General features: G+C 34.2%; 9 protein-coding genes across 12 annotated transcripts; 6 read left to right on the top strand and 3 right to left on the bottom strand.

Moving 5' to 3' along the window:
* The first annotated feature begins 2,513 nt into the window (after nt 1–2,513).
* Nucleotides 2,514–8,321, top strand: LOC123701918 (piggyBac transposable element-derived protein 4-like). The gene is made up of 7 exons (XM_045649537.1): nt 2,514–2,623; nt 3,328–3,426; nt 3,522–3,629; nt 3,837–3,899; nt 3,989–4,042; nt 4,115–4,215; nt 4,568–8,321. Exons 1-7 carry the CDS (start codon nt 2,616–2,618, stop codon nt 6,418–6,420), a joined length of 2,286 nt encoding a protein of 761 aa, XP_045505493.1. The 5' UTR covers nt 2,514–2,615; the 3' UTR covers nt 6,421–8,321.
* A 5,191-nt stretch (nt 8,322–13,512) lies between these two features.
* Nucleotides 13,513–62,875, bottom strand: LOC123701931 (transmembrane protein 165). Of its 3 annotated transcripts, none has more exons than XM_045649560.1 (5): nt 62,691–62,875; nt 62,029–62,145; nt 17,542–17,895; nt 14,497–14,770; nt 13,513–13,722 (listed from the first exon to the last, which is right to left on the bottom strand). In XM_045649560.1, exons 2-5 carry the CDS (start codon nt 62,137–62,139, stop codon nt 13,652–13,654), a joined length of 810 nt encoding a protein of 269 aa, XP_045505516.1. In that variant the 5' UTR covers nt 62,140–62,145; nt 62,691–62,875; the 3' UTR covers nt 13,513–13,651. The 3 variants fall into 3 exon arrangements, with proteins under 3 accessions (XP_045505516.1, XP_045505517.1, XP_045505518.1); XM_045649561.1 differs by lacking the exon at nt 62,691–62,875 and adding an exon at nt 62,427–62,554; XM_045649562.1 differs by lacking the exons at nt 62,029–62,145; nt 62,691–62,875 and adding an exon at nt 39,315–39,660.
* On the top strand, nt 28,110–28,983 carry LOC123701932 (trypsin-like). Its single transcript, XM_045649564.1, has one exon. The coding sequence runs from the start codon at nt 28,166–28,168 to the stop codon at nt 28,964–28,966; it is 801 nt and encodes a 266-aa protein (XP_045505520.1). The 5' UTR covers nt 28,110–28,165; the 3' UTR covers nt 28,967–28,983.
* Nucleotides 62,876–63,272: 397 nt separating the features above from the next.
* Nucleotides 63,273–64,242, top strand: LOC123701933 (leucine-rich repeat and coiled-coil domain-containing protein 1-like). Its single transcript, XM_045649565.1, has 3 exons — nt 63,273–63,642; nt 63,734–63,934; nt 64,027–64,242. Exons 1-3 carry the CDS (start codon nt 63,374–63,376, stop codon nt 64,190–64,192), a joined length of 636 nt encoding a protein of 211 aa, XP_045505521.1. The 5' UTR covers nt 63,273–63,373; the 3' UTR covers nt 64,193–64,242.
* Nucleotides 64,243–65,469: 1,227 nt separating this feature from the next.
* Nucleotides 65,470–66,990, top strand: LOC123701929 (exosome complex component MTR3). Of its 2 annotated transcripts, none has more exons than XM_045649558.1 (4): nt 65,470–65,701; nt 65,785–65,902; nt 65,995–66,154; nt 66,500–66,990. In XM_045649558.1, the coding sequence occupies exons 1-4, from the start codon at nt 65,539–65,541 to the stop codon at nt 66,980–66,982; spliced, it is 924 nt and encodes a 307-aa protein (XP_045505514.1). In that variant the 5' UTR covers nt 65,470–65,538; the 3' UTR covers nt 66,983–66,990. The 2 variants fall into 2 exon arrangements, with proteins under 2 accessions (XP_045505514.1, XP_045505513.1); XM_045649557.1 differs by having other exon boundaries at nt 65,470–65,710.
* Nucleotides 66,991–68,122: 1,132 nt separating this feature from the next.
* Nucleotides 68,123–68,714, bottom strand: LOC123701936 (splicing factor 3B subunit 5). The gene has a single exon (XM_045649569.1). The coding sequence runs from the start codon at nt 68,442–68,444 to the stop codon at nt 68,187–68,189; it is 258 nt and encodes an 85-aa protein (XP_045505525.1). The 5' UTR covers nt 68,445–68,714; the 3' UTR covers nt 68,123–68,186.
* A 135-nt stretch (nt 68,715–68,849) lies between these two features.
* Nucleotides 68,850–74,921, top strand: LOC123701940. Its single transcript, XM_045649574.1, has 11 exons — nt 68,850–69,067; nt 69,144–69,443; nt 69,552–69,668; nt 70,086–70,203; nt 70,870–71,079; nt 71,552–71,631; nt 71,926–71,947; nt 73,101–73,242; nt 73,509–73,675; nt 74,007–74,204; nt 74,609–74,921. The coding sequence occupies exons 1-11, from the start codon at nt 68,924–68,926 to the stop codon at nt 74,836–74,838; spliced, it is 1,728 nt and encodes a 575-aa protein (XP_045505530.1). The 5' UTR covers nt 68,850–68,923; the 3' UTR covers nt 74,839–74,921.
* A 12-nt stretch (nt 74,922–74,933) lies between these two features.
* Nucleotides 74,934–89,903, bottom strand: LOC123701955 (disintegrin and metalloproteinase domain-containing protein 10-like). Its single transcript, XM_045649589.1, has 14 exons — nt 89,753–89,903; nt 89,116–89,307; nt 87,602–87,717; nt 87,097–87,225; nt 86,479–86,593; nt 85,017–85,212; nt 84,328–84,491; nt 83,839–84,036; nt 83,353–83,461; nt 82,927–83,038; nt 82,280–82,432; nt 81,888–82,041; nt 81,266–81,438; nt 74,934–75,023 (listed from the first exon to the last, which is right to left on the bottom strand). The coding sequence occupies exons 1-14, from the start codon at nt 89,901–89,903 to the stop codon at nt 74,934–74,936; spliced, it is 2,052 nt and encodes a 683-aa protein (XP_045505545.1).
* Nucleotides 89,904–92,303: 2,400 nt separating this feature from the next.
* Nucleotides 92,304–120,580, top strand: LOC123701925 (facilitated trehalose transporter Tret1-like). The gene is made up of 7 exons (XM_045649548.1): nt 92,304–92,466; nt 114,025–114,254; nt 114,603–114,926; nt 115,998–116,133; nt 118,287–118,510; nt 118,986–119,171; nt 119,534–120,580. The coding sequence occupies exons 1-7, from the start codon at nt 92,394–92,396 to the stop codon at nt 119,786–119,788; spliced, it is 1,428 nt and encodes a 475-aa protein (XP_045505504.1). The 5' UTR covers nt 92,304–92,393; the 3' UTR covers nt 119,789–120,580.
* Nucleotides 120,581–123,448: the final 2,868 nt, after the last annotated feature.

Raw genomic sequence — 123,448 nt, 5'->3', positions numbered from 1 at the left:
AAACTTACAGGAAAAATAAGTGCCATACTGTTACAAATCGTTTGACTTTCGCTATTTTCCGACGAGTTCGACTAACGCCCACGCGACTAAGCCGCCGGTACCAGCGTTCACACCATCGTTTTTCTTTTTGTCATTGCGTACTAAGACCCCTGTAGAACCGCCATCCTGTTACAAATGACTCGAAATTTTGTGTCAGTATCTCCCGGTCTATATCTTAATCTTAGAAAATGTCTAAAAGTTCCGTTAGTTGCAATATTTTTTCCAAAAACTGTTTTTAAATGTAAGTATGTAATTTTTGAGTTATTTTTGTTTAACTCCTACTCAAGATAATATATAATATAGTGCTGCGATACTTTTGTAATACATAGTTTATAAGCTTAAGTTTCTAACAAACAAAACATCTTTGTCTATATTGGCAAAAGTCAATTAAAATTAGGTTGAAATATTGTACCCACTTTTGAGGACTCATTAAGTGGCAGTTCTTCGTGACTATATTAAGATCACGTGTTGTGTAAAAAATATGTTTGGCGGCACTTGAATTTCGAGTTGTATTTTAAACCTAATGTGATAAGTTGTAAATAAAGTATTTTAATTACTTCCAAATGTTGTTGTAATTATAATTATAACCGTAACTTATCTAAATATCACAGTACCCTATGTTGAAAGTTCTATGTAAGCTATAATTGAGTATTTATATAGAAATGGTGGAAATTGAATAAAGATTATTCAATTTACAATGAGATTTATAACTTGAATTGACTTGATTCGTACTAGATACGGAGAAAATCCAGTTACCGGCTCCCGGTATAACAGGTAGTATAGTACAAAGTTGGCTAATGTCATTCAACACACGAAAGGCACTTTGCCGTGTTAGTGTTACTAGAATTATTAGTGCAATATCGCAACACACTCGAATATTTGATGAGTTTCTTGGTTTTTTGCTTTAAAACAAACAAGACATGAACGCGACCATAGCGCTAAAGCGACTGATGGCAGTTAGGCCGGAAGTGATGTAGGCGGTGTCGTCTCCATACGTAGTAACTAATAGTATCTCAATGTAAGAAATAGGTATTATTTGATCTTAATTTTGTTTTAGATAAGAGTTGTCAGCTTTAATTGTACCTATGTTAAGTTTTATTATTTATATTTCGACAGACTGGTGTTATCGTTTTAAATCAAAAGCTAGTTATCTAAGAATATTATTATGAATGTTGTAGTTTTTTTTAAATAAAACTATTTTTCGTCACGCTTTTTGTTTTTTTAACCTTACCTTTACCTATAATGGTGAAAAAGAAAATATTACCTAAGCAAATATAATAAATCTTACAAAGAGAATAACTCTATTATGGTTGGTAAGGTAGGTATCTAAGTAATCAAAATTACCCCCTAAAAGCAAAGCTGTATGTTTGTATGAAACACTGATCCGATCATGAAAATCTGTAATAGAAAGTTACACTTTCCAGGGGCAAGCAGATAATTTATAATTATTACAAAACATACTAGTTATTAGTTTAACTCCAATCATCATATAAAGCAGGCTACACTTTGAGACCTAAGTGTAGCCTGCTTCATATTATGATGATTGATGAAGGAATTGGAATATCTATACATGTAATAAATCTGTAGAAGGGTCAATTCTGTACATTGAAAATATTGAAAAAAATAAATAGCAGGGGGTGTTACTGGATCGATAACAAACCCAAATATGTGATTTAAAAATTTTTTGTCTGTCTGTCTGACTGTCTGTCTGTCTGTATGTGAAGACATCACGTGAAAACTAACGGTTCGATTTCGATGAAACTTGGTATAATTATTATACCCTTAGAATTATACCTTACTATCCTGGGCGTAAAGTAGGATACTTTTTATCCTGGAAAAATACGTAGAAAAAAAATTAATCTTAATTTTTCAGTTTATCCATAGACGTTGTTCTGTAGAACCGCGAACACACGTTGCGTATTATTATAGGCCTAGCCGTATTTGGGTCCAATAGATATATTTTATACGATGTCATTGTCAGAGTTACTCACAGGAGTTACTCAAAATGGAGAAATAAACCATTCACGCGAAGACCGACATCCGCGAGGAAATAAAACAAACAAAATAAAAATTACTTTTATAATGAATCGTTCTACATAAAAATAATACTTTTTACAATTCCCCGTTTAGCAAGCTTTGCGATTCACAATATCGGCCATTATTGTACTTACATATAAATTAAATACACAAAATACAGATAAAATATTTCAATTACATAACTTCAGATTGACACATATTATCACACAATAACAACCAATGTATGTTGAAACACCGGCTCCCGGTATAAACACATTTTCGCCGCAACTGTTGACGTACCGGGAGCCGGTATGGGTAAGTATGTTGTTATTCGCTCTAAAGAACGCCATTGTATATCACCCTTTCCTTTCTAACACGTTAGAAATGCAAAAAGAAGAAACAGGCCGACTAGTGACGCCAACACTCGCGCAGTTTTAGTGAAAAAATTTAAACATGAGTCATTCAAAACTCCGCCATCGCTTAAGTAATTCTACTTATTTGTTGTTTTAGTGAAAACTTGTTTTTATCTTAAAGTGATTCGCTGAATATTAAAAGAAACGATGGAAGGGTAAGTAATTATTGATTATACATATAAGCTAATTATATAGGTAATAGTTCTGTTGATTTTCACTAAAAATCGGTCTGTAACTATCAGCATGTTCAATGTCGAACGCGTGATGACGCTTTTCTTGTCGTCATTTTTCAGCCAGAAATGGATAAAAAGGCAAGTTGATGATGACCGTGAAACTAATAAGTTTTGATATATTTCATAGGTAGCATTATATTTCTTTCAAAAACATGAAAATATGTAGTGAAATAATTATATGTAACTAGCGGTCCGCCCCGGCTTCGCCCGTGGTACATATTAACGTTTTCTCTACATAAGAACCATCCTCGTACTTCAAGGAATATAATAAAAAAAGAATTATCGAAATCGGTTCAGCCGTTCTCGAGTTATGGAATTACAACGAAAAGTGGCATTGATTTTTATATATTAGAGAAGATGTACGTAGTATCATACCGGGAGCCGGTTTAAGTCAACAGCATACTGCATAGGTACGTGTATGATAGCCATGTTTTTGTGTTTCTGGGATGCTACCTAAGTATGGATATGCCTCAGGAATATTTTTGTATACATTAAAATTATAATTTATTTTTTATTTTCGCACTTTTTTCGTTATCGGTTTTTCTTTTGGTTTTTGTATTGAGCTATTTTTTTTAATTCAAAAGAATAACATGTTTGCACTTTTTTCTGTTTTTTTATATAAAAAGACAACGACGATCTCGGGGACGACGTGGAAGTGGAGCGACTACGCGCGGAGTTCGAGGTGGTGCCGGTCTTGGTGCTAATAGGCCTTCAGTTTCTGGCTCGTAATTGCGTCTTATTTTTATTAACACAAATTCTTATAAATATTATTATTATTAAAAATGAACAAAATATTTTAAACAATTAATTTATATTTTAGTGTAACTAGTGGAGCGTTGCAAAGCTTTGACGAGGTCCATGCTATAGAAAGGCCACTGCACGGAAAGAGGAGGAGGAAGATGCCGCCAGTGAGGACAGTACCTGAAGGGTAAATTAATGTTAAATTATAGTCCTTCCAATCCTTATGGTCGTCCTTTCAAGAAATGGACGCCTCCCCCTTCAAGAGTAAAGAGCCTCTGATGTGCTCGGCTCCACCATCTCCGGCTCTGTTATTATACTGTAATTTTTAAAATTTTCAAATGCAATTAGTTATTATCTGTAACAATTAACATCAAATACATACATATATTTGCAGGAATGTTAAATGTGGTGGGAGCGGGCAGTCAACTCTGCAAATTACCCCTGTAAAGAGACCCGCGTAAGTTTTCATTCATTTTATTTGTTACTAAAGTTTTATTTTATGGTAAAAAAATATTTACAATAACACTGCTCTTTTTGTTGTTACAGAAATAATGACTCTACTGGTAAGGGCGAGGAGGTTCCGGCTTCAAGGCGATGCTTGTAAGTTCAAAAATGAGCAAAATTATATTTTTAGTTATTGCGATACCGGTACTGATTTTCTTATTTTCTAAGGTTTCCACCAGCCAGGGCTTCATCTTCACCATCAGCCGTCAGGGCTTCATCTTCACCATCAGCCGTCAGGGCTCGTCCTTTAAGGGACCTGAATAATTATGGTAAGTAAATATTTAACAAGTGATAACTGCGTTAAAAACAACCGACTTCAAACTTGCACTTGCAACATTTACAAATACAGACAAAAATGCTCATAAAATAAAAACTACTGGGCCTATCCGAATGAAATTTTTATGGGACCAATTCGACACCATCCCGCGTCGAACAAAAAAAGAATCACGTAAATCGGTTCAGAAACCTCGGGAGTAATCGGTGTACATACATAAAAAAAACATACCGGCCGAATTGATAACCTCCTCCTTTTTTTTGAAGTCGGTTAAAAATTATGGGCGTCATCTGTTATCATGCGTCATAGGTAAAACAGACTACAGTATATTATTATTATTTACACAGGCAGTGAAGAGGATGCTGACAGCGATGATGAAGATGAAGATATAGTTCAGCCAGTACAGTTGCCTAGGAGGGCTGAAAGACTTTTTATGTCTGAGGAAAAGACTGAGGTGCCACCGATAAATGCAAACATAGACTTTGAGTGGCCACCTCAACTTTCCTCAGGCCTGCAGCCCAAGCCCGAACCCAACGCTGAGCCCGAACCCAGCGCCGAGCCAGAACCCAGCGCCGAGCCCGAACCCAGCGCTGAGCCCGAACCCAACGCCGAGCCCGAACCCAGCGCTGAGCCCGAACCCAGCGCTGAGCCCGAACCCAACGCCGAGCCCGAACCCAGCGCCGACCTCGAAACTATAGCCGAACCATTCAATAAATTTGATTTTAGGTGGAGAGGGTTTCCAGAATCTCAAATTCGTCCTGAATTGAGAAAGGAACCTTTCTCCGAGATTAATTGTGGTCCCACAGTTCCATTGACGAGCCCATATGAAGCATTTACTGCTATATGGGATCGCCAAATAATGGAGCACATTTCAGTGGAGACAAATAGATATGCTCAGCAAGAGGTAACGGCCAAGATTGATCAGGGCCTACTTTCGCCAAAAAGTCGTATCACGCGATGGCGGGATACGAATCCAGATGAGCTGTACGTGTATTTCGCAATAGTCCTAGCAACTGGGATTATTGTGAAATCACGTGTAACCTCATACTGGAATAAAGCCCAGGATTTACTATCTTCTCCTGGGTTTCCGGCAACGATGAGTTTTGACCGTTACTTCCTGCTTTCTAAATGTCTCCACTTCTGTAATAATGATGACTGCAAGCCAGACACAATGACGCGATCGGAGGCAAAGCTTTTTAAGGTGCGTCCTATTATAGACCATCTTAACAAGCGGTTCCAACAGTTATATATTTTATCACAAAATATTGCATTAGACGAAAGTTTGACACAGTGGAAGGGTTGGTTAGATATTAATCAATTCATCCGAAATAAAGCAGCCTCAGTCGGAATCAAAACCTACGAGGTTTGTGAGTCCCAGACTGGCTACTTGTGGCGGTTTGAAGTGCACGTAGGGCATGACGAATCTCCACGAGATGGTCCTTTGTCTGGGGAAGTGCCGGCACTTGTGCTTAAACTTCTCAATGGTCTTGAGCACAAGGGCCACACGATTTGGATGGATAACTTTTATAACTCTCCTGCGCTTGCGCGAGAGTTAAAGGTACGGGGGTTTGACTGTGCTGGTACTTTCCGCTTGAACCGTCAGTTTGTTCCCACTGAACTGGCTAATCTGAACAAGGAAGCTTTGGCTGTAGGTCAAGTTCGTGGCTGCACTTCAGGCGATGTGGATCTGGTGGTATGGCGAGATAAGAACCTCGTTTCTCTTATCTCGACGTACCATGGGTTAGCAACGGTAAAGTGTGGCGACGTACTAAAGCCTTCAATAGTACCCGATTACAATGTGTGCATGGGTGGTGTTGATCGCAAAGATCAAATGATTGCCATGTACCCACTAGAAAGGCGGCGTACTCGGGTGTGGTACAAAAAGTTTTTTAGACGACTGTTCAATGTTAGTGTCCTGAATGCGTTCATACTCCTCCGCACACAGCAACCTATTACCCACCGAAGTTTCCGTGAAACTTTGGTAAGGGAATTGGTCGCAAAACACAAGCCACCTTCACCCTCAGCAGTTACAGTTGCACTTGTGGGACACTTTCCGGCTCAGTATGACTTTCTGTCCGGAAAGCAACACGAACGCCTGCGCAGAATTTGCGTTGTATGTAAAAAACGTACAAATGCATATTGCAGACAGTGCAACGTTCCACTGTGCGTGTTCACCTGCTTTGAGCCACATCACTCTTAACAGTTACACATCACACAAACACGTCCTATACGCACAGCTACTCAGGACACACAGGACTCTGAAACGCTTTTTGTCGCCAGTTCAGTGGGAATAAAAGTATATTCGTCCAAATCGTGGAACAATAAGACAATTAAGGCTGTATATTTATTTATGTATTCGTAAGTAATATTTTTTTAAATTTACGTAGGTTTCATTTTTATTAAAAATATATATCTAAGTATCTATATTGGGGGGGGGGGGGGGGGGCTATATTTATTATTATTGGCAATATTTTGGGTAAAATATATAATTGTAGTTCCCACGGTTGCGTCATTCGTTCGGATTACAGTCATCATTATTTGAGAGTGCCGCTAACCCTTGTTTTCTCCAAGTAATATCCCACGAAATCAGGACTACATTTGATCTTATCATTAGCTGTGACTGCAATGTTCATTTATTGTATTAGCAAATATTTATGAAAGTACTGACACTAAATGTGTAAATATCAACTACTCAAATGCAGTGTAAATTTATCCAAAATACGTTAGATTTAGCATTGAAATCATTTTGTTGGCAGCTCTCTGGTTAGTATTTTGGTATATGGGGGTTTTAAAAAAAACTGACGGAATGTGACTAGAATATATATTTTTTTTTAAATATGCGTAAGTAAAAAAACAAACACTATACTCATAGAACCATACCTTGAAAATATTATGATTTACGAAAAGTCGTATCCATACTTTTATAGCCTCTCAGGTACCAAAATGAACCATTTTTTGCTACTTTTAACAACTTACATCTTGAAATATTTCTTAGAACTGTACTGTTCTGTTGATTTATTTTGATGCTTTAATCTATCTTAATCTTAGAAAATGTCTAAGTTCCGTTAGTTGCAATATTTTTTCCAAAAACTATGTTTTTTAAATGTATGTAATTTTTGACCCAAATTTTTGAGTTATTTTTGTTTAACTCCTACTCAAGATATATATAATATAGTGCTGCGATACTTTTGTAATACACAGTTTATAAGCTTAAGTTTCTAATAAACAAAACATCTTTGTCCATATTGGCATAAGTAAATTAAAATTAGGTTGAAATATTGTACCCACTTTTGTGTACGTTACCCACTTAATATAGTCACGAAGAAGTGGCAGTTCTTCGTGACTATATTAAGATCACGTGTTGTGTAAAAAATATGTTTGGCGGCACTTGAATTTCGAGTTGTATTTTAAACCTAATGTGATAAGTTGTAAATAAAATATTTTAATTACTTCCAAATGTTGTTGTAATTATAATTATAACCGTAACTTATCTAAATATCACAGTACCCTACGTTGAAAGTTCTATGTAAGCTATAATTGAGTATTTATATAGAAATGGTTGAAAGTGAATAAAGATTATTCAATTTACAATGAGATTTATAACTTGAATTGACTTGATTCGTACTAGATAAGGAGAACATCCAGTTACCGGCTCCCGGTATAACAGGTAGTATAGTACAAAGTTGGCTAATGTCATTCAACACACGAAAGGCACTTTGCCGTGTTAGTGTTACTTGAATTATTAGTGCAATATCGCAACACACTCGAATATTTGATGAGTTTCTTGGTTTTTTGTTTAAAACAAACAAGACATGAACGCGACCATCGCGCTTAAGCAACTGAGTGCAGTTAGGCCGGAAGTGAAGTAGGCGGTGTCGTCTCCATACGTAGTACATACCTATAGAATCTCAATGTAAGAAATAGGTATTATTTGATCTTAATTTTGTTTTAGATAAGAGTTGTGAGCTTTAATTATTGTATGTTAAGTTTTATTATTTAAATTTCGACATACTGGTGTTATCGTTTTAAATCAAAAGCTAGTTATCTAAGAATATTATTATGAATGTTGTAGTTTTTTTTAAATAAAACTATTTTTCATCACGCTTTTTGTTTTTTTTTTAACTTACCTATAATGCTGAAAAAGAAAACATTACCTAAGCAAATATAATAAATCTTACAAAGAGAATAACTCTATTATGGTTGGTAAGGTAAGGTAAGTAATCAAAATTACCCCCTAAAAGCAAAGCTGTATGTTTGTACGAAACACTGATCCGATCATGAAAATCTCTAATAGAGAGTTACACTTTCCAGGTGCAAGCAGATAATTATTTATAATTACAAAACATTCTATTAGTTTAACTCCAACATGATGGTCTCAAAGTGTAGCCTGCTTCATATGATGAAGGAATATTGTGAAATAAAACAAACAAAATAAAAATTACTTTTATAATAAATCGTTTTACATAAAAATAATACTTTTTACAATTCCCCGTTTAGCAGAAGCTTTGCGATTCACAATATCGGCCATTTGTACTTACACATAAATTAAATACACAAAATACAGATAAAATATTACAATCAACTTCAGATTGACAGATACATATTATCACACAATAATAACCAATGTTTCAGCACTGCCATTCATAAAATAAAATTGAAATTAACCAATGTACAGTGCCACAAACTTAACTGACCCGGTGGCAAAAACTGGAACTATGTGCCGCCATTTTGAAATGTCACATTTTCACAGACTTTTCATACGAAATATTTTGTATAAATAAAAAGAAATCGACATCAGTGACACCGTCACCGGGTCAGTTGAGTTTGTGGCACTTTATGTTGAAATGAAACACCGGCTCCCGCACAGAACAGTAAGAACAAAAATAGAGTTGCTATAATGTCATAATTAGTATGTAAACCACTGTCGCCAAACCCACACATTTAAACCGATAGTTAAACAGTACACTACAAGTAAACTATGCATATTGGACAGCTTAATTTGAGTAAAAACTAACATAGGAAATAAACCCAGCATTTGAATATGTACCCTAACGCACCATATTTCGGTTTATTTTACTATAACATCCCTAGGTATATGAGTTGTTTTGTTTCTCTTTGCTCAGAAATTCCAAATTCGAAAACATTCAGCTATTCAACAACAGAGGGCGTTAATTTTCGATAGATATAACTTTGAACCTCAACACATTGAGATAAGGTTGAAATTTGTGTCATTCTACATTAATGACGTTAACTTGATGCTATGCTTTAAGAGATGTCAGCCTTGTTATCGATAATTCACAAGTAGAAAATATGTAGTTGTTGAATTTAATACAGTGATAGGATCGACTCGGGCCCATGGAAGACCAAGGCCGTGGTCGTGTGCCGCGGTTTTATGCTGAGTGAGATCGCATTTTTTCCAAACACATTATTGAACGAAGAAACTTTTAAGAATACACTATTGTTGTGTATAGGTAATTGCTTTTAGTGAATTAGTATTTGTTGAATTTTTCTTTTCTTTCTATTATATGAGTATAATAGTGTGTCACATTTCGGAGTATGTTTATTACTACTAACCCTCTGTTGAAAGTTCTATGTAAGCTATAATTGAGTATTTATATAGAAATGGTTGAAATTGAATAAAGATTATTCAATTTACAATGAGATTTATAACTAGAATTGACTTGATTCGTACTAGATACGGAGAGAATCAAACAGTAAAAGTTTATCTCAAAAGTGGGCTGTCTGTTGACCATACCGGCTCCCGGTATAACAGGTAATAAGGTTACAATTACTGTCAAAATTTATATTAGTTACTTATATATTTTCTTTGAGATACAATAAAACAAAAATAATGTGTATTAAAATAGAGATAAACAACGACAACGACATATATGTGTGAGTTTAGAATATACATCATACATATTTGTCAATTTAATATTCGATTAAGGGCCGATTTTTCAATGCTTGGTTAAAACTTACCCGTCCAATAAAGTATTAATACACGATAATATTAAAATGTCACTTGAAACTGTCAAGTACGGGCAATCAGAATATATTTTTGTAAGGGCCGATTTTTCAATCCCGAGATAAAAGATCTAATAACTACTCATCGAATAGATTTATTCAATTGTTTATCGAACTCTTATCGGCTCGCCTATTTTTCAATTGTGATTTATTTGATGAATAACTATCTGACCAAATATTTCCATATTGGCAGCTCTGCTCTCGGAGTGGCGAAACAAACATATTAAATTAGTCAGGTTAGAGCGGGATAGAGTTAACTCTTGCAAGTTGTCAACAACCGTCATTATGACTCACGTCAGGAGTGCATTTTAAGTTTTTCTTGTGTTCTATGATTGTTGATTGTTGTTTTGATTCGAGTAAAGAGTTTTGATTAAATTTGTGTTTAAATTTATATATTTTAAGATGGAAACGACATAAAGGCAGCGTTCGGCAAATTTTCAATGGCATGGTCATCAATACTAGATACCAAAAACATCAATTTCAATATGATTTTAATTGATAATAATTATATTAAAAGAGGCTTAATTGTTAATAATTCTATGCTCTATTTTATTACATACGAAAATATCCCTGACGCGTCAGTTGTGAAATCAAACGCCTATTCGTCGAATAGCGCGCTATCTGGCCGTTGGAGCGGCAGATAGATTTATTCCTCAAACAATGTAGTTATTCGATAGATAAGTCCTATTCGTCTAAGCAAAAATTGAATATTTTGTTAACTGAAGAATAAAGTCTATCTAGCTGTTTATCTGGGCATTGAAAAATCGGCCCTAATGGTTGTTTAATACGTTATTCGACGAATAATATTTAACCAAGGATTGAAAAATCAACCCTAAAACATTTTTATGTCGTATCTATTACTTATTATATAATACAACTAAATAAAACCTATTGCAAATTCATTGTTTTTCTTCTAATAATGTAGGTAAGTAATTTTGCCCGTCGAAATATATACCACAGATAAGATAATAAAAAAGATGCTATACAATAATAATTATCAATGTGTCAGCCAACTTAAAATTTACTAAAATGCATTTCTCCATGTACCCTCATAATTATTCACAGACGATCACATATTAATAAATATTAATTATAATAATTCTAGTGGAAATAGAAGCGACAGCTTCTACTGTAATTTTGGAAGTGAAACTGCTTTGGCGCGTTGAGAGTAAAATTTCATGGAGTAATGCGACGATTTTGGTATCTTTGAATCTTGCCAAAGAAGTTTCACTTCTGACACGTGTGCTCGGCACACACGCTCTTTTTATATTTACAAATCTATCAACAATATTATATAGTCATATAAAACTACCCTCATTCTGGGTTAATCTTTTGAGGTAAAACCTATCTTACAGTTAGTCAAGCTACCTTCAAACCTTTAAATTTTAAAACATGGTAACTATTATTATTTTCAAAGATGTAATCATAAAAAATTGACATTTTTTCATTTCTCAGTGTATTTTCTGTTTGATATATGTACTGTAAAATAATCCAAAAAAATGTGAGAATACTTTTGAATGTAGCACCTTTATGAAAAATTTATTTCAATAAGGGCCGATTTTTCAATCCTTGGTTAAAATTTATCCGTCCACGAACATTTTAAAACGTCACCTGTAAACTGTCATATACGGACAATTAGAATACATTTTTGAAATGGTAGTTTAATAAGTTATTTGATGAATAGATAAGTTTTTACCAAGGATTGAAAAATCAGCCCTAAAGAAAAATATATCAACACTTTTGTATTAATATTATATTAACATATTGTAGTTATATTTATTAGCCTCCATATTAATCCAAATTTAAGAAACTTATTTCCTTCTGTCTCTATCTTGGGACTGATATATTTCAAGTAAAAGAGACGGAATAATCACTCAATTATTTAAATACATAATATTGTACAAAGGATTGATGCATTCGAAATGTGGTGCTGGAGGCGAATGCTGAGAATACCTTGGACTGCGAGACGCACTAATGCATCAATCCTGACCCAGCTCCACATAACAACCAGGTTATCCACCATATGCCAACAACGCATCTTGTCATACTTCGGCCACACGATACGCAGAGGCGATGAAAATCTGGAGAGACTGATAGTGGTTGGGAACACGGAGGGAAAAAGATCGCGTGGTCGTTCACCAACACGATGGACAGACCAAGTGAAAAACTCATCTGCCACTAATTTTTACACGGTCGTAAGAGACGCCATGGACAGAGACCGGTGGAGGCAAATCATCCGCTCCAGATGCAACCCTGATGCTGACCACGATCCTCAGACATGAGTGACCGACAAGAGAGAGAGAGAGAATATTGTGCGGTCTTAAAATAACCAAACTTTTTTATATGAATTGTTGTAAAATTATACCTACTTATTTTAATAAATCTTTCTAGCTAAAGAATTAATTTATCCACCATCTCCTTATTAACTTATGAAGTTATTCGTATAGGTTTGAAGGTGCTTTTTGGCACATTTATGCAAAAATATGACCGAACTAGCTTAAACCCGTGGATTTACTCCCGAGCTAGCCAGGTAAAAAGCCTATGTGCTAATCCAGAATATAATCGTTCTCTGCACAAAATTTCATACAGATCGGAGTAACTGTTTTTGCGTGATAGAGTAACAAACATACATACATACAAACTTTCGTATTTATTAGTAGGACTAATAGACCTATTAAAAGTACTTCGACTAAAATTCAAGGCAAGATTAATTTGTCAATATTAAAAAACAATAAAATATGTATTTTATTAAAAAAAAAAACTAACCATTCGATCCACTTCGTTTTTAAAATTTGAATAAAGACGATTTCATTAATTATATTTTATGTATTTGCATTTTTATGTACTTAAGTATTTTTTTTCATTCATTATATCCTGCCAAATCAAAACCTATTTACTATAATATTGCGTTTGTGCATAGCAATTGCGAAAGTTTTTCATTTCGTAGGTACAGTAAAACCTTACAATAAATCTTTATTAAAATCTTAACGAAACTAAAAAAAAAATATCCATCTCTTTCTCTGTTCGACCATATTTAAAACTTCTCTCTTTATTTTTACACTATATTCCTCGACATCACTAAAAAATTTTCATAAACTAATACTAATGAATAATTTAGGGCTGATTTTTCAATCGTTGGTTAAAACTTATTCATCGAATAACGTATTAAAAACTACCATTTCAAAAAATGTATTCTAATTGTCCGTATATGACAGTTTACAGGTGACATTTTAAAATGTTCGTGTAATCCTTTATTGGACGGATAAATTTTAACCAAGGATTGAAAAATCAGCCCTAATACTAATACATATTAAAATCGTCATATTCCTGCACAAACGTGCCAAACATAGTCTATACAATAATTATCTACATACGATATTGTCACTTATCACGAGCACATAGAGTCCCTATTCGCCGGGGCCCATTATTAGTGCGCTCACGGCGAAAAACAGGAACACTATACCGCCGATTATCGTTACTGAAAAAAGAAAAAAATAAATTAATACACTTTTAATTACCTTAAGAATTCAGGTAGGTGTATAGAGCCAGCTAATAACTTTATTAAAAACTAGCGGTCCGCCCCGGCTTCGCCCGTGGTACATATTTACGTTTTCTCAACATAAGTACCATCCTCGTACTTCAAGGAGTATAATAAAAAAAAAATTATCGAAATCAGTTCAGCCGTTCACACGTGATGCCGTGACAACGCGAAACGGGTTTCATTTTTATAAAAAACTAGCGGTCCGCCCCGGCGTCGCCCGTGGTACATTTTTACGTTTTCTCTAAAAAAAAGAATTAACGAAATCGGTTCAGTTGTTCTCGAGTTATGCGCTTACCAACACATTTTGCGATTCATTTTTATATTATAGAAGATAATTTAACATAGGTACTATGAATTTTGTGGTATTTCAATACTGCGAAAATAATAAAAACGAAATTGAGGTATTTTGGAGCATTCGTATTATGTATCTGAATTCAGTTTTAAATTATTATAAATGCAATAAAAGAAGAAAACTATATCTAGTGAAACTCATTTTGGTGGTTCTTAAATATCTCCTGATTGGGTAAAAAATCCATAAATTCCAATTTATTGCTACCATTCTTGCAATTCCTAATAGATTTTTCATTCATATAAAATTCAGTTGTTACAAATTTTAACCACAAATAAGTTTCTTACTTCCACCTTTTCTAAAATAACTTTTAAACCATGGGAAACAACTTGCAATAAATGAAATTGAGCTTAAAAACTTACCAGTCCGAACACTAATCTTCTGCGCGACCATCCTACCGCCAATCACGGCCAACCCCGTACACAGAGCATGGCCCAACGACCCTCCGACCACTACTCCAAACACATCTTCTCTTGTGGCCAACACCACTGTGGCCAATTGCGACCGATCGCCCCACTCCGCTAGAAACGTCAAAGACGCAGCTTGAAGCAAAACTTTCAGGACAGCATTACGCTTCCTTCTTCTGTTTTCCGCTTGACCCTGCTCTAGCATATCAACTGTTTCTTCTTTGTCCTCCTGGAATTAGGATTTTTTCTTAATATCTTTATTCGGAAACATTTTGATTTGGGATGAGTAAAGATAGAAGGTGGCAAGGGTAATGTTAGGTGCTTATTGAATTTCCATCTTGAAAGTGATTGTCAAGCCGTGTTATGTTGCTTATATGAAGTATATAAAAAGTGTATGCCCTATTCCATTAATTATTATACCAGGAAATTTATTGAGGAAAATTATCCTAAATTAAAGAACCAATGATATTCCAAGTCATTTCAAACTACGACATCCAGTACCTATAAAAAAATGCAAAGTATTTACAATCTTCTTTTTTTATATTCATCATTTAAACAACATAACAAGGCATCATTAAAGTGTCTCAACTATAAGTATAACACGCGTCAAGTTAAAAGAACGCTGACGGATGGCTGCGCATTGGCGATTTATCGATCTATTTGGTGTTATGAGGTGGTATAAGATTAACAAATAGGTAGTTGAGAAGCCACGATTCGCGAGCCTAGTTCAAAAATAAAATAATCGGCACATAGCTTTCGTGCAAAACTCGATCCATGTGCAAACACACCCCATCACTTTCATCCAGCGTTCTTTTAACGTGACGCGCACTGTATTTATTAAGATTTCCTCTATCAAAACGTACACATTATTAACATAAACTTTATAATATGCTGTAAAGCTAAGCACCATAATACAACAATATTACAATATACATTACACATATTGTGGAAAGAAATGGTTATAAAAAACTCAAAATATTAATGCTTGATACATTTTAACATCTACATTTAACAGTACATGCTAAGCATGACGGTGCTAGACTAAAAATAAAATAAATGATGCGAGTGATGAATGTTTGGACGAACCTTCTTTCGTAATAATGTATGTGATGCTAAAACAATTTAAAATGATGCATAAAACTAAAAATTTCTGGAATTGTAATCTGATCAAATTGCGTCTTCCTGTAGAGAAGTAACCATTTGTTATTATAAGAATAAAAGAGAAATAAAGTATTTTTACTTCCTAATAATTAAGTGTATCTCAAGGGTTATTTTAGACAATTTAAAGGAGTTGGCACATTTATCTGAAGTAATTTGAACACCAGGAAAAGTGAATTGTTAACAAATGTCAACGCAAATACATATTATAGAACCTCTACTGATCCTTTGAGACTTATACAATACACAGTTTAAACTTCATAAATCGGGGCCGCAAATATTAAACTTGATCAGATTACAAAACAATATCAAATGCTGAATTCCTTTAATCGACAATACACTAAGCTAATGACAGGATGTGATCTGTGCTAAACAAAACCTAGAAAAAAAGCTAAAAGAAAAAAAAAACTAATGTGTCATTCGTACTGCCAGGCATAATGACTTAGGATCACCCTCATCGCCTCGGGTCGTGTGGAGGGGCCAGCTTGCGGCTCCTCTGACAATGTGGGACTTCTTTCTACTTCTTCTCTTGGTGTTATCTGGCCTTCTTTAGCCAGAAATTTGTCTTCTTTACTTATAGGCGTTTGGCCTTCATGCGTCTCGCTTACTGGAGACCTTAGACCTTCTGGGGTAACACTGGCTATCGATTTGCTATCAGTCTTTTCGTTGGTTGGAGTTTTTTGTCCCTCTTTCGCACTCTGCGGGGACTCTGACCGTGTCGCTACACCGTCTTCAGGCGACTTCGAGCGAACACTCGCTTGTGAGCCCTATTCATTTGAAATCATTCTTGTACTCGTTTAGAACATAAAATATAGGTACAGAAAGGAATTCAACATTTGTAATGGTACCATTCGTTAAGCGTAAGACAGGATCGAACGGAATGCAATGACGAAGTAGAAGTAGTAAGAACACAGGGAAATAACAATTCGCTTATTTGCAAAAAGTAAAGTATATCACCAACTACCAAGGTCAATGTTTGATATTATAGCGATATTTAATTTATTTTATAAGCTGGAATTTATAACAGAAATTGAGTTTTATGAGGTTACTATAAATCATTTTTTCTAATACAGATTGGCAACATGAACTTTATCCTTGTTTCTGATAAAGATATCAAGATTTTAATGCAGATATTATGTATAAATTAACAGTCATATTTCATCACAAAGAAATATCTAGCCGAGCAGTCTATTATCTATATTGAAATTCATACTCATAAGATTATTAAATGAAAATGATATCTAAATTGTTCATCACGATAACTGTTTATCTCGAATACATACCAAACACAAGGCATAAGTACTCAAATAAATAAAAAAGTGCTATCATTTGCTACGACCGTGACGCACCGTCGCGATGCTAATTTATTTTTGCATTTATAATTAGCTGTATTTAGGTGAGAGATAATGAAAAGTTTCCTCGTTACCATCGTTTCTTATCAACCAAGGTTTTGCCTACATTGAAATTGCAAGGAATTAAACTAAATAATAGGTTGTATAAAGTTTTTAGCCAATTCTTCACGGTAAATAGGAAAAAACGACATTCCAAATCCGGTAGATTTTTAAAATTACTATTCCTCAATACCTAGGTACTAGGTACTAGGTACCTAACTCAGGCCCCGGAACCACAGACACAATAGAAAATCTATTGTGTCTGGGACCGATCGGGCCGCTCGGGGCTCAATGGGTTAAGTGAAATTCCGAATCGGTATTAGTTTAAAAAAATAATATTCATACCATACTTGTAAAGGATACACTCATAAAAAAGCTCAAAAAATATTTCCTACCACAATTCAATTGCCATTCCTCTTTCTAGCCGTTATATCTAACTAAATCAACCAACCTGATCCTCCCTCCTCTTCAGTTCGCTCTGCACCTCATCCAGTTCCTCCTGACCTTCATTGGGGTCCATCTTCCACCCATCCCTGAGCATTTTCAGACCAAATATCGCAAAAAGCGCCGCACTTATATAATGCGTGTACACTCTGGGTATCACAGTGGCCACCCAGCCAAAGGCAGCAGACAAAACCGTCATGAAAACTAGAGCTGATATGGCACCAGCGAATACTATCACTCGCGGGTGTTTCATGGCCATGATGGCGGCTATGAAGAAGGTCTTATCGCCGAGCTCAGAGACGATCACGACGGAGAGGGACGCGAGGAACCCCTGCCAGAAGCTGCCTTTGACGGCCGCATGCTGAAATGATAAAAGGCAAATTTTAGTTTAGAAATAAGTGCAACGATTGTAGGTGCTTGATAGAGTCCTGACTTTCATTGGATATATGGACTTAATAACAGTAATGAAAATTGGAGTATAATATTGGTTGCTCATTATTGACTAAGTATATGATATTTAGAATTATCATACGTTACTTATTTATTTTAAAGCAAGTTCCCTCAAATAAAATTTTCGAATAACATAATATACATTTAGAATAGAAAAATACCACTAGTAAATGAAACCTTTTCGCCCAAAAGGAAAACAGCTGTGAATAATGATATCACGTAAATATGTTAATGAAGACGAATAGGAATTGGAAAACGCTTCGATGTGATTTTTAACTAAGTAAAATAAGATTAAGTTATATATATTATTATCTTTTCGTCCGACTTGTCTAAAACCTAATAAATTAAATTTGATATTTTGTGTTTTATGGCATTCAAATAAATATAATTCTTTATAACCTAATAAATCACTTCTAAAACCTTCCTCTTGCAAGAATCATTCTATCTATTAAAAAAACCATCAAAATCCGTTGCGTAATTTTAAATATCTAAGCATACACATAGACGGCGGAATGCGACTTCGTTTTAAACTATGTAGTTATTATGATATGCTCTCAATGTATATTCTACACGAAAAAAATGTACGAAGGACGTTTTTAGGACAGTAACTAATTAATTTCCGAACTATCTGTATACATCAGGACGGTGACTAGCTGTTCTCACTAATTAATAGGAACGTATATACATTAATTGTTACGTGTTTACTTCTCGGAAAAACTAGTTAACTGAGTTGGCTGAAAATTCATAATTATCCAAATAGATAATAATATTCTGAAACAATATAAATTCGATTTTGTTAACCACACGAGTGAGTCATCAGAAAAAAGCTGTGTTCCTGAACCTTTGACACCAGTAGAAAATCTTAAGACTTCTACTGGTGTCACAGGTTCAGGACTTTCTACTACCTTTTCCTTAAAATGTAGGTAGTACAAAAGCTATCTAATTGTATTTACATCAGAGAAATAAGTATTTTATTATTGTCGCATTCCTATTTCCTAACTTAGTATAATCATTATTAACACGCTTTTATTAGCTTCACCTGTATGTTCGTATGCAAACGTCTACTTTAGAATTGATTTTGACCTACTTAAAACGTACAGATTAAATAAAATTCGGTGACAATAAAATAATTTCATGTTAATAAGTGTTTTTTTATATGAATTATTTATACTTACAAACATTATCATGGTGACTAATTTATGACACAAAAATACTTAAATATACACGTCTCGTTTCCAGTAAACTAATATCTTAACGATGTGTTTGAGTTTACATTTTTATTCTTATCATAGGTGGAGATTTGTATGAATGAGGTTAGTAATATTTATTTTTATTTAAAGTCTGCTTTGTTATATTGTTCATTTGTTTCCATTACAAATGATAAAGCGTAGATACATCAGTTTATAAAAAAATCTTACAAGAAATTGTGAACATTTTGATGACGATAATTTCAGGGTTTTAACTATTATTTTCCAAACCTGACAAAACTAAAATGTGTCTAAATATTCTGCATAGTCTAAGACCAAACTATATAATTTGTATAGGTACTTATCCTTACGAAAATTTTAATGTGAAAGTGTGTTATTTTAGCTTTTTATATTTCTTCTATTTTTCAGTAAGTATGATTTTTGTATATGGATATAGTATGAGGATAACGAGTGACATAGGCTACTTTTAACTACGGTAAATCATCTAATTCCCATAGGAATTTCCTTTACCACTTGGGAAAAGTGAAGTCCCATGTCCCTAATCGAATTTCTTGACAAATAGGTAGGTAGTAGCCTTCTGTGTCCTGCAAGACCGAGACATTTTTTCGTCTCCACCGGAAATCGAACCCAGAACCTTTCGATTCTACGCTCACGCGTCAACGCGGTCGGCGGTCAGTATAAAGTTCAAGGTTCGTGAAAAAGTGTGTAATTAAGAGAACAAAGCCCCACGAATCGCGTGCAATACCTACGCGATGGAAAAAGTTGCGTGAGCTGCTGAAAATAAAGAGTTATGGCTTAATTGCATTTTATATCGTACACGTAGTTGGTATTTAGATAGCGTTTATATACCTTTGATATCCATACTGGTTTTTCATATAAACTCAAAAGGAAAACCCGCTTTCTTACGTTATTTACTTTTCATTTTGGTTCGAAAATAAATAAATAAAACAGGGGAGTTAAAAAATACCAGGTGCTCTTCTCTCATAGTAGGTAAAGTAATTTTTTAATCGGTCGAATAGTACATAATGAAAGATGTACATCATCTGATACTGATATAAAATCATACCTATTCAATTAGGTATTCTTTACACGAAACGTGAAATTTTACAAAACGCCTAATAACATGTTTTTAATGTTTCCACTTTCCAGATTGTAACAAAGTAACCCATAGACAACAAGACACATACAATAGTTATTAACATTTTTTTGAAATCGATATCCTACTAATATTCTAAGCGCGAAAGTTTGTAAGAATGTATCGATATTGTATCCTACACTAAAAAAAACTGAGCGGATTTAGATGAATTTCTAAAGTAATGTACCTAGGTTCCTTATACAATAGAATAACGCATGAGCTTGATGTACATAGGTACATCTTTATAGAGAATTCTATAGAGAAATACTTGATTTTGCCCACGGGTGACACCGCGCGGTATAACTAGTAATCTATAACCAAACACCTATCATACCACCACTTCTCCATACCTTATACTATGAAACTAACGACGCTATGTATAAAAAAATTGCTTGTAAAAGAACCATTTACCAGTTTCATAAATCAAACTCAAACATTTATTTATCAGACTTCTTCTAGAAGCACTTTTGAATCGTCATAACATATTTTAACACTTACAACCGATTCGTAAAGCTATATCTATGAATAAGAACCGGCAAGTCATGTCAATATAACATTTTAATTTAACATAATATATTTAACTACATATCATAATAATTATGCCAAAGAACTGTCCTGTGGTTCTTAGGCGACAACTTTCCATGGATTTTCATCATGCAGGTAATAGGCACTCTGAACTAGTACATTTTTATATCGTTTCTATTACCCTATACAAACTGCCCTAATGGTATTATTTCACAAATTGCTTCATGTGCACAGGCGAGTGACGCAAATCCTTCACCTTGTGGTCCCGACCTTGGTGTTGCTAGCAGACTTCAACAGACGCTATTTTTACCGAAATAGTTTTAGTGTTTGCAAAGGAAGAGTCTTAAAAAGCTTGCTCTTTGTTGGAAATATTTTGATTTGGATAGAATTTTTGTTTAGTCCTGCATATCAATAGTAAACACACATTTCTATTATAAATTCATATGGTCACTTAGGCCAATAAATTTGAATTCAATTTGAATAGATCTAAGGGTAAGTAAGGAGGAATCCTTTTTTTCCTCTGTAGTAGGCTGTAGAGATGGTCTTGGTTTTAACCAACCAACCAAGCGGTTTACCGCAGTTGTGTTTTTTTTAAGCTATTGCATAGCTTCTATCGCGGGCCTTGAGCGCAGGGACCGAATCCAGAAATTGCGTAACAAAAAACCTCACGCTCCCCACTCCGACAGGCACGGAGGCTACCGTGGGAGTCCCCGAGTGCCACACGTCTTTTTTTCTTTTTAAACAATTAGCTTAACAATTATGAATAATAATGCTGCATTGAACTGCAGTTGGTTGTTAAGGTATATCGAATGACATTAAATTGGACTTGGACCTTATACAAAATGAAGGCACTAACACGGCAAATTGACGAACAAAAATTTCTTACCACCAAGTCAAAATGCAGAACATTATGTAGTATTTATTATTGATATTTTATGTCCCGACGATGATTATAGCATCTCGTTTATTATTAATTTCATTTAAAGTACATTCAAGAACATTACAAGATTTTATTATTTTCAATCAAAATAACCGCATTCGATCATCGAGATATATGTACTACGTACTAGAGAGGTTATTCCAAACAAAAACATTGCGCGCGGCCGATGTGGTGGGGTACGTGTGGAACGAGCGAGGCGTGGCTTCAAGTTCAAAGATTAAGCAATGCGTGCAGATGCGACACATTGTGCAATCTGTTTACTCGGTACTATCTGGTGGTACTGATACTAGGGAATTAATAAAAAGAGGATTTTATATTAAACTATGTATTTTAATTTCCTTTAAATAATATCAATTTAGTAAGCTTTTGTCGTTTTGTGTAGTAATCAATAGTTTTATCAGTTTTTGCTTCATGATGTAATCGAATTTTGGAGTATTGGTTTATAATAGCCCTAATTAAATGGATACGTTGATTCAATGTTGATGGCGTTTACGTATAAGAAACTCACATTTTGAAAAATCTCACGTGAGATTCGAGGATGGGGGAGGGGGTTGAATAAAATCTCACGACATCTCACCAGGGGGGGAGGGAGGGGCAGAAAATTAAAAAAAAACACCTCACGTAATTTATGGACGCCCCCTTACTTGATCACAATTTTTGTAACGAATGTGAAAGACGAAACAATAAATACGCAAAGCGGCTTTTACTATAAACGGAACTACATTTAAAAATATACCTACTTTATTTATTGAGTTATAAGGTTGCTTCCATTCTGTTTATTTATATTCTCAAAAACATCAATCGCCGCAGAGGCGGCTTGCGACAAAGGCGGCTTGTGTCAAAGGCCTCGGCGATATCATTTAAGAACATAATATTATGTACTTTAGGCAAACTTGTAATAAGATCTATTTTACTTTCTTATGCCCGGTTCCTATATTCAACGGATCGTCATAGTATCAAAGCTACTATCCGTTTTTCTAGAACTAACTACGAGTCGTTATTACCGTTCCACAATTTTATTTCTTGACGTGCTGTCGACGGACATCCGTTGGTCATAAAAATACCGAGCCCTCTTCACTCACAGATTTGCGTTTCGTTATAAGCCAAATTGAAATTAAAATTACACAAAATTCAGGACAAAATAAGTTAAATATACAGTCGAATTATAAACTTTAAGAATAAAGTTTCTTATTAATAAAGAACTAATACTAAAGAACTATATATTTGTACACATCTGCGTGATAATTTTCCTTCTAAACAACCTAATGCGTTACACAGAAAGCAAAAACGGAACGTTTTTCTCGCGCACGCGTGCATTGCTTGTCAGTTGTCAAATTATTGTCATTCATTGTTGATTCATTGTCAAGTTTTATAATTAAAGAATAAAAATACAACGACGACTGTTTATATATTTATTAAATATGGATATTACGCCGGTAAGTACGCCTTTATATTTCTTCTTTAAAATCGTCTGCCGCTTACTTTTTGCTTCGGACACTCTTAAGTTAAACATAGGTATTTCTGTTACAGAAATCGAAGAAGGATATGAGTAAAGACGAGGTTGCTCAATTATAACCAGTAAGGAGACTAATGCTTCTACGAATAAATTAAAGGATGAATGTTAGTCTTCGTTGACCAACACATTTAATGCAAAAAGTGGTCAAATACCAGGAAAACTTTTTATTTTCAGCCAAAAAATTCAAACATAATAAGGATGATGGACAAATATTATGAAGAAATAATTGAAATACTGAACACACAATAACTAATTAATTTTTGTATATTATTAAGCAATATAATATCTAGACACACGGTAGAAAAAGAATTTGTTAGTGCTAAATGTAAATCTTATGTAAAAAATGTATTTAGTTCAGAGAGCCTATTACAGCGTTAAGGAATATAATATGGAAGATGATAATCGATGGAGGGTTGTCGCGTAAGAATCACAGGACAGTTCTTTGGCATATATTATGTAGTTACATATTATTATTATGTAAAATTAAACTGTAATAAAGAAATAAAACTTTTATTCCATTTTATTATGTACTTTTATTTATTTTTTATTATTTACAATACAATGTTTAAAAAATTGATTTCTACATTGCAAACATAGACATATAATATCTATATATATACTAGTGGTCCGCCCCGGCTTCGTCCTTGGTACATGTTTATGTTTTCTTTCCATAATAACCATCCTCGTACTTCAAGGAATATTATAAAAAAATAATGATAGAAATCGGTCCACCCGTTCACGCGTGATGCCGTGGCCCGTGACCAAGGGAAATAGGTCTGCCACTGATATCGATATTGTGCCTAAAGCATAGAACCTCAGCGTCAACAGTAATTGATGTTATGGAGATACCCCATGATTCCTGAAATGACAACATAAATTAGGTATGTAATAAGGTTAGACGTGTTTGGTATAATATTAATGCCTCCGTTAAACTAACCTGGCTCCTTTTATTCGTACGTCTGGATAAATTTCAAGAAGTAATTGTTCTACAGATTCTTTATCAAGTCGAAATCTCAATTGAAATTCGTGAGAATCCAGGGTCGCAAAAAAATCCACTCCTTCTCTATAATATATATACTCTTTCACGCCCACTATCTTCTTCCGAAATTCGATATAATATTAAACACTTCTCTATCACTATCTGAACTCCACATTTCGATATTGAAGCGGAAACAATGAAATAGTAAGAATTTAACCGCCCGAAATCGACGGGTAAACAAAATGCTATACGAATAGTAACTTTGACAGCATAATGACGTTAAAAATATTTATAGGAACGCGATAAACTGTCTTCTCCATACAATATGCTTACCGTTCGTTAATAGTAACCCTCCCATCCGTCAGTAGGAAGCCGTCGGTAAGTTGCTTGACGAGACGTTTTTTATAGGAACGATTTTCGCTTACGCTTGGTTAATTATACTACTATTCGTAACTAAAACGGATCGTTTTTCAAATATAGGAACCGGGCATTATTAGTCCATTTGACAAGGATATTGGGTAAGATACCTATTGGAATAATTTTATTATTATGTATGTACTTATTAAATCCGCGAATAAAAAAAATTTTTACATGCGAATATAGAAATTGGGTCGCTTTTTTTTAATCCGCGAATAGTGAAAACGCGAATAAAGGAAGCGCAATTAAGGAACTTTTACTGTATTAGTTTCTGTGAATGTTGTGTTTATTTGTAATTGTTGTGCATAATAATTTATAAATCCTATTGGAACAACTGTTGATGAACCTTTTTTTAATAAATAAAAATAGGTAAATAAATAAATATTACTTAAAATAACCTACCTACCGTTTTACTTTGCGTAGTTGGGTAAAAGTATAAATATTTAGGTACTACACCACGGTAATCTTTCCTAGTATATATTGTATATTCATAGTTAAAAAATCCAGTTACATTTTTTTAACACTCATCGATAGTGTCACGTCTGTGCTGTTAGTCTATGAAAAATGGCGCGAAACGCAGAACGCGTGGTGATTTTTCGCAAAATGATAACTAGACATCGGATTATATGCACTAACAAAATGCCAAAATATGCATGCAAATATGCACTAAAAAAGGCCGAAATATGCACTAAAAACGACTGATATGCCTAAAATATGCACATAAAAATCAAAAAAACCTTTATTATTTTTATATATTTAAATCAAAGATTGTACAAAAACATTGAAATTTTCTTGAAATTGAGTATAGTTTTTGTGCCAATATACAATTAAGCATTTTTATCAAATTTTCGAGCGCAAATTTGTGACGTTTGTCACCCGCGAGCCCAGTGTTGCCACCTTAACCCTTTCCGGGCTAAATCTAGCCCTTTTTTGGAATTCAACCCGTGTTTTACGTTTTTAGCCCCAAAAGGGTAATCTAGCCCTATTTTGAATGGCTCAAAATTTACTTAAAATGGAGCCCATTTTGTAATTTTTTGCCATTTTACCATGCCAAAATAGGGTTTGTTTACTCGCTGAGCGTTCTGATTGGCTAATAAAGGTTAGTCGACCAATCAAAACTCCCGCTACTTAACGATTTATGCACGAAATATGCACGATTGGGGAAAAAGGCTAAAATATGCACTAACGCCGTAATTAGAGAGTTTTATGCATTTGCATATGCAAATATGCAAATGCATATAATCCGATGTCTAATGATAACAATATTAGTAAAATGCATGACTTACTCATAATAAGGAAACTTACTGGTGAAAAGTCACTCCTCGGGATTTGTTTGTATTATGGGAACTGTTAAAACAATTAAGAGCTGTTAAGAGCAATAACACGACGTGTTGACGCGGCAAGCGGGGGGCACAGTCCGGCACAGACTAAAGAGACTTGTGATTCTTGCCTCTAGCTCGTGTTAAAGAGAGTGTAGTAGCGATCGCCTCTCTAGTACGTAGTACATATATCTCGATGCATTCGATTTTATTACCATTACACTTTTGCAACCGAATATCGTCATGAACAAAATGATTTTGCTCTTTTTATTTATAACCGGCGGTGAAGCGGCAAGACGGATTGTGGCAAGCAGAGATGCATATTTAAACGAATTCCCTTTTGCAGCAAGTTGGGGCATCCTAAATAGAAAACTGAATAAATATAGACACATATGTACATGCTCTATTTTATCTCCCACGTGGACTTTATCTGCTGCACATTGTGCGTATGTATTGACGAATATTTCAACGGTAATAAGATACAGTTCACATTTACCAGCGGTATCAGGAATGTACAGCACTGTTCTTCAAATCATCACACATCCAAGATACCAAAGGGACACTTTGCCGTATGACATCTGTCTCTTGAAAACAGAACCAATAAATATAACACAATACGCGACGATAAGTGCAGTCGATCACACAACTTTGATAGGCCACGAGGCCCTCGCTTTAGGATATGGAATAACAAATGACTCAGCGACGTTACATGATACAATGACACTGAATAAACCGCTGCAAGTTATGAATGCCCTCCTGACTCGATGCTCAAGTTATGAAGAACAATTTTTTACATCTGTATGTCTTATGCCAAAATGTCACGAAATAGCTTCGCTGACACCAGGTGATTCTGGAGGGCCAGTTATTCATAAATCAGGGGTAGTGGGAGTGAATAAAGCGATTACTAGGATTGTGCACACTGCGAAGGCTTTCAAAAAGCATCACAAACATTATATGCCATTCTCTTCGTCAGGTATTATTACTGTTGTCAGTTCATTTATAGATTGGATTTCGAGTGTTACGTCAAATTAGTGAAAATTTTCTTTAGTAATGAGCACCTCGTTTTATTAGCACCATCATCGGCTTCATCCTAGAATTTATTCTTATGTTTCAGCTAAACTTATGTTAACTTTGTTGTATCATTTTCAATCGTTTTGTGTGTTGACAATATCATACATAACATTAACAATACTTATATGACTCGTAAATTTTGATGTTGTGAAAAACATGTTTCTATATGAACGAAATAAAATATATTCCGCCTGCAAAAACATGACAATGTGAAATAATGTTACTGTGATGCTTTTACTCCATATCACCTCCCCAAATGACATTATTTCCCAAATACATAGCTTCATGTGGACAGGCGAGTGACGCAAATCCTTCACCTTGTGGTCCCGACCTTGGTGTTGCTAGCAGACTTCAACGGACGCTATTTTTATCGAATTAGTTTTAGACTTTGCAAAGGAAGAGTCTTAAAAAGCTTGTAATTTAAATTTGCTCTCTATTGAAAACATTTTGGTTTGGGTAGAGTTTTGGTTTAGTTCTGCATTTCAAAAGCAAACACACGTATCTATTACAAATTCATATGGTCACTTAAAAGTATTTCTTGATATTTATAAATACATGGAACACGCGAATTTCTTCAAAAGTGGACACTAAACTTGAACTCAATTTGAACAGATCTAAGGGAAGGAGGATATTATAATTTATAATTAAGTCACAATGCAGAACATTACGTAGTACATAACATTTTATGTCTCGACGATGATTAAAGCATCTCGTTTAATATTAACTAGGTTTCCGCCCGCTGCTTCGCCCGCGCAGTCAAAGAAAAACCCGCATAGCTCCCATTCCCGTGGGATTTCCGGGATTGCGTCATTTTCCCAGGATAAAAAGTAGCCTATGTCCTTTCTCTGGTATCAAAATATCTCCATAACAAATTTCATGAAAATTGGTTCAGTAGTTTAGGCGTGATTGAGTAACAGACAGACAGACAGAGTTACTTTCACATTTATAATATTAATATAGTATGGATTTCATTTGAAGTACATTCAAGAACATTACAAGATTTTATTATTTTCAATCAAAATAACCGCATTCGATTTTATTACCATTACACTTTTGCAACCGAATATCGTCATGAACAAAATGATTTTGCTCTTATTATTTATAACCGTCGCGGACGTTGAAGCGGCAAGACGGATTGTGGCAAGCAGAGATGCATATTTAAACGAATTCCCTTTTGCAGCAAGTTGGGGCTTCCTAAATAGAAAACTGAATAAATATAGACACATGTGTACATGCTCTATTTTATCTCCCACGTGGACATTATCTGCTGGACATTGCGTGGATGGATTGCCAAATAATATTTCAACAGTAATAAGATACAGTTCACATTTACCATCGGTATCAGGAATGTACAGCGGTGTTCTTCAAATCATCACACATCCAAGATACCATACGGACACTTTGCAGTATGACATCTGCCTCTTTAAAACTGAACCAATCAATATAACACAATATGCGACGATAAGTGCAGTCGATCACACAACTTTGATAGGCCACGAGGCCGTCGCTTTAGGCTATGGAATAACAAATGACTCAGCGACGTTACATGATACAATGACACTGAATAAACCGCTGCAAGTTATGAATGCCCTCCTGATTCGATGCTCAGGTGATGAAACTATATTTCCATTAATTACAGTATGTGTTACGCCAAAATGTGACGAAATAGCTACGCTGACAAAAGGTGATTCTGGTGGGCCAATTATTCACAAATCAGGGATAGTGGGAGTGACATCATGGGGCATGAGGCAGGTGAATACTAAGAAGTCTTTTAAGAAGCATCACAAACATTACATGCCCTTCGCTTCGTCAGGTGTTATTACTGTTCTCAGTTCATCCATAGATTGGATTTCAAGTGTTACGTCAAATTAATGGAAATTTTCTTTTACAGGAAGTTCACTGTTTGGTGTTCTTATAGTGATATTTCTTTGTGTTAATTTATACATAATTGTATTATAATGACTTACATATTATTTGATTGATAGATTGTAAATAATTTTTATCAAATAGAAGATATTGTAGGTACTGAATCGTTACTAATCGGTGATAATAGATATTGATAAAAAATATCGCAACTAAACACAAGTAGTAGCAGTAGTAGATAATTTATAAATAAATAACTGCTAATTCGACTAATATATTTCAATCTTTAAATACACTCACTTTTTTAGTTTTATATATAAATGAAACGCAAATTCATCATCATTCGTTTGGTATAAGTGCTGATTTACACAGGGTCAGTAGACAAGTCAGTCGCGGCGCCGAATTTCGGCGCCGCGACTGACTTTAACTGTTTACATAGACTTCAAGCCTCTGTACTGACTTCAAATCTGTTTACACAGGGTTTTTTTTCGGGTCAGCACTGATTTGCCTCGAATTTGTAGTCAGTTTCTGACCCTGTGTAAATCAGCACTTAATATCAAGAGGTATACTAGCTTTCCGCCCGCGGCTACGCCCGCGTTTTCAAAGAAAAACTTGTTCCCGTAGGATTTCCGGGATAAAACCTATCCTACGTCCTTTCTCGGGTATCAAAACATCTCTATACCAAATTTCATGCAAATTGGTTCAGTAGTTAAAGCGTGATTGAGTAACAGACAGACAGACAGCGTTACTTTCGCATTTATAATATTATTTATATATATTAAGACTAGCGGTCCGCCCCGGCTTCGCCCGTGGTACATATTCACGTTTTCTCTACATAAGAACCATCCTCGTACTTCAAGGAATATAATAAAAAAAGAATTAAAGAAATCGGTTCAGCTGTTCTAAAGTTATGCGCTTACCAACACATTTTGGGATTCATTTTTATATTATAGACTAGTGGTTCGCCCCGGCTTCGCCCGTGGTACCTACATGTTTAAACTATCCTATCTCTCAAGTTGGATCGAACTGCACATGGTGTGCGAATTTTATTATAATCGGTTAAGTGGTTTAGGAGTCCATTGAGGACAAACATTGTGACACGAGACTAGCGGTCCGCCCCGGCTTCGCCCGTGGTACATATTCACGTTTTCTCTACATAAGAACCATCCTCGTACTTCAAGGAATATAATAAAAAAAGAATTAAAGAAATCGGTTCAGCTGTTCTAAAGTTATGCGCTTACCAACACATTTTGGGATTCATTTTTATATTATAGACTAGTGGTTCGCCCCGGCTTCGCCCGTGGTACCTACATGTTTAAACTATCCTATCTCTCAAGTTGGATCGAACTGCACATGGTGTGCGAATTTTATTATAATCGGTTAAGTGGTTTAGGAGTCCATTGAGGACAAACATTGTGACACGAGATTTATATATATAAAGATTATGGATATAACACTACATTATAAGGTAGGTATTTTAAAACAAAGTCGCTGTCGATGTCCGTTCTTTTGTATGCTGAAATCTTTGAAACTACGCAACGGATTTGGAAGTGGATTTTTAATAGATAAGAGTAATTATTCAAGTGGAACATTTAAGAATGCAATTTGTCAAATTTTAGACAAAGTGAGCGAAGAAGCGGGCGCAAGAGCACTGACATAGACCTAGGGACTACGATCGAAAGCTCTATATCTATCTCATCTATCAACCTCAAATTTTATTTCGATATACAAAGCGGCTAATATATGAACTATCATGAATGCAAAAAGGAATGACGTTTAAAAACAACATACACAGATGATGTAGTAGGGACTTTTTTGCAACAGACGTGTTTATATTTTTTGAGGATAACTATTTGCGTGAATCTTGAGAATGTTCCAAAGTTTTTTATGATTTCATTATTAGTTTTGGCCTTGGTTTGTGTTTCTGTTTATAACGATTTACTGCTACACTCAAAGATTTTAAATCGTGAAGATCTTTATTTTATTTATCTAGTAGCTGTACCAGGAAACATTGTTTTGTCTTACTCTTATCCCTTAGGGGTATGAAAAATAGATGTTGTCCGATTATCAGACCTACCTATGCACACCAAGTTTCATGAGAATCGGTCAAGCCGTTTCGGAGGAGTTTTACTTAAAATAACGTGACACGAGAATTTTTTATTTTTATTTACTACCACATTACACATAATCCAACGACAAGTGATTAAAGGGTTCTTTCCAGAACATCATTTAGTCGTTAAAAGGAATACAGTGTAAGTGCCTTAAATGTTCTATAATAATTAAGGATTATAATTTAGTTCGAAACGAGAGGTTCTTGAAGTGAAACTTCTTTAGGCGCGGTGAGAGTAAAATTTCAAGTTCGCATCATAGCACTACCTTCACGTCATGGAGTTAGGCGACGATTTTAGTATCTTTGAATCTTGCCAAAGAAGTTTCACTTCTGACACGTGTGCTCGGGCCACACGCTCCTTTTTGTAATCTTAATATATATAAATCTCGTGCCACAATGTTTGTCCTCAATGGACTCCTAAACCACTTAACCGATTAGAATAAAATTCGCACACCATGTGCAGTTTGATCCAACTTGAGAGATAGGATAGTTTAAATCTCAAATCGTTTTAGAGAAAGCGGGCGAAGCCGCGGGCGGTAAGCTAGTATTATTATGTAGATAAATACGTTCATAGATAATACGAATCTTCTACCTGCATCAGATTACGATACGAAAATAATCTTTAATCTTACTTTGAGCAAACGATACGATAAATGATTTATGCGACGAAGACGACAAAACAATTAGGTACTTGCAATATTCCCTTGCTTCATTTACATTATCGTGCAAATACCTTATCCCGTGTAAAGTTACATCAAAGTTTCAGAAAATTAAGGTAGATATTACAGTTTGTTTTGTTGTCACCGAGTGAAGTAAATAATACGCAAAAATTATGAAATTAACATTAAATTAATTTCACGCTCGTCTAGTCTTGAACCCATGACCTATAATAATTTATTAGAGACGGAGAATGGCTGAGCTTATTATATGATATTTGCGTAAATAGTTTTTCTGTCACCATAATATTTTTATCCAGGTGCTTTTTCTTCAAATTCAAATTAAATTTGTTAATTTAGAACATTAAAAATATACAATGCAAAAACTTTATCAACGATGGCACCCATAAAAGCTTAAATAAGCTGTGGCACAGGTGCCAAAACTAGGAATTTAGAATATCTATACATACTAATATTATAAAGAGAACGAATCTGCTCAAAAGTGCTGGACGGATTTGGATGAAACTTTACAGTACGGTACGTCATCAGAATAACACATGAGCTATAGAAATCTTTGAATTTGCCTTGCGGATTCGCTTGCGGGTGAAACTGCGAAGCACAGATAGTCTTCAATATACAGACAATTTGTTTAACAGTTTAAATAGCAATCTTAATATATATAAATCTCGTGTCACAATGTTTGTCCTCAATGGACTCCTAAACCACTTAACCGATTATAATAAAATTCGCACACCATGTGCAGTATGATCCAACTTGAGAGATAGGATAGGTTTTATCCCGGAAATCCCACGGGAAAGGGAACTATGCGGGGTTTTCTCTGAAAACGCGGGCGAAGCCGCGGGCGGAAAGCTAGTATATAGATAAAATATACATGTTGGTTGTCTCGTAGCGTTTATCATCAGATAGAAAGGCGAAATGTCGATTAGATGCTTGATAATATCCTGATATTAGGGCTTTGTGGGTTGTTGGTCCCGTGGCTTTGCAATCTATAGAAGTACTTGAGTCATATTTGTCTTAATTTTCTTTCATAAACGGTCTACTACTAAGATCATCATCTTTCTAGAAGTAAAAATGGTAATATGTAATGACGATTCAAATGTGCTTCTAGAAGTCTAATTGAATAAATAAATGTATGAATTTGAGTTTAAAAATGGAGGAAAAGCCTTCAACATCATTTGACCCAATCCTTGTAGGATTTTTCATACTCAAAAGTATCAACCATAATTGATTCATACTTTTCAAACTACCCTCCATTCAAACAAAGCTAAACAACAAAACTAACATTAAAGCCATTCAGAAATTTAAATCGCGATTTTCATTCACAATAAAAATAAAAACAAGATGACGTAAACAAAACATTGTTTCGAGTTCTCTCAATATGTTAATTTTCTACTATTAAAATGCTAAACACCAACCTAAGTCTAGTTTGAGCACGTTGCACCCGCGTCCTTGTTATCTAGGACCTAGGTGAATTCTGCACTAGCTGACCACACTGGTTCGCTTATGGAGTTGCACAAATCCTACTACGAATACTTTTTGAAATGCTACCTAGGTGGTTTAACACGTTTTACGACGAATCTATACTCATATTATAAAGCTGAAGAGTTTGTTTGTTTGCTTGTTTGAACGCGTTAATCTCAAGAACTACTGGTCCGATTTGAAAATTTTTTTCGGTGTTAGATAGCCCATTTATCGAGGAAGGCTATAGGCTATATATTATATCATTACACTAAGACTAACAAGAGCAACGCAGCTAGTAAGTTTTAACACAGTTTTAACCAGGAATTGAAAAATCAGCCCCAAATGATTGATTTCCTATTTGTCATGTATCTTCTTATAATAATTTCGTTTGACGATCAGAAAAGTGAAGTGAAGAAGATCTCTCATACAAAATATCTAGATAATAATCAATATTGAGACTAACCAAGAGCATGTGCGACTTCTAAGTATCCAAACCAATTCATTGAACTTTACACCTTCGAAACCTACCACCTACATGTATATTGAATACACTACAACAGCCCTTCCCAACCTTGTCCAAAGGCGGACCCCTAAAAAACTTATTCGCAGTACTCACATAGGTCAATCGATATTATTTTAAAAGTAAATTGAACTCCAATGCAGTATTTTTATGTGGAATAACTTAGCCATCCATCACTTGACAGATTATTCCATCTCAAATCTGAAATATACAAAGTCCGGCCGTCAGAATAGTCTGGTCACTAAATGCTTTCGTAATTTTCTAGATTTGTCTGCGGACCTCCTGGGATATATGCTCGCGGACCACAAGTTGGGAAAGGCTGACAATCTACAAACTAGTATGTATGTTATGAGGCATATGTAATTACTTATTGTTTTTTAACAACAATTGTTTTTTTTTAAGTTCAATGTTCCAATAGTGATGTAATATTTTCTTGTCGCTATAAGCGGTGGTAACAAAAAATTTGCAACACACAAGTGTTAAAACATATAACTGGTTTTTATTTGACTGTACATGATTGTATATAGCACTTAGGTACTTGTTATAGCGTTAATTATATATGTGTTTACAAAACCGTTTGAGATGTTTTCATATTTTCATTCCACTCAAACATTAAGACTAGGTACTTATATTTTTTTTTTCTATGAATATTGTAAAAAAATTATGAATGACTTGTATTTTTTTAATATAAATTTATGTTTGTGTATTTTTGTATTTTTTGTATACCCTATCTACGTAAAAATTAATTATAAAAGTTAAAACAAATTTATATAAATAAATGCTATTTTATTGTTATTTTCGTTTTCCATATTTTAAATATTCCACATAATGTTTTACTCATTTAACGATATTAATTGTATTAATCACTGAATTACAATTACAGTATCATCTATATGGGATCTATATCTATATGGGATCTATATCAATGGGACTTTTTATAATACAAAAAATATATTATAATAATATATTTATAGTACAATTATTATAGTACCATGCATTTTATAAGTCGAACTATTAGACGAGTTACCTAATGAAGAATGTTTATAATAATTACTAATTGCATCCACATTGTCTCTCAGTCAACATTTCAGATTTTAATGGCCAATATTTGTAACCTTGAGAATAGAGGCACTTTTGACTTTTAAGCAATATTAGAAAGCTGAAGAGTTTGTATGTTTGAACGTGCTAATCTCCGGAAATATTGGTCCTATTTGAAAAATTATTGCATACCAATTATGGCTATTATAAATAGATGTTCTTTATGCGGTCTTGGGTTTAATAACTTCAACAAATACAATAGGTAGATAATACCGGAAGGAAGTTAGCGCGGAAAGTTTTTTTTTTATTATTATTAATATCTCAAAAAATTGCTCCTTAAATGCTCCATCAGAATCTGTAATTGCTCCACTTCTATAATTATTAGTTTATTTATAATTAATTTAAAAAAAAATCCAAATACTGAAAACTTGATTTCCCTATAGAATGAAAAATATTCACTTTTCATAAAAAATTTTTTTCCAAAAAAATTGCTCCCGATTTGCTCTATCAATTACAAAAAAAATTATTTAATTTTGATAATTTTTACAATAATTAAACTGAAAAACTATGTTTGCGTAGTAAACTACTGCGCTGTGACGTCATCAATTATTGTCGTTGCGACGCATAAGGGCCATATTTACATGTATCAGCACTGCAGCGATATGTATAGACCTTAATGTTTATTTTTTCTTATTTATATTATTCACTAGATTTCCGCCCGCGGCTTCGCCCTCGTTTTCATAGGAAAACCCGCATAGTTCCCGTTCCCGTGGGATTACCGGGATAAAACCTATCCTATGTGTTAATCCAAGTTACGGTCTATATGTGTGCTAAATTTCATTGTAATCGGTTCAGTAGTATTTGCGTGAATGAGTAACAAACACACACACATCCTCACAAACTTTCGCATTTATTATATTACTAGCGGTCCGCCCCGGCTTCGCCCGTGGTACATATTTCGCAATAAAAGGTAGCCTATGTTCTTTCTCAGGGTCTAAAGATTGTCTGTGCCAAATTTCATCAAAATCGGTATAGTAGTTTATGCGTGAAAACCATACATACATACATACAAACCTTTCCTCTTTATAATATTAGTATAGAAGTATAGATTAGTAGGATGGTATTACTTAAAAGGTTATTAATTATTATCATGTAATTATTTGGTTCTGATCACAGATCACAGAAACTAAAGGGTTCTGATGATAAGAATAATAAGAAATAATTATAATTTTTGTTTTATTGAGTCTTCAAGTTAGGATTGCAGGTTCGAATGATAATAATTTTTGTATACCATCGTATATATTACATATAACATAATATGGAGACATTTCATCATGTCCACAACAATATCAAGGTTAGTAATCAATTATCATCAAAGTATTAAATCGGTAATAAGTAAGTATTTTTATAATTGAATTTGAATTTCTGTTTACTATAAGAAAAATTAATAGGCACTTTTTATTTTAGGGTGTGAAGGGATTCAGTCAAGGAGTTTTAAATTATTGAAGAGTGGTAATTATTTAGAAGTAGGGTTCGCGAAAAAATTGAGCCCTACTTTTATATAATCACCTGAAAATTTTTCACTAGAGTATAAATAATAAAATATGTGCTAATTATAAAGAATTTTATTTTTGACAAAAGGTTTTACATACAAGACATAACTGCGTTAAAAACAACCGACTTCAAATTTGCACTTGCAACATTTACAAATACAGACAAAAATGCTCATAAAATAAAATATTGGGCCTATCCTAATAAAATTTTTATGGGACCAATTCGACACCATCCCGCATCGAACAAAAAAAGAATCACGTAAATGATTTATTAAATAATTCACAAAACACGAAGATTGAATTTGATATTTTTGGCTTTATAAATATAAATTTATAAATATAAAGAATATAAACATTCGATCACGAAATTATGCGGGTTCGAGTCCCGCCTCGTGATCGAATTTTTTCTATTCTTTATAAATTTATAAAACACGAAGATTTTAAAAATGTAACCAATGAACACAATCAATATTAGATTAATTGTAATGGTGTATAAAAAGTATTATGTCCTATGGAATTCTACTATGGGGCAGGGCAGCAGATATAGAAACTATATTTATCTTACAGAAAAGAGCCATTCGCTCTATATATAATTTACGTGCTCGGGACTCGCTAAGAGATCTCTTTAAGAATACTGGTATCCTAGTACTGTACCATCACAGTATATATTTAATAATATTTTGCATGTGCACAAAAACGCCGACTTACACACAAGAGTAGGAGATAAACACTGTTATGGCACAAGGAACAGAAATAAAATTGAAATGCCATTTTACCGGTTAGCCAAAGTTAAAAATTCATTTATGGGTCTAGGTCCCTAAACTCGTACGTTTATTAGTATTATTAAAACTTCAAGTAATTATCAATTAATTTGTGTTCAAGTTGCTATCGTTTGCGTTAGCGGGAACTACCTATGCGGGTTTTCCTTTGAAAACGCGGGCGAAGCCGCGGGCGGAAATCTAGTGAATAATATAAATAAGAAAACATAAACATTAAGGTCTATACATATCGCTGCAGTGCTGATACATGTAAATATGGCCCTTATGCGTCGCAACGACAATAATTGATGACGTCACAGCGCAGTAGTTTACTATGCAAACATAGTTTTTCAGTAAATTATTGTAAAAATTATCAAAATTAAATAATTTTTTTGTAATTGATAGAGCAAATCGGGAGCAATTTTTTTGGAAAAATTTTTTTTATGAAAAGTGAATATTTTTCATTCTATAGGGAAATCAAGTTTTCAGTATTTGGATTTTTTTAAAAATTAATTATAAATAAACTAATAATTATAGAAGTGGAGCAATTACTGATTCTGATGGAGCATTTAAGGAGCAATTTTTTTGCAAAAAAATTTTTTATGAAAAGTGAATATTTTTCATTCTATAGTGAAATCAAGTTTTCAGTATTTGGATTTTTTTTTAATTTATTATAAATAAACTAATAATTATAGAAGTGGAGCAATTACTGATTCTGATGGAGCATTTAAGGAGCAATTTTTTTGCAAAAAAATTTTTTATGAAAAGTGAATATTTTTCATTCTATAGGGAAATCAAGTTTTCAGTATTTGGATTTTTTAAAAAATTAATTATAAATAAACTAATAATTATAGAAGTGGAGCAATTACTGATTCTGATGGAGCATTTAAGGAGCAATTTTTTTGCAAAAAAATTTTTTATGAAAAGTGAATATTTTTCATTCTATAGGGAAATCAAGTTTTCAGTATTTGGATTTTTTTTTTAATTTATTATAAATAAACTAATAATTATAGAAGTGGAGCAATTACTGATTCTGATGGAGCATTTAAGGAGCAATTTTTTTGCAAAAAAATTTTTTATGAAAAGTGAATATTTTTCATTCTATAGGGAAATCAAGTTTTCAGTATTTGGATTTTTTAAAAAATTAATTATAAATAAACTAATAATTATAGAAGTGGAGCAATTACTGATTCTGATGGAGCATTTAAGGAGCAATTTTTTTGCAAAAAAATTTTTTATGAAAAGTGAATATTTTTCATTCTATAGGGAAATCAAGTTTTCAGTATTTGGATTTTTTTAAAAATTAATTATAAATAAACTAATAATTATAGAAGTGGAGCAATTACTGATTCTGATGGAGCATTTAAGGAGCAATTTTTTGAGATATTAATAATTAAAAAAAAAAAACTTTCCGCGCTAACTTCCTTCCGGTGTAGATAATGTATATTTAAAGGCGTGTACACAATCATATAAAGCCGCTATTGTGTTTTATCAATGACGATATGCGACAGGTATACACATCAGTTCGTTAATAACTAGCTCAGACATGTGGCTTCGCTCGTGTCACATGAGTAGAAAAACGTCTACTCATGTGCTCGTGTTATCCAGAGAAAAATAAAATGAGTCTATCTCAAATTTCATCTAAAACTGTTTTAACGTGATCTACTAAGAAATATTTTTGATTGCAATTTTAGTAGGATTTACCTACTAACTTTCGATTTCTTAAATGAAATTTTAATTATTTTATGAGAAATATATCTCGATTTTTATCCACTGTGTATAAAACAAACCAGTTTAAAAAACTCTAGATCAAAAAGCATCAAAATAAATTAATTAATAATTACATATACATATTTAATTTTAGTTACAAGTAATGTGTACAAACATTATTTCATGTTTTATGATGTTTTTATTTAACTACTAAATTTTATTATTTTATTATCATTAGCATCAGGACCAAGGTGATATAATTGCATCTAAGAATCCACGACAAGGACAATTTTAACACAAATCACGGCAAATTTACTTAGCATTAAAGACTATGTGAAATTACTCCCAATCGTAAATATCTTATTTAATCTTCAATATGATACGCTAAGTGTTAACATTCGATAGAATAAACAAGGCGATCATGCAAAACGAATAATTGTTTCGCACATACAATGCCATTATTATAACCATACACGTACATTACAATAATTGCCGGCGTCACAACACATACAATTGTTTTATAAACAAACCTTCATAACGAGACCGACCAGCCAGGACCTCACTCCCGTCTCCTCCTCAACCATAGACACGGTTGTAGAGGGAAACTCCGTGGTCCAATCCGTGTAATTCATTTCCATGGCTTCGACTTTCGCAAATTAAAAAAAAAAAACTTTCGCGCCAAAATCACAAAGCACAGAACACGAATGAAAAATGGAACGCGGTCGCGTCTAAACCGGCACTGGCAACCGCAGGACGCCACATAGCTACGTTTGATAATTTATCTTTACCACCTGATAATTTATTATATAGTGGATATTATATTATCATTTTCGTGTCGATAGCACGCGACCAAACGCTTAACTGTACGCGGGCCGACTACTCGTTTAAAGGAAAACTGTGATGTTAACATTCAGTAAGTACACTTGCCCACTTGGGCACTTATTCCAACGTTAGAACTAGGTTGTTACAACATAGCTAACCTATGCGGGGAATATTAATTATTTATATAATCTGTCATCAATGTTTTTCGAAACAGGTTTGCAACTTTGCTGTTTTAAAAATAGTATATCGGGATTTATTTGCGAGCTGGACGCAGTGCACGCGTGTCGTGATGAATGAACTAAATATAGACAAAATTGAATATTTCTATCACCTATTTTTAAAACATTTTCTCCTTACGTACTAAACGTATAAATAGAAAAATATTAAAAAAATATACATAGTAGGTGGAAAATAAAAAAAAAAACAATAATAAACATAAGAAGTTGGAAAATAAGGAAAATTAACGGAGCTTTTGCGCGCGATTTTTTTAAAGCTACATTATTGAAAGGCTGAGGATGAATGAACGAAATTTAAAATACACATAGACGGTAAACACTTAGGGTAAACATATATTTATTCTTGTTTCTAAACAATTTTATCTATATTAGTCAAATAGCATCTCATTTACCTGACAACAAAGTTAAACATCACGATAACCATTAACTATTATAATATTTTTGTGACAATTTTTTTTCGCGAATAAAAGATAAGATATATTCACACTTGAAATAAAGTATTCAGCTGATAAGTGCATTTACATTCGTCAAGTTTATCAGTTATTTGCGACAGTCACACATTTTCATTGTGCATGCTTCGACGCTGCCGTGGTAGAGCCCTTTTTTTTTATAGTGAGGAAATCTTCCAAAGATACCCACGGCCCCCGGGGAAGGAGCCGTGGGTTATGTCGGATTCTTACCGACTAAAACCCCACTGTGTTCCGTCGAGCCGCTTTAATGATGGGGCCGCGGGTATTGATTAGAATTCTTCCGGGACTCCGTGGTAAAGCCCTAGCCGGTAGAGGTTATAAAGGCATACCTTTAATACTACAAATTACAAAATAAAGAAGCACATTTTTTTATATTTATAACCCTGACTAAACTCAAACTGAAACAATATTTATTAAGCTATTGCATACCTAGCTTCTATCGCGGGCTTTGAGCGCGGGGACCGAATCGAGAAATTCCGCAACGAAAAAACCTCACGCTCCCCACTCCGACGGGCGGAGGAGTAGCTTAAAGGCATAGCATGCAATAGCTTTACCGCGGCAGTCCCCGAGTGCCACACGTCGTTTTTTATTCAATTAGACTTCATCTAGAAAGTGAAACACTTTTGAATCGTCATAACAATTTTTTTACATTTACCACTAAGGAAGTGGTTTTTTACATTTACCACTAAGGTATAGTAGTTGTATGAAAGCAGCATCAATACATCCCGGGTTCAATGAACGGTAGAGATAAAAAAGAACGTATACAAAAGGTATTACATATGAATTGTATGTAAAGATTATTATCGGCCAGTTTAAATAGATAGGTAGGTATGTAATGCATTTTCATCTTACGGTCTTACCCCATATGAGAACAAGGGATTTCACTTTTACAACTTATCCGATATCAAATGATAAACGTTTACAAAATTTACTGAACTCTTTGATAAAGTTTAGTAAAAAAATATTTTTATCCAAATAACACGCAAGCGAAGCCACAGGCTTTATTGTATAGTTACCTACTAGAGTTGTGGACACAAGCTTTCCATGTGGGTCAAGGCTGTATCCAATTTATGAAATTATTATTTTATTACACGGAAGGATATTTGTCAAGAAAATTAGTATAATAATGGAATTAAAACAGAAATTTGGCCTTCTAAATGTATATCTTCACGAAATAATAACTAATACAGAAGAGGAAAATTTAATTTTCTGTTTGTTTGTTTTTTATGTTTTACCACAGATAATATTCTAACAAAACTGGTCCGATTATAAAAATATTTGTTGTGAAAGCTAAATGTTTATCGACTAACTTTGGCAATAGTATGTATTTTTTATTTATAAGATTCGGTCTACTGCTTGACTCGCTTGATTTCCAGACGAAAAGTAGCCTATACATGAATTCAATCTAAAACTTATCTCTTCACCAAATTTCATCAATAACCGATCAGTCATTGTGACGTATCAAATATCAAACTTTTGCTATTATAACAGTAATAGAACTTACTCATGAAACCAATTAAAACGTTAATACAAAAACTTTCCTACACGTAATACAGACATGCGTTAATAATAGAAATGTACTAAACCAAATAACGTCTGATCAATATTTGTTATTTATCATAAGCTACGTTTCATCATACGTCTACTGTGAGTTGTGACTGCCTAGTATATATTTTAATATGATACAGTAGCTATAATTTTAGTTATCATCTAATATTTTCAAGCTATTGCATAGCTTCTATCGCGGGCCTTGAGCGCGGGGACCGAATCGAGAAATTCCGTAACGAAAGAACCTCACGCTCCCCACTCCGACGGGCCGAGGTGTGGCTTGAAGGCATAACATAATTAGCATAGCATGCAATAGCTTTACCGCGGCAGTCCCCGTGTGCCACAAGTCGTTTTTTTTTATTTAAATTATAGCTCTATCTTCGAATATGGCGGCAAATTTTGTTTGGAACTAGCCAACTGCGTTAAATTTACGAATCTACTTACTTAATCTGTGGCTAAATATAGATTTAAAAACTAAAACTTACGACTTTATAAGACGAACTCATAAAATTATTGTTTTGTCACTGATCCATGATAATTGTACAAACTACAAAGTTATAATTAAATTTGTCCGTTTAAAAAAGGTTAAATATCGAGTCTATAGAAATCCGCTACAAACAAACATACAAGGATATGAATATAGGTGAAATACCTTTATTGATTATTCATATGCTTTGTCTGCCTTCAAAAGGAATTTTTACTTTTTTTTGGCTACTCGCTCCTAGTGGTCATATCATGTCATTATAATATTTAAGCCTTCCTCGACTATCCAACACAACAAGTGATAACTGCGTTAAAAACAACCGACTTCAAACTTGCACTTGCAACATTTACAAATACAAACAAAAATGTTCATAAAATAAAAACTGCTGGGCCTATCCGAATAAAATTTTTATGGGACCAATTCGACACTATCCCGCATCGAACAAAAAAGGAATCACGTAAATCGGTTCAGAAACCTCGGAGTAATCGGTGTACATACATAAAAAAAAGAAACATACCGGCCGAATTGATAACCTCCTCTTTTTTTGAAGTCGGTTAAAAATAATTTTTCAATTCGCACTAGTACCTAGTTCCTGAGATCAGTGCGTTCAACAACGCAAACATACAAACTCTTCAGCTTTAAAATATTGTGTACTAGTATACTGTAAAGATCTGTGACAAATATTATTAGTCATTTACATACGCTACTTTTTACCCAGGTACCATGCGAGTGAAGCCGCGGGCTCCGGCTAGTGTCTACATTTGTCAAAATCCGTGACGTCATAAAACGAAATTGTGAGTGTTTTTATAACATTGCTTTATTTTAATAATATAATCGAGATCATAATAACAGATAAAGAAATCATATCTGTTATGAATTGTGATAGACTGTAGACTACTGGAAGTGCCCTTGCTAATGATAAAACCGTTTTGAGAAATTATCAAATCTATATGTTCGTGATTTGTGAAGCAAAAACATTGTACCCTTTCTAAAAAAAATGTGGGGGGAGGAGTACCAAATTGACACATTTTCCTGTTTGTACAAATGCGGATGTGTGTTTGCTTGTGTCTTTCACGTCGCAACGGGGCGGTATTATATGATTTTAGACCATTGAGATAATATTAATATGGAGCAGACACCACGAACAAAATCTGTGCGCCAAGCGCGGCGGCGCGAGGCGCGCGAATGACGGCTAGACAGTCATAGATTATGCGATGTCACTGACTCACCGCTGTAGAGGCGACACTTTGTTTCATTCTGTCTATTTTATTGGGTGCCACTCCTTACATGCACGTTGACTTGAAATTTTCTTTGTACTTACTTAATATTTATTTTAGGTATAAACTGACTTTACTACGCGGGTTAACAATATCTGGCATATAATATAGGATGATGTAAATAGTGACGTCATATGGAATAATTTAATTTTTTTCGTGTTTTAGGTTCAGTCAGGGCTATGGGAAGTTTTATTCCTTACAAATTGAGCCTTTTTTAGAAAAAAAATAATTTTTCCCTTTCTTCACGGCCCAGACATGGAAACCTTGAATAAAATAGAAAAAATATTAATTACTTATCTCTGAACTAGCGGTCCGCCCCGGCTTCGCCCGTGGCACATATTTCGCAATAAAAAGTAGACTATGTTCTTTCTCAGGGTCTTAAGATTGTCTGTGCCAAAGGAGAATGCCCATGAAAGTATGGACCACAGTACAGTGTTGCGTCAATGTCAGAGTGGTTTTGGAGGGTTCTTCGATATTCAAAAGATTTTTACCAATTGATTTTTTTGTGATAAAAACAGGGGTTTTCAAGATATTGAGAAAAATGTGAAATAACCTCAAAACTTAAATAACCCCGATTTAGTTAGGTTTATGTGTGATTTAGGTAACATTTTATCGTCCAAAGGTTATTTTTCGATTAACATATTTAATCTATGCGTAGAGTTTATGCTTTCAGACAAAGTCTATCTGTTCATCGGCTAGTGTAGGTAGGCACCAGAAATCTTCCGGGACGGATTTCAAGAAAACCTAAATATATACTTAAAAAATGCCAATTGAGTTTTTATTCGGTTTACATGTTGTTGTTGTTTGAATCATTTTTTCACTACATATTCGAAGAAAGAAACAAATAATAAATAACTGGTTACCTACCAAGCTATGTCATAATAATATTTTTTTTATATATACATATTTATATTATTTTACTTCACCATCTTTGTTAAAACAACCTACAGTGTATAAACAATACCTTAAAGAGTGATTTTATGTTAATTGATTTTTTTTTTTGTAATTCAATGAAAACAATAATCGATATTAATACATTTAGCTATTTACCATAGTAAATGTAATAAGTTACCGCTTGGTTACCGTGGTAACCGGTAATGGACACTAAATCTATAATAACGGATCTAAACAATTACATGTCTTATTAGATTTTACAAAACATTCCCTGTTCAAAATATATTTTCCGATGGTAAGAAGGCCTCTAAATTGCCGAGATTTTTTTTAATAGTATTGTTGTCTTGATGCATGAGAAAAACCAGTACCAAAAATGGGCATTCTCCTTTCATCAAAATCGGTCCAGTAGTTTATGAGCCTATTAATTACAATCAAACAAACAAACAAAGTTTTCCTCTTTATAATATTAGTTCAGATAAATAAATAATAATTCAATTATACGTTCAAGTCAGTAGCTTATACAATATCAATTAAAAACTTGATTAAAATCAATTAACAAAAAAAAATTGGTGATTGAGTAATTGATTTTCATATTTCATGATTTCACCTTTTTTCAATTAACAACCAGTCTATGCTTTTCTAAATATGTAAAATTATTATTTTATACTATAAAAATATACGCCAGCAAATATTACTAACAACACTTATTTCATGCCCAATGTCATATCTTAAATTTTTAATCTATGACAAAATGTCGCCCGCCAAAAATTTTGCTCTAACTAAGTTTTAAAAATTATTATCTAGTTTCTTACTGATGAAAAGTTATTCCTTTGCACTTTTCCGTATTCTTTGTATTATTTGTGCAATATCGTAACACACACGTAGGCATATTTGATGCGTTTCACTTTAAAACAAATAAAAAATGAGCGTGACGTTCGCGCCAATGAGCGAGCAAGCGACTGAGTGCAGTTACGCCACATGACGTATGTTGAGTGGAACATAAGTGATGTAGGCGGTATCGTCTCCATATTAATATTATCTCAATGTTTTAGACTTATGTCTTAAAGATAGATAGGATATTAGACAGTGACGTAAGCTACTTTATACCGTGCTACAACATCTCATTCCCATGGGAATTTTTTTTGATTATGTACGCGGGCGAACTACAGACCGAGAATCTATATACTACAGAAATACTTCGCAAAAAAGATCATCCAATTTGCAATAACACCTAGCCCCGTAAAATGACCATTACCACGCCTTGAAGGCTATTTACTAACATGAGAGCATATTTTATTGTTCGGTTTTTCTTTTATTTCCTCGCTAACAATAAGATGCTGTCATCATTTGTGGCTGCGAAACTTATGGCCGCATTTATTAACACAAAATGAATCACACTTATATAAATAGTAGAACGAATTAAGGAGAAACCGGTAAAGAAAAATTATCATAAAATCGTAGCATAGTATATTGAGAACAAGTAAGTTATCTTCAAACAAAGGTACATCATCGTGCCGTTTCTATGTCCGCGGAGCGCTTGGCCACGCCCTCTGTTCATGTACGTACGCAAGTTTGACGCACGCACACAACGCCGCTCGGTTCTTTGATCCTTCTCATGGACCGTTCTCGCGAACTCTCTCTCGTTTGGTTTTTCTCTAGGTCGCTGTTTGTTATTTAAAATATCAACGTGACAAGTGACAACCGTGGTTTAGACTTTATAATAGGTACCGTTCGCGTGCGCTCCTAAACGCCGAGAGTTGGTTTACTTGTTCTCTTTATACTATGTTCGTAGCCTAGTTTTTATGCTTATTAAACGAATTAAAACAGAAAGTTTATATTTGATAGATGTTTATTGTTTATTGATTCCGTTGTTTATGTTAATTTTTATAACTGATTTGCAGGGATTTTAGATATGAGACTATTACAAATGGAAATAAAACTTCGATGTTAATCCATACTAATATTATAAATGCGAAAGTAACTCTGTCTGTCTGTCTGTTACTCAATCACGCCTAAACTACTGATCCAATTTTCATGAAATTTGGTATGGAGATATTTTGATACCCGAGAAAGGACATAGGCTACTTTTTATCCCGGGAAAATGACGCAATCCCGGAAATTCCACGGGAACGGGAACTATGCGGGTTTTTCTTTGACTGCGCGGGCGAAGCCGCCGGCCGAAACCTAGTAAATAATAAGTTTAAATAAAACCAGCTTGGTGTAGGTACACCGTGAAGCTGGTTAATTATTATTATTTATTAGGTACTCAATATTTGTACACAGTATTTTTTTTTTTTTCAATTTAGAACTTCTTACCATTTTTCTTAATAATTTCAACAATTTGGAAATATCCTATGTATTACATATGATGATAAGAAAAATTATAGTATTCAGGGGTTTTATAATTCAGTAACAAACAGACAAACCTTCACGTTTATAAAATAATAAATACAGTTGAATGTTTTGATATTATCTTCATATCTAGGTTAATGATAAGATGTATTCGCAATTAATATTTATGTAACCTAATTACATTCTATATATTATTTTTGAAGTGATACTTCTTTATCGGGGTTGGAAAAAAATTTAGTGTAACATTTTTTCGTTACGCGTGACATTTTTCCGTTACGCCGTAGGTACGCGCCATCCTTTTCTTATCCCTACCACGCGTGATTCGTCGTATTTCTGTAAAGTTGCATACATATGTATAGTAAATTATTTTTTGAAAAATAAGGACATAAAGAAGTTTCACTTCTTACGTGTGTACACTAGTACACGCACACAGTTTTTTTATATAAGCTTTGTCCCGCGGTTTTACCCGCATAGCTCCGTTCCTATTGCGATGATATAATATATTACAGCCTCAACCTCTATAAACAGTGAGATAATCTTTCAAATCAAACCCGTGGTTCCTGAGATTAGCGCATTCAAGCAAATTAAAAACTTTTCAGCTTTATAATATTAGTACAGATCATACATTACATACTAGCCTTTTACCTGAATTCGTCTTTAGCTTCAAAAATGACAGACTTTAATCCAACCTACCAACACATTATCTCTGAACTTCACTACAAATCAGCATGAGCCCAATTTCTCAAACTAAACAGTTTGGGGTTTTTAATTGATGTCAGTTATTATTATTAAAACTATATATAGATATTATACTAGCTGTTCGTCCTGGCTTCGAGGGTAGCCTTACAAATTCAAATTATATTTATTTGCAACAATGTAGTTAGTTTCTTCTTGTTGTAAGTTACCTATTATTTTTTTAATATTATCCAAAAGTAACAAAGGAAAATCATTAAAGATCATTCAGCAATTATAACAGAATATTTTCTTTTTATTTTTTTATTTTTATTTTTTTTTTATAAACAGGTACAGTTACAGATTGCAGAACAATACCTTATATCTAATTTATAATATAAAGATTTAAATTCATATACAGTTTGTATTTAATAACATGAACCGGTTTATTGAAAAGAGGCGATTTTATCGTATAATTTAAAACGCCTTCCTATAGCTACAAGCTATATAAATTTTCACGCGCCTGAAGAAATATTTTAGCAAGTCGTAAGAAACTAAAATATGTAAATTTTATCTATTAATATTGTATGATTTTTAATATGTTAATATTGTGTGTTTGGTTTTTATTAAACTAGTATTACCTATAAATCCGATAATGTGTATGAATGTGCGTGTGGTTTTACCGCCAACAATTTATTTCTAAATATCATTACAATACTATAGTCGAGAAAATACACACTGTACATAACTAACAAATCCATAAGAGGTAAGCTACTACAGCTAAAGAGTAAATGAACTAAAAAACACAGCAAAATCGTACCACAGAGATACATAAGACCTATATACAGTAGCACCTCGTTAAGTCGAACCTCGATAAGTCAAAAACCTCCAAATCTCAAAAAAATTTTTTGTTCCCTTCCCTTCAGACACCATAACCTCCATTACTTGAAATTTTGACCCTCTGTTAGTCGAAATAATCACCGAGTCCCTCCAAGCCATTTTGGTACATATTTTCACTCTATAACTCGAAAAATTAAATTTCACCTCTGTATCTCGAACATAGTAACGTTTTATTTTACAACATTTACAACTAAACATTTGGAATTTATTACCTCTATTGTTCGAACGAAAATAAGTTACCGACTTTAAGAACTTGCCGACAATGTAAGTACACTATTGTTTCTTAGAAAAAATTTTAGGAGTATACGATAATAAATTTATGACTCACGTAATCACGTGTTTGCATTATCTGATGACTAAATTATCGATTCAGTAGCTCAGAAAACCGAAGATGACATAGAAGACGTGCATACATGCGCTCCATGGGTTTCCATCAAAGAGGCGCAAACCGCATTGAATGTTTGATTTATAATAAATAAAAATATTATGTTTGTCACCTCTGCAAGTTGAATTTTAATTTATTTTACCTCTCTAACTCAAAATTTATAAGAATAAACCTCAAACTCTTTATGTCGAATCAAAATCCGCCTAAGTCGAAATCCTCCATAAGTTGAAAACTCTATTACTCGAATTTTTTGGCGTCTCCCTTGATATTCGACTTATAGAGGTTCTACTGTAATAATATAACACATCACAAACATTGCGCCAATCTTGAGGAGGTATTGCAAACAATACTTCACAGATAATAATTTATGAATAGAACAATAAAATTTTAACACAAAGAGAATATTACTCATTTTGCAATTTGCATTTATAATATTTAAAAAGAACCGCACGTCGGTTTTCCTGTAAGGGGAATCACCATTTATTTAGTGTGGACAGGGAATGTGTAATGTATGTAAAATAGTTTTTCACGGTCGAGTTAATAACTTAATAGCGATAAAAATAATACTTTAATAATTACTAGCTTACCGCCCGTGGCTTCGCCCGCTTTGTCTAAAACCTAATAAATTATATACTACGATTACGATTACGAGTACGGTTTTGGGGGGGGGGGGGGGGGGGGTCATGTCCCCCGTGACCACCCCCTTGGGACCGCGTAATCGCTGGTACACAGCGATTCAAATAAATACATTGTTGATAGGAAATCACGGTATTGCAATAAAATAGCACTAGATAACTAAATATTATTCCATAATACTAATGATAAAATAATTACTCCTACCTTGTTTAATTGAAATATATTTATTATTAACAGTATTTATCGCCTAGTTTCGATATTTTTTAATAAAATAAAAAACAAGGTTGCAATTGAAGCCAAGGTCTTTCTGACCGTCAAATTTCATCTAAACCTAATCAATGCGACGACCTTATTGGTTATAAAATATACGGTATAAAATTATATTTTTAAATTTTCATAATCATTATCTCGTTATAAAAATATCTCCAAATTGGTACCTGTATATGTCTGTAATCAGGAAACATTTTTAATTAGTATAGAAAAACATGTAAAATCGTAGTTATGATTTTTATAAAGAACATTATTTTAGTAGAATGTTTAAAATGATATCAAAATAATTTATAAAGAAAAACCAAGGTTTTTGAACCAATCCAAAAATACATGTTTGCACAATCCACAGGTGGCAAACCAAGAATATTATATTACAAATCTAATTTGTAACTCTTAATTATTAAATTAATAACAATTAATTAAGAAATATATATATATATCACTACATAGTATAAAACAAAGTCGCTTTCTCTGTCCCTATGTATGCTTAAATTTTTAAAACTACGCAACGGATTTTGATGCGGTTTTTTTTTAATAGATAGAGTGATTCAAGAAGAAGGTTTTAGTATATAATTTATTAGGTTTTAGAAAAAGCGGGCTAAGCCGCGGGCGGTAAGCTAGTAATACATACAAGCCAAATTGAGAACCTCCTCCTTTTTTTTAAGTCGGTTAATAATATAAATAAAATTACTAGCTGCTCTATAATATTACATGTATTATTTACATTAATTTAGCCATTCTTAAGTCATTTTAGGTTTACGTAATCCAATTTTCTTTTTAACTAAGATTAGTTTTCTTTATATAGGAATGTATGGAAGATGAAAATCCATGGAGGGTTTGTCGCGTAAAAACCACAGGACAGTTCTTTGGCATATTATGTAATTAGATAATTTACATATTATGTAAAATTGAATTGTAATATTGACATGATTTTAAAAGAGCAACTATGGACTATGGAGTTTCTTGCCGGTTCTTCTCCATAGATACTGCTTTCTGAATCGGTGGTAAATGTTAAAAATATGTAATGACGATTTGAAAGTGCTTCAAGAAGAAGTCTAATTGAATAAATGTTTGATTTTGAGTTTAACCCCTTGACCAACGAGCGGCCCAATGAGACTACGACACAATATAATTTCTATTGTGTCTGTGATTCCGGGGACTGAAGGATTAAAGTATAAAAATATAGACAATAGTTGTTGTTTGAAATTTAAGTTGAATAAATAATTATATTATAATGGTGTTTTGATAGCACTTCACTTATCAATAACTATATGCCTAGTAAATGTATCCAAACTATTTATAAAAGCAATTAAAACCATTCAAACTAGAAATTCCTGAATTCTTGAAGATAATATTCCAATATAGCTCTAATGTGTTTTTAATGATTCAATAAGTTTCTGTTGTACTAACTTATTTTTTTACTAAGCTATAAATGCACACTTACTTGATTCAATTTGACACAATATATATATATATATATAATACTAGCTGTGCCCCACGGTTTTACCCACATAGCTCCTCCTGTTGATTTAGCGTGATATAGCCTTCCTTGATAAATGGGCTATCTAACACCAAAAGAATTTTTCAAATCGGACCAGTAGTTCCTGAGATTAGTGCGTTCAAACAAATAAACACACAAACTCTTCAGCTTTATAATATTAGTATAGATTATAAATTTGATAGTAACTCTGTCTGTCTGTCTGTCTCTTTGAAGTAGTCAGATTAGGTAGTGATTGTTTGTTAGATAGATTCCCCCACTTGAAAAAAAAAGGCAGTGATTGTAAAAGGTCCTATGAAACGTCAGAAAGTTTGCAGGAAACAAATTGACAATTCGTCTTCGCACATTTGGTGGTTCACACAGCAATCCCGTATTTGCTTACTATTACACAAATTTTCTGGTACAAAAAGTACGGGTACGCGACCCCGGACACCCCGAGCCACTACTACTACTTCCCCCTTTTATCTGGTAATAGTAGTGTCCTATGCCCTTATTCCTTCACATCTTTTTCAATCCTTATCCGTCCTCAAATCCCTTCCTTTCTACATTCCCTCTTTCGGAGAGACGGACTCCGTTAGCATTGGTTTGCCTTTCGTATAGGAGAAGGAAAACTCCGAAATACAACCCGGAATTGGAGCCTCCGTAAGGCGGATGTTTGATCCAATCAAACGAACGGCAGACTCCTGCAGCTTAGCTGACTCCATACGTAATGTGTACTCATTCCTATGGATTTAGTCAGTGACGCCGAGAGGGTGGCGTGGGTCTTGGGAGGCCCCACGTTTCCTCAATTTATCCCTGGCAATGCAGTTACGTGGAGAGGACACTCCACTCATAACAGCTACATAGCTTTATGGACAAAAACACGGAGGATGGCAGTCTACCGGTTATAAGTTGGCGCACATGGGCGTAAGCGCGGACGCCAGGGGTCATCCTCGACAGTGGGAGGGTCCATCGTAGGCCCACTGATCAGTTACCGCCCGCTTTAAGCTGGGCAGCCCCCAGCCACCAAGGTACTGATCCGTCCCGGTATTGGTATGTTTCTTTAAGGTGTTGGGAGCAATTGTTTGCCAGTACCGTATATTTTTACACCTGCAATAATACAGAAGAAAATAAATACAAACCACCGTTATAACATGAGAATCGGCACTTGGAATGTGCGCACTATGACTACTGGCTTCCAGACCACTGCCGACAGATCGGATGATACTCAGATCTTACGAAAAACAGCTTTGATCGATAGAGAACTAACGAGACTTGGCATATCTATTTGCGCATTACAGGAGACCAGGTTACCCGACGGGGGCTCTCTGCCTGAACAAAATTACACGTTCTTTTGGAAGGGAAAAGACATAAGTGAGCCGCGATTGTATGGTGTTGGGTTCGCTGTTCGCAAATTCGACGACGCGGTTGGCGCAGTGGTAAAGTAACTGCCTACTGAGCCGACGGTCCCGGGTTCGATCCCCGGTCAGGGCAAATATTTGTGTGATGAACTCAATTATTTGTTCTTGGGTCTGGGTGTTATTATCTATATATTTATAATTATTATATTTATCGTCGCCTAGTACCCACAACACAAGCCTTAATTGAGCTTACTGTGGGACTAGGTCGATTTGTGTAATAATGTCCTATAATATTTATTTATTTATTTATTTATTTATTTAATGATCTCCTCGCATCATTAGAGTCCCCCAAAGGAGTCTCAGAACGTATAATGGTCCTGCGTATTAGGAGCGCCAGTGGTTATGTTACACTCATCTCAGCATATGCTCCAACCCTCAGCGCCACTGCAGAAACTAAAGACGCTTTTTACGAAGAACTTTCAACGACCATTCGCGCCACGCGTACAGGTGATCGTCTCTTTATCTTAGGCGACTTTAATGCTCGCGTCGGCGGCGATACAAATGCGTGGCCCCAGTGTTTGGGTGCTTACGGAATAGGGAATTGTAACGAGAATGGACAACGTGTATTGGAACTTTGCTCTAGGTTCAATTTGTGTGTGACGAATACCTATTTTCGGGGTAAATTCTGTCGTAAAGTATCCTGGAAACATCCTAGGTCTGGACATTGGCACCAAATTGATCTTATTCTAACCAAGAAGAAGAACCTGTCTGAAACACTGCATACCCGAGCCTATCATAGTGCTGATTGCGATACAGACCACTCTTTAATTGTGTCTCGGGTCGCAGTTATACAGAAAAAGATTCATTCTCGTAATACCTTGGGCAATCAAAGCATCGACTGTAGGAACATCCAAAATGACAATAAACTGGAGGAATATTCTCAATTGGTACAGGAAGCTAAAGGCGTTGTATTGGCTGCCTCTTTGAATGAAAAATGGTTAAGAGCGAAAGACTTGCTTACAAACAGTGCGGAAAAGGTGTTTGGACGTCGTAGAGGAAAGAGCCAGGACTGGTTTTCCGATTACGAAAAGGAGCTCAGGCCATTAGTGGAGGCAAAACGCGAAGCTTTTTTACGTCACCGAATGAATCCTTCTAGAACCACTCATGCGAAATTAAAAACAGCTCAAGCCAATTTGCAGCGTTCTTCTCGTTATTTTAGCAATAAGTACTGGTGTGAACTCTGTCAGAGCATCCAGCATTTTGCAGAGGCAGGCGATTTTCACGGAGTGTTCTCAGCAATAAAAAAGGCTCTCGGACCTTTACCGAAGAAGACCGGAATTCTAAAGGAAGTGGATGGGACTCTCATCACAAATGGTGACCGCCAATTATCAAGATGGGTTGAACATTATACAGCGCTATATTCGCAACCTGCTGACATAAATCAAGATGTCTTAAATCGAATTCCGAAGCTAGAGGTGTTCAATGCTTTAGACGATCCACCATCCACCAAAGACTTGGATATTGCTATTTCTCAACTTAAATGTAAGAAAAGACCGGGATGTGACGGAATCCTCCCCGAAATAGTAAAGTTAAAATGCTTATCGCCTGTTTTGCATAACCTACTTCTTGAGTGTTGGGATCGGGGTGAAGTGCCACAGGATATGCGCGACGCTAATATCATAACCCTTTACAAAGGAAAAGGCGACCGCGGTGACTGCAACTCTTACCGCGGTATTTCCCTCTTAAGCGTAGTTGGAAAACTATTCGGAAGAGTCATCGTTAACAGACTCCTGAAACTTGCAGATCGCGTCTATCCTGAAGCCCAATGCGGTTTTCGCTCTCAAAGATCAACAATCGACATGATATTTACCCTACGACAACTTCAGGAAAAGTGCAGAGAACAACAGACACCCCTGTTTATTGCCTTTGTAGACCTAAATAAGGCTTTCGACTCAGTTAGCAGGGATGGTCTGTATTCTGCCTTGGAACTTATCGGTTGTCCTCCCAAATTACTCTCAATGATAAAGTCATTTCACAAAGAGACGAGAGGAGTAATCGTGTATGATGGAAAAGCCTCGGAACCCTTCATAGCGCGTAGAGGTGTCCGTCAAGGCTGTGTTATGGCACCTACACTGTTCGGTATATTTTTTTCACTACTTCTGAACACTGCATTTAATAATGACCAGCAAGGTATACATCTGCACACCAGAGCCGATGGTAAACTATTTAACGCCTCTCTACTTAGATCTAAGCGACACCGCCTAGATCTCTTTGTGGACCAGCTTTTATTTGCAGATGACGCAGCTTTTGTTGCAAATTCCGTCGTGGAATTGCAAACAATTTTGGACAAATTTTCTCGCGCTTGCACTTTGTTTTCGATGTCCATCAACACTAAGAAAACTGTTGTTTTGGCTCAGGGATTTACTGATAGACCAACATTTCTTCTTGATGGAACTCCATTACAATTAGTCGATAAATTTCTTTACCTCGGATCAACTGTTACGAGCAATCTTTCCACGAATGCTGAGATTGACAGTCGCATCGGCAAAGCTGCAGCAACGTTTGGGATGCTCCGAGAAAGAGTGTGGGAGAATAAACATCTAAAAACCAAAACGAAGATGATTGTTTACCGATCTACTGTACTTAGTGTTCTCCTATACGGCGCTGAGACCTGGACTTCGTACGCCAAGCAGGAACATCGGCTGAATGCATTCAACATGCGCTGTCTGCGTAGTATTCTGCGTATAACATGGAAAGACCGAATTACGAATGAAAAAGTCCTAGAGATTGCACAGTTGCCCAGTCTTAGAGCCCTGCTTAAGCAGCGTCGGTTGCGTTGGCTAGGACATGTCCATCGCATGGACCCTTCCCGATTGCCGAGACAAGTTATGCTCGGTGCGGTTGCACACGCGAAGAGAGGCATCGGAAGACCCTTGCTACGTTTTAAAGACAGCGTGAAACGTGACATGTCCACGTTCAAGATCAACCCCCCGGACTGGGAAAAGCTCGCCCAAAACCGTACTTCTTGGCGTAGTCTTATTCATGAGGGTTGTAAGGCACATGATCGCAGTTGGTTCGATGCACTCCGTGATCGTCGGACTAGATTAAATAATTTATCACCTTCCACATCATCATCATATAAGTGTAAGACTTGTGGGCGTTATTGTCGTTCCAGAATCGGGCTCTTTAGCCACGAACGACGCTGCCCTAAGTCATGACTGATTAGGAAAATTGCAACACTTAAAATTTTTGAAATTTAAATGTAACTGCATATATGATCTACTACAGATCAAATAGGCCAACGACGACACAAATTTATATTAATATTAATTTACATCTATCTTAAGGTGGATGTTCCGACCGTCCCTCCATACATTTTTGATTACCTCTAAACACTTAACACAGACACTATTTCTTTAAAACTAATCATTTTATCACTTCTCTATAATGAAATGTGTGCGCGTTCGACCTTTTTAATCAATAATTTACAATATTTACTTAGAAAAACAACAGTAAAATACCGGAAAAATTTGACACTTCTACAGTAGTGTGCGTGACTTTTGCCAAGCGAAACACGACATAAAGCACGACATCTAGCGCATAGACTATATACTTATTACAGATCTAGCGCGTCAATGTCTAAACGAAAGGCGATGTTTAGACATAAGACGCGCTAGATGTCGTGCATTCGCGTTCGTTATCTTATACATAATGAGCATAATTCTAATAAATCAAAGTTCTATGTAAAAATTGAGTAATTTCATTTCCAATCGTTCAAAGAAAATAACAATAAAATAAAATAAAACTAATGACCTTAGAAACTATGGTTTTTTTTGTAAACAATTTATTACTCATTATTGTTCGTCCGTCGTAGGTCTGTAAACTGTATTGTACACTGAAGGTAAATAAATGGTACTGTAGGTACTTTAGTTCGGCGTCGTCGTCGGCTTGATATAAATTACATTCTTGATTTCATTGACACGCGCTATGATTTGCGCGCGGAATTTCTTGTGTTGTGAATTTATTTTTGTATGCTATGCATTTTAATTGATTCAAATTGCAATGTTTCTCTAGTATGCATTTGAGACTATATTGTAAATTGTAATAATTGATCGTGGGTATAGTAATTAATTATTCTAATAACGCAATTAGTAATATATGTATTTTCGGTGGGATTCAAAACAAAAAATTGGCCCGTGATTTTTATGAAATTTCACCACATTGCAAATCACATCAATCATAGTTCATACACATGTATGACGAAAGTGATTAGTATTGTGGCTAACATTGACTCATCAGTTCATCACTGAAACCAGTGATAAATCAGTACCTATATCATATTGTGTTTGAATATTTTAAAACAATGATATAAGTATACAATTATTATAAATCGGTAAACTATCAAAGTAATCACAAACTTGCAAACATTGGTAAAATGTCCAGTAGTTTATGAGCCAGTTAAATTCACTTTCCAGTGAATTAATAAAAAAAATCATATTTCTTAAATGATTTTAATTAAAAAGTAAAATTACATTATACGTGTTATTATGAGCACGATGCTTCACAATATGTTTTTATTCTAATATTATAATTTAAAGGAATAAAACGTTCTCACGAACGAAAGCACACCGTCAGCGCTTCACATTACATATAGCGTAGGGTTGTCACATAACTCCTCCCCCCGCAGATCCGCAACTATTTTAGGACATTGAGTGAAAATGTTGCGGCAGGATCAACTTCTGGGGCTGATGTTTTCTGTGTTTTCTGAATATTCATTTTCTTTGATTTGTAGCGACGATAGCACAGGAACATTGAAGTGGCCGCTGCGCTCAGTAGCTAAAGATGTAAATGGTATTGTCGTATGGTAGATGGAGTGCAGTCCCAAGGTTTTTTAGCGTTCTCGTCGGAATATTACTGATTGGTGCAATTAAAATTTTTGTAGGTGTATCTTTAATTTCATTATTAATATTTGTAATAGTGAGGTCGTCAGTACGTAGAGAGCAGTTTGTAGGTAACGTTGCTATGAAACTGCCTTGGAGATGAAGCTATTCCTTACGCTTGCAGGATAATTTAACCTTTGTGAGATGAGGAAAAATAATGATGTAGTGACTGTCGTCCAATTTCTCCATTGCTGACTTAGTTAATGTTAGGCAGGTGGATTCACAGTCGCTGGATATCTCTTGCGTGGTGATGAGTTTTGCAATACAGTCGGGTGAACTTCTTGTATGATGATTTAGGGTCGACTTCACATAGAAACCGATTGCTCTTCGATTGAACTTCGGGCATTCAGCCTCTATGTGCACATAAATATCTTTATTGGTTGCTATATAGGGATAGGGAGGTATGATGATATGATTTGTACGATTCAAGTGTGAGGAGTTATAATGGGGAATCTTAATATAATTACTATCCTATTTTTACTAAAGTATGATCCAGTGCGAATTATTCGCGGAGATCTACATTAATAATTTGTTCTGAATCGTAAAAGGAACGTAAAGTAACTAATATAATACTTAATATATCTATCCCTAACATAACATGGTGCGCTCGCGATGTACGCATAAAAGCTAAACTATCCTCTATATTTCTTATTACTAAAAGTAAATCATTAATATTATCGCCTAAGGAGTCTAGGAATTGCGCTAATTCTGTATAGAACCTAAACCATTTATCAATCTACGTTTTACACTGGTTTTAAAGCTTCTAACAAGGACGATGCCTTATCCAATTTTTCGTTTAAATGTTGAACCCTAATTTTATATAGTAATAATGTACGGTTATAATAACTTATTGGTCGCATATTTTAATGAATTTTGTTAATACATGGGGGTTACCATCAAAATCTGGGACCACCCTTAAGCATTTAAAAATTTCTTCCGTGTCAAACGACATATTAAAACTATCAATACTTCTAATACTATCAACTAAACTATTTCTCGAGGACTGTTGGGTATTAACAGCCTCGGTACCCCGGGATTTCCTAGGATGGAAAATCGTGAAGGTTTATTCTAAAATTAATATAGGAATATAATATAGGAAAGCAACACAATAAAATAATTCTGTGCAACTCACATTGACATGGTTTCTGTATCGATGGCTGGATACTGCTGATGTTCTGGATACTCGCTTGGGTTTTTAAAAAAAACCGGTCGGCCGCGCGGGGCCTCGGAACCGATATTCATTTCGGATATCTTCCCGCGGGCGACCCGAGTATCCTACCGACTGCGCCAGTTAAATTCACTTTCCAGTGAATTAATAAAAAGAATCATATTTCTTAAATGATTTTAATTAAAAAGTAAAATTACATTATACGTGTTATTATGAGCACGATGCTTCACAATATGTTTTTATTCTAATATTATAATTTAAAGGAATAAAACGTTCTCACGAACGAAAGCACACCGTCAGCGCTTCACATTACATATAGCGTAGGGTTGTCACATAACTAGCCTATTCATTACAATCAAACAAACAAACAAAGTTTTCCTCTTTATAATATTAGTGTAGACAAACACTATGAATACGATCACGAATGCAAATTCGGGGATTTTCTAATTATTGCTAAATAATAATTGAATTCGTTTTGAAATACTCTATAATTTTTAGTGTATAAATATTAAATAGACATTTATAATGTGGTGCTCATTTTTTTTGTACTGCTAACGCTATTGTAGGTACCTATTTTCGTTGTTTTATTTCAAGTGAACACGGCCATACAATTTTGTCACGAGCCGCCTATGATTGTAGGTACTTTTGTTAGGCTCCTTCGTCGTCCGCGTCGCGTCCGCGTCGGCTCGAAAGTTCTTGATTTCATTGTCACGCGCTATGATTTGCGCGCGGATTTTCTTGTGTTGTGAATTTATTTTTGTATTATTATTTTTTTTTATTTTTTTTTATTTTATTGATTCAAATAAAATATTTCACTAGTATGCATTTGAGACTATATTGTATTATGTATAATTTATCGTAGGTATAGTTATTCTTATAACGCAGTTATATTTTCGGTGGGACAATTTGACCCGTGATTTTTCTGAAATATCACCACGTTGCAAATCACATCAATCATACACACGTATGACGAAAGTATAGTGGCTAACATTGACTCATCAGTTCATCACTGAAACCAGTGATAAATCAGTATATCATATTTTATTGTGTTTGAATATTTTTTAAACAACGATATATACAATATTATTATAAATCAGTAAACTACCAAAGTACTTCCGAATTTTCAGACAGACAAACAAGTAGTTTGAACACGCAGTTTTCTTATACTAGTAGCAAAAATCAAAACCATAATATTATGTTTACCTACTATATTTTACTAAAAGTCGAGTGCGTCGAAATCGTAAATAATAATATAATGTTTTTCACCTTCCTGGTTATTTTCCCATAGTAAATAGTGTTTTAGGTTTGTTGTTGTAGGTAGGAATAATAATAATTATTCTTACTTGTTGGTTATGAAATGTATATTGAAATAATTTACTTTTACAAATCATTAGTGATATTAGTTTTGAGTGAAAATGCTTGGATCAGCATAATATTATATGGTACTTCAAATACATGTTTTGATAAAAAAACAATAGTGTAATAAAATAAAACTGCGTTTTATTGTAATCAATGTTGACAGTTTTAAATTCCAAAATTATTGATCAATAAAATAGTTTACACCAACAAATATAACTTTTATTTTTATAACCATCGTTCATAATATAAATCGTAGCAGGTGGCGTTTTGAAGTTCTGTCTACTCATACAGAAAAATAGAAAACTTGTTTTTTTTGTAAACAATTTATTACTCATTATTGTTGTTTGGCTGTGTGTTTGGCAACTCGAAGCGTGGTCGTCCGTCGTAGGTACTTTTGTTCGGCGTCGCGTCGTCGCTCGTCCGCGTCGGCTTGATATAAAACATTCTTGATTTCATTGACACGCGCTATGATTTGCGCGCGGAATTTCTTGTGTTGTGAATTTATTTTTGTATGCTATGCATTTTAATTGTATCAAATTGCAATATTTCTCTAGTATGCATTTGAGACTATATTGTAATAATTGATCGTGGGTAGGTATAGTAATTAATTATTCTAATAACGCAATTATATTTTCGGTGGGATTCAAAACAAAAAATTGGCCCGTGATTTTTATGAAATTTCACCACATTGCAAATTATATATTATACAATTACAATTACAATTATTATAAATCGGTAAACTATCAAAGTAATCACAAACTTGCAAAATATGCTTTTCCGAATTTTCAGACAGACACACAATTTTATTAGTTTGTTTTAGCAAAGTAGGTACCTATACCTATACGCTTACGTCGCGCGTCGCGTCGCGTCGTCGAAAACGGTGCGCCCAGAAACAAACATACCTACCTAATTCAGTTACAATCCTTTTTTTGTTCCGTAATATATTGTATTCTAATACGATTTTTTTTATTCGTCAGCCAGTTCTACTAGGTATAAAAAGATAAAATTGAAATATAATTATTGTAGCGACAGCCATATTATGTTACTATGTTTTCGTAAATATGTTTTTCACCTTCCTGGTTATTTTCACATAATCTTATATATATATAAATGAATCGCAAAATGTGTTGGTAAGCGCATAACTCGAGAACGGCTGAACCGATTTCGATAATTCTTTTTTTATTATATTCCTTGAAGTACGAGGATGGTTCTTATGTAGAGAAAACGTAAACATGTACCACGGGCGAAGCCGGGGCGGACCGCTAGTCTAATATAAAAATGAATCGCAAAATGTGTTGGTAAGCGCATAACTCGAGAACGGCTGAACCGATTTCGATAATTCTTTTTTTATTATATTCCTTGAAGTACGAGGATGGTTCTTACTTCTTATGGAGAGAAAACGTAAACATGTACCACGGGCGAAGCCGGGGCGGACCGCTAGTAAATAATAAAATAATAAATAGTGTATTAGATTTGTTATTGTATCTTGTATACCTACGAATAATTATTCTTACGTCTTGTTGGGAAATGTTCAAATACCTACCTATTGAAATAATTTACTGTTACAAATCATTAGTGTTATTAGGTAGTTTTGAGTGAATAGGCATGGATCAGAAATTCAGAATATAATATGCTACTAACTACTCAAATACATACACGCCAAACTTGTTTTACATTCACGCCATCTAGAGTTCAATCTTTATCATTTTTGTATACGTCTGTGTGTGTAAACGACCCTGTATGCAATGACAGATGTTAAAACGCATGGTTTTACCGAATTGGGTGGATTTTAAGGCAATGATATGACATATTTAAATAAAATATAATATTCAGTAATCGCCATGACTATTCCTACGACCTTAATCTTTTCCAATTACGCAAAAACTCAAATAAACTAGAAATGTAGAATTCAGCGCCATCTAGCGGGACATTGGCTGGGAACAGATCGTAGCAATCACCTTAATATAACTATTATAAAAAATATAGTACTTACTTCTGTTGGTGGTGATGATGAAGACACGGATATAGGTCCTTCTGCAGTTGTAAGCACCCATGTTGTAGCAAACGCCAAACCAGCCAAACAAACAGTCCTAAGCCTGCGCATTTTTATCTGAAATTTACAATTGCTTCATTAAAATCTGATAAATGATCTACATTGGTTTTATCTTATCTTACACTTTAATGGGAATGTAATATCCACTAAGATTTGTTTTTACACGCTTTCTAAATATTCCGTAAATGGTAGGCTACCTTATAGATTTCTTATGTTTAAAATAAATTTATAAAATAAATAATTAGTTTAAGCTGCAGTTAGATAACACTTCAAATGAGGTTAATTAAATGTTTAAGTTTATAGATTTAATTAAATAGCACAATGATATCACTACGTACATTTTATCTGGGATTTTTTAATAAACTTGTAAAATATTTTGTTACTGCCAATATCAATTTAATCAAGTGTGATGTGAAAACACAATAGAACAATTAGGCATATCTAATAATTGTGAATAATCGTATATGGAGTAGGTATTTTAGCGTTCGTTTCGTAATGTGAAAAAGATACTTCTATTAAATAAATTATTATTCTAATGCCAAACGTCACCGGTGAATGGAAACAGAAATTTTCAAAGGCTAAACGTAACCTTCAAATGTTACCTTGTTTATGTGAGGATTTCAAACACAAATATCACTATCTAACGATTTTAATTCATTCCCCAAGTGAGGAATATCGTAAATATGGACAATAAAACAAATTTACATCACATTTAAAAAAGAAAATTCATGTTTTATCGACATAACTTCACAATTGACAACGTAAACGTAAAACGACAGACATCAGACATGAGACAGTTGACAAGAGACATTTTATCGAAAAGTACCTTTTTTTTCTCAAAGAAATGGAGCTTTGGCTTTGTGTTGGTATTTAAATGAAATTTTTAAATCTGTTACAATTAATTGTTTATACACGGAATTAAATATTGAAATCATTAATACAATCGAACCGAATTTACAAAATTTCTTTGCTCATAATCTATTTAATTGGAAAATTCATTCATCGCTTTGTAAAATAAAATAAAAATGTAGACTTATAATTCGATTTTTTTAAACGTAGAACCCTGTGCGTAGAATTGGCGTAGAAAAGCTTCTTGGCGTAGAACTAGCGTTTAGCTACTATTATGTATTCTGTGGTAGAACAATAAAATAGGCGGGAATTCTAAATTTTATTCGCGGTTATTTGTCGTGTTCTTTCGTTAGTTAAAGCAGTTGGTGGCTTTTGTGTTTATTGTCTAATACGTTATCTAATACCTACTTTATAATAATAGAAAGATTTCATTAAAATGACAAGCGTTAAAAAAAATATTAAATCCAAGTTTATACCAGACGATCTAAGTGATTTTTTAAATGAGTCACAATATTTGAAAGACTTACCCAAAAATAAAAAGGCCCAAAAGCGCCAAAAGATTGATCAAGGTGACGAAAATGTGCCAAATATTTTGGAATTCAATGATCAAAATCCCAAGAAAAAGAAAATTCACCAAGTAACTGAAGTTTGTGGTGAATCTAGACAAAAAATACTCAATATAATGAATTGCCAACTTGAGTCAAGGTAAGCTTTTTCAAATACTTTATATAATATATCTCAATAGTTTAAACTTTAAAGAGTTATATTAATAAGTCTTTGTTATTGTAATTTTCAGAAAAAAAATTAATGAAAATCTTCAAAAAAATTTAAATGAAGTGATCAACCACTTAGAAAATGATTATAATGTTTTAAAAGAAAATGAACAGAAATTAGAGCACCTGACTACCTCATATATGAAATGTATGCAACAAGCAACTGCAGCTCATAAACAAAAATTGAGAGCATTTAAGGAAATCCAGATGACTTTTAAAAAAGAGTATGTACAAGTTAAATTTGGATTCTAAATAATTAACTATCTAAAAATTAATTCTGTAGTTAATAAGTCAATATCATTTGGTTAATTTTTAGATGTGATGATTTGGAAGCAGAACACAAATCTGAATTGGCACAGTTGGCTGAAGAATTAGAAGAAGATATCAATAAGTTAAAGCAAAAGCTTATATCTGAAACAAAAAGAAATGGATGGGAAACTTTGCGTAGATCTTTCTTTCAAGCAATGCAGAATGATTTTTAGTTTCATACATAATCTACATATTTTTAATGAATAAAGTTCTTTGCTAGTAATTTTTTTTCTCTATTCTTTATTTCTAACATGCCATGCATTACAATATAGTACCTATATAAAGATTTTTAACTGTAGAACTAGCTCAACATCAAAGACATTCAATAGGTTTGTAAAAAATAGAATGTTATATTTTGATAATAATTATCAATTATTGATATGATCCTTTTTGTCATAAAAGAAAAAAAATTGGAAATTGTGTTAATGAAATGCCATAGTAGGTTATTACCTAGTAAGCTAATGCTTTATCTTACAAAATATGTATAATATCCTAGTCATCATGAACTGAAGATAAATAAACCACCTGACAAGCTTATAATTATTACTTTATATCATATTATTTCCTCTAATATGAATGGAATCAAGTCAAATAAAAATAAGTTACATAAATGATAAATATCAATGCAAGCTTGCAAGATTTAATGTGTCTTAATTTATTTGCTATATCTGTGGAAAGATGTAATACCTTGTGTAATACTTAAGTATTTTTTTATTACAGAGCTGATTTAGTAATTGCAAGTTAATCAATAGTAAAAATTCATATAAGAAGTTCTTATATGAATTTTTACTAGGTATTGAACTGTGGTATTGAATAATCATTAAGTTATCATTATCATTATTTTAACATTTTAAAATTGACCACAGGTAGCACTAGAAGCACAGAGCAAGTAATATAGACTAGAAGCTGATATAACATAAGGGACCAGTTGTTGGGAGAATGTTCTCCTTATTAACTTTAGAAACAGCGTCGGGCCGCGCTCACAACCCTCTGAAACCGCTCTCTGCATTCCCTGCTTGAACTTATTAAATTAAGGTAAATAAATTATTTACACTTTCCTTAAATTATATGGAAAGCTTGGGTAATTTTATATTATTTTTGTCTTTGGACCCCATGGGATATGCTCGCGGCCTCAGGGCACACCTCAGGGGTCCGCGAGGCAGGAACCTCATTTAAACATGGTGATGGAAAAACCATATAACCAAGTGATATAAATTTATAGTGTACTAGCGGTCCGCCCCGGCTTCGCCCGTGGTACATTTTTACGTTTTCTCTCTATAAGAACTATCCTCGTACTTCAAGAAATGTAATAAAAAAAGAATTAACGAAATCGGTTCAGTTGTTCTCGAGTTATGCGCTTACCAACACATTTTGCGATTCATTTTTATCTGTGATTTTTATATTATAGATCATCTATGGTATGAGTCAATAATTGTCAAAATGTTGACATTTCATATTTGTCAAAACTCAAAATAAACGCTAATACATGCAAGTGCAATAACCTCACAATTTTTAAAAAATGCCACTAGATTACAGAAGATTTAATGGACCAGAGGACAGTAAATCATATAAGAGATTTACAAGTGATTATTTGCGAACATACGATGAACTTCTGAAAGAATTGTTAGATAAAAATGGAAAAAGAAAAGACGGGCGCGCGATGGATGAAGCGCGAAGTTTGTGTATGTTCTGTATGTATTTGTTCACTTATTAGTTAAATTTAATACTTAACAAGACTTAATTTGTATTATTTAATTCATTACAGTTGCCAGGACCGGTATGGTCTCACAAGCGAAAGGTTCCGCCTATGTAGAACTTAAGAGAACCAAAGTTGTTTGTTCTGTTTTCGATCCTCGAGAAATAGTGCATCAAAATGAATTTAGGTGACTATATTAAATTTACTCTATAATTTCGATGAATATTCTTTTTTTATTAGTAAATGTAATTTGTATTTATCCTTATTATATAATTCTAGTGAACTTGGACAAATATTTTGCGAAGTTAAATTCGCGCCATTTTCTTGTCCGCGTAAACGGAAATCACACGCCCCTGATGCAGAAGAAAGAGCATTGTCAGCGGATCTTAAAAAAGCTATGGAACCAGTTATATGCAGACATTTATTCCCAAACTTTCAGGTGGGTTAATATTATATTATTTATGAAAGTTTGCAAATTTTTGTTGCTAAAGATAATAATTTTAAACTTGTATCTAAGAACAACTTTGAAAACTTAACATGATTAGTTAACATAACTTGGCAAAGTTTTAAAAGTAAAGCGACTTTTTTAACAATTTTTCCTAATTTTAAACAAAAAACTGATCAAAATCTGAATCTCGGATTTAACTGCTATCAGCAGGCCCAGTTTAAGTAAAGTTGTTTATGCAGCAGTATATGACTAAGATAAAATAAACAATCTCTATTACTTACAAACTTTCAAGTCTAAATGAAACAACTCGAGAATTAATAAGTTTCTTATTTTCAGTTGGATATATTTGTCTACATCCTAGAACACGACGGGGCCTGTCTAGCCGCAGCGATAAACGCAGTAGGTCTAGCCCTATCAGATGCAGCTGTACCCATGTATGATATAATATCTGCATGTTCTGTGGCCATCATCGGGGAACACATATTTGTAGATCCAACGGAAGAAGAAGAGAATTTAGCACTAATGAGTCCAGAGACGGACACCAATCATGGAATAGTTACTATGTGTATACTGCACAATTTAAAACAAGTTTCTGATTATCGCCAAATCGGTTCTATGGATGTCGAATGTGTTACGAAAGTAATGAGTATTCTGGAAACAGAGTGTGAGAAGATTATTCCTGTTATACAGAAAGTTGTTGTACTAAATGTTGTTAAACAGTTTGATCAGCACAAGAAATTAGTTGAAGAGGCAAAGTTGCGAGAGGAGGCTTTAAACGCAAAGGTAGAGGAATGGAAAAGCTTATTAAATGGCGGATGAAATATGGTTATAGTTGTTTTATTTCTACAATTACCTGTCCTTTGTGTTCACAATATAAATAGTATTCCAGTTTCAATAGTATTGTCTAGATTTACCTCTCCCTTTATCCAAACATTAGATTCAATTGAATATTGAAATGAATTGATCATTCAAATAAGCCTGGCCGTACAAGGAATGCTCAAGTGGTTGGTCGTTGACTGCTCGAGCTGATGCTACCAATCGCGCAAGGCAGTTGATGGCTTTAAGCGGTTGTAACGGCTCGAGCAGTCATGTGTATGGCAGTGAATGAACATCTATAGTTCACTGCACGGTAGCGGCTTCAAGCCGTCGGTCTCAATTGCTTGAAGCATTCCGTGTACGGCCGCCCTGAGGCAATAAATCTAAATATTAAAGTTTAATGTTTGGATAGTCAATGCTTTTTAATAAAATAAAACATCAGTGATAGAAAAATCGATCACTGATGTTTTATTTTATTACCTACTAGCGGTCCGCCCCGGCTTCGCCCGTGGTACATGTTTACGTTTTCTCTACATAAGATCCATCCTCGTACTTCAAGAAATATAATAAAAAAAGAATTATCGAAATTGGTTCAGCCGTTCTCGAGTTATGCGCTTACCAACACATTTTGCGATTCATTTTTATATATTACTAGCGGTCCGCCCCGGCTTCGCCCGTGGTACATGTTTACGTTTTCTCTACATAAGAACCATCCTCGTACTTCAAGGAATATAATAAAAAAAGAATTATCGAAATCGGTTCAGCCGTTCTCGAGTTATGGAATTACAACGAAAAGTGGCATTGATTTTTATATATTAGATAAAGATTTTGGTTTTCCATGAGTGATATCAGTAGAAAGCTTTAGTTGTAAAAACTAAATTACTATGTGTAAAATATATATAATTTTAATAAGATAACTTTGCCTTAGAGAGCATAAAAATATCTTACCAGCGCTAGTTATGTCAAATATGTCTTGTAACATCAAAGATCAGGAGTGTGCTTTTACAAAACCAAAGGTATTGACTATAATATTAAATGATTAACATGGAACTTCAATAATCTTATGAGTATAATATACATTCGCTTTAGCTTCAAATGGGATAGAAATACGTGGGATGTGAAAATTCAAGAAATGAAACTCAATTTTTGATTCTCAATTTATTTTCCCATTCTACACACTACATTTTTCTCAATGCATAAATGCAATTTAATCTTCTGGCTTCTCTGGAGGTGGGCCGCATGGCTGCAGCATTTTCTCCATCAGATTGAACTTCACACGAGCCTTGGATTCATTCTCGACGATAGCGAAGTAGCTCAACAGGTCGGGATGTCCCATGTAGCTGCAGCAAGAATCCCGGTGTTGGTTAGTAAGCCACTCATACTTAGTGGTATCGGCGTGGCCGGTACCAATGTACTTGCTCTGAAGATGCTCCAATTGACTGTGAATGTTGTAGCGTTCACCCATTTTGATAAATGACCACTTTTATTCGAAGTTGAAAACGGAATGCGCCGAAAACAACCACTCCTCTTCTGAGCAGAATGTTATTGATTTTTCAGTATTTCAGTTTAAAAACTGAAATCACTAAGACGTCTAGAATTGTATCTAATTAGTAAACTTAAAGTTTATTTTACAATTTATTTAGATTTCGTTTTTGTATGAAGTTTATTTTATAAAAATGTAATAATTTAGTCAATTAAGTTCGATCATGTTTAAAATATTTTTGTTGTGACTTGTGTCTTGTGTAAAGTAAAAAGTTTGAGTTTTGACATTTCTTGTATTTGCAGTCTAAGATTTGCAGTCTAGTATGATTTGCTGTTTGACATACGCTAGTCTCTATGGTTTAAACTATGGTTTTATTTCGTTTCCATGACAACGCTGTTAGGCGCTGTTTTTAAATTGTTGAATCAATGAAGAAGTGAGATTTTGTTCATAATTTTAATAAAATGGAAGATAACATGAAATTTACTGATTTAAAAGAGAACAATACGACATTACGCAAGCAAGCCAAAAAAATAATAAGTAAAAAGCACTTGAATGACAAAAAAATCACGCATTTGTTTATGCACGAGAAGAATCTTACGGAAATTGTAAGTTGTTAAAGACTCATTTAAAACAATATTTTATTGGTGCTTGCTACATTAAAATTATAAATTGATGTTTCAGCCACCTCCAAAGCATTGCACTCAAGTAATTTATGCATATTACCACAACAATTACATATCCAAAATACAACATTTGGACCTCATGTACAATTTGACTCATTTACATTTGCAATGGAACAAACTAACGAAAATAGAAGGTCTCGAAAAACTAGTTAAACTGAAAAAGCTCTACTTGAGTAACAATAGAATAAGTGTGGTAGAAAATTTAGAGGGTTTGAAATATTTGGAAGAACTTCACATTGATAAGCAAAATATTGACGATCCATTATGCTTCGATCCAAGAACAATGATTTCTATCGGTGTAAGTATTTTAAAAGGTATTTTATTATACGGTAGTTTTAAATGTATTTTTTATGACAATGATATTTGAGGTATGTAACTACCTATATTTTATTTTTTATTTTTTCAGGCATCCCTTAGAATACTCAATGTATCTGAAAACAAAATAACAGAGGTCCTTTGGGTGAAGCCCTTACGACGTCTCGAAGTACTTATTGCAAAGAAGAATCAATTGGATGATGTTCAGGTAGGTAATTAATATTTATTTATTTATTTTGAAATTCATAAAGGCGCTCTCTTGGTAATTTAAAGTTTCCCGGACTCACGACTACGACAAGTTCCTGCAGACTGAATTATAACAATAATTCAGAAGAAACATTTCTAATGGAAATATAATTTTGGTATTTAATGTAAAAATCTTTAGAAACAAATAAATAATGGTAATATTATGAATTTTAATATTTTAAAGTACCATCAAAATGAATTGCAATTTTTAAAGTTTAGCGGCAAGTTGTTAGGTATAGAATACCTACTAAAGAAATTTACCAAATACCCACATAAAACTGTATATATTATTATAACATAGATTTTCATATGTCATATACTTAGATGAAAGAAATAAAAAATAACTAACTATCCATAAATAAAATGCTATTGATTTTAGGCCGTAGCAGACGCTTTATGTCCTCTCGTCAGTTTGGTCGATGTTAATTTCACTGGAAATCCGATGACGAAGAAACACAGATATAAAGAAACTATCATAGCTAGATGTGGTCCTCTACGTAAGTATAGTGTAGATAGCTTGAATTTTCCATCGGGGCGTCCGCGTCGTAGGTACACGAAATCCTATGAGGACTATTGCAAATCGCTGAAGGTTAAAGAACCGATTTTGATTAAAATAAATTCGTCATTCAGTTTTTTAAACACAATATTCCTACCAAGCTATGAAACCCGTTTTCCTTGGTCACGGCATCACGCGGGTGGGCCGATTTCGATAATTCTTTTTTGAAGTGAAACTTTTTTATCGAGGTTGGAAAAAAAATTTAGTGTAACATTTTTCCGTTACGCGCCATCTTTTTCTTATCCCTACCACGCGTGATTCGACGTATTTCTGTAAAGGTGCATATAATAAATTATTTTTTGAAAAAATTGGTCATAAAGAAGTTTCACTTCTTACGTGTGTACACTAGTACACGCACACATTTTTTTTATTATATTCCTACGAGGATGGTTCCTAACTCCTAAGTAGAGAAAACGTAAATATGTACCACGGGCGATGCCGTGTGGACCGCTGGTTTAGAATAATAAACAATTGTATGATTTTGAAAAAAAAAGGACACTTAGATTATTACATAGATGGTGTCTCTACAAACGAACAAGTTTTGGAAATAAATGCGCAATAAGACAGTAATAGCAAATTATTAAGTAATTTTTCCCTTCTGTATCAGGGGTATTGGACACAGTGCACATTCACAATACATCCAGGGTGTTTCTCCAAAGTTTTGACAAAGTGGTACGATTACGTCAATTGCATGAAAAAAACAAATTGAGTACCAATCGAGAGGGGGCTGATGAATTTTTCGATCTGAATATGTTGCCAGGGCCAAGAGCACAGAGCGCTATGACGATCAGTGAGTTTTCGAACCAAAAGCCTAAAAGTACGTACATAATATATTATGATATTTTTTTATGTTTGTAAGTATAGGTTTTTGAATTGAAACTTCTTTAGGCGCGTAGAGGAAAAATTTCAAGATCGCGTCATGGCAATACCGTCACGTCCTGGAGTACGGCGACGATTTTGGTATAATATTTGAATCTTGCAAAAGAAGTTTCACTTCTGACACGGGTACTCGGCACACACGCTCTTTTTAAAGTGAAACTTTTATTACATCGTCTCAAACTTTTTGGTCTGTGTAGCGCATGTCACGTGACGTACGATAATTATCGTACAAATACGATAATTATCGTAAGTTTCACTTTTACCGTGGTTTCATAAAACTACACAACATTTTTTTTTATGATGAAAACAGTTAACTTTAATGTCAAATATCAATATTAAGTGTACCTATATCGATACAATAATAAACCGCAACATTTTAAAAAATAATTTAATTTGTGTATTTCTTTCAGTGACTGCCGTAGATTCTAGTTACACTTTTATGCCGCGAGCACTCTGGCCGAGTAGACAAAATACTTCACCTATTACCACAGTCGAACCAGCCCCCGTTCCCCCTATGGAAGCGAAACAACAAGATGAAGCAAAAAGTGCACCGATTAAAGGAATACTTAAGAAACCCATGCCAATGAAATATATTTAAAAATATTGTAGTTTTATATAGATTTGCATCATATTTATAATAAATTTTTGTGGTTTTAAGTTATTATTTTCTTATATTTTATATAAAAGAATAATCAAGATGAGGCATAGTCAGTTACCCGGGTTATTTTCTTGCGTGCAAATATTCGTACAATCTTTGTACATCCATTTGACTGCAAGCATTTAGATTTTAGGGAAACATCTTATAGGTCTATGTGCGAATGTGTGTTTTAATTGGCTTTAGTCGGTAAAGTGCGACTTTCATAAAAATAACCAAAATATTCTATTGATTTTCATATTGCATATTTTATTCTAATAACTCTCGATTCAAAACAATAAGAAAGCATAAATTTTGTATAAACGATTGAATGGTAGCCAAGAGCCCAAGATATAAGCTTCTTGTTAGCCAATGTTGTTTTATGTAAAAAAACCTTTTGACATAAAATTATTTATAAAATATTATCCAAAATTACCTATCTGTGATACAAATTAAATCAATGTCAAATATTCCTGACATCGACGTTTAGTTTTATAAATATTTTAAGGTTATGTTTACATTCGCTTCAAGCAGTTTATTAATTACAAAAATTACAAATTATGCGAGTATATAAATTAAAAGTACGTTAAAAATGTCCAGGAAGATAGAGGAAGCTTTTACTGTTTTAAATGAAGAATCTTCAGGTATTTAAATGCATTCTTTAATCAAACTTACGTACGTTTGGTCACAGTTCAAATTAAAAAACACGATATTTTATATTTTAGAGTTGTATTTGACTGGAAAAGTGGCAGAGATAGACAACGTTGATCCACTTGAATTTCACAGAGAGTATGTTTCCAAAAATATTCCTGTTATAATAAAAGGTGGATGTTCAGAATGGCCAGCGACACTCAAATGGGATTCTGAATACTTTCGGTAATTATTTTACTATTTTTTGTGTTTAAATTACAAGAAGAAATTTTAAAGTTAAATAGAAAATTAATTCTTGCTCCCTTGCTCACATATGAACAGATGTACTGATTCTGTTCATGCTTTTTCATTGTATTTGTTATTGTCTATTAAAGAAAGAAAATATTTTTATAGCTTTTTTTCACTAGAAGTATCAGAATTAGCATTCAACTAAAAGATAAGCATAGTATTTGTATAACCCATTGAGCCCCAAGCGGCCCGATCTGACCACAACACTAGATCACACCCTAATAGATTTTCTATTGTGTCTGTGATTCCGGGGGCTGAGTTATTAAAATAATTTCAAGTATTGAAAAGTCAAAATTATAGTTAACTTCAATAAATTCAACTGTTTAATTTGAGCTGTGAATGTTACTTATAAAATAAGATGTCAAATTACAGGACAACCATACCAGATAAATTAGTAACAGTGGCGGTAACACCGAATGGATATGCTGATGGAATCACCAGAGATAAAAATGGTGATGAATATTTTGTAATGCCTTTGGAAATTGAAACAACAATGTCCGAGTTCTTAAAAATGCTTGAGGCTAAAAGGTAGTGTTATTGAAGGTAATGCTAGAGTTTATAAATGCATGAATATTTTTAAGCTATTGCATAGCTTCTATCGCGGGCCATGAGCGCGGGGACTGAATCGAGAAAGACAGTATTATCCACATTCATGATCAAACATGATGTTTTAGGGACGGAGAAAGCGACTTTGTTTTATACTGTGTAGTGATAACCTATTCGCAGATCTACTATAGAAAATTTAAAATTTCTAGTAGCTGATCATAATATTAAATATTTTACTGTAATTTCAGTGAAAATTATGTCCCCTACATACAAAAGCAAAACTCAAATTTAACTGAAGACTTCAAAGAACTGTTACCAGATGTTGAGTTGGATGTAAAGTTTGCAAGTGAGGCATTTGATAAAAAACCAGATGCTGTCAACTTTTGGATGGGTGATGAAAGAGCAGTTACATCTAGTAAGTTATTTACAGTTATGTTGCTGTATTACTACAAAATTTTAAAAGTTTTTTTTAGTAAGTCAATCAATTAATAATTTAGCATTATGGCTGGATATCATTCAGTCAGTTATCGAAAAGACGCCATTTTATAATGTATGTAGGCTATTAATGAAATTAACATTTTGACTATTTTTGAATACTTGTAAAGGTTAATTTACATGAATGAAAAGATTTGAGTTTTAGTTTGAACTGGTCTTTAATTTTACTTTTTTTTTAATTTAGAAATACACCTAAGAAGTGACACCTCAAAAATGAACTATATCTCAACCAGTTAACTCACAATTTACAGTGCACAAAGACCCATATGAGAACATATACTGTGTTATCGATGGTTACAAGGAGTTCATACTCATCCCTCCCACGGACCTCCCATATGTGCCTTATAAGAAATACCCGCAGGCTGTATTCAAACAAAATAATGGCTGGGAAATAGAGCTTATAGCTGATTATGGTGAAAAGAGTAATATATTGCCTTGGATTTGTATAGGTATGTATGTGATAATTTATTTATTATGCTACCTGAGCAGGTATTTGAGCGAGCGTCAAGGTTGCCCTTTTTGTACATTTTTTCAGCTTTTTCTTAAGTCAAGAAGGGATAATTAATCAACTAAGTAATTAAAATCTGTTCAGTTGTTTGCTTATTGACTGAAAAATAGCTCAAAACGCATTGAGGTCACATTAATCGATACTTATGGCGAAATTTGTGTTGTGGCTTTAATAAAAACGCTCACAACGCATTGCGACAATCGCAAAAAGACTCGTATCTATAATTTATACGCAATGTGTTTCCAAAAAGATAATTTTTGACTTAAAGTCAAAATAATAGGTAATAATAGTTAATAATTTCACTTTTATAAAAGTAATTCTCAAGCTTGAAAATTAAATTTTCAGATCCTCTCAACCCCGACTTATCAAAATACCCACAGTTTAAAAAAGCCCACAGATACAAAATTCGCTTGAACAAAGGTGATTGTCTATACCTCCCTAGTTTATGGTTCCATCACGTGACGCAGAGTCACGGTTGTATAGCTGTCAACTATTGGTACGATATGGAATTTGATATAAAATACTGCTATTTTAAAATGTTAGAGAAACTATGTGAAAATTTAAGTAACAGTTAATAATAATATAGCAAAAACTCGCGAACAATTAAGTCATTTAAAGTATTGTTTTTAATTTGTTAAAATAAAATAATGTACATAAATGTATATCTTTATTATATGATCAATAAAACTGTTATAAAAAATATTCTGCTTGATTTTAATATTTTCGATGCACCACTTCTTTGACTCATTAAATTTATACTCTGTAAAATAATAATATACAATATTAGGTTAATTAAATATACTTGACGAATTATAACGTTTCGCACTTTATTACTTTTTACTAGGGATGCGCCGAATACCGAATACATATTCGGTATTCGGCATATTCGGCAACTTTTTCACTATTCGTATTCGGCCGAATTATTCGGTTTAGGTGCCGAATATATTCGGTATGAGTGTTTCTACTTTCTTGGCTATAGAACTAAATAAATAACTTCATATTATGAATGATTTATGTCATACTAAACTGCACAAGTCAAAGAAATCCTATGAAGAATGTGTTGAACCTAAGGTATCTACACTAATATTATAAAGAGGAAAACTTTGTTTGTTTGATTGTAATGAATAGGCTCATAAACTACTGGACCGATTTAAAAAATTCTTTTACCATTCGAAAGCTACATTATCCACGAGTAATATAGGATAGGTTTTATCCCGGAAATTCCACGGGAACGGGAACTATGCGAGTTTTTCTTTGAAACCGCGGGCAGAGCCGCCGGCGGAAAGCTAGTATAAAATAAAACAATCATTACATTTCAAATCAACGTTTATTTTGTAAATTTACATCAACATAATTTAATCATGTTTATTATTAGCACTGAGTTAGTATTTAATATTTATTATACTTTAAATCCTGAAGTCTGAAGACAATGCTTTTAGTCCCAATAGAATATGACACACGAAAAATAACATAATCACACAAATTACACTTAACTTTTGTTTTGTCATCTTGCATTTCATCAAAAAAGTCCCAAGCTCGCGATCTTTTACGTCCGCTCATGTTGCAAACACTAACTTAAAGTAAAAATATAAAACTTTTAAACAATATAAAAATTTTAATATTTTTTGTTTTAATTTGTAACGTATTCGTGCGATGTTTCAACACAACTGAGACGGCACGGAGTGCGCGGGCGATATACGCGAGTGGCAGACGGTGAGGTAAGGCTCGCTCGCCACCGAGCCAGCAGCTACTTGCGACCCGTTAGAATCCGTTTACGCATCAAAACACATCAAAACATTGAACCGAATAATTCGGCCGAATATTCGGTTCGGTAAGGTTTTAACCGAATAGTATTCGGTATTCGGTTATTCGGTGAAACCACTATTCGGCGCATCTCTACTTTTTACTTTACAAAAACTGATTCGCCGGGTCACACACCACACTTCACACACGACACTTCACACACGACACTCGAACACGACACTTCACACACGACACTTCACACACGACACTCAAACACTACACTTCACACACGACACTTCACACACGACACTCGAACACGACACTTCACACACGACACTTCACACACGACACTCAAACACTACACTTCACACACGACACTTCACACACGACACTTCACACACGACACTAGACACACGACACTTCACACACGACACTCAAACACGACACTTCACACACGACACTCAAACACGACACTTCACACACGACACTTCACTATAAATACGACACTTCACACACGACACTCAAACACGACACTTCACACACGACACTTCACACACGACACTTCACACACGACACTTCACACACGACACTTCACACACGACACATCACACACGACAATTCACACACGACACTCAAACACGACACTTGACACACGACACTTCACACACGACACTCAATCACGACACTTCACACACGACACTCAATCACGACACTTCACACACGACATTCCATCCAGACACTTAACACACGACACTCAAACACGACACTTCACACACGACACTCAAACACGACACTTCACACACGACACTTCACACACGACACTTCACACACGACACTCAAACACGACACTTCACACATGACACTCAAACACGACACTTCACACACGACACTTCACACACGACACTCAAACACGACACTTCACACACGACACTCAAACACGACACTTCACACACGACACTCAAACACGACACTTCACACACGACACTTCACACACGACACTCAAACACGACACTTCACACACGACACTCAAACACGACACTTCACACGACACTTCACACACGACACTTCACACACGACACTTCACACACGACACTTCACATACGACACTCAAACACGACACTTCAGACACGACACTTCACACACGACACTCAAACACGACACTTCACACACGACACTTCACACACGACACTTCACACACGACACTCAAACACGACACTTCACACACGACACTCAAACACGACACTTCACACACGACACTTCACACACGACAACAAACACGACACTTCACACACGACACTCAAACACGACACTTCACACACGACACTTCACACACGACACTTCACACACGACACTCAAACACGACACTCAAACACGACACTTCACACACGACACTTCACACACGACACTTCACACACGACACTCAAACACGACACTTCACACAAGACACTTCACACACGACACTCAAACACGACACTTCACACACGACACTTCACACACGACACTCAAACACGACACTTCACACACGACACTCAAACACGACACTTCACACACGACACTTCACTCACGACACTCAAACACGACACTTCACACACGACACTCAAACACGACACTTCACACACGACACTCAAACACGACACTTCACACACGACACTTCACACACGACACTCAAACACGACACTTCACACACGACACTCAAACACGACACTTCACACGACACTCAAACACGACACTTCACACACGACACTCAAACACGACACTTCAGACACGACACTCAAACACGACACTTCACACACGACACTCAAACACGACACTTCACACACGACACTTCACACACGACAATCAAACACGACACTTCACACACGACACTCAAACACGACACTTCACACACGACACTTCACACACGACACTCAAACACGACACTTCACACACGACACTCAAACACGACACTTCACACACGACACTTCACTCACGACACTCAAACACGACACTTCACACACGACACTCAAACACGACACTTCACACACGACACTCAAACACGACACTTCACACACGACACTTCACACACGACACTCAAACACGACACTTCACACACGACACTCAAACACGACACTTCACACGACACTCAAACACGACACTTCACACACGACACTCAAACACGACACTTCACACACGACACTTGACACACGACACTTCACACACGACACTCAAACACGACACTTCACACGACACTCAAACACGACACTTCACACACGACACTCAAACACGACACTTCACACACGACACTTGACACACGACACTTCACACACGACACTTCACTATAAATACGACACTTCACACACGACACTCAAACACGACACTTCACACACGACACTTGACACACGACACTTCACACACGACACTCAAACACGACACTTCACACGACACTCAAACACGACACTTCACACACGACACTCAAACACGACACTTCACACACGACACTTGACACACGACACTTCACACACGACACTTCACTATAAATACGACACTTCACACACGACACTCAAACACGACACTTCACACACGACACTTCACACACGACACTCAAACACGACACTTCACACACGACACTTCACACACAACACTTCACACACGACACTTCACACACGACACTTCACACACGACACTCAAACACGACACTTCACACACGACACTCAAACACGACACTTCACACACGACACTTCACTCACGACACTCAAACACGACACTTCACACACGACACTCAAACACGACACTTCACACACGACACTCAAACACGACACTTCACACACGACACTTCACACACGACAATCAAACACGACACTTCACACACGACACTCAAACACGACACTTCACACACGACACTCCATCCAGACACTATTAATACGACTCTCAAACACGACACTTCACACACGACACTCAAACACGACACTTCACACACGACACTCAAACACGACACTTCACACACGACACTCAAACACGACACTTCACACATGACACTTCACACACGACACTCAAACACGACACTCAAACACGACACTTCACACACGACACTCAAACACGACACTTCACACACGACACTTCACACACGACACTCAAACACGACACTTCACACACGACACTTCACACACGACACTTCACACACGACACTTGACACACGACACTCAAACACGACACTTCACACACGACACTCCATCCAGACACTATTAATACGACTCTCAAACACGACACTTCACACACGACACTCAAACACGACACTTCAAACACGACACTTAACACACGACACTTCACACACGACACTTCACACACGACACTTCACTATAAATACGACACTTCACACACGACACTCAAACACGACACTTCACACACGACACTTCACACACGACACTCAAACACGACACTTCACACACGACACTTCACACACAACACTTCACACACGACACTTCACACACGACACTTCACACACGACACTCAAACACGACACTTCACACACGACACTCAAACACGACACTTCACACACGACACTTCACTCACGACACTCAAACACGACACTTCACACACGACACTCAAACACGACACTTCACACACGACACTCAAACACGACACTTCACACACGACACTTCACACACGACAATCAAACACGACACTTCACACACGACACTCAAACACGACACTTCACACACGACACTCCATCCAGACACTATTAATACGACTCTCAAACACGACACTTCACACACGACACTCAAACACGACACTTCACACACGACACTCAAACACGACACTTCACACACGACACTCAAACACGACACTTCACACATGACACTTCACACACGACACTCAAACACGACACTCAAACACGACACTTCACACACGACACTCAAACACGACACTTCACACACGACACTTCACACACGACACTCAAACACGACACTTCACACACGACACTTCACACACGACACTTCACACACGACACTTGACACACGACACTCAAACACGACACTTCACACACGACACTTCACACACGACACTCAAACACGACACTTCACACACGACACTTCACACACGACACTTCACTATAAATACGACACTTCACACACGACACTCAAACACGACACTTCACACACGACACTTCACACACGACACTCAAACACGACACTTCACACACGACACTTCACACACAACACTTCACACACGACACTTCACACACGACACTTCACACACGACACATCACACACGACACTTCACACACGACACTTCACACACGACACTCCATCCAGACACTATAAATACGACACTTTACACACGACACTTCACACATGACACTTCGCACACGACACTTCACACACGACACTTCACACACGACACTTCACACACGACACTTCACACACGACAATCAAACACGACACTTCACACACGACACTCAAACACGACACTTCACACACGACACTTCACACACGACACTTCACACACGACACTCAAACACGACACTCAAACACGACACTTCACACACGACACTCAAACACGACACTTCACACACGACACTTCACACACGACACTCAAACACGACACTTCACACACGACACTTCACACACGACACTTCACACACGACACTCAATCACGACACTTCACACACGACACTTCACACACGACACTCCATCCAGACACTATTAATACGACTCTCAAACACGACACTTCACACACGACACTTCACACACGACACTCAAACACGACACTTCACACACGACACTCAAACACGACACTTCACACACGACACTCAAACACGACACTTCACACACGACACTCAAACACGACACTTCACACACGACACTTCACACACGACACTTCACACACGACACATCTTATACGACACTTCACACACGACACTTCACACACGACACTCAAACACGACACTTCATACACGACACTTCACACACGTCACTTCACACACGGCACTTCACACACGACACTTCACACATGACACTTCACACGCGACACTTCACACACGACATTTCACACACGACACTTCACACACGACACTTCACACACGACACTCAAACACGACACTTCACATACAACACTCCATCCAGACACTATAAATACGACACTTCACACACGACACTTCACACACGACTTTCAACAAATAGCTTATCAAGCTTACAAATTGAAAAATGTTTTATTTAAATGGACAAACAAAATTTCTCTCCCCCAAATAATATTAGTATAGATTAACCAAGTAAAAATTACCACAACATCAGGGTAAATATTCGAAGCTGGCAACACTTTGACGCTCTTGCACACGCCGCGCGGTGAACACACGCCCACCGCGTTGTTCATAACGCACACATCGCCAGCGCTCCACGCGCGAATGTTACGAGACGTACAGGTTGTGGTGTTGCAAATGTTTAGTGTTATATTTGCTGAAAATTTTATAAAATCGTATTAATGTTAAACTTAATCGTGCATTCTTTGAAGTGAAACATGTTAGGCGCGTTGAGAGTAAAATTTTAAAGGTCGCGTCATGGCAATACCATCACGTCATGGACTAAGGCGACGATTTTGGCATATACGTTATATACTATTTTGGTTAATCTTATAATATATAAAATTCCCGTGTCACAATGTTAGTTACCGCATACTCCTCCAAAACGGCTGGACCGATTCTCATGAAATTTTCTGTGCATATCGGGTAAGTCTGAGAATCAGCCAACATCTATTTTTAATATGTACCACGGGCGAAGCCGGGGCGGACCACTAGTAATAATATGATATTCAAAAATTGTATTCCTCTATTTTTAAGATTTTAAGAGAAAAGAAAAACGTTTTCATACATATTATAATAGGTTAACTGGGAATTAAAAGTACGCACGTCCTACATACTGAGGGTCGGGCCAGTCATTTGGTAATAAGTTTGCCGCCATAGCATATTTGGCTGCGATTTCAGCGCCTACGCACTTCGTAGTGTTGCCATCGTATAAAAGACAGCAGATACCACACATTTTGAGTTCCTCTAGAACACCACCCTGAAATATTTTAATGGTTAGATTTTTGAGATACAATGATAAAAGTATAATCCCGGTTTATATTCAGTACATTTATTTAATTAGTACTTTTAAATATGTCACCGAGAAATGTAAATAGTTATTTAACATTTTGAACGACCTATACTAACTCATTGCAATTTATTTGCAGTTTATGGACAGATTTTATATTAAATTTTATTAAATGATATCCTTCTATTTGTTTAATATTAATAATTACAATGCCTGTTTTCGGACATGTACATTCCCTTAGCCCCAGAGTCGCACATTCTGCGCCATGACAGCTCCTGTCAGTTAAGCATTTCCCGCCAAGACCGCACCGACAGCCGTGCGTGTTGACACATGTGCACGCCATGTCTTGCCATGTGCAATCCTGAATAATGATAATAATATCTTTTAGTATGGATATCGATGTGATATAAATGTGTTTATACAAATTATAAGCGCGTCTGAAATGTTAAGGTAAAATAACTGAAGTAAGTTAATAGTGCAGCGAATTAATAGTGCAAAAAATTGTTGGTACAGTTCGATTCAAACTTATTGGCGGCTCGGAACGTCGTACGATCCGATGCGCAGAAAACTATTTTTTAAGATATCAGTGGGACGTTGAGAGACGTGTACTCGTAACTAACTTCCGAACCGCCATTAAGTTTGAATCGAACTGTATACTTAGGTACTTGTCGACACATAACTTGACAAGTTTTTGGCGTAGTGGGAGAAGTTTGCATATGAAGTTTACACATGCTCAAGCTTCCTCCACTACGCTAAAAGGTGTCAAGTTACGTGCCGGCAACTGTATGTATCTGATCTGATCTGATCTCTTCTATTTTAATTAATTAACTAGTAATATTTTTTTATAGCACTAACAATTCCACTCTTAGTGAGATTAGCGAAATGACAGTCCGCTTTACAGCACAAGCCCTGTGACGGATGACATGTAGCCGTCGGTGCCACGGAACAGCCCTCCTTGTGAAGAGCACTGAAAAAAAAGTTCTGATCGAAAAACTGTCATTTTTGCCACCATTTTTTATCTTATAAGACTTATGCATCAAACGAAATTTAAATGAATGTTTGCAAGCTACAATTGAAATGGGTAAGTTTATTTGGTTTCGGTTTTTCTGCATGATCTGAAGAATAATAACGATACCCTTTGTAATTTCAGCGCATCAGGTACTTTCTATAATAGAACAAGTGGGATGTGCATGTGTTGGAAGTGTAGATAGAGAAATGTCATCGAATTTAATAGTACAATAAATATTTTAGTTTATTTTCAAGAAGAATAGATAAATTTACCCATCTTCGAAAGCGAGAGCTCCTCCCGCCCGCGGTGTGCAGCACGGATCCCGGCTGTTACAGTGGAATGGCAGCCCGCAATCACACGCTTCGCCTTCTTCGACTATACCTGTGTGTAATTTTTATTTTATAGTGTCGACTTCATGAACAGAATCGAATTGAATTTGAAATCGAAACAATTGACACGTCCATACGTCCCTACGTGTAAAATGATTCGGTTTTAATGTTATATTTAATGCATTAACGCACTTGAAACTACTCTCAATCGTCTATTTAAAAGTCGTAAAAATAATAAGCCCGGATGATGTAGTATAAAACATTGATGGAATGAAATATATTTCTTTGCAGTTATGTTCAATATTTATTGTATCGCTCAATACAAAACTCTGCCCAATAGACGGATAGGCAGAGTTTTGCTTTGGACATTTTTTGAACGTGATTGTGAGCGTTTATTTTACGTCAATACGATTATAGTATATACTTTACCATTCCCACAATAAGGCCTATCAACCACCGCCATGCAATAGCTCATGCTGCTCAAAGTAGCTGCAACCAGTCGCTTACTGCACAGTGAGAACTCGTATTTATGTCCCGTCTCTGAAGTGGAAGACTGGGATCCCATGAGATAACCGCGGCATTCGGGGTTGGGGAAGTTGTCGTCGTGGTGCGCACCGAAACTGTGCCCTGGAATACGTAGAAATAAGTATTTTTGCACGTATTATGTTACGCTCAAAACACCGAAAATATCCATTGAGCGAAAACAATAGCTCATTATGTGGTGTGGATCCAGTAACAGAGCTACATCGCGAAATTCGTGTTGCGTCTCTAAAACGCTCGCGCTCTATGTTGTGGCAATAATCAAATGCCACGATGTGTTCTGAACATTAATTGTTTTACCGTAATATTTGTGTGTAATATGCATGTGTTTCGCACAGACCTAGTGAGAAACTGCAATAATTTAGAGAAATGTCTGACCCATCTCATGTGCAAGCGTCAAAGCAGCAATCCTCTCAGGTACTCTCTCTAACCCGTCTGCCGTCGCGTGCGCTACCGCGAGCGTGTTGAACGAGCGGCCGAACGCGCGTCGATCGCACAGACCGCCCGCCGCGCCGCCCATACCGCCCCCTAGTGACGTGAAACTGCAAATAGACCGTGTTTTAGAAAGAAAGAAAGAACATTTATTTGACTCTACAATAATAAACACAATTAACACAGAATACAATAATTAAAATTAAAACAACACAACATGAAACAAAACAATACAAGAACAATAAATGAAAGAGTAAAATAAAATAAAATTAAGCCGAAAAGTAAAGGAAATTAATTTAAGTAAGCTTAGATGTTTGAAAATTCAAAAAATAAAATATAAGTAGGTAGGTAGATGTAACTATAATTAGGTTCCACGTGTATGGAATTTGTTGTAGTAAAACATAAAATATATTATGTTCTATCTTTTACGTATCATTTGGAATACCATGTTTTCAGTTGGCGTAGTGAAATAGAGATCTTTTAGCTGTTCTGGTTGACTAACAGATCAGAACGTTATTTTTGTCATATGACGGTGCCCTATAATCTGCAGGAATTTGATTCCTCCGCCAAATATCAAATCCATTTGAACTGCATAATTTAATAAATAGTAAAAATACGTTCTTAAAAACCTTTACCTCAACCCAAGCGTCCGATTATTAAACGCGTGCCCAGAGAAAGCGACGCCCAGGCAAACTTCAGACAACCTGCGCAGTCTGGCGAAGCGCATGAGATACGATCTCCCGTCCACTGACCGCTCATTCGAGAGGTCGCCAAACACGCGCCCGTTGGTCTCGTGTGATGTTAGCACTAGGATGTACTTTACGGAGAAACCTAGAATGGTTATCAATATAATATAGTATTATGTGCCATGTTCTCGTTGAATGTTGATTTTGTGGATTTCCACTGCTACTGTCTCCAATAAATGTTTATATTCATGCGTTTATCATCTCTAACAATCTTATATTTTACTTTGTGTTACAGTGACTATTTTTTGCTAGCTTTGCAAAGCTAAAACATCTTAATTTGACCGTTTATTTATTTATTTATTAGGGTACATCGACAGATCACGCATACATCATTCCTTAATAATAAATACAAAGTAAGAATATTCTAATGCTTGACCCTATTATAGATGTACACAGCATTACAAGAAAAACTAAAGATAAATGTAGTCAATGAGGATGTTTTATACAACTAAAATAAGTATATTAATTCAATATTGCTTAATTCTAAAACTTGATGTGATATGATCCGTGCACTTTTCGTTTAAACATTGGCAAACTATCGTGAAAAATATCAAGGTTCGGAACTTTAGTGAGGTATTCATTGTAGGTTCTCAATAAGCGAAAAACTGGTGAGTTTGAACCGAGAGTTGTTCTACAAGTTGGAACGCTGAAAGTTCGGATAGGTTTTCTGGGAATCGAACGGGGAGCATTAAACATTATACTATTGAGCAAATCTGGGCTATCGATTGTTCCGTTTAACAATTTAAACAAAAATGTTAAGTCTAGGGTGACTCTTCTGTCCTGAAGTTTATCCATTTTGAAAAAAGCTAATCTATCATAGTATGGGCGTCTATGCGAAATGCCAGGTGAAATAAAGGCAAGATACCGAGTGAACCTACGCTGTACAGCCTCCAGTCGTTGAGAGTGAACGGTGAAGTAGGGGTTCCAAGCGACACTTGAGTATTCAAGTACACTGCGAGCCATACTATTGTACAGAATAATCCGGGTACTATTAAAACGGAATCCTTTTGTGTTTCTTTTCAAGAAACCAACCATCTGATTCGCCTTTTTAACAATTGTGTCAAAATGCGAATTAAACTTTAAGCTCCCATCAATCACAATACCCAAGTCCCTCATTTCTTTGACCTCTTCTATTTGAACACGATTAATATCAAAACTAGATTTAAGTACATTTTTTTTTCTAGTTGTGTTGGCGACCGTTGGCGACATTCTCAGTGAATTCGTTGATAAATGATAGATAATGTAATATAGGTACCACAAAAATTTGAGAACCGAAAATAATTGTTATTCTCGTGCCTATGTTGTGTTGATGTTCTGATTGTTAGTATAATAATAATATTCTCAGGCTTACCAATATTATCAGGTATACCATCTTCGTTAAAATCTGCGTTCCTAAATATGATGTCCGCCTGCGCTACCGCGTGTATCATTCTTCGCAAGACGTGTTTAAGGCTCGAGTTAGCATCCTTTACAAAAATTAATGTGATTTAAAATTAATTAATACATTCAGGGCCAAGATCGATCTATTCTAGATTTATTGGATACTAGCTGCTCCGCGCGGTTTCACCCCCGTGGCTCCACTCCTGTTAGTCGTAGCGTGATGATATATAGCCTATAGCCTTCCTCGATAAATGAGCTATCTAACACCGAAATAATTTTTCAAATCGGACCAGTAGTTCCCGAGATTAGCGCGTTCAAACAAACAAACAAACAAACATACAAACAAACAAACAAACTCTTCAGCTTTATAATATAAGTATAGATTAGAATACGCGAGAAAAGGATTTTTTTTTCTTTTCGAGTATATTATTTGGAAAGCAAAAACCTCTCGATGAATTACGGACGGGGCTTCGTTTCTTAAAATTCGTTTTATATTTTGAGCGAGATACTAGCATATCAAAATTATTATGGATGGATGGATACCGAATTGAAAAAGTAAACACATACCTAGAGCTAATAATTTACGAACCTTGTCAAAAAACTCCTTATCCGCCAAAAGCAGTAAGTCGCAAATCCTGGATCTCGCAATACCTGGCTTACGTGCTCGATTTTGGTAGCGGTATGGGAAGTAGGGTAGTCGAGCATAGCCAGTACCTTCCTATAGTAGATTGTCTTTTAAAATGTAGTGTGTAGGTATTCTACAGAGAAAAATTCTGCAAATTTTTGCACAGTTAACGATAGACAATATATTATTACTAGAACAGAATTTTCTACTAGAAAATTAATGAAAAATGGTAGTTTAATCATTTCAGAGAGGTTCTTCCCAAGATAAATGAGAAATATTCATGAAGGATGATGAAAAAATAAATATAGAGACTAATATTGCAACGCTGAAGAGTTTTGTTAAACGCAGGAATCCCAGGAATTACCTACTCGAATTGATACTTTACTAGCTTATGCAATGAATATTCCTTTTATCAAAGAAGAATAACTAAAAGAGAATCTAAAAGCTATAAAAAGCATCACCTGATCACCTGTGCATGATCGCTGCGAGGTTGCCGCGGCGCCGCCACGTGGTCGTTCTCGAACCTTCCAAACTTCTTGCTCAGGTCGTCGCGGCCGTAAGGATCCGCGTGGAGTGTTCTGTTACCTGAAAATTATCTTAATTATTTTACTAGCAAATTTTTTTAAATATATTTATGTAGAAGTGGTAGCAGTAGAAACGACGAAAACAATATGACGCAACTTTGGGTTTTTAACCGACTTCAAAAAAAAGGAGGAGGTTATCAATTCGGCCGGTATTTTTTTTTTTTATGTATGTACACCGATTACTCCGAGGTTTCTGAACCGATTTACGTGATTCTTTTTTTGTTCGATGCGGGATGGTGTCGAATTGGTCCCATAAAAATTTTATTCGGATAGGCCCAGTAGTTTTTATTTTATGAGCATTTTTGTCTGTAGGTATTTGTAAATTTTGCAAGTGCAAGTTTGAAGTCGGTTGTTTTTAACGCAGTTATCACTTGTATGTTCTTTATTGTACCTACTTATACTTTTGTCTCTATCAATTACAGACACGGAAAATGCAAAGTGAAACATTAACTTTGAAGAATATTCGTTGCACTATGAATTTTATCTGTAGGACATATAGTTATCTGTAGGATATTGGACACATAATAATCAAGTGTCGAATTAATTTAGGTAATCAATATGCGCTATAAAGTATTACCTAGTTAATAAAAATTAATAAAACATTCTCGGCTGTTATGGACGTCCGTCGGTTCCCTTCATTAGCATGTAGAAGACTAAGTTTTTAAAATTAAGAATAAGTATTTATGATTTTTTTTTGATCCCAGTAAAGAGCTGGGAGGATATAATAGGAGTGAATAAGGGAGGAAATAAGGAAGTATATATGAGTTACGCTTGTACCTTTGAAGTTATCAAAATTATTATTTTTTGGTACAGTAAAAGCTTTTTCATTCCCTACGTTTAAAACTTTGAAAACAGTTAAAAGCCATTTTTGGAGTTTCAAAGATTTTACCCTCTTCGGCATTTGTGTTCAATTCAATTCAATTTTTATTTAGCTTAGCATCATATCTTCGTAATCCTGCGATAAAAATATACATCCACATCAATGCAGACAATAAAAAAATGCTTGGATTAGTTGGTTACATAATGTTTCTACAAAATGAGGTAAAAAAGGAAAAAATATATTAAAATGCATATTTATATGCAAGAGATTTTGCAGAGCTATCACGTGAAATAGTCGTGAGAGACTTGATCGGAATGAATGCTAATGGTAAAGAATTAAGAAATCATTAATATTAAACCATGCTATCATCATGTCACTTATATTTTTAACCGACCTTAAAAAAAATTGACGACTTTTTGTGTTTTTTACCTCAGAACTTTTGTTGGGAGAATAATTGATTGTGATGATTTTTCAGTTGGTCTCATTTAAAGTTAGTCTAGTTTGCACGCAGTTTAGTTTTACTTATTTCAATCCACCTAAAACGAATGCTATGCTAGTCTCCTCGGCACATATTCCTACCTAAATGCAACACTCCATAGAACTGCTGGTCCTCTCCAATGTACCCCTCTGCGGACCCAGCAGCTGGGTCCTCTACGGGGAACCCGTACGCCATCATGACGTCACCGAGGGGGTACAATCTGTCTGTGAGCTCGTCGTTAACTTCAGGGTCTAGTAGCAGAGCTGACTCGTCTGATGTTAGCGCGGATGATCCTGGAAGGTAAAGAGTGGTGTTTGTCTGTGTGTATAAAAGACAAATAAAACTGAGATGATTAATATTTTCTTTAAATTTTTCAAAAGAAAGAAATTTATGGTGATATAAATGATAAAGCAATTCTTTTCTACTACATATTATTTCTACTGTGATGTAAAATTTTGTATAGTTATATTTTTTTAATTATACTTACGCAGCTAGATCCTAATGCTCTAAAGTCTAAGAGCTAGCTGCTAGATGTTATTTATACATAGGTATAGAACTGGTAATTTTTTATATCCAAGGATAGGTAAGAAAGCTTCTATCCATTATCTCTTGTAAAAAAATACAGACAGGGAGAAAATTTACAAGTAACAATAAAATTCTGCTACATCATTCCATATTATGAATTAAGAACCGTTCAACTTCACCTACATCTCAAGTCTTTTACAATCAATTACGTACCTACAGACTGCATCTTCAAACACAGCAAATGTACTTCTTTCCCAAACCTAGCTTCTACCACATTATACCCGTATGCCCTGCAGACCCTTTGAGCTCTATCTTCATTCTGCAGACCAGCCACCACGCCCAGGAGAAGGAAAATCCAGCTCATAATAATTGTCTAATGATTGACATAGTTTATAGTTTGTACTAATTTTGATTGAGTCAGCATGACGTAGGTACCTACTTATTTCACTCTGTGAGGTATAGATTCTTCTTTGAAGGAAAAAGTTCAGTTTATTAAAATATAGTGTACTAGTGGTCCGCCCCGGCTTCGCCCGTGGTACTTATTTCGCAATAAAAGGTAGCCTATGTCCTTTCTCGGGTATCAAAATATCTCCATACCAAATTTCATGCAAATTGGTTCAGTAGTTTAGGCGTGATTGAGTAACAGACAGACAGACAGACAGAGTTACTTTCGCATTTATAATATTAGTATGATATTTCTGTGATTCCAAAGAAAGTACTTAGGTCTGTGACTTAGGTATATAAATTATGTTTTTAAATATAAATGACTTCAAACAATTTGTGCTTTTAGATTTTGTTATCTCCATAGTAAAGCTTATTATTTGCTATATTTTAAACAAGAAATCATTGTTCATAAAAGCTAGTATTACCTATAATATTATCTGTGATAAAAGCATCTACTCACCATCCACTGCAGTCTAGAGTCTAGACAAATATTAATAATAACAAGAACTTATACGTGACTTACGTGACTTATACCTACCTACACTTGTAATAAGTACCTACCTACGTTACATCCTACAAAAATTATATTGTATAGGTATGCGAAATTTTGCGAGTATGTATGTACTATATTCAATATTGTATATATGTCATTATGCTTTCATGCAAATACTACAGATCCGATAACAATGAAATTTGGCACACACATAGAGGGTAACTTGGATTAACACACAGGATAGATTTTATCCTGGAAATCCCACAGGCACGGGAACTAAGTATGCGGGTTTTCCTTTGAAAATGTGGGCGAAGAAGCGGGCGGAAAGCTAGTAGGTACTATCTGTGCAATAAAAAATGATTATGACAAATGTACACGCTCCTTACACCGGAACGGCGCTACATCTAATCAGACATACAAATCGTGTATCAATTAAGAGCTTTACTATGAAACTTCGTATTTATATTTACACTACGCTTCGAGTCTATCACGATATTGTAATTAACATTCCGCCGACGAGAGCTTCATTCATAAAAACGATTAATTGATACGTGGGTGTTTTATGAATTTTAAGCGAGATAATATGAGCAACCTTAGAGCTTAAACAATTGAGGACTTTCAAAAAGACGTTTTTTCCTTAAAATAAATTCCCGTAACATTAAAAATTAAAAAATTCACGAAAACTGTTTTATTTCTAAAATATTATGTCGTCGTGACTCGCGAAAAATCATACACAAGAAAATAACAACAACTTTGTATTAGAATGTGTGTAATATTACAATTAAATATTGCATTTAAAAATGTATAAAGATGATATTATAATCTGTATTAACTAATTAATATTAACTGCATATTTTTATGTAACCGCGATTTCACCCGTGCCCGCGGTAAATAATCCGTTCAGAAATTTTGGCATGATAAAGTAACAAATTCGTCAAAATATGCAAGCTTTCACATTTTTTTAAAAATTGCATTGATTAATTATTATTTGATGGCTTTTTCTAAGAGGTATTCTAAGAATAATAAGAAAGAAAGTAACATTTATTCATCATGGACAGCACGACACACATTAACATAACAAACTATACAAACATATTAAAATAAAAATACATACGTAGTTAACTACTTACATAACATCGAAAATAAAACAAAACAAATGAAATTATTACTAACATAAAATCCAAGACCAAGCATAATAATTTAAAAAATTGGGATGTTTTCCTAAAGTTGAATCGATTAGCTAGAAGTTAGAAGTATTAACTAAAATAAAAACTTCCCTTGAATACTAGATGGCGCTAGGTGTATTTTCCAGTGTATTTACCAGAATATTTTTGATCACTCATTTTGCTACGGTTGTGCTACGCTTTTTGAATATACTAAAAGGCACATTTTACGCTATTAGGAATATTACGCATTTTTGATTTCGAAGGATAGTTTATTCGTATATCGTAAGATGTTATCACAGTAGGTACTTATGAATATTAACAAAAAAAAACTGCGAAATTTTTACTTAAATTTTGATGTCCTATTTGTACTCTAAACAAATTATCTATTTAAAAAAAATATATATACTCTATATACATATTATATAAATTATGTATCTATAATCTATTCCAACAAACAGACATTCTCCTGGATACACAGCTTACAAAGTTATAATTAATGACCTTTAAAATTACATAAAAGCGTTCAAAAACCATAAATTATGTAACGCTATTAATATACCAAATACCCATATATCCATACAAATAACATTGGGCTTACACTGTCCATCTTACGACATTAAAAAGCCAAGTATAGTTAGTATTTGTCAACCCATAACCGCTGCCCGGCTCATTTGTACAATATCGGCGGCACTAAGCGCCCGCATCCGCGGTATAAACTTATATTTATAAATTGTAGTGATTTTAAGTGAAAATGTTGAAATATACAGTGAAAAAATACTGCTCGGAGGGCAGTAAGGTGAACCAAATTATGGTGGCTGTTCTGAGTAAGTAATTTGCGTGTTAGAGAACGCTAAGTAGTGATAAGCCGGTTTCATAAATTTTCAGTGCGTTTATGAGGTTTGGCCTGATGTGATTTTGAAAACGAAAAACCTAAGTTAATAAAAGTGCTATTTCTGTTAATTCTTAACGGGGAAAAAATGCATACAAAAAATGTGTACTATTTAAAATATAATAATTTCTATAAATATGTTTTGTCCGTTATGACCTTTTCAGAATTTATTAGTAATGCCTTTAGAGCAGGTACCTATAATACACAGATAAATTACAAAAACGAGCGCCATTAGTGTTATTTATATGCATTTCAAAATATTAAATAAAAATGTATGTAGATGGTCTTATTATATTCGGAATGAATAATTATAAAACAATACCAATATTTTTTAATTTAACCCTTCTATTGCGAAATGCGTGATTGCAAGCGTACCTAATCCTTATTTTACATACACAACTTAATTGCAACCTAAAAAAAAGAAGTTTTACATATAAAAATTTTGAAATTGTTGATGAAGACGCGAAATGAAAATCTTTATTGCCTGTGAGGCTGTGATTATTAATACGTAGATTTAGTTATGTTATCTGTGCGACATTAAATTGTTTTTTTACTTTCCTAAAATTATTTTAATGCAAGTATATTTATCTACGCTACCCTCTACCCTACTAGCCTACCTGTTAACTGATTTCAGTAAGCATCATTTATCAGTGAAAAAAGAAATAACAATTTCTAATTCAAGCGGGTTAATTATTTAATGTTTCACAATTTAACTTTCGTAAATCATTTTTATAGGTTAGAGTTGATTAAATAATTTTAAAACAAAACATAGAGCAAGAGCTTTTTTTAATTAATTATTTCAAAATTTCCTCATAATTTGGAAGACGAGAACGAAGAGAAGAGGTTTATAGAACAGAATTGCGGCAAAATTCTTAAAATGTGAAACATTATTTGGCTTCCTCAATAAATCTCTAAATAACAGTTAGAAATTTAAATTCACTTTATTCTTATCTATGCGATAAACTGTTTAAAAAAGATCACGTGTTTTCAAACATATACTTTCCCATGCCCAGCGGACAATGGATATCGAATTTCGATCATTATTTTGAAACTAAAAAGAATAGTTTATATCTAGTTGCTTCATTAAGTTTTAATTTCAATCGCGGGCATTTTTAACTTGTCTTGCTTTTTTCTATCAATGGTTATTGGTTACTATGAAAATAGAAAACAGTAACAATCATAATATTTTTAATCGCTGTAAAATATAATATTTTTAAAATACGAAATTGATAAAAAGCAGGTTTAGCCGCTTACGTTACTTTTGTAGTGCAACTTACGAATAAAAAATTATATTTACGTGATTCAATTTTTATTACAAGAATTTTGGTTCGCTGGAAGTTGCAATAAATGCATAATGCCCTAACTCAATTTCTCAATTAGATATGTGTCGTTACTCGTTCTCTTATTTTATTTTGTAACAGGGAGATAAACTGATAAACACATAGTTATAGATAATTATATACCTAATTAATAGTTAGTTTACCGTATACCAAACCTAAATTAAATTAAATATATATTATGATCTTATAGCATGTAAACGACGTTAATAAAGAAGTACACTAATACAAAGAATATATAGACGAAACTGCATCAAAACATGAAAAAAAAATTGCTTTAAGCAGATTAAGTTATATAGGTACATGAATCAGCTATATTGAAAAGGTACCTACAATCTACATATATTTCTTCGATACAATATGAGATAAAATATTGATCTGTATAAACGTTTTACCTACTTTACGGAAAATGTTTTAGATATATTAAGCGATAAGTCAAGTTTTTACTCGAGAACACATTACATAGCTACTACAAACTTTTTCTTAATATTAGCGAGAGTGTTTTATAGATTTTTAACAAGCTTTATTGATTGGTTATAAATTTAACAAGGTATTTGTGAATTTATTGTTCGATTGTTTCGTATGTTATTTGAAGCATGCTGGTAATTTTTTGTTTGCAACAGTTGCTTAAATATGTTGCTAAAAGCTTCGTTTAAAAGTTGTCGCTCCTCGCTGACTTTTCAACATGCGCTATAACTTAGGTATAGTTGCCGGCACGTACTTAACTTGATAACTTTTTCGTAGTACATTTAATTGTCGTCCACTTGTGATAGCTTGCGCATGTTTATATGAACTAAAACACCTGTAATAATTTACTCTTTGTAACTTAAACTTTCCCCACTTCTTCAAAAACATGTCAAGTTATGTGCCAAAAATTATATGATAACCAATGATAACTATGCAACACAGTCTGCCAACATGTTTTCAACATGTTGACTCCACTTTGTTGCAAAAAAATGTTTACCATGAATACTTTTATAAATGAGAAGTGAAGCTTATGATAACTCATAAAATGAAACAGCATAATGACTGGGAGAAAAAGCTTGATAGTTATTTTTTGCATTGATTGAGGCCATTATCATCACTAGCCAGAGGTTTATTAAAGAATTGTGAAGCTCCGGGTATATTTGAGTAAAGAAATGATGATAATAAACATTGCTATAAAATAAACTAGCTTTCCACCCGTGGCATCGCCCGCCTGGATGACAAAATTTTGTATTTCGTGGATTTTCAAACAACAATGCAATAGCCTAAGTGTTTTGAAGTATGTTTTGTAAAATTTAAAAGTGACTTTCTCATCAAGCTCTTTAAAGTAAGAACGTCTATAAGTATTTTTTATTTTTAGACCGCTTTCCGCGTAAAGTGTACGCATGAATTACAATACCATGAATACACTGAGAATCTTGCAGTTTTTATCTCAATTATTATGTCATATACTGGCGCCTGACAATCATTATAAGATTCTTAAGCTCCTTCTATAATAATACGTACTTTAACAGGATAAAAGAACTAGACGTATCTAGTTGCACGTTTTGCTATTATTTTTATAACTGTAAGAATAAAATGAGGAAAAATTTGAATTTGAAAATGACTATTATCGCCGCTGTACACAGGTAGAGTAAACGGTAGAGTAGAGCGTTAGAATACTAACTATGCTACTTACTAATGTAGACACCATTGGTAGAGTACTAAAATATATGGTAGAGTAGAGTGGCTAGCACCGTGGCAGTATGACAGTTACTCTACTAAAACTGGTGGAGTACTGAGAACTGGTAGACAATTCGATTCAAACTTAATGGCGGTTCGGAAGTTAGATGCAGGTGCGAGTGCGGGTGCACACAGGCTGTAAGCACAGATCCCTCAACATCCCGCTAATAGCAAAAATTGTTTTTTGCGCATCGGATCGTACGATATTCCGAGCTGCCATTAATTTTGAATTGAACTGTAGTAGGTTAGTTCTACCCGTGTACAGCGGCCATTAGCAATATTTTTCAGATGAATGAGTACCTAAAGACATAGGTAATCACGACATAGCTAAGGAAATAAATTAAAGTAGACAATGGAATACTTATTAACAATATTATAATAGTTTAATCTGAAAGGTCTGTTATAAGTAGGTTAGTATGCAGATTGTAGATAATTAGTGTATCTATAAAATTATAAATGTATATGGTTTTATGTAACAAACTTAGTAATCTAAGGTACTAAATGTAGATATTTGAACATCTTTTTCCCGAGAAATAAAAAAAAAAACATAGAAGATAATGTACTTACTTACCTATCTATTTGCTAAAACTACAACCAAAACTGGGACGGTTGGCACATTATGTATTAGATCTCTGAAACTATTTTATTACGAAACAAATTTATATTCTTTTGAAGGATGATTATCTTATAAATAAATGGAATTTTATTGCTTCTTTTCCTTTTTATATACCTACCTATTTACGAACTCAAATTGTCCTACTTTTTCTTTTTATTAGAATCTTTAAGAGACGAAGCAATTTTCTAGAGATGAAAGAAAGGTATTACATATTTCTATAAAACTATAGTTACTTCTTCAAATTATATTTCCTTTTTACGTACTTATAAGTAGGTAGGTAGGTAGGTATATATTTTCTAGAATAACGTATTATCTATTTTTGTCTCAGATTCTTGTAATTACCATTAACTAACAAAAATTTCATGGGCCGATTTTAGAAACCGGACAAAAGTCAAGATGGTATCCAAATATTTATTCAATCGGCGTCTTTTAAATTCTATATTGATTTGTTAGATTAGACAATAATTAGGTACCGTTGATTTCAAATTCAAAAATATCTAATCTTTAACGAATGTATCTTTATATTTTTAACCGACTTCAAAAAAAAAGGAGGAGCACTAAGCACTTAGTATTAAGCCCGTGCACCGACATCAAACCTATTTAATAAATAGCACATCTAAATAATATATAGTAATTAATAACCTCTTAAAACCTAGACCTAAAAGAAATGAGTAAGAAAGTATTTCATGCTAATTTCGAGTTCTTTTAGGTTAAAATAAAACTCAGGATTTGTTTTTTTAATATTATTATTATTAGAACATTAAAAAAAAATGGGTACACATATGTGCACTTCGGGATTTAAGGACCACAGTTTTTGGTAGTATGATAACTTTCAAAGCAGTTATTTTTCAATATGCATAAAAACATTTGACACTTTACGCACATGGTGCGGCACCGTGAAGAACAAAAGGGATGTCTGCATTTAGATGCGAACTTAGATTCCACATAACGAGGCAGGTGCCCCACATTGTCTAGCCTAACTTCTGGTATCGGTTGTGATACAACCAACCGGTGTTTCTTTGCTGGAGGTCCAATGCAGACTTCTCCTCTCTCAGTAGGACTGGGACTGGGTACATCTGTACATCGGTGTACTCTGAATCACCTCTTCCGTATGTTCTTCAGATGGCCTCTCGTCTTCGACTTCGTTAGATTCCTCCGGCCGCTGAAGATCTCGAAGGTCTTCTGGAGGCAAATACTCATCGTCGTCATCATCATCAGAAAAATCAAAATCGCTATCATTCAATAATTTCTCTATTTCTTCGTTATTCATCGCCATGCTGAAATCTCCTACAATAAAAAAATATATGTATTAGATACTGAGGTACACATATGTGTAACAAAACAACATCGAGGCAATATTAGTACAAGAAAACAAAAAAACTGGTACTTACTTTTACACACTTTGCTCCAGATATTTGACAATAGAAAGACACCACTATTTCGTTAAAATCTACGTAATTTTATTTTTAAACGATTTTACAATAAAAAAAGCAGGAACGGTTGAAAAAAAAATCTATCTGTCAAATTCAAACGAATAATTTTTAAGTTTATTGATTCCGTATACGCCATCTGTGACTTTTATTTGAACCTCCTTGCTTAAAGAAAGACGTTTTAGTTTAAAAAATGTCAATAGATGTCGTTATTACATCTTTTTTCCCCAACAAATGCAGACCGTGCACGTATGTGTACCTATGGTCATAAGAGGATAATATCAAATCTTTTTTATTTTTTACTTTTCCGTTTTTGAAGTCGGTTGTTTTTAACGTAGTTATTTTTATAATAAATACTTTATTGCTTATGGGTGTAAAAAGCCTTAGTCAGGTACCTACTATGTTCTTATTAAGTTACAATTATAAAGATGGAACTTTTAAAATCTGTCCCGTCGTTTCGGAGGTTATAGACAAAACCAACAGACACAAAAACTGTACTGCATGTAGCTATAATATAGATTTCGGCGAAGTTTAGGCTATATTTTTACCCGGACCTATACGGACACAACTGTAAGCAGTCTTTTATTATAAAATAAGGATATTTAAAAATAAAAGATTACATTTTTCGAACAAATGCCTAACATTCCCATAACCAAAAAACAAATATTTGATTCGAGGAAGGTTCGACAAGTATTTCCAAGTTATTTAATAACCAAACATTTATAACTTACATAACAGCTTTAATTAACGCGGTCTTCGGTCTTCGCGTGTCAACGCGTGATTAAGTGTAAATAATTTAATTAAAACACTTTATTGTGCACTATAACAAACTACTTAGGTATTTAAAAATACGAATAAAAAAACATACATCAGGAAAAGACAACAAGACATGGTGAAATTATAAAACATACTTAGATTACATGGAATTAATTATATGTAATAAAGTTGTGTAAATGTAAGGATAAACATTTTCTTAAAATTATATATAAGACATATTCAAGAATATATTATAAACTAGCGGTCCACCCCGGCTTCGCCCGTGGTACATGTTTACGTTTTCTCTACATAAGAACCATCCTCGTACTTCAAGAAATATAATAAAAAAAGAATTATCGAAATCGGTTCAGCCGTTCTCGAGTTATGCGCTTACCAACACATTTTGCGATTAATTTTTATATATAAGAAGATTATAATACATAACGTTTCTTGAATTTTCTATCTACGTGGAGTTTTCCGATTTCTTCATTCATAAGAATCTTCTGACAATATCAAAATATTAATATCAATCAAGATCAAAAGGTATCAATAATTATCATTAAAAGCGAATAATCGAAATCTGTTCAATCGTTCACGGTTCACGCGTGATGCTGTAACCAAGGGAACGTCCAATTAGATATAAATAGACTAAATAGATAACGATTGAAGGAAAACCATTATTGTCATATTATTGTATATTTCTTTTTATACAAAAGGAAAAGGAGGATAATGTTCATTATGAGCGGAAGATATTTTACAATAATTATAATATTAGAAAGGTTATAATGGTGCGGTGCTATAATAGTGGAAATTTGTTTAGTTAGATGAATGTTTCTTAGGTATTTACACTAAACGAAGGAAAGTACATACCTATTTTTAACGAGTACTTAGTACACTGTAATAATCTTCAGTCTAGGTAATTAATGACAAAGTTGCTCGTAGGTAGTAAATTAGCTGTTAACTGTTACGAATTTTACACCAAATCAAAAGGTTCATTTCTCATTAATTTTTTATACATATACAATATAGATATCGACGACACCATTCATAAATTATAATATAATAATATATAGGTAGGTTTTTTCTCTTACATTTATATCTAGATAGGAAACAGCTAGATGGTAGCTACAGGTTCAAAAACGGATAAATTATGTTTAAAATACGAAATCCATACTAATATGCTCTAATGCGAAAGTAACTCTGTCTGTCTGTCTGTTACTCAATCACGCCTAAACTACTAAACCAATTTGCATGAAATTTGGTGTGGAGATATTTTGATACCCGAGAAAGGACATAGGCTACTTTTTATTGCGAAATATATACCACGGGCGAAGCCGGGGCGGACCGCGACCGCTAGTATATAATATACTTAAAAAAAATTATAAGAATGTTTCAAGTTGGTTCGTTAACTTAAAATGTACGTGATACGTTGCTACTTTGTTTTATTATAATGATAACATGAATTGTTTGTTATTTAAAATGCAATATATTTTTAGGTTCTTCAAAATGTAGAGTTGTACAATGTCAAGTCCACATAATAACTTCACGTGTCTTGTTCCATGAATCCTGTAGTCATTAGTAATTGTTTTCTTATCTCAAAATCTCAACAACGCATAAATAAGTAATAAACTTTAACAACATATTTAACTTCATTTGTATAACATTGTACATTTGAATATGTACCTAGGTATTTATAAGTTTAAAATTTTAATTTGAATTAATTATCTAACAAAAATTCGCTCCTTTTTAAAATTACCTACTCAGAATAACTGGCAAAACTGTCGGCTTTATTTTCATAATACAATTTCATATCACGTCGTATTTTTATGTATTAAAATAAATCATATAACGGTGCGTTTACATAAAACGAACATAGAGCTAGACCAAGAGCAAGAGTATTATTAACCGACTTCAAAAAAAAGGAGGAGGTTATCAATTCGGCCGGTATATTTTTTTTTTTTTTTTTTATGTATGTACACCGATTACTCCGAGGTTTCTGAACCGATTTACGTGATTCTTTTTTTGTTCGATGCAGGATGGTGTCGAATTGGTCCCATAAAAATTTTATTCGGCTAGGCCCAGTAGTTTTTATTTTATGAGCATTTTTGTCTGTACTCGATGACTTAATTGGAATGTAGCAAGTAACTTTGATTCACTTCCCGGTAACCGATTGAGCTGAAATTTTGTATAAGTGTGTAAATTGGATAGCGATGAAACATTATCATGACATAGAGCTGATTTGATGATGGAATCGGAAGGTGGCCATAGGAACTCAGTAATATATTGACTCAACTTTATCGAGTTTGGGCTCGTTTGATTCGTGTTGAAAATTACACTAAAAAGTATTAAATAAAATTAACTGCGTTAAAAACAACCGACTTCAAAAACGGAAAAGTAAAAAATAAAAAAGATTTGATATTATTAATTGCTACATATTATTTAGATGTGCTATTTATTAAATAGGTTTGAAGTCGGTGCCAAACACTAAGCACTTAGTATTAAGCCCGTGCACCGACATCAAACCTATTTAATAAATAGCACATCTAAATAATATGTAGCAATTAATAATATCAAATCTTTTTTATTTTTTACTTTTCCGTTTTTGAAGTCGGTTGTTTTTAACGCAGTTAATTTTATTTTGTGACCTTTTAACGTAAACGAAAACTCGTATTCAGTGTTATTCAGCACATATTGAATAGAATCTTTGCGAATGTACTTAGAACAACGAAAGAGTGCTCTACGCCTATTTACACTATTTGAAGGTTTAGTGGGTTTAGGATCAGTAGGATGAGCATTCGCTCGTTTGATCTAAATGCACCGTAAGATAAAGTATGTACCTAAGAGTTATAGCTGTGCTGAAATTGATCTCTCCTTTCCTAATTTCCTGGAATTATTTGATAATACCAGTACTTACAACTACAGTCTACATAACTATGTACGTATATATTTAATTAACAAGAATACGTCAAAATGTTTACATATCATCTAATGTAAATTTATGCATATATCTACGTTAAATCTGCATAATAACATAGATTATGATTAAAAAGGTCTCAAACGCAAGGTGGATGTTCCGACCGTCCCTCCATACATTTTTGATTACCTCTAAACACTTAACACAGACACTATTTCTTTAAAACTAATCATTTTATCACTTCTCTATAATGAAATGTGTGCGCGTTCGACCTTTTTAATCAATAATTTACAATATTTACTTAGAAAAACAACAGTAAAATACCGGAAAAATTTGACACTTCTACAGTAGTGTGCGTGACTTTTGCCAAGCGAAACACGACATAAAGCACGACATCTAGCGCATAGACTATATACTTATTACCGTAGTCTACGCTTATTACAGATCTAGCGCGTCAATGTCTAAACGAAAGGCGATGTTTAGACATAAGACGCGCTAGATGTCGTGCATTCGCGTTCGTTATCTTATATACATAATGAGCATAATTCTAATAAATCAAAGTTCTGTGTAAAAATTGAGTAATTTCATTTCCAATCGTTCAAAGAAAATAACAATAAAATAAAATAAAACTAATGACCTTAGAAACTATGTTTTTTTTTGTAAACAATTTATTACTCATTATTGTTCGTCCGTCGTAGGTCTGTAAACTGTATTGTACACTGAAGGTAAATGGTACTGTAGGTACTTTAGTTCGGCGTCGTCGTCGGCTTGATATAAATTACATTCTTGATTTCATTGACACGCGCTATGATTTGCGCGCGGAATTTCTTGTGTTGTGAATTTATTTTTGTATGTTAAGCATTTTAATTGATTCAAATTGCAATGTTTCTCTAGTATGCATTTGAGACTACATTGTAAATTGTAATAATTGATCGTGGGTATAGTAATTAATTATTCTAATAACGCAATTAGTAATAATATATGTATTTTCGGTGGGATTCAAAACAAAAAATTGGCCCGTGATTTTTATGAAATTTCACCACATTGCAAATCACATCAATCATAGTTCATACACATGTATGACGAAAGTGATTAGTATTGTGGCTAACATTGACTCATCAGTTCATCACTGAAACCAGTGATAAATCAGTACCTATATCATATTGTGTTTGAATATTTTTAAACAATGATATAAGTATACAATTATTATAAATCGGTAAACTATCAAAGTAATCACAAACTTGCAAACATTGGTAAAATGTCCAGTAGTTTATGAGCCTATTCATTACAATCAAACAAACAAACAAAGTTTTCCTCTTTATAATATTAGTGTAGACAAACACTATGAATACGATCACGAATGCGGGGATTTTCTAATTATTGCTAAATAATAATTGAATTCGTTTTGAAATACTCTATAATTTTTAGTGTATAAATATTAAATAGACATTTATAATGTGGTGCTCATTTTTTTTGTACTGCTAACGCTATTGTAGGTACCTATTTTCGTTGTTTTATTTCAAGTGAACACGGCCATACAATTTTGTCACGAGCCGCCTATGATTGTAGGTACTTTTGTTAGGCTCCTTCGTCGTCCGCGTCGCGTCGGCTCGAAAGTTCTTGATTTCATTGTCACGCGCTATGATTTGCGCGCGGATTTTCTTGTGTTGTGAATTTATTTTTGTATTATTATTATTATTTTTTTTTTTTATTTTATTGATTTAAATAAAATATTTCACTAGTATGCATTTGAGACTATATTGTATTATGTATAATTTATCGTAGGTATAGTTATTCTTATAACGCAGTTATATTTTCGGTGGGACAATTTGACCCGTGATTTTTCTGAAATATCACCACGTTGCAAATCACATCAATCATACACACGTATGACGAAAGTATAGTGGCTAACATTGACTCATCAGTTCATCACTGAAACCAGTGATAAATCAGTATATCATATTTTATTGTGTTTGAATATTTTTTAAACAACGATATATACAATATTATTATAAATCGGTAAACTACCAAAGTACTTCCGAATTTTCAGACAGACAAACAAGTAGTTTGAACACGCAGTTTTCTTATACTAGTAGCAAAAATCAAAACCATAATATTATGTTGACCTACTATATTTTACTAAAAGTCGAGTGCGTCGAAATCGTAAATAATAATATAATGTTTTTCACCTTCCTGGTTATTTTCCCATAGTAAATAGTGTTTTAGGTTTGTTGTTGTAGGTAGGAATAACAATAATTATTCTTACTTGTTGGTTATGAAATGTATATTGAAATAATTTACTTTTACAAATCATTAGTGATATTAGTTTTGAGTGAAAATGCTTGGATCAGCATAATATTATATGGTACTTCAAATACATGTTTTGATAAAAAAACAATAGTGTAAGTAATAAAATAAAACTGCGTTTTATTGTAATCAATGTTGACAGTTTTAAATTCCAAAATTATTGATCAATAAAATAGAATATAAAAGTAAATAGAATATAAAAATAAAAGTTATATTTGTTGGTGTAAACCAACAAATATAACTTTTATTTTTATAACCATCGTTCATAATATAAACCGTAGCAGGTGGCGTTTTGAAGTTCTGTCTACTCATACAGAAAAATGGAAAACTTGTTTTTTTTGTAAACAATTTATTACTCATTATTGTTGTTTGGCTGTGTGTTTGGCAACTCGAAGCGTGGTCGTCCGTCGTAGGTACTTTTGTTCGGCGTCGCGTCGTCGCTCGTCCGCGTCGGCTTGATATAAAACATTCTTGATTTCATTGACACGCGCTATGATTTGCGCGCGGAATTTCTTGTGTTGTGAATTTATTTTTGTATGCTATGCATTTTAATTGAATCAAATTGCAATATTTCTCTAGTATGCATTTGAGACTATATTGTAATAATTGATCGTGGGTAGGTATAGTAATTAATTATTCTAATAACGCAATTATATTTTCGGTGGGATTCAAAACAAAAAATTGGCCCGTGATTTTTATGAAATTTCACCACATTGCAAATTATATATTATACAATTACAATTACAATTATTATAAATCGGTAAACTATCAAAGTAATCACAAACTTGCAAAATATGCTTTTCCGAATTTTCAGACAGACACACAATTTTATTAGTTTGTTTTAGCAAAGTAGGTACCTATACCTATACGCTTACGTCGCGCGTCGCGTCGCGTCGTCGAAAACGGTGCGCCCAGAAACAAACATACCTACCTAATTCAGTTACAATCCTTTTTTTGTTCCGTAATATATTGTATTCTAATACGATTTTTTTTATTCGTCGGCCAGTTCTACTAGGTATAAAAAGATAAAATTGAAATATAATTATTGTAGCGACAGCCATATGTTACTATGTTTTCGTAAATATGTTTTTCACCTTCCTGGTTATTTTCACATAATCTTATATATATATAAATGAATCGCAAAATGTGTTGGTAAGCGCATAACTCGAGAACGGCTGAACCGATTTCGATAATTCTTTTTTTATTATATTCCTTGAAGTACGAGGATGGTTCTTATGTAGAGAAAACGTAAACATGTACCACGGGCGAAGCCGGGGCGGACCGCTAGTCTAATATAAAAATGAATCGCAAAATGTGTTGGTAAGCGCATAACTCGAGAACGGCTGAACCGATTTCGATAATTCTTTTTTTATTATATTCCTTGAAGTACGAGGATGGTTCTTACTTCTTATGGAGAGAAAACGTAAACATGTACCACGGGCGAAGCCGGGGCGGACCGCTAGTAAATAATAAAATAATAAATAGTGTATTAGATTTGTTATTGTATCTTGTATACCTACGAATAATTATTCTTACGTCTTGTTGGGAAATGTTCAAATACCTACCTATTGAAATAATTTACTGTTACAAATCATTAGTGTTATTAGGTAGTTTTGAGTGAATAGGCATGGATCAGAAATTCAGAATATAATATGCTACTAACTACTCAAATACATACACGCCAAACTTGTTTTACATTCACGCCATCTAGAGTTCAATCTTTATCATTTTTGTATACGTCTGTGTGTGTAAACGACCCTGTATGCAATGACAGATGTTAAAACGCATGGTTTTACCGAATTGGGTGGATTTTAAGGCAATGATATGACATATTTAAATAAAATATAATATTCAGTAATCGCCATGACTATTCCTACGACCATAATCTTTTCCAATTACGCAAAAACTCAAATAAACTAGAAATGTAGAATTCAGCGCCATCTAGCGGGACATTGGCTGGGAACAGATCGTAGCAATCACCTTAATAAAATAGCGAACGAATTCCTTTTTCTTTGCATATTTTAAAATGACATAACTATATAAATAGTCAAGAAAATGTAAATTTTTATTAAAATGACGCGTCATAGCAATAAACAAAGAGTGAAATGTGAACCGGTCCAGAATCACGTCTAGAATTCAAGGACGCGAAAATTCATTCACCTCGTGATGATTCTGGCCCATACCTGCATGACATTTCGTCTATTTAATATTCCGTATTCAGACTAGTGATAAGTTCATTCCACTATACTTAAGACGAGAAAATGCAATTATTATTACGTAAAATTCGCAGTTAAAACTATAAAGAGCTTCTTTCTTGGATTTTCTTTTCATGATAAGTGTGGGTAAAGAGATAAATAATTTAAATTTTAATTCAATTCGTAATACAGTCTATCGTAATTCGTCTAGATTCTAGAGCAGCCGCTCTACCTGCTCTACACTAAAGCCGCCACTGTTTCATGTCCTCACATATATTCATATAATCACAGATAATATAATACTGGATATAACTTATGAATAATAAATATAACTCTATGTTATTGGTGAACCATATACTACTTTGCTTGTGTAGCCACAAAAAAAGTGTTACCAACCAAATTATTCGACTTTAAGCGCTTTTACAAACAGAAATTTTTATATTCCTACTAGCTTACCGCCCGCGGCTTTGCCCGCTTTCTCTAAAACACTATCCTATCTCTCAAGTTGGATCGAACTGCACATGGAGTGCGAATTTTATTATAATCGGTTAAGTGGTTTAGGAGTCCATTGAGGACAAACATTGTGACACGAGATTTATATATATTAAGATGATTTGGCTTCACTTCGTAATAATGCTTACTACAAACATCCATAATTTTTCTAAGAATGGTTTATACAAGGAGCTTTAAACTTCCGTCCGTCCGATAGAGACATACATACATAATTTGCTTGCGTATTATATATTTATGTCTACGCAATATAATATCCCATCTATGACGTCAAGATTATGATTGAAATCTGTATAATAGTACAGATAATATAATACCATATAGTATTATAGGATATATAATATATAATACTATATTATGTAATACATAAGATTTAAGTACCATAGGCATCCGCTAACTGAGTTTGAAAGATTCTACCCCCAAGTACTTAAAAAGGGGATGAAAAAAAAATTTAGACCATGCAGCTGCGGGCATACATAAAAACTAAGCATAAAAATATGTAAAAATGTCTCAAATAGGATTACTATAATTTAGTCTCAAACTCAAACATTTATTTAATCAACTTTAGTTGTGTCAAAAAGTCCAATGAATTAGGTAAGTTCAACGTTCTAAAATTTCTGACTGGCTACGGTTTGAATGGCGTAGTATACAATATTTTAATATTTATAAGTTTATTTTAACGACCTATTATTTAATAATTATTTCAATGAATTAAAGATGGAATTCTAAGACATGGAATTCGAAGTCTAAGATCTTGATTGATGCTTCTCAGAAAATACTTTATTGTTATTATTTATGAATAATTGTATTATAATTGATAAGAGTTACCTACTTTATTTATAACTAGGTTTCCGCCCGCGGCTTCGCCCGCGCAGTCAATATAAAAACCCGCATAGTTCCCGTTCCCGTGGGATTTCCGGGATTGCGTCATTTTCCCGGAATAAAAAATAGCCTATGTCCTTTCTCGGGTATCAAAATATCTCCATAGCAAATTTCATGAAAATTGGTTTAGGCGTGATTGAGTAACAGACAGACAGACAGACAGACAGAGTTACTTTCGCATTTATAATATTAGTATGGATTATACCGACCGTCTTTATCATTTTCCATTTTGGAAATAATGGTACGGGAGTAGACTGCAGAATGGGATATTTTTTTCATTTTTAGAAGGTATTTTTACATTGTGGCTAAATATATAGCCTATATACCAACATAGAAAAAAAAGACGCATTAAATTCTATTTTTAAAGCTTATTTCATAAAAAGCACAATTTAAGAAAAATTATCTTTGTCTGTCATAATGAGATAAGTTATTAGTTATCTGTGTTTGACACATCAAGGCAATGGACATGGTCGTTTACTGCGCCTAAATACCTGATTGGGGATGATAATAATTAGATTATTTAGTAAATATAATGTAGCAATATATAAAATTTAGCGCACATATCTGAGATAATTAGCTGATTTTTAAAACTAGGAGATTGATAGTATTTTTTTCCCTAATAAATTGTAACGAAATTCAGTGATGAATTAAAGATAGAGACGTTTTTTGATTTTACTTTGCCACCTGTTAGAAAACAAAAAATTTGATGACTTTAATAAAACAAGACTCTACATTATTTGTGTAGACTGTAGAGTCTCTATAATTTATGTATTGAGATATTTTATTCTTTTAACTAAGTATGTACATATACATATTAACTTTGTTAATATTGTGGTTAATATATTTCGTTCGGGGCATCTATCTCTAAACTCAATAAATACCTCATAAAAATTACGCTTTAATTGAAAGCCTGTTTCAACATCAAATAGCAATACAAATTTCCTTTTTTCGGCTAAACTGTACATTATAGGGCGTAGAGTTGAGAGTCGTAATTTTTTTTATGGTTAGCTATTGTCCTATGGAACCTAAATCTGAAATTTCACACCAAGGAAACTTTTAGTTTTTGAGTTACGAATTTTTGAAAATCGTAAAATTACTATAGAAAGTTACTCCATCTTGTTTTTGTTACGCATATTTATTGTTTTGTCAATGTCAACCTGACACACAGTACCTGCTTAGTGTGATTCATTTCAAGTACAACATTTCTAACCATTAAGTAGAGTAATTAATTTTGTTTAACTTTTTACGAAAAAAAAAAACGCTCCGAACTCGAAACAAGTTAGGTTAGGTTATGTTAGACTTTTTTTAAACAATCGAGCGGAGCGAGCGCAGCGAGCGGAGCGTCTCGAATTGTTTTACGTGAAATGCAAATGAATAGCCAAATTTGACACTTAATTTATTTTGTTTAACTTTTTACGAAAAAAAAACTCTCCGAACTCGAAACAAGTTAGGTTAGGTTATGTTAGACTTTTTTTAAACAATCGAGCGGAGCGTCTCGAATTGTTTTACGCCAAATTTGGCATTGACAAAATAATAAATATGCGTAACAAAAACAAGATGGAGTAACTTTCTATAGTAATGTTCCGATTTTCAAAAATTCGTAACTCAAAAACTAAAAGTTTCCTTGGTGTGAAATTTCAGATTTGGGTTCCATAGGACAATAGCTAACCACAAAAAAATTGTCGACTCTCAACTCCACGCCCTATAATGTACAGTTTTACCCTTTTTTCTACCAGGAAAAGTATCCTGATTTAATTTAACATATTATTTTACAAAGAATATTTAAATACCGCCTCGGCATGTAAGACCAAAAAGAAGAAAGTTTCTTTTAGTGACTAAATCAAGTTTTTTCTAGATTAGACCGACTGTTTTCTACTATTTACACGAGAAAGATCTCAAGAGCTATTCCCAGTAGATATTGTTTTTAATTTGTCAACACGTAGGTATTGAAATGAAAAAAAAACCACGACGAATTTTTGCGAAAGTATGCATTGAGGTCACATACTTACGATTTCCATAATAGAAATTTTACTTTTTAGAGTGTAAACAAAAACGTAAGATAAATAGATGAATTAATTAATTGAGGTCAGAGTCATATAGCTTATTTGTTACCTATTGTACCAAACATAAACATTGATTCCGTTATATGATTACAAGGTAAGTACAGCGGAATTGACTAATTTGTTTTGCGATTCATTATGATTTAGGAACTTTGACCACCTTTAACCCTAGAAAGATAATCATATTGAGTAGTACGGGAAAGATAGTCATGCGTCAAATTTAAGCATGTTTTTTAGTTAGCTTTAAGTCGAGGTATATTATTTTTTTTTCTATAAATATTAAGTTATTATATATTTACAGTTATTTTAGAATAATTAATACTACAAATAATTTATTTATAATTATTTTTATACATATAAAAAAAAACGAAAACATTCAACGTCTGCTTTAAATCTACAATTCTTGTAACACGTATTCTTTTTAATAAAAATTTATTTTTTACCACAATTATCAGACTTTTTTATATTTTATGTACTTATATGGTGCACATATAGTTATATGAAAAATTAGTGAGAAACCACTTTAGCACGTATCAACATATGCTCACCACATACAACAATGTTCCTTTTTTTGCAGGACGTATTTGCCTTTCGTCATATTTCAGAAGGACAAAAAGTATAGTAAATATGTTTTTTTACTGAACGCCTCCTCAGTACTTTCTTATGACGCGGACGTACCAGATACTATATTTGGCAACAAATTGGAGATATTATCACGCAAATATCTTCTCAAAGCTGGTTGTTCTAAACGCCCACGCATAAACAAAGAAGACAGTTCCATGCTTCTATATTTCATGTTTTTTTTGACTCAGATGTTTTTGTGCTTTATTGTTAACATTGTGGCCATAAATTTAATATGCAATATGCAGGCAATTTTAATGCTTCCATAAAATAAAGCCATTGGCCATCTCATTATCTTCCTACTATAGGACATCAGGGAACGCATTCGGTCTAATGCATCTACGGTTTTTTTTTTATACGGTTTCCGTAGTGGTCGCTCGACTGGTGATCTTTTGGTGTACCTCACTCACAGATGGGCGGAGGCGGTTGAGAGTAAAGGGGAGGCATTGGCTGTAAGTTTGGATGTAGCGAAAGCCTTCGATCGGGTCTGGCACAAGGCACTTCTAGCGAAATTACCATCTTTCGGACTTCCTGCGAGGTTATGCGATTGGGTTGCCAGCTTCCTGGAAGAGAGGAGCATTAAGGTCGTAATCGACGGTTCTTGCTCTAAGCCTCTTCATGTGAACGCTGGTGTCCCACAAGGCTGCGTGCTATCTCCTACACTGTTTCTTCTGCATAACAATGATTTGTTACAAATCAGTAACATTCATTGCTATGCAGACGACAGTACGGGGGATGCTCTTTATCCCGGCCGTGCAAACACCTCAAAGGAAAGCCTCAATGAGAGTCGAAACAAACTTGTGTCTGAAGTCGAGTCTTCTCTCCAAGAAGTCTCGGATTGGGGCGAACTTAATCTTGTCGAGTTCAATCCCCTAAAGACACAGGTTTGCGCGTTCACCGCTAAAAAGACCCCATTTGTCGTAGAACCTCGGTTTAAGAGTACTCCCCTTAGTATATCGCCGAAAATCGGAATCCTCGGAGTTGAAATCTCGAGTGACGTTCAATTCCGCAGTCATTTGGAAGCGAAGGCTAAATTAGCCTCGAAAAAACTTGGTGTGCTCAGTAGATCGAGACAGTACTTCAAGCCGGCCCACCGACTTCAGCTGTACAAGGCTCAGGTGCGACCGCATATGGAGTACTGTTCTCATCTCTGGGCCGGAGCCCCACAGTATCAACTCCTTCCTCTTGACCGCATCCAACGTCGAGCAGCTCGAATTGTCGATGACCGTAGGCTTTCCGATAGGCTCGATCCACTGTCAGTGCGGAGAGACGTTGCGTCTCTCTGTATACTGTACAGAATCTACTATGGGGAGTGCTCTGAGGAATTGTTCCACCTTTTACCAGCCGCACAGTTCCACCACCGGACCTCACGCCGTAAAAACCAGTTCCATCCGCACCATCTGGATGGTTGGCGCTCCACCACTGTCCGCTTCACCCGCAACTTCCTTCCGCGTACGGTGAAACTGTGGAACGATCTGCCACCTGCGGTGTTCCCGAACAACTACGACATTGGGGCCTTCAAGAAAAGAGCGTATTTGTCCATTAAAGGCCGGCAAAGCACCTGTAACACTCCTTGTGTTACAAGTGTTTATGGGCGGTGGTGACCACTTAACATCAGGTGGCCCACCTGCTCCTTTGCTTGCTCTGACATAAAAAAAAAAAAAAAAAAAAAAATCTACTCCGCCTTTTGCTTGAATGTAATATATCATCTTTGCTTTGTACTTCATCGGGAAAAGCTTCTTCTGTGTCATTTTGCTCGTCGTCTTTATTTTCGTGGTCCTCCTACTTCACTATCGGTATCTTCACAGGGACCTTCTTCGCTTTGCATAATAGCGGCCAGTATACAATATTCTTCCAATTTTCTATGCTCAATTGTTTTCTATATTTATTATATTATGTATAAAAATATTTTTTAACATAACTAAGTCACAATATACAGTAATAATAAGCTAAAAAATATTCAAACTACCATAGAAGTCAAAATCTTAAAAGTCACGGTAAAGATAATCATGCGTAATTTTGACTCACGTAGTAGTTATATTTCAAAATCGGTTACATTAACTTTATTGACACTTATACCATAGGGTAGCTCTCAGTGATTTATGAAATGTCCTAAACGCACAGTTATGGATTCGCGAATTTTAAAAAGATACAACTATATTTCGAAAACGTAGGAGTCAATTTGACGCAGACTATCTTTCTAGGGTTAATTATGAAAATACGACATATACGCAGTATTTTTAAAGCTCATGTGTTTCAAGTACCAAGTTGGTAGAGTTTAATTGCTTTTGAACAATCCTTGTCCTAGTCCTAGTACTATTATTAACGGGAAAGTTTTTGAGGATGGATGGATTAATTGATGGATGGATGGATGTTAGGACTGTTATTTGTTCATATAGCCACTGAACCGATTAACATGTATTTGGCACGTAGCTGAAGACCCAGAATAAAACATAGGCATACTTAAAAAAAAATATAGGTATCACTAACTAATGAATTGAATCAGATTTAACCTTTTTACCAAGCGTTGCAAAAATTACCTATTTTTTTGTTCCTTTACTTGTAATCTATCAATCTGAATACTATACCCATAAAAATATATTTGAATTATGCAGGAGTAATAATTGAAATTAACACCACTAGTGATTGAGTTAATAAAAATTAATTCTGCTTTATCAAACCTGCACATTTTAATACAATACCTACCTTCAAGATATTTATGAAACTATCCTCTGATTCACAAATTTACGAAATTACCTCACACAAATATATAAAATTTTGATAAAGAAATGCCGTAACATTGTTGTGGTATGAGGTATTAAACAATTCAAATGCGTTGTAATGTGATCTTTATATGAACAATTGTTCGTAAGTTCTCGAATCAATTCTTCTCTGAAACGAGGGAGCGTGTAAACGTTAGACATTGGTTACTTTGTGACTACATTTCAATTTAACTGTTTTATTGGTAGTTTGTTAAATATTGTTGTTGTTTATATATTTTGTCGTGTTGTTACTCGTTCTCTCTTTAAGTGCCTTTAAAAACTACGTTTCGTTATTTATGAATTGATCAAATAATTAGGAAGAATGCGATATTTATTTTGGATGCGTCTTTTTCGATGCGTCTCTTTATTCTTTTTGTTTTTTCTTTCTTTATTTTTCTTTACTTAGAATAATATAATTTATTTATATTAAGTACTAATCTCTTTTGAAATTGCTTTTAGAATAGATGCTGTGGAAACAAATTCCTACTAAGTAGATGATTAGGCATTTATATATAAGACACACACTCATGAATTTGAATTTAACGATTATTAGGTTATAAGATATGGCCTATTCATAAAGCTCTTTTCATATCAAATCTTACCTGAAGTTTCATTAAATATCGAGAATATGGAGTTATGTCTACGTTTTAATTATACAAATCACTGAAGAGGTAAAAATATCTTTCATAGTTCAAGAATGCACTTCAAGGACCCAGGGTTCATTGGCAATGAACATTGTCCTTTATTCAGTTCAATTGTATTAATTGCTTGTGATTGTTATGCAATGAATTGTGACGTCATGAGTGTCGGATGTCCTATGATGCGTGTATGGTTACATCTTGGTTACATAGTAGGGGTTTCTATGCCATTTTCAGTGTTGGATCATTAGATAGTTCTAGAAGCTTTTAAAGATATGCAGTAGGTAGCGTGGGTTGTATGGTGTATTGAGATTGACCATTTTATAGATAGGGAAGATCAGTATAATTTCGTTTCTGCACTTTATTTCATATGCATATTATTAACTCTAACTAATGTATATTAATGAACCGCGAAATAATGTCAGAACTTTTGTTTTTACTTACATTAAAAACCTTAGTTAAAAACATAACCTATAATAAATAAATTGTACAACATGTTATATATGAACTAATTACAAGTAGTGACTCTTATTTAAACGTATTAAAAATTTAATAAACAAAAAATTGGAGAATAGATTCCGGCGATTTTAAATTATATCGTTTGCCAATAATGAATACTCTACCTACTGTTTTCACTTTTCACCCAAAAAAAACCAATATCATAATATTTATTTTGTAGTGAAATTGTAGAGCATTTCCTCAACTAATAAATCTCTACCGTTTTACTACTACCTCTAAATCTAGTCATATTTTTGCAGTGGTGTTACCAGTATTCTCGTACGGAACAGCCATCGGCTGGATGTCCCCTATGGGCCCCCGGCTCATGTCAGACGACGGCCCAGCAGACAAACCTGTGCACCCTGACGTGATCTCTTGGATGGCATCTGTACCCTACCTCGTGGGTACCCCGGCTGTGTTCCTCTTTGGGTACATTGTCGATAACTTTGGGAGGAAGAAAGCGTTGATGCTCACTTCTTTTTCTATGGCTGTGAGTATTTTAGTATTAATGAAAAGACAATCAAATTCCTCTTTTGTTTTGTCTTTAGATGTAAATTGAAATGTCTGTTTAGGGATGTACAAACAAAACACATAGAATGTAGAGCCAAGCAAATTTTATTGTTTGTCTGCTAGTTAACTGATCGTCTATATGATCCGGTTTATCAGCAGAACGAATTTAAAAATAGTTTCCGTTTAGAACTTATTTTTAAGGGTCTTTAGTTTACAGTTCAAGTTAGAAATAAAAGACAAAAGCTACATAAAACATATTTATTTTTCTTAACAAACGTCGTAGTTAGGTACTTAACTATTAAGTAACAAATAATGAACGTGTTTATAGATTTGCTGGGGCCTCAAACTGTATTCAACAGAAACCTGGGCCCTAATAGCCGCCAGGGCCGTAGTGGGTATGGGAGTCAGCGGGTCCTATGTCGTCACACCGTTATACATTAAAGAAATAAGCGAAGACTCCATTAGAGGGACGTTGGGAAGTCTGGTTGTTCTGTCGCAGAATCTGGGAAACCTCGTTGTGTTCCTTCTGGGCGAATATCTTTGCTACCAGGCTACGCTGTGGATTCTTCTGGCTGTACCGCTCATTCATTTGCTTGTGTTCCCGATCATGCCAGAGACTCCGTCTTATATGTTGAAGACTGGGAAAGTAGAGGTAAGGTATAAATTATTAAATGTAAAACGAAGCAAAAGCGATAAAATAAATAAAGCGAATGAAATAAAAACGTTATTAAATATTCATGAGTGAGATAAGTAGTTTGTTCTTTTAAGCGGTATTAAACAAATATTAATTGAGTCTCGTTAAAGAAGAATATTTAATTTTTTTTTTATAAATTATAATTATATCATAGGTTTATATAATATTGATTTATTATAATTTGCGTAAAATCCAAAATCCAGTAAAAGCTATATTAAGCTCGAGTACTAGCTATAATCGTGCTATAATCCCGTTAGTTTTATTTTTAGAATGCGTTATCAGCTTGAAAGTGAGAGTCAAACAAGATATGGGCATCACAGTTGAAAAAAAAATCAATCGATTAACAGTTCATAAGATGTAACATCTAATTATCGTGTTCAATCGATGAATACAACAAAACGAATAAATGAATTTGAAGTTAACGTTAGTCGTTAGGTCAGACCATTAATTTAGTTACTACCTTATTTTTACGATGAAATGTTCACTAAATTATTATGTATTTGGTACTTAGCACGTTAAACCCGTGCCTACGCAAACAACTGAACTATCTTGTATTTGTATACTCATTTATAAGGGGTTGTTTAACCTTGTTTCGTATCGAGGACAATCATTCTAGCTTTTTCTTCTCTATACCTAAGCTTAAGCATAACGTCCAACAGGTTGTAACTTCTGTAGAAGCACTTAATACATAACAAAAACCTAAATTCTAGTCTAGATATCAAAGTTTATTCAGTATTGAGTACCTACCAAGTAGCTAACGACAGAGCTTTAAGTTAAAATAAGTGTTTGTATTCATTTTAAAATAAATAACATATTATATCAGTGTACTTCATGCCATTACCACACACGACGATCCACGTCTCTAAAACCACAGATAAATTTTGATAACCATAAACATGTCTTTACTTTAATTGATATTCACTTAACATACCACAAGAACTTTCAGTTAAGCGTAATATAATATTTCATAGACCATAGATTAAACGGTTTCGTATATGTATTTTAATGCCTCTATGTTCCTGCCTCTAGGAGGCGCGTGATGTGTTGGCGTGGCTTCGGTGTAAACAAGTAACGGATGCATCCATTGAAAGTGAATTGCAGTTGTTGTTGATAGAATTGGAGCAAAGCAAGTCTGGAAACTTCTTTACATCCCTTAAAACTATATGTAAGTATTCTAAATATTTTTTGTACAGCTTTTCAAAACATACAGTATTCGATATAACAATGTATGTTCAACGTGAAAATGATCTGAGTATTACATCGTATATTCTGATTAGCAGTATTAGTAGTGCTTGATGCTTCCACTTTTACTTGGAACAAAATATAAAAAATTACTAAATTGTGTCACATCTATGAATATTCACAATCTATACAGATACAAGTAACATAAAGTAAACTATTGCTAACGGTACGTCAAAGTGGATGCTAACAATTCGTTTCCATAGCGTCGAGTAACGAATGGTCGAGTGTTTGAGCTGTAACGACCGACAGGGCGGGATTTTAGGCCATTAGGGCCCTGTATTGGGGGCAAAGTAATGGCAAAGTTTTATTTTGTTTTTATGTATTTTGATTTGTCTAGAGTAAATTTTCATCTCTATTTGTACCTATTTGATTATAAAAATATAATTTAAATTGTACGATTCATTTAAAGAGTATGGTGATTTTTTAAAGTATAATGAAGTATAGAATTTTAGTATTAATCATGTCTTAAAATAAAGCCGTGAAAGTGAAGAAAAGTGTAAGTACGGTTAACTATTAGATCGATATTCTAATAGAATGGCAATAAATAAATGAGTAGGTGCTCTGTGTATTAGAGGTAGATTTTCTCAACATTAGGTACGTCTAGTTTGTATCATCATTTATTTTATCAAAATATGTTAAATTTTATCAACTTTTTAAACCATACATATCAATAGGTATATCGAATTGAAAGTTGAAAACATACATACAGAGCGATGTTCAACGATTAATCAAAATATGATTTTCTATCGAAATTGAAACAAAGTCATAAGTACTTAATCGTTGATCAAATCCGTCCCTGGCCACACACGTCACAATATTTGAGCACCTGAGTGAAGTGATTGTAGCGTCGAGCCGGTTTGTAGCCACCACTAGCCAACGTATACATAACTGTTCTGTGGGATTATCGGTTTACCGTAAACCACCGTGTTTGTTCGGTTATAAGATGTTACATAGTAACGACTGGTTTAATTTTCTGATAGTCTTGGTAGGACTAGTTGATGATAACAGACGACTATACCTAGCTATTTAGTAGTTAAAAAGCTTTTAACTGTTAACTGAAATCAATATTAGAATTAATATAAACATTAATTAATTTTTTTGATTTTACATAAAAAAGGTCAAAATATAATAATATGCGTGGAAGTAGAGTTTCTGTAGAGTAAATAATATTGTTATATTGTGGTATTAACCTCTTACAAATTTGTTATGAATTGAAGTTGAGTTATGAATTGATATACCTAGGTACGTAATCTTAATATATATAAATCTCGTGTCACAATGTTTGTCCTCAATGGACTCCTAAACCACTCAACCGATTATAATAAAATTCGCACACCATGTGCAGTTCGATCCAACTTGAGAGATAGGATAGTTTAAACATGTAGGTACCACGGGCGAAGCCGGGGCGGACCACTAGTATTGATTATATACTTACTTAGTTACTTAATACTAATAAAATAGATAGACAATTTTTTATCAATGTCTAGGAAAATGTATTTCTAAAAATAAAACCAGTTCACGGTTTGAGTCGGAAGAAATTCCTCATGAATACGAGACAATATTCTAATATGGATTATAAGTATTGTAATAAACATTTTCAAAATTCAAATAGGTGCATTTGTAGCTAAGAGCTTTTATCTATAGGTACTAATATTATAAAGCTGAAGAGTTTGTTTGTTTGAACGCGCTAATCTCGGGAACTACTGGTCCGATTTGAAAAATTCTTTTGGTGTTTGATAGCCCATTTATCGATGAAGGCTATATAATATCATCATGCTAAGACCAACAGGAGCGGAGCAATGCGGGTGAAACCGCGGGGAACAGCTAGTTAATTATACTACGTTATCACATAGGAATGTAATAAATTTGTCTCTTTTTGTTTTATAAAAATTTTATTGACGAAGTTAAAAATAAACAACCTATTATAATTAAGTATATAAGGATGACTTTAGGTATTTGGCTGTTGATAGCACATCGTCTTATTCACAGAAGTAATGAATTCGAACAACTCTTCACGACAATAACTAACAACAATTCTACTGCTACAAAATATAAATAAATAAAGAACATTTTCAGTATCGGACAAGTGCATATTCCGTGCGTTCCGTATCACACTAATCATCACGCTCGCACGGGAGCTATGTGGCTGTCTGGCAGTACTGCACTTCGCGTCCATGATCTTCAAGGAGTCGAGTGGAGGATGGGTGCTGACCCCTAACCAGCAAGCTGCGGTGTTGGGTGCTGTGCAAATGATCGGGTCCTGTACTGCGTCCAGTTTGGTGGAGAGGACTGGACGGAAGGTATGTTTCTAGCGATTTTGTGTAGCGAAAGCGAAATTTATTACCTTTAATTACCATATTAAGTTGATGAAGATCTGAGGTAATTATCTATGTGTTAGTGATTCTATAACTTTTTAGTGAAGTTTTGAGCAATTACTTATAGCTGTTGTAGTAATTCAATTATTAGGGATGTTTTCAGTATAGGTTTGCATAATTGTGTAGTTGGTCTTTCGATATCTTCGTGTGTAAATATCTAAAATACATTACAAACTTACATTAACATTTAACTTACTTAATATATACCTAAATTAGTTTACGTATCATACAATAATAAAGAAATGTGTAGGTGTTTCATTGTTGCGAATGTCGATTATGTTCCGATTTACTATTTAGGTTTTATCGGTAGTCATCACTCATCACTCTATCTATATTTATTATCCTGAAATTAAAACGAATACTTACTAAATGTGATTTAAGCCCTAATTTTTTTTTCCAGCCTTTACTAGGAACAACCTGCCTAGTATCAGGGCTCGCACTAACAGTGCTAGGCGGGTGGTTCTTCGCACACACCACGCTGGTCGCGTGGCTGCCGGTAAGCGCGCTGTGTCTGTGCATCTACTGTGACGCGGCCGGCCTGCAGCCCGTGCCGTTCGTTGTTATGACCGAGATGTTCTCGTTCCAAGTAAGTATTATTGAACTACGTGTCATTTTACAAGACGCTACTAAAAATAAAATTATGGTTTTAGCATTTACCTAGTTAACTAACAACTAAGTTTGAAAAACTTTGGCGTAAAACAATGTAATGGATCTGTGTAGCAAACCATTTAATAAATTTTCCTAGTTTATGAAAATTCTAAAACAGTAGCATACGATGTACCTATGTATTTTATAATGTGAATACCTACTTAGCTAGGTATAGTAGTGTGTAAAAGTACGCATTGAACAACGAAATTATTAGCAGATAATTTCTGTTTAAAATGACGTGCTTATTTTAGTATTTTCATCATCTATTATTTTACAAATATATACTTAATCTTTTTCCAGCACCGTGGTACCGTGACATCAATAGTCATAGCGTTCACAAGCGGTCTAGTCTCCGTACAGCTAAGGGTGTTCCATCCCCTGGCCACCACAGTGGGCCTGTACCTCATATTCTGGATCTTCGCAGCGGTTTGCCTCGTAAGTACGGTGTATATCTTCTGTTGTGTCCCGGAAACCAAGATGAAGACAATAGAAGAGATCTACGAGGAACTGGGAGGCAAGGAGAAAGACGAAGAAGCTGCGGTCACTAGGATGTAATGCATTAAATTATAGGGTTAATGTTGTTGATCATGTTGTCCCTATGATCATGGCGTTATAGGTACTAGCCGTTTGCAGGGCTTTATTAGCAATTGTCCCGGGAAAAATGGCATTTACTCCCGAATAGTGCAGTTAGTGAAACAATTTTCAGAAACGGATCAGTATTTCCGAAGAATAGACCCCCTAGAAACATACAAAGTTAAGAACTTTTACTCCTTATAGTATGAATTAGTAATATACTTAGATAAAGTCCTAGGCATTAGATTTCAGTGAGAATGTTTTTTATTGCCCTACTTACATGAATAATAGATGAAAATATTACATAAAAAAGTGTAGGAATAAAAAAAACATCATAATCCTAAATTTTCTAAACCATTGAACCTCATAGTTTTTCTCTACGTACCTCTCTATACTACTTATTATAATAAGTAATGATATATCATTTTTTGGCATTCAATAAAAAATATAGACAGAATTAATTCTTGTACTTGTATGATTAATAACAAAATGCAAACTGTGCCATAGGTTAGTATTTAAAAACAAAATTAGGATAGAATAACATCATAAGACAGTCAAATAATTGTAAAATTTAGTATCTCGAGCATTAAATGCATATATTAATTTTGTGTTATTTTTATATCAGTGACTGTATTTTTGACATAGTATTTCTTCATTTAGAATATTTTTTTCGTAACAAAACTTAAGTAATTTATGGCAAAAATATTTTAATTTACAATTTATTTTAGTTTTGTAGTTATTTAATTTAGTGTAACTATTTAAGACGAAACCATTGTATACTTATTTATGTTAGACATCGAGTTTAGATAATTGTAAATTAGATTTAAGCATTTGTTTGAAATATATTTATTTATTACTATCATCTGTTTTTCTTTTCTCACATGGAGATAGATGCCTTTATAAAATGATACCTCATTTTAATCAATTTTTTTGACTGTTAATGAAATTAATTCACTCTTTGGCAAATAAATCCTATCCTACTAATATTATAAATGCGAAAGTTTGTGAGGATGGAAGGAGGATATATATATATTATATATTTTTTTGGTTTTAGACTAACCATTGTATTCAAAGGTGTTGCTTTCGTTATTAATAAGGCCGGCTACTCACGTATCTGCTGCAGGGGCAATATTGGAACAATCTCGGTTGGTCGGAGCAATTTCAGTAGTTCTGTATTTGCCTCTGCTTTGTAGGCTATACAAATCACAATTGAGGGTCCAATTTCAAAATTGCCCCTGCTGCAGGTAGGCGAGTAGCCGGTTTAAGAGGAATGGGTAAATATGAGGGATGAATAAAAAAATCAAACTCACAAGCAATGGAATGTTTATAATTGCAGTGACACAGTCCTTACAATACAATAATAGGTTACAAGTCTCATTGAGGGGCGCCATCTTTGTTTGTCTATGGTATACAAGTCTCTATGGTATACGAGTCTATGGTATCTCGTATTGGTCTCTATGGTTTATGGTATCTAGTTGCGATCACAACCTTCTCAAAACGTTCTCCGACTAGGAATACGTATTTTCTACGCGACAAATGAAATGAGAACGCTTTTAAGTGATGTTGTATGAAAGAAACTTTATATTTTACTATTAACTTTTGCAATAATCTCAGTAAAATTTATCGAAATAGAATGTAATTTCATTTTCCGACTAGAATAATGCAATACGTAACTACCATTCTCTGAATATATAACAACAAATCTATAGTCTATGGAACGACCAAATGTCAACGTCAAACCAAGATGGCTCCCCAAGCTTTATACACGATTACATGTCATAATATACAAATACACGTGACGACGTATACAAAAATGTTACCATAGAGAAATTATTTTTTTTGTGCCGCAACCTATCAATAGTAGTAATCCCTTACCTACTCTATACTAAACAGTATGAAATCTATCACGGTATAAAAAGAGCAATTTCAAAATACGTTCCTTTTTCCTACTATATTTCTGCAAATGGTACATTTTTATGAAGAGAATCGACATATAAAAAACTGTATGTAGTTTTTTTATAACAATATTGTGTCACAGAAAATACAAACTAGATAGTGTGTGAGCAAAAAATGGCGCGAAAACAATGCGCAGTTTTTGCCCTCCATTTTTGATACAAATTGAAGAATCTGTGTTTAGTATAATGTTGTCTTTTTCCATCTTATGCATACCAGTGGGACTGAAAAAAATGCATTCATAGCAATTAAAAAATATACAAAAAATTATCGAAGTAATTTCTACATTAGGAATGATGTCAAAAAAGACGATAATCAAGCTATGGAAAAGACAAAATATGACGATTGAAAAATTAGTCCTTATCCGTAAATTAGAAGTACCATCTTAAATCGATGAAATAAATATAAAACCAGACCCTCTGGTATGGATATTATTTCCTCATATTCCTTATGTAAGTATATCCAAGTTTTTCATCCAAGTCCGTATAAGTAAAATTAAGTAACATTTAACTTAGCCTAATTATATCTATACACTTTGGATTGAAACGATAATTCCATAACCATAGAGAACGGAACGGTTTCTAGAAAGAGATAACATTGTAATATTAAACCATAGACTATCCATTCCATTCTATATCTTTATGGTTAATAAGAAAAAGAATCACACATCACGGCAAGAAGTTTTTATATTGCACATAAAATGATATGACATGACTTAAACGCTAAAAATTAAAAAACAATAAACCATAGACAAAGACGTAAGTACATTGTTTCACTTGAGTGTACCAGAGATAATAAACTTATATCTAAAAGTATAGGAAGCCTAAGTACATAATAAAATGAACATGAAACCGCATAACTTGAAATCAAGTTCATAATGGTATTTTGAAAAAGAAACATTTTTTGCTTTCCGTTATACCTAAATTGATTTTAAAAAACATTTTTTTAATCCAGCTTTACCTTCAAATAGTAATGAAGATAATATAAACTATTTTGGATGCAAAAAAACGATATATCAATAAAAAAAAAATATATATAAAATACCAGAGGCTTCAAATTTTGGTAGTTTATGGACATTTTTAGAATCGGTGGAATAATTTTGGTGTTAAAATCAGTCTTTAGCGAAAACGAAATAACCTTACTTTGATATTTATAAGCAGCTTTTTTATGTTGTAAAAGTAAGGATATTTACATTGTTTTAAGTTTTTATTCTTATTTCTCGTATTGGACAAAAAAGTAAGGAAAAGAACACTGACATCTCGTATTACTTATTAAAATGTGTTATTCTCTATTATCATTGTTTTTCATTCTCAAACATTTATTTATTCAACTAGACTTCGCTTCTCGCGTCTCTTGTAGCCATAGACAACAGAATGTCAAAAATTATAGAATTTCAGAGTTGCCAGCAAAACATAGACGATGGAATACATTTAAAAAAGGGGGAAGAATAAAATTGACATTTTTGTACATTTTGGAAGGAATTGACATCTGGAAGACAGAAAATAGTGATAGATATGTGAATACAGGCGACACGAACGGAAATAAAATTTCAAAATCCAATAAAATTTGGGTCCATTAAAATAATTTTAAAATGTAAATAGGTAAATTTCATTTGTTTAAAAATAAATATAGGTTAAAAGATTGTTTAAAAATAATTACACACTTTTTAATTTCGATCAATAAAATAAA

This window comes from Colias croceus, chromosome 22 (genome assembly GCF_905220415.1).
Source record: "Colias croceus chromosome 22, ilColCroc2.1".
NCBI lineage: Eukaryota > Metazoa > Arthropoda > Insecta > Lepidoptera > Pieridae > Colias > Colias croceus.
Note: the sequence above shows the minus strand (reverse complement) of the source record. Positions and strands in the feature narration are given on the sequence as shown.

Coding starts and splice junctions, on each gene's coding strand:
- LOC123701918 (XM_045649537.1), top strand. Junction 3,427..3,521: donor AGGCCTTCAGTTTCTGGCTC/GTAATTGCGTCT, acceptor TTTATATTTTAG/TGTAACTAGTGGAGCGTTGC. Junction 3,630..3,836: donor GTGAGGACAGTACCTGAAGG/GTAAATTAATGT, acceptor ATATATTTGCAG/GAATGTTAAATGTGGTGGGA.
- LOC123701932 (XM_045649564.1), top strand. CDS start 28,166: ATGAACAAAATGATTTTGCTCTTATTATTTATAACCGTCGCGGACGTT.
- LOC123701931 (XM_045649560.1), bottom strand. CDS start 62,139: ATGCGCAGGCTTAGGACTGTTTGTTTGGCTGGTTTGGCGTTTGCTACA. Junction 17,896..62,028: donor CATCATCACCACCAACAGAA/GTAAGTACTATA, acceptor TTATCATTTCAG/CATGCGGCCGTCAAAGGCAG. Junction 14,771..17,541: donor TGAAGAGGAGGGAGGATCAG/GTTGGTTGATTT, acceptor TCCTAATTCCAG/GAGGACAAAGAAGAAACAGT.
- LOC123701933 (XM_045649565.1), top strand. CDS start 63,374: ATGACAAGCGTTAAAAAAAATATTAAATCCAAGTTTATACCAGACGAT. Junction 63,643..63,733: donor AATTGCCAACTTGAGTCAAG/GTAAGCTTTTTC, acceptor TGTAATTTTCAG/AAAAAAAATTAATGAAAATC. Junction 63,935..64,026: donor CAGATGACTTTTAAAAAAGA/GTATGTACAAGT, acceptor GTTAATTTTTAG/ATGTGATGATTTGGAAGCAG.
- LOC123701929 (XM_045649557.1), top strand. CDS start 65,539: ATGCCACTAGATTACAGAAGATTTAATGGACCAGAGGACAGTAAATCA. Junction 65,903..65,994: donor GTGCATCAAAATGAATTTAG/GTGACTATATTA, acceptor ATATAATTCTAG/TGAACTTGGACAAATATTTT. Junction 66,155..66,499: donor ATTTATTCCCAAACTTTCAG/GTGGGTTAATAT, acceptor TCTTATTTTCAG/TTGGATATATTTGTCTACAT.
- LOC123701936 (XM_045649569.1), bottom strand. CDS start 68,444: ATGGGTGAACGCTACAACATTCACAGTCAATTGGAGCATCTTCAGAGC.
- LOC123701940 (XM_045649574.1), top strand. CDS start 68,924: ATGGAAGATAACATGAAATTTACTGATTTAAAAGAGAACAATACGACA. Junction 69,068..69,143: donor AGAAGAATCTTACGGAAATT/GTAAGTTGTTAA, acceptor TTGATGTTTCAG/CCACCTCCAAAGCATTGCAC. Junction 69,669..70,085: donor ATCAATTGGATGATGTTCAG/GTAGGTAATTAA, acceptor TATTGATTTTAG/GCCGTAGCAGACGCTTTATG.
- LOC123701955 (XM_045649589.1), bottom strand. CDS start 89,903: ATGAGCTGGATTTTCCTTCTCCTGGGCGTGGTGGCTGGTCTGCAGAAT. Junction 84,492..85,016: donor AATCGGACGCTTGGGTTGAG/GTAAAGGTTTTT, acceptor GTCTATTTGCAG/TTTCACGTCACTAGGGGGCG. Junction 75,024..81,265: donor ATATTTACCCTGATGTTGTG/GTAATTTTTACT, acceptor ATTATTTTACAG/AGTATAAATTTAATGAGTCA.
- LOC123701925 (XM_045649548.1), top strand. CDS start 92,394: ATGTTGAAATATACAGTGAAAAAATACTGCTCGGAGGGCAGTAAGGTG. Junction 92,467..114,024: donor AATTATGGTGGCTGTTCTGA/GTAAGTAATTTG, acceptor ATATTTTTGCAG/TGGTGTTACCAGTATTCTCG. Junction 118,511..118,985: donor TGGAGAGGACTGGACGGAAG/GTATGTTTCTAG, acceptor TTTTTTTTCCAG/CCTTTACTAGGAACAACCTG.